At 33.6% G+C, this 144179-nt stretch overlaps 12 protein-coding genes, 1 long non-coding RNA gene and 1 pseudogene across 13 annotated transcripts; 10 read left to right on the top strand and 4 right to left on the bottom strand.

Moving 5' to 3' along the window:
• Positions 1–8654: 8654 nt before the first annotated feature.
• LOC18053962 (protein GLUTAMINE DUMPER 5) lies at positions 8655–9308 on the top strand. The gene has a single exon (XM_006450162.2). The coding sequence runs from the start codon at positions 8733–8735 to the stop codon at positions 9252–9254; it is 522 nt and encodes a 173-aa protein (XP_006450225.1). The 5' UTR covers positions 8655–8732; the 3' UTR covers positions 9255–9308.
• An 18841-nt stretch (positions 9309–28149) lies between these two features.
• On the top strand, positions 28150–31326 carry LOC18053963 (ADP-ribosylation factor 1). Its single transcript, XM_006450163.2, has 8 exons — positions 28150–28359; positions 28439–28477; positions 28587–28649; positions 29142–29160; positions 29486–29597; positions 30055–30102; positions 30360–30490; positions 30910–31326. The coding sequence occupies exons 1-8, from the start codon at positions 28257–28259 to the stop codon at positions 30941–30943; spliced, it is 549 nt and encodes a 182-aa protein (XP_006450226.1). The 5' UTR covers positions 28150–28256; the 3' UTR covers positions 30944–31326.
• Positions 31327–32847: 1521 nt separating this feature from the next.
• On the top strand, positions 32848–34677 carry LOC18053964 (zinc finger protein CONSTANS-LIKE 4). Its single transcript, XM_006450164.2, has 2 exons — positions 32848–33924; positions 34064–34677. Exons 1-2 carry the CDS (start codon positions 33217–33219, stop codon positions 34397–34399), a joined length of 1044 nt encoding a protein of 347 aa, XP_006450227.1. The 5' UTR covers positions 32848–33216; the 3' UTR covers positions 34400–34677.
• Positions 34678–37611: 2934 nt separating this feature from the next.
• On the bottom strand, positions 37612–42466 carry LOC18054225 (probable protein phosphatase 2C 59). The gene is made up of 9 exons (XM_006450169.2): positions 42193–42466; positions 41785–42023; positions 40294–40421; positions 39465–39563; positions 39217–39375; positions 38764–38850; positions 38576–38667; positions 38295–38369; positions 37612–38098 (listed from the first exon to the last, which is right to left on the bottom strand). The coding sequence occupies exons 2-9, from the start codon at positions 41862–41864 to the stop codon at positions 37940–37942; spliced, it is 879 nt and encodes a 292-aa protein (XP_006450232.1). The 5' UTR covers positions 41865–42023; positions 42193–42466; the 3' UTR covers positions 37612–37939.
• A 2387-nt stretch (positions 42467–44853) lies between these two features.
• LOC18054226 (uncharacterized protein slr1919) lies at positions 44854–51032 on the bottom strand. The gene is made up of 14 exons (XM_006450170.2): positions 50613–51032; positions 50182–50308; positions 49844–50081; positions 49661–49702; positions 49275–49346; positions 49003–49138; positions 48750–48907; positions 48255–48339; positions 47600–47802; positions 47287–47448; positions 46762–46911; positions 46182–46442; positions 45800–46069; positions 44854–45687 (listed from the first exon to the last, which is right to left on the bottom strand). The coding sequence occupies exons 1-14, from the start codon at positions 50674–50676 to the stop codon at positions 45436–45438; spliced, it is 2220 nt and encodes a 739-aa protein (XP_006450233.1). The 5' UTR covers positions 50677–51032; the 3' UTR covers positions 44854–45435.
• A 1129-nt stretch (positions 51033–52161) lies between these two features.
• On the top strand, positions 52162–57124 carry LOC18054227. The gene is made up of 3 exons (XR_002904012.1): positions 52162–52353; positions 52436–52538; positions 54160–57124. It is a non-coding gene; the product is annotated as an uncharacterized LOC18054227 (long non-coding RNA).
• A 299-nt stretch (positions 57125–57423) lies between these two features.
• Positions 57424–58733, top strand: LOC18054228 (protein ENHANCED DISEASE RESISTANCE 2-like). Its single transcript, XM_006450173.2, has one exon. It carries the CDS (start codon positions 57710–57712, stop codon positions 58583–58585), a length of 876 nt encoding a protein of 291 aa, XP_006450236.1. The 5' UTR covers positions 57424–57709; the 3' UTR covers positions 58586–58733.
• Positions 58734–76318: 17585 nt separating this feature from the next.
• On the top strand, positions 76319–78181 carry LOC112095871 (aspartyl protease family protein At5g10770-like). Its single transcript, XM_024178452.1, has 3 exons — positions 76319–76534; positions 76643–77080; positions 77349–78181. The coding sequence occupies exons 1-3, from the start codon at positions 76369–76371 to the stop codon at positions 78179–78181; spliced, it is 1437 nt and encodes a 478-aa protein (XP_024034220.1). The 5' UTR covers positions 76319–76368.
• An 11078-nt stretch (positions 78182–89259) lies between these two features.
• Positions 89260–91177, top strand: LOC112095827 (aspartyl protease family protein At5g10770-like). Its single transcript, XM_024178265.1, has 3 exons — positions 89260–89502; positions 89621–90058; positions 90275–91177. Exons 1-3 carry the CDS (start codon positions 89337–89339, stop codon positions 91102–91104), a joined length of 1434 nt encoding a protein of 477 aa, XP_024034033.1. The 5' UTR covers positions 89260–89336; the 3' UTR covers positions 91105–91177.
• A 4699-nt stretch (positions 91178–95876) lies between these two features.
• On the top strand, positions 95877–102898 carry LOC112095912 (annotated as a pseudogene).
• An 8528-nt stretch (positions 102899–111426) lies between these two features.
• On the top strand, positions 111427–113379 carry LOC112095835 (aspartyl protease family protein At5g10770-like). Its single transcript, XM_024178295.1, has 3 exons — positions 111427–111675; positions 111782–112228; positions 112431–113379. Exons 1-3 carry the CDS (start codon positions 111510–111512, stop codon positions 113258–113260), a joined length of 1443 nt encoding a protein of 480 aa, XP_024034063.1. The 5' UTR covers positions 111427–111509; the 3' UTR covers positions 113261–113379.
• Positions 113380–121027: 7648 nt separating this feature from the next.
• Positions 121028–122839, top strand: LOC112095842 (aspartyl protease family protein At5g10770-like). Its single transcript, XM_024178335.1, has 3 exons — positions 121028–121234; positions 121351–121782; positions 121989–122839. Exons 1-3 carry the CDS (start codon positions 121069–121071, stop codon positions 122816–122818), a joined length of 1428 nt encoding a protein of 475 aa, XP_024034103.1. The 5' UTR covers positions 121028–121068; the 3' UTR covers positions 122819–122839.
• A 2414-nt stretch (positions 122840–125253) lies between these two features.
• On the bottom strand, positions 125254–127153 carry LOC112095844 (aspartyl protease family protein At5g10770-like). Its single transcript, XM_024178344.1, has 3 exons — positions 126969–127153; positions 126196–126639; positions 125254–126088 (listed from the first exon to the last, which is right to left on the bottom strand). The coding sequence occupies exons 1-3, from the start codon at positions 127141–127143 to the stop codon at positions 125256–125258; spliced, it is 1452 nt and encodes a 483-aa protein (XP_024034112.1). The 5' UTR covers positions 127144–127153; the 3' UTR covers positions 125254–125255.
• An 11845-nt stretch (positions 127154–138998) lies between these two features.
• On the bottom strand, positions 138999–142381 carry LOC112095830 (aspartyl protease family protein At5g10770-like). The gene is made up of 3 exons (XM_024178273.1): positions 142190–142381; positions 140338–140781; positions 138999–139936 (listed from the first exon to the last, which is right to left on the bottom strand). The coding sequence occupies exons 1-3, from the start codon at positions 142353–142355 to the stop codon at positions 139113–139115; spliced, it is 1434 nt and encodes a 477-aa protein (XP_024034041.1). The 5' UTR covers positions 142356–142381; the 3' UTR covers positions 138999–139112.
• Between the last annotated feature and the right edge of the window lie 1798 nt (positions 142382–144179).

The following is a 144179-nucleotide window of genomic DNA, read 5'->3' on the forward strand; positions in this document are numbered from 1 at the left end:
ACTCAAGGGCAGAGATGCACATTGAGTTTAAATCTCAAATAATTGAATGTATGAATGAAAGAGGTTTTGTCATGATATCTGCAATCTATTCTTCACTTGGTATATACGAATGCTTAATTTGCATCAAGTACTTTGTTCTAGATGAAATGCATATCAATCTTAATGTGTTCAGTTCTTGAGTGATAAACAAGATTTCTAGCGAGCTCTGTTGCACTCATAGTATCATACCAGATCATAGGTTCTTTAGTGTAGTAAATTCTTATTTCAAAGGATAGAGATTGTAACCAAGTTATCTCTGCACTTCCTGAGGGTAATGATCTATATTCACTCTCTACACTTGATCTTGTGACAATAGATTGTGTTTTTTGATGGCCATGATATTAAATTATTCCTTTAATTGATGCAATAGGCACCAGCTGATTTTCTACCATTCAAGTCACATGCCCAATCAACATTTGTAAATTCAGTTAACTTCATGTCATCATCTCTAATGAATCTCAATCCATAATTCTTAGCTTCATAACCTCTACCAGTGAAGTTAGATCTTCTAAAGAATATTCCTCTACTAGTGTTATGACCTCTACCACCAACATTAGTAATAACTAATAACATGTCCTTGATAACCACCAACATGACCTTCTCTTCTAACATTGCCTCTTATTTGAGAGTAATTGGCATTCACCATGCTTTAATTGGCACTTCTGATAGTCATAGCATTCTGATTTTGCTCTAATATGACTTCATGTGTCAAAAGTAATGCATATGCATTATCGTAAGCTATTTTATTAGCACCATAATTTAAGTTAGATCTAGATAATTAAGCCCTAATCCATTAAGTATTTGCATCAACAAATCTTTCTTAGTTATAGGATTACTAGCACATGCAAGTTTATCAGCAATTATTTTTATCATTAAACAAAATTCCTCAAAAGCCATGTTATTCATTCTCAAAAAAATCATCTTATACGTAAGTTGCATTACTTTAGCCTCAAATTGTACTCCAAATTGTTTTTCAATAGATCTCTAAACTTCAAATGAATTCTCATAGTTGAGGACAAAGCTTAATATACCTTTTCTAATAGAGGAAAAGAGCCAGACAAAAAGAGTCTGATCATTAGCTCTCCAGTCGAGATAAGCATGATTTTAAATTTTCTACGTCGATACATCAACAACTATGCTTAAAAGAAATTGATCAGGTGCCATATGTGCTCCAAATACGAGACCTTCAAGACGATTGCCTCTAATAGTGTTAAACTTGTTTTCGCCAGATCAGTAATTGGATCAATCTAGTTTGACAAGTGTATTGAAGGTGAATGAAGCTTGATTTATGTTGTTAGTGTTTAAACTTGGAGTTGTGTTACTTGAACTAGCCATGATCGGATGTGATACCATGAAAGAAAGCAAAGCTCAGCTTGATACTAAGAAGATCTCAGAGAAAATATTTTGGATATGGAATTTTATTCAATTAAAAAAAAGTCTTAATATAGCTTTATTTATAAACAATCCTTAAGCTTGATTAGTATGTAATTAATTCACTTTTAATTACAACTAAGCCTGCTAAATTTCATTTCAGCATGTAGGACATGTACAACATATTATAACAAATCTTATGTTGAGCTGGAGAAATTCTAGAACACCTCTGATGTATTACAACCAATTGATGCATGCATGACATGGGTGATTAAATTTAATATAACCAACACTTGCATGATGATTTTTTAAAATAAATACACAATGGCTGATATGGTACCTCTGATGTATTCTAAAAATTTTCGTTAAAGTGTCATGAACTCTAATGATGTGGCAATGTTGATCTATCTTTGCCTGATTTTCTTCTTCTCTGAATTCTTCTCTAAATAATGAGCGGAATTAAAGCATTTCCCTCGTGATGAGGGGAGGAGTATTTTACCACCACTTGGCTGGACCTAGCTTCGCTGTATTTTGTTTACACGAAATTGAACTAACCGGAAAGTTTTTTAGACGAGCTGCATTACAAGAGAAACTAATAGACAGAATGGACAAAGCATTTGATCAGTGTGATTCGACAACATTTTACTGCATGGGAAAAAAATGTAAAACAAGTGCATAGTTGTATTAAAATCGTTGCTTGTGTTAATTTGTATTTGCATGAGTATAATTTGATTAAATGATCGCGCATGCATGGAAACTAATATGCCATAATAAATTTCCTTATTCGTTTGAAACATTTGAAGATAAGAAGGTAAAGAATTGAAGATCAAGAAATGCTTTTTCGATTATAAAAATCAAGAAATTAAGGAACAAGCATCATTTTCATCTTCATCATCGATTCCATCTGAGATCATTCTTCTTCTTGGTTTTGATGACTTTTGTTTTCCTTTATTTATTTATTTTTTAAGATAGGGTTTAGTGGATTAGCATATTACGTTGAAAAACAAAGATTTGATCAAATATTCTCTTGGATTTCATGGCACCCCATTCTCAACTGATGCATATATTTACAAATTTGATAACGCATTAATGTCCCCGTCAACCCTAACAAAAGGCAAATTAATCGAGCTCTCTTTCATACGGGGCTTATATAACCACCAGCTTAAATTTTTAGATTAGGCACACCTTCAGACGTGGTATTGTGTTTAGATCTCGAATTCAATTTTCTCTACTTATAAACTCTGAGCCTCTCTTGTCTATCGTCCCATCTACGAGCTTTTGGTCTTGGATTCATTTGGATATAATTAAGAATATATCGATTATTTTAATTTCTTAGCTCATTCTCGGTCTCTTATCTATTGGCTCGTCTATGAACTCTTAAATTTCCCTCCATGTCTCACATGAGAGATCTATGTTTCATATGAATAGACTTGCATTCAATGCAATAGTAAAACTCTTACCCATTAGCTTAAATTTTTAGGTCAACTGATTTCTCTAACACATGCAATACTGATTTAAAATCCATCTGTTAGCCAGCCATCAGGATCCCTCAATTAAACAATTATCAACAAACACAAAATTTATGATTTGAGTTTTTCAATAACGTTAATTTTAACGGTGATGATATCAGAAACTTTGGGATCAATTCAAGTTGTTACTTAATTACTGTATAGTGTGTGCGCTATATGGGCATCTCATAATCGAAACAAAATTTAAACAGGAAAATGATTTGGTCTCTGTATGTGGGTATATGCATGGCCACGCGTAAAGGCATAAAATCTAATTCATAATATTGAAGAAGAAAGTGCCTACGAGCTAGCAAAGTGCTACTGGTAGCTTGTGCTTCCTTATCTTAAGAAGAAGCCAAGCAACGTCATATATCCACCACACGGGCCAATCTATGGAAGAACAAGTTCTTTCCTTTTAATTTCTCTGATTTTCTTTGTTGTGTGACAACAGATTCCAACACTAGCTTTGTCTATGACTCTTTAAAAAAGTACCCCTTCACTTAACCGGTTTAATTAAGTTGATAATTGATTAAATGGAAAAAAATAAATTGTGGCACAATCTAGGTGCCCTATCCACTAGTCGCTTTAGCGTGTTATATATATTGTATGTGTGGGTGTGTGTATTCAACATCATATATCATAATGAAAGAGAATAGCTAGTGTGATATCTAATTATATCATAGAAATTGTTGGTGTGTGTGTGTGATGAGTTAACTGGAATATGTATCAATTTAATTATTATTCAGAAAACTAAACTTATTCAAAATGATCATGTTTTTTGAAATTTCAGTGGGAGGGTGGGCATTTTGCTTGCTAAAACGGAACTGAACAGATAAAGCTATCGGGTTAAACTTTCAAAAATAAAACAAATAATACTTAACCAAAATTTAAAAAAAAAAAACGCAAAGAAGATTCCCCACTTCTGTCTACAAAATAAATGATATCGTTGAGGTTTAAAAAATCTATGAAAAACCTTAAAATCACATGAAAACCCACGTGCATCATGTGAACGTCTTGCACGATTCCCCATTATAGTTTGTCGCAAGCTTAAAGATTAGGGACAATTAATATTCAAGTAGCACGATCATGCTGAGAAAAGAAGCTGCATAAGTACAAGAGTGGAGTCCAATTATTTGCTAAAAAAGTTCACTAAGAGAAAGTGATGCTAACAAATTTTGAAAGAATACAAGTTAGGGGCCGACTTTCATCTACAAGTGGCTTTGATTGAAGCGAAAAAACAAAGAATTAAAGTGAACAAATGAAGCGCCGTTAAAACAGACAAGAAATAATGGTATAGATTCCAATATTAAATTATCAAAGATTCGATTGTTGGAAGAATGATTGATATGAGCAGAGACAATTAAATGGTAAAAATGCTTGGAAAACGACAGTGCAATCTAATCGTGATAGATGTATAGTTAAATTTAATAAAATTATTATTTACGTATTGATTTTTAAAATAAACAAATATTTAAAATAATATTATTTTTATTGTATAATTGATGTGGAATTTCTTTTGTACTTTATAATTTTTCATGTTTAAGGTCGAAAAAACACGAAATTTACTTTGAAAAGACGACTTATTAAGTTGATTATTAAAAAAAGTAGTACAATATTACATATTTTAATTTTTTTATTTTAAAAAATAATTTTAAAAAATGTAGTGTTTATCAATTGATTGTTGTGATAATATAATTAATTTCCTCGAATTTTATAAAAAAAACCACCAATTATTTAATAAATAAAATATTATTTAAGATGAATTTTGATATAAAAATTTAGAATATCTGTCGTTATGCACTCGGGAGACAAAATAAAGGTGAATTGATTATTAGTTGAGGAATGAATGAAATTGTCGAATGGGTGGAAGATGATGAAAGGTGGGAACAAGAAAACACTTGATGAATGGGAAACGTGGGACCTGCACACTTGCAATTGCAATCCGACGTGGGACACAACAATGACCCAAATAACTTAAACAAAAGTAAGTGCGCGCCCACTCCATGATATTATTATGCAAGCACAGTTTTGATTCTACGTAATGTCTGAAAACAACAGAGAAGAGAAGGCCAGGCAAGCAAAGGCCAAATTAGTCTCCCAAAAAAATGGGGCCTGGCGCCCGCTGGGCGGAGATATCGATGGTGGTGGTTCAGCTAGTGCACCAAAGCTAGCTCATGCATCAGCTCACACTAATCAATATACTCATGCCCCAACAATGATTTCACAAAGTTCCTCCACGGGTCCCTTCTTTATCCACCCACCTCTCCTGATCAGCCACCTTTTCTTTCTTTCTCCTTTTCATTTTTGACTTCTTCAATTTGTCAAGATTGATTTTGCTGTTTTTTATCAAGTAGTTTCACAAACGTATACGTATGTAGAGTGAGTGTATAAGCCAAGGTTTCACTAACGTGTATGGCACTACATTTTAGCACTAAACGGTTGCTTTTTGCCGACGCTGGCTTATTGATCTTTTTGGCTGCTAGGTGGCTTGATCAACAGTTTTATATCAATTGGAATGTACTGAACCAAGTGTACGATAAAGTGATTGGGACGATGACTGGCTGGCTCCAGCCTCCAGGCACCTGCTAGTTGCGTGCATTATTTACATATTCCCATTAATATTATATACACACACACACACACACACATATTTTTGTTTGGTGGTGATGATATCTCTATGAAATGATTGGGACGATGACTGGCTGGCTCCAGCCTCCAGGCACCTGCTAGTTGCGTGCATTATTTACATATTCCCACTAATTAATGTTATTGGATGCCAGGGCTCATTTTGTATTTCACTTCATGATTACAAATTTGATCATCGAATGTGGATCAGATTACTTATTGAGGCCAGCAATCATCAGTATAATTGGTGTCGCTGTTGCTATTTAATTACTGTCTTTAATTAAATGGGAAGCCGAGTCCTTAACCAACTAGAATTCACGAGTTGACTTGCAGTTCTAATTTTCCTGTGACTTGAACTAATTATATATGTGAATGGTTGATGACTCGATATATATAATTAATACCCAACCAAAGTCATGAGCAAAACCATAGGTGGCAGTTGGGTAGGTCATTTTGATCAAAACTCCATGCAAGGAATAAAAGTCAGGGATATTTTCTGCTTTCCTTTTTGAGCATGGTCAATAAACATTAATGTTAAAGAGAGTTATTTCTAATAGTAGCGTTGGATCTTGACAAATCAATTTTAGCTTTTGAATTGAGAGGTTTCTTTTCTTGATAATAAGAGATAAAGTATATTGGGTAACTTTAGCATATAGTCTCTCATTTATTAGATTCTTACAAGGCGTATTCTCAACCAACCATAAAAAAGGATAATAAATAAACATGAAAAAAAAGCAATAATAAATAATAAATTTAACCAGGTGTTAAGTATTGCCTTGATATTACACCATTATTGCGTCCTTAATCCTTAGTAGCTAGGGAGAGAGAGGCTGCAGCATAATTGGGAGAAGAATTGGGGTAATTTGCATAAGCAAAATCTATTCCTCGGCCACCATCAAAGCTGGAGATACTCCAAACATCCCAAGATTTTGAAGATAATTTACAGGTGACATCAAGAATATATAATTACTGCAGCTTTTTGAGATCTGAAGAAACATGGGGTCTACTCATGATAAAAGTATCTAATCCAGACAATTGCTGTACGTAAGCAGCATATGCTCCAGGGCTCTTAGTACCAGTGAGGCAAAAGCTTTCACAATTTTCCCTTTGCCTCCCATGTAATTCAAGTAAAATTTTTACAAATCTTAGCCCAATCCCAAATCTTACAAATTGAAAAAGAAAATAAATGGCGGCATGTTTTAGTGGGAATAGAGATGGAAATTATGCTGGTTACTGATAAGGATGGCAATATTAACGGTGATTACAGTTCAATGGAGATACTATATGAAATCAAATCACAAAGAAATTGCTGATTTGAAGAGAGAGCCACAATTGCTTGTTGCCATTTTACCCACAATTGTTTTTTTTTTTTTTTTTGTGTCTGTTTACTGATTATGGTTTTGCTTTGTTCTCTTTATACTCCCATCCAACGCATCATCATCATCATTCATCACACTGAAACGTTAGTGCGTTTTGACTGTAGCTTAAGGTATGAAAGTAAATGGACCAAGGGGGCGCTTCAAATGCTCCTCCCAATATTGATAACTTTTTTTTTAATTATTATTATTATTATCAGGAATTCATTAAGATGGCTCTGTAGATGATGTATAACAACAGGAGACAATTGTTAAAATTATTTTTCACATCAAAGAGTAGATGGCGAAAATTTAAAAAAAAAATAAGTGCAATGTTGACACATTAATTTACCCCCCCCCCCCCCCCCCCAAAAAAAAAAAAAACTTCGTCAGCATATGATGTATATTCATCAAATTATAGTTATGTATGCCCTCTTATATCACTATTCACCGTCACTCAGTCAGATTAGGTTCTTCAAAATTGATACAATAATATCTATTTAAAAGTTAATTTATTATTGTGTGAAATTTCTGAAATTAAAATTCGGAGAATTTGAATCTAGAAAGAAACGTAAAGTTTGATATATTGTTAATTTCAATGTGAAAAAAAATTTGTTACGTCATCGCACTCAAATACATTCTTTTTCAGGCACCTTAGTGGGAGTTGATTTGGAATAATACCCAATATTCTCTTACGTTATCTTTACTAATAGATCAAATATTATGATTTACAATCACTGTTGCAGATGATTTTAGTAAACCCCACTTAAATAAAACACATTCACTCTCGTTGCAAAGTCGATTTTCCCCAAATCTCCACATCACAATAAATGGATATAACACTTAAGAATATATAATTTGTTGTGTTAAAGAATATTATTTCCCAATCAAAGTTTTAGCACAAAACTATTCGATTCCTATTGATGTGAAATGAACTATCACCCTCTGAAATGAGAATATATTTTTAATTGCATTTTTTTTCTTAAAAAAAAAATCAATTCCCTAAAAATTTTAATCAAAAAAATTTGAATTAAGTGAGACTAATGATGTTACATTATCAAAAAACCATTCATCTTTTATTTTGATATTTATCAATAAAAATAATTTGATGAACAATTAAATATGTGACATAATTATGTGAAATTTTATAAATTTTGACGAACAATTAAATAGGTGACATGATTATGTAAAACTTTATAAATTTTGTTAAAACAGTTAACTAAATTAACAAAATGATATAAAAATATCACTCATTAAAACTTAAAAAATATCACTCATTAAAACTTAAAAAATATCACCCACTAAATAATGACTCTGTTTATTTATTGAATTAAGTAAATCTACGTAGTTTTCCCGGTTATATGAATGTAATGGTGGTATCTTACACCATCTAATTGGGACTTTCTCTTTGGTGCATCAAAACTATGAGAATAATCATTTGATGACAATATTTTACATCATGATCGTACTAATTACATTTTCAAAAAATTATGCCTTCCGTGTCACCGGGCTACAATCGGTCATTTGTTTCGGATTCGGACCCACATCATATTGGACTGATACGGCAGCTGGGTCCGACCAACTAACCAATTTGGGTCACTAACCGGATACAAAGGATCCGACATCATGGGTACCCAACAACAAAACAGAGTCAAGCCCGTGACCTCATTTCCATTTCAAAAGCAAAAGAAGAAAGCACTTCTTTTCTTCTTTCTATTTCAGCTTTTTTCCAGTTATAAATATATACCCCTCCACCCCTTACCTCCCCAAGCCTCACATCGTATAATTTCTAAACACACCCCTCTTCATACACACAAATTTTAGAATAGGAAAAATGAGAACTCTTGCAAGCTTCAACGCACCAACACCTGCAGCGGCAGCAATAACAAAAGCAACAGTGGCGACGCAACAGCGGTCACCGTGGCACTCACCGGTGCCGTATCTCTTCGGAGGCCTGGCGGCCATGCTGGGATTGATAGCTTTTGCTCTCTTGATCTTGGCTTGTTCGTACTGGAAACTTTCTGGTCGCGCTGATAATAACAATAATAATGGGGACCAAAACGGAGACAGCAGAGACATTGAAAGCGGTGACAAGGGTCAAGAGGGCGATGCGGCAAACTCTGTCAAGGTATATGAAGAAAAGATTTTGGTTATAATGGCTGGTGATGAGAAGCCAACGTTCTTGGCCACGCCTGTCTGTACCAAACCTTCTTCTTTTGTTGATGGCAAGCAGATTGATAAAAATGAACAAGGTGAAAATTTTGAAATTGGTGAGAAAGTGAAAGAGGTGACTGATCATGAAGATAATCACAGAGAGAATCAAGAAACTCAAGGTCCCCAGGTACAAAACCAGTGAGGTCCAAGTTCCTTTTTATGATTCTCATGAAAGAGAATTTTTGTTTTTTGTGATTTTCTTTTTCAATTTGGATGAAGGTTTAGGTCTAGGGTCTTCTTTCTTTTTCCTTTTTCTTAATTCGGGAAATGTAAATATAACTTTGCTGAGATGAATTGAAGTGTTGTTTCCAGCTAATGTTTATGAGTAACAAGGGCTCTTGTTTTAGCTTATTGGCTGTTTTGCACAATCAGTGGTGCATAAAATAAACACCCATCAATTTTTGCAGCCACAACTTTCCTTCACAACAGCAGCTGTGGTTTTAAGCCATACCACCAACAATAAACGGAGGCGAAATGATAGTAAAGAAAAGCTAATAGTCAAGAACAATCATTTGATTAAGTACTAATCAAAATACATATTTTCTCTTAACCCAGTGGAAACAAGAAAGTAAGAAGCATGCAAATCGTTTCGAGAGCAAAATGCAGCAAGAAATAACAGATATCAAATGGACGTTTTGATTCATATTATTTATTTGTTTTTCTTATATAAAGTTGAGATATGGCATACGATATGATAATATGAAATGATATTTAACGGAATAATCTTTTGTTAAATGTATGTATGTATACAATCAGTTCGCTCCTGATGTATAATGGAGAATAAAGCAAAAGAAAATAACAATAGGCACATATTCTCGGAGGGGCCTAGTTCTTAACCGGTGGCCGGAGAATAATTCCGGTGGAAAGTGGGGTTTGTTGGAGGGAGCATTGATTGGTGATGAGGTAAGGCTATGTCTATTTTCTTGGGAAGGAAGGAGGAGACACATGGTGGGTTGGGATTGGTTGGCAGTACGTTGGAAAGCTACATGTGATGTTTAGTAGCTAGGATGTCTGTGATGCGCGGCGACCCGGTGCCGCGTTTTTATTTAATTCGAGAAGTAATAGTTCAGGTTCAGGTTCTTAGCTTTAACAGGCAATGAGTACGTGGATTTGTTTGTGACGCTATCTGTAGATGGGATTTTTTTTTTTTTAATTTATGTAATATTCATTATAAAGTCCTATAATATCGTAGATTCATGACCAAAATAATATTATAACTTGATGCCCTTTTCAATTTCAATGCTCAATATGATTTTAATCTCGTGGGGGAGGAAGGGCAGTTTGGAATTGCTTTTGGAATATTTAAAAGTGATTTTAAAAATTTTAAAATAATTTTTGTGTTTGGTAAAAAAAATTAAAATTATTTTTGTCAAAATTAACTCTTTTTTTAAAAAGTAGGAAGAAAAGTAGGGAATGAGTAGCTTTTAAATTATAATTTTAATAATCAATTTTATCCTTTAATACAATTTCATAAATATCCTTAAAATTATTACCTAAACCCAAATATATTCTTATTCAACTTGGAAACAAAATCAATACTTTAATAATTTTTTATTACAATTCATCAATATAAATTTATTAACATCAATTTGTTGGTCAAATTATTATTAAATTTGTTTCACTATATTATAAATTTAATTATCAATTTTTTTTAGATAAAAATAAAAAAAATAAAATCAATATATTATAAATTTTATTTTTAGTTAAAATTATTATAATACACAATTAAAAATATTGTATGTACATGTTTTTATATGTATAAGTAAATTTTATCCTACATTATATACATTTTAGTCATTTGTTTTCTCTCAGGAGCTTAACAGTAAAATTTACCAAACGTCCATAACTACTGTCAAAACTCACAGTAAACTCACAATACTTTTAAAAAAAAAAATTACCAAAGACTTAATTAATTCTCTTCACAGCTAATTATTTTTACAACACAACAAACAACAATTACTTTAAAAGTTACAACATTCTAAATTAGCCCGAAGTCAAGAATATCGTTGTAATCTGCATATTTTTAAAGATGCGATATATTTTTGGTTATTATAAATGTAGAATATACCACTGGTTGGTTGTATTCTTAAATTAAATCTTGTCAGTAAAATCATTTTCATTTATAGCTTCATCAATTATGAAAGGTGTGTGACATGTAGTTTTTATATTCGGAACATACATGACAATGCCGTAAGATTTCAATTCTAAAGTGGACATTATATGTGTTTGGGGAAGAAATTGAAGATTAATAATGAAGCACCCCGTGTCGATGAATAAATTGTATGATTAAAAATAGTCACTAGAAGGTACCCAACCTATACCAATACACCTGATAATTGAGCTGGTACGCAGGGTACACCATATTAAAAGCGATGTGGTTAAAGACAAATTTCCAAAATGTCAGCCATGTGAAATATCTTCATCACCTAAAGAGAATAGTTGATTTTATAAGATCAAATATAGAATATCTTGTTTAAAAAAAAGAGGACAGTTGTCGTGCCTACAAAAGCCAAAAGATAGCACACCAAAACAACCTTTGCAAAGGTATCCTGGACCACCATGTCTTTGTACACCACGTGTACAAGAGAACAAACCACGCCACTAACACCGCTCTTGCTCCCCAGGTATGTTCTTGACGGGCCAAAAATCATAAAAAGATAAAAGGACATAAAATTCTTAGAAAGAATAGTAAAATCACAACTAGAAACACCCCATATGACAAGGTAGTCGGGGTACTCCATATATAAAGACACTGAGTTCTACTTTTCTCACATATAACAAAAAACACAGTCTCCACAAAAAAAGCCAATGTCTCCTTGAACCTCCAGCCACCATTTTTGATTGCAAACTCTTAAGGCCATAAATAATTCAAATAGCTTACGTGAGTGTTGGAGTGTGGTCATTAGCCACTCCCGACTCCACTTCTAACCTCCTTTTCGTTATTTTGCAAGTCTAAAGTGTCATTTCAAGCTCTTGCGCTCCATATTTGAACCTCTAACTATTACTATCATCCTCCCACTCTTCTTCATCTCCATAAATAAATTCATTGTTTCAGTTAGGTTTTGTCCCCACCAAAAATCTACCTAAAACAAGATGATCTACCATTTATAACTTTATAATGTAGATTATATATCGTACAACTCATAGATCTTGTATGACATGTCGTTAATTGATTCAACTAATAGATGATATGTTGTAAAATTTTTACTCCAAGTGAAAATTCCATAACCTATCGTTTATAACTTCATTACATTGATGGCATGTTGGAAATGTATAAGGAATTTGTATAGAATATCGTTTAAATTATTTATTTGTTAAAATCATTTTTCATTTTTAAAAGTGATTTAAAAATTTTAGACCTAAGTTTTGTGTTTGGTAAATTTTTTTAAAAAATCACTCTATCCTACAACAGATCTCGAAAAATAAGAATGAAGTAATTTTTTCAAAATTTGATTTTGAAAAATCAGTTTTATACTTAATTCTATATATATCCTCACTTAAATTATAAAAATTCAAAATTTTCAATATTCTTAGGAAATAAAATTATTAAATTTAAAGATATTATTACTGTTACCAATTATGTAGAGATAATAAAAATAAAAATAAAATTGATAAATCCATTTTAGTTATTTATGTTCTTATAACGGTTCAATAAGAATATTTCTCAAATATATACGACTATTTTTGAAACTCACAACACCATTAAAAATAATTTTTTTTAAATGTTTAATTAATTTTCTTCATAGTTGATTATTTTTATCGCATAGTTAATAACAATTATTTTAAACGTTAGCATTAGCAACAGGAACTTAATCCTAATTATTTTTTTATTGATAAAAAATTAACAAATTAATGTAAGTGGCTTCTCTAAACATAATTAATTTCAACCATAATGCCAGATAATGACATTTAACTGTTTGCCCAATGAAGGAAAGTAAATCACGGATTTTATAGAGGAAAAATGTTACTGGGCATATCATTAATTAATAATGCCAAGAAAGACTCAAAAGAAATGGCCTCAGCGTTAATGGAAAATCCAGAGAACGTGAACAAATATGGCAAACATTAAAAATTCCGTGGTCCTAATTCACTTATAAATACTAAGCTAATGTAAGCTTGAGAGCTACCGCAACAAATATCAATAGAAATTCATTTGCAAGAAGAAATGAAGATCGCTTTTGCTTTCTGTCTGTTCTTTATTACCTTCCTTTTTGCTTCAATGGGTAATTTTCTCTGACTGCATGTTGCTTTACGCTTTTTTTAACAGCTTAAAATTCTTTAATTTCTTCAGTCTTATGATTCATTGATTAATTTTCTTAATTAGTTTGATAATTGCATGCAGGTGCAACATTATTAGGACAAGCACAGGTTAATGATGTGGAATGCTTACAACCTCTGATTCGTTTTTCGTTTCCTTGTACATCTTATCTCTGCAATGATTACTGTATTAAGTTCTATGGTCCTAATATTAATAGTACGTGTCTCGATGAACACGTTTGCTGTTGCAAAAATTACATGTGACGACTTTTATATGCTTATGTATATTTAAGATGAATCAGCCTCGGGGCCTCAGTTCATGTTTAATAAAATCACCAGTTAATTAATTACTTGTTGGCTGTCATCATCTGTTTTAGCAACAGTGCGGTAATGATGTCACATTTCAGCCAAATGATGTGCTACCTTCTCTAGTGTCAACGGCTGCAATGTCTTAACTCTTAAATAGCCAGTCACAAGTTTTGTCTCATTTACAGAGCTATTGCTTAGTCACGGGAAAATTGGGTTAATAAATAAGGGATGCAGAATATCTTCGAAATTAAAAATTAATGTTAAAAAATGAATAGGGAACAAAGAAACGTTTCAAACTCAAATCCTATATCACGCGAATGGCAATGCTCTTAAACCAACCCTTGAATCCAAATTCTCAAAATAAGATTGAATATTCAAAAAATAAAATTTAATTGAACCCTTAGCCTATGGATATGGATTCATATTGAGAATTTTTTCTAGCTTAATTCATTCTTAACCATGAGAATCTCACCTTCCTTTCCTCTCCTTGCAGTAGCAGTGCCAAAACTGTTCATAGTATTCCTAAGCTGTACCGTATCTCTTCCTTCGAAGCATTTTCTTAAATTCTTCAGTCATATGATTCATGTCCTTAATTTGATTATTTACTTAAACTCTCTATATATAGTTATTGTTATTATTTTGTGTGTGTTTTTTAACAGGAACAATTGGTTTAGGACAAGAACAAGAAGTCAAGAACAGGTAAGGTATGCTTGGTTCCTCTTATTCGATTTGCCTTTCCTTGTACGGGTTCTGTATGCGTTCACTACTGCGTTAAGTTGCATGATGCAAAAGTTACCGGTTTCCGCCGCGATTGATATGTTTGCTATTGCAATAAGAATTGATATATATCGTACATAGCCTAGAGCCCTACAGATTCGAGGAGCGTCACATGTATATATAGTTTCAAATTCATATTTTAAACGAGTAAATATCCTCACTGATGAACTGACGATGGTAACGATGCTATATGCTATCAGTTTACTTGCTGAGGCAATCACTAGAGAAACAATTGTGCAGCCTGTCATGACGACATTACATTTTGGCCCATTTCTTCCATGGACTATCTTTCCGATTTTATATACGGAAAGTTAACGTTAGTAAAACCCATCATCGCATGATGTTAAAATATTCCTTAAATTAATCACTTTCATCTCCCAGAAACATTAGGACCGTGACATAAATATAAGGTATAGACACGCATGATAAGATTGAGTAAACGAGTATACAGAGTGGACAAAGGCAATATGATCAGCAAACGTCTCCCTTTTCAAATGCCTGTTTTTATTTACGATCACAGTAACTTAATTGACCCGATGCCTGAGCGAGGTAGCAAAAGCAAATTGATAACATAGATAAATACTAGATATCATTTTAGTATTGGACCAAACTAATGCGATTAGACTACGCTCTAATTGTTGAAAAGTCAAGCATGCAAATTGAATAATTGCATGAGAAAGTAAGCATACATTGCATGACAAAGTTGGCACCGATTGCCAAATTTATTAATTTGGCCAATTAGTCAAATTGAAGCATGTGGTAGGTGAGCAATGCTTCCTATAAATAGAAGGGTCATTGTTCATTTGTTTTCATCCAAAAAAATTGTGAGATCAAAGCTTATTTAAGTGAGTTTTAGAGGACGATTTTCTTGGGTGTTAAGGGGATCCATTTGGGTGTATTGGGTATTGAGTTTTGAGAGTTTTTCCTAATTTTGTAAATTCTCATTATTAGTAAAATTATCTTCCAGTCTTTTACCTGTGGACATAGACATTACGCCGAACCACGTAAAATTATTGTTTTTTTTTCTTTGCATTTGTTTACACCACATTTATATTTTTCCAGAAATTGCAGTCATCGTAATATTAGTAATTGTTCAACCACACGCTTCTGCAACACTAATCAAAATGTGATTAGATTTCATTCTAATCCAAATGACTCAATTAGATTTTTTATAATGCTTTAAGTAAGATTAGATAATGGTCTAATCTAAATAACTCTACAAAAGAGATTTTGATAGATAATCTCAAAGCTAATTTTAAAACAGGGGTTCTTATTGAATAATTGAGTTTAACTAACAATGACAAGACCTCCTTATTTATAATAGGGTAAACCTACTTCTCCATGTTAAGTTAAAAAGATAAACTAAATCATAATTATATAAAAAATAAAAGACTTAAACACATACCATAATTGAATCTAACAAAAATTGAAAATATCAAAAGACTTAAAATAATAGAATTCTAAAATCCTAAAATAACATCCTACATTAGTTTCCCCCTCTTAAAAACTCATTCCTGAGTTTGGATATAGTTTGGACAACAAAACTTGTAGTGTAACAGCAAATCATCTTGTAACTCGAACATGAAAGCTTGCGCATTGATCTTTCATGAAATTTTGAAAAATTCATACTTCATTAATTTCCTTTACTTATACATTCTTTGAGAGAATGAAGACTTCCAAGAATGAACAACGATTTAGCCTTTCTCCAATTGTCGCTTAATGTGCTCTCTAACAAATTTTACCTTTATAATCAAATCTTCTTCGAGCACAACCTTCTTGTCTTCAATATGAATAGGTAGAACTATATCGATTATCTCAGTGTCTTCAACACCAATCTTGTCTTTTAAGGAAACATCATCCACATTCTAGCACAAATTATTAGATTGAAACTTTAAATTAATAATAAATTGTACCTCAAGAATAGGTGAACTTATTGGTACATCTTCAAACACCATCTTCGAAACATGACATTCCTTAATTAAATCTTGGATTTCATCAATTTTTTTAATAACATCATTGAAGTCTCTTTTGATATTGTGACTTGATTTGCGTCGCTAAATGAATTGCATGATGAACTGTGTAGATAGTGTATATTAGCACTTTATCCTAAATATAAAATGTAGTCCTTTCAAAAATTTTATAACTGTATGCTCCTCAAATTCATAATAATGTTTACGCTCATAAAATTGTTCAAACTCATGAGGATAATTAAAATTTGATCTCATTCCTTGTTGTATCAAGCAATAATCAAGAGGAATAAACTTGGATTGCAAAATACGCTTCGTACAGTTTCATGATCGAATTTTGCATTTTCCTTAGTCAAGTCAAAACTCTTGTAACTGTTCACACCAATTTGAAATACTTACTCTAAATTTACAAGCATCAACTAATACTTTTTTTTTAGGGAGTGCACAAAGCTATAAACAAGTGCTCAACCTTATCCACCCAATGAAGAAATTTATCAAGAGCAAGTCTAGTACATGATAAATATGAGGGTAAAGATGATCATTAAGTTTAGTACATGATAAATATGAGGGTAACGATGATAGTTTGCCATTTATTGTTAAGTTTTCACACAATGGAAAAACTATAAATAAGGGTGAACTTTCAGGTTTCGTGTGGCCAACAATTGATGGCCATGATTCAGAGCAATGATGGTCGAATCTACTAGATATGTTGGTGAGGAGTGTAATGGCGGCGGCAATGAAGGTCAACTCGCAATAATGGAGTTAGATCAAAGTAATAAAACTAACGGAAATATGTAAATTATTATATTTATTTTAATAATATTTTTATTTATTGTAGATATTTTAAATAAATATTTGCATTGTACACATTTTACAATGAAAAAAATCTCCCATACTAATGATGTTAAAATTATTATTTTACATAATATTCAAAATAATTTAAAATTTAATACATTTATTTTTATATCATGGCTCTATTTATTATAAAATTTAGTTTAATATAATAAAATATTTCTGATAGATTGAAAAATATTAAAATATTTTTTAAATATTGAAATTATTTTAAAATGTACATATTACTACATTAATTTTAATGTTCTATTTTTATTTATTATAAAACATTAGTCATTTTTTTTTAATAATACAGGTAAAGGGTAGTATGGTCAAAAAGGGGTCTTGATGACCCTTTTTGAAAAACTTAGATGGTGTTGATGACTATTTTCCCAAATTTTAGGGATGTAGATATCCTTTTTTCCTTTACTTTAAGTTAGTCCTAACCTTATTTTAAAATGTAGACCGGACTTAAAAGGTGAAGAATTGTGAATTTCAATGTATTAAAAAATAAAAGTATAAAATTGAAGTATGTGATTTATAATTACTATTAATATTATTAGCTTCATCCGATTTTTTCAATAAAAATGTGAATGTCCTAGTTATAAACAAGATACTAATCTGTTTGGGAACTGCAGGTACCACATTAGGACAAGGCCAAGCTAATCAGCCATGCTTGGCTCTTTGTACAGAAGATGTCTGCATTCAATGCTGTGTTAAAGTTCCACGGTCCTAATGTCTTTGGTTTCTGCAAAGATAGATATGTTTGTTGTTGCAAAAACAAGTGATTTTTACATGCTAATGTAAATTCAGTTGAATTAGCCTCAGGGGCCTTAGTTCATGACGAATAAAATTACCAGTTAATTACTTGATGGTTGTCGATATCATTAAAACTAATAGCAACAATGTTGTAATTGCATTACATTTTGGCCCATTTCTTAGACGCAAAATACCACCTAACAACTAGTGTATGTTACAATGATTGCAAAGGTCACAAATTTTTCATGACCAACTAATCACAAGTTTTTTGTTTCATATATTTATGTGAAATTTGTTTCTTGTAAAAACACTTAAGATATACATATATGTATGTATGTATAAAAAATTTTAGCCAATAATGAAAAAACTTGTGACGACCATAATGAACAATTATCATAAAGTAGACAGACCCTTCTCATTATGTGTGGTGAGTGTGGTTTTTGTAAATTTAAGTGAACAATTAGATTCTTTATTTATCACTATGTAATTATATGCCTGTATAAATTAAGGAACATTAATTGAAGCGCACTATTAGGACAGCAATGATCGGTAATGAAGTATTAATGATAATTAATAACATTAATCTCTCTAAACTCTAATCAGCCAACCCTTCACGGAATCCCTCTCTAATGAACAAATTAAAGGCAAAATGATCAAATAACACACGTCTCAGGTCTCATACATTAACCAATTTGAGTATTGCACGAACAGCTAGTTCCCAAAGAGGCAAAAGTTTTGATCGGGAAAATATGGGAGATTGTCACTTCCCTCAAGTTTTTATAATATCCCATTACTATTTGACGTCAAAACTTTAGCAAAAAATGAAAAAGGAGGGTTGATTTCGTTTTATGGCTGGGACGGAATTTTCTGGAAAAAAAATGAAATTAAGAAGTAATAGAATATTATAAAAAGTGATAAAAAAAACAAAAGAAATATTAGGCTACCAGGGAAATATATCCTGAACTCGATTGCCTAATAATAAAGAAATGAAGAGATTAATTTTCAGAATGTGACCAAAGAGACACTTCTCTTAAGCAATTGCAGATCAATCTGAATGGCCTTATTGTAATCTAAAAGTTAACTTGGAGCAAACCAACCAAAAATCTATTGACAATATATGTACGCGTAAACTTTTCTGATACGTCGTTATTAGTAGTCTCTTGCATTAACACAGTATTTGATACGTTGCGGAAAAAGAAAAACCTACTTATAACTTTCAACAAATCTGTGCACCATTCACAAGAATCTGGGTTGCAATTCATTTCTTTTCTCCTAATTAAAAGAGAAAATTTTACAGTGAGATCGATTCAAGTGTTCAGATCTTACCAAGTGCATGGCCCAAATGAGGGTTTTTTTTTGTTTTAGGTTTTTTTTTTGGGGGGGGGGGGGGGGGGGGGTTGGTTTGTGTGTGTGTTCTGATGTTAATTCTTCTAGCTAGATCCGAAGTCTCTATGATTCAGATATAATAAAAATTCAAGGGTTGTAGGCTCGACCAATATAGATGATACGTTACTTTCTTTATAGAGGATCAGGTTACTTTTTTTTTTTCATCATTCAAACCTACTCTTGCAGTGAAGGGCTAGTAGAAAGAGTCGGGATATCCCATATAGAGCTCTAGAAATGGATGGTTAATTTAAATATATAGCCATGGTTTCCCAAATTAATATTGAAGCTCTAGTTTGGAGTAGTACTAGACATTTTGAAATTTCCATTATGATGATAGATTCAACTAATGAAGTATTTCGAAGAAACTTACAAGAGAAAGACACAACTAGACTTTTAAAATTAAGTAATGATCTTGAAAGTAGAAAAATGCCAACCTTAATAAATGTATGTGCTCATCGGCGTATGCATGTCCCAAGTAATTTCAAGTATAAATAACTTGGCTCCGATAGCTTATTGAGAGCCACAGCAAACATTGCAAATTCATTTGCTAATTCACAAAGTTAAGGAAATGAGAATCGCCTTTGGCTTCTTTGCTACCTTCCTCATGATGGCTTCAATGGGTAAGCACTTATTAAAAGAAAAAAAAAATTATCTTTAAGTCTCGGTTGATTTATAATATGTCATATTTATACTATTTGACAAAAAGCCTTAATGAAGATTTATTTGATACTTCTTCAGCTAAATTTTGGTTGTTCAATTTTGTACGGGTACAATGTTTGTTGAGGCAGAAACTTGCGACCAACCAATTCTGCAGCTTTCCAAGTGCTCGAAGTTCTTATGTGATGACTCGTGCTTTAGAGAATATGGGAAAGGCTATAATGGCAAATGCATAGGTTATCAAGCTTGTTGCTGCAAGTTATTAAGAAAATGATACCTTTTTCATCTGTAGATCCCCAAATGTTATCTATGCTCACAATCACAAGAACAGATCGAATATTTATATGTCCTAATAAACTTCTACGACACTAGCAATAACAATAATTATATTTTTGGAAGTGTCTAAAGGAATTTTGAACATGAGATGATAGACTCAAAACTTGATTTGATATGGTGATAAATTTGAACTTCACCTAAACGCTTTGAAATATCTTTCGGAAACTTACATAGCTTTATTATGTGCAAACCCAAGTAACTGGGATCAAAATATGTCGAATTTGGTGGTTAATATAGATTTGATAAATAATCTTAAACATATATAAATTTAATCATTATTTATAACTTTTTTATTTAAAGTTAGGGAAAAAAAATTTCATCAGTTATATATCTTAATTAATGTAATACATAGGAAAAAGACACTTAAGTCTTAAAGATTACCTCTAAAATAGATACGCTACATTTTAGAAATAGATTGTCAAAATTTACTTCTTTGAAAATTGATGATTAGACACATTTCATTTGCGAATTCCATCTATTTGGATGGAGATAAGAGAATCATAATAAATTACTATTGATGTAAGAATTTAGGTTAACTCTCAAATATGAGGTGGAGGCCACGTAGGTTGAGATCTAATCCCCGCCTCAAAACAATGGACCAAATAGTTTGTATCACTTGTACTCTTCCTTATATATGTTTATGTATATATTTTTTGTGTTTAGGTTGGTGGGGATTAATTGTTGATGCTTGTTTGGTGGAGGTTAATTGTTGCCTGATGGACTGATTTGCTTCATCATTTTGTGGTTGTTGATGGAGAAATGGAGATGGTTTTACTTTAATTCAATTATTTTATGGTTGTTCTTATTTACGTGGATTAAGTTCACGACTTAGAATTGGAAGCTATTTTCTTTATTGTTATTTTCATTTATTGTTGTAATTTTTAGTGGAATGTTTTGAATTTGATGTGGAATTTGGTGTTTTGTTAACCTGAATATTTCATCATTTGTTGAATATTTTATCATTATCTTATTTTGCTGTTTAATTTGTTTATTTTTTAGTATTCTTGGTTTGACCCGAATTATTAACCTAAACCGAGTTAGTAACTCGAACCAAATTATTAACCCAAACCGTTTTTCAAACCAAACCATTTTACAATCCAAAATTCACAACTCGAAACCAAACCAAATTATGAATTCGAAACGAATCGAACCGAACTGAATTTGAAACCGAGCTGCACTGAACTGAAATAATTTTCCAACCCATTTGGATTGAATTCCTGAACACGAATGGATTGGAACCGAAAAAAAAAAAAACTAAACTAAAAACCAAAGTCCTACCCCTACAAGAAGTCTAGCAATTTATTTTTTAAAAGGGTTTAATTGTTCGTTTTATCAAACTTTAGAGGTGTAGGTGTAATTTTTTATAGTATAAAACAACTCTCTTGGCAAAACCCATATAAAATATCTTACTTTTTCTTTTGGCACTGCCATTTATGAATTAACTCACATTCAAAACACGTGCCATTTTTTTATATCTAGTGGGATTCGGGTGGGGCTTAAGTTAGATAAGTATCATTTGCCAGCAGCAAGATAACTTGAGGGTAGTAGGCCTTCACAATTAAAACAGTTAGTGAATGGTTATAACTAAGTTAGTTGAGAGATTATCATTAATTGTTCAAATAATGGACGAAGAGTGATGTGAACAGCAACGTATCTTGGAGGTGATGATGAATTGGCTTTCTTGTAGAGAGCAATGCACCATTTCTACTACAAATATGTGACTGCATTCACATTCACTGAATAACTGAATTGAGAGAGAGAGAGAAACATTAAATGTCTAATAATGATAAACCATCAAGCTCAAACCTCACATGGAAAATGAAGCTTACCATTTCCATTTCGAATTTGGTCTTGAAATTCTGTTGCCACTACGATGGCACCGTCAATCTCCGTATAACGAATTTCATCGATTGCAAAGTGCCTTCATACGTAAAACCCCAAAAAGAATGTCAAAACCTCTGATACCATCATTTTTTTCGTGGAAGATTTTGTTAGAATAAGAAATCATTTGATGAAAACCATCACTTATAATATAGGAACATTTTTGTTACATCACAAAGAATCAATAACAAAATATGCAAAAACGTACTTGAATCCATAGTACTTAATTGCTCTTTAAAATTTTGTGGTTAGTCTTTTAAGTCAGCATCTTCTCTCATGGAATCCTTTAAATTTCTTTATACTATCTCTGATGATGAGATATCAAAAAGAATAGAACGATACGTGTAACTTAGGGATCATGATCACTTATGTAGATAATTTTTCCTGTAGTCTTTAGATATTTTTATTTCAACTCATCATAAAAATAAAAATTACTCTTAAGTCTCTACACATTAAAAGCACACACTCTATCAGATATACTAAGGCTCAAATTACCAAAAACTTTAATAGATCACTTTTAATTTTAGCTTAATCTTATATGATAATTTGTAACACATAATTATTTATATATAAGCCCAATATTGGATTAAAAATCCAACAATTCTAGGTTAAAAAATCCAACAGATTTGTATTAATGAGTGCTGATTCATTACCTTATGATGATACCCTTTAATTTGTAAGAAATTAGTTAAAAGAAGTCAATTGTAATCTCAGTCAATTGCCGGCTCTCTCTTAAGTTCAAATATCCATACCAATATGAAGATATCAATACAGCAATCTTTTTGTACGACCATAGTGATTGTGGGAGGAATTGACCCTATAAAAGATTGGCAAAAAAGTTTCTACGAGGAATTCAAGAAATATGGTAAAGAAGCTTATTTGATTGAATGAGAATCCGAATACATTTCACACTTTCTACTCTTTTGGGGGGAACCGCTTTAATGAAGTTAGAGAGTTCATTAAAAAACAATCTACCAAATAGCAGAGATTGCTTTCTGTTAGTATATGCAAGGTGTTTGATCAAAGGTCTCCCCGAAGTCCATGATTCAATCCTCATCATTGTACGAGAGGGAAAAACTTTCAAGTGCAACATTAGGACTAGAGCATTGGGAATACTCTGCAGCTGCACCTTTGTTTTTTTTTTTTCGTTTTCTAAAGCATTGGGAATATTTCGCAAAACTGGTTGATACAAAAGGAAGAGATATATGTGAAGGGTCGAAATCTTGGAGTGATAAGAGTCTTAGAAAGATCGGGCATATGGTTTTCAAAATGTTTCTAAGTACAAGATTAAAAAATTTTAAACTTGGTGCTAAAATAGTCGCCTAGCCAAATATTTGTATTTGGTTAATAATATCGTAAAGATAAAACTTATTAAACTAAACTAATGTAATTAAAATTTTATTTATTACAGTTTGTGTCAAAAACGAATTTCTATAATTTATTATAATAATAATCAATAAATAATAAAAAGTTGCAATATTAATATTGTTTTAAAAACTCTATTTAATTAACAATATCAAAATCTTTCCCAATTACAACGTTCAGTGGAAGTATGTTGTGAAAAAAAATTTAATATTTGGCAAGGTTAAAAAAAAAATGTTGTCGTGAACTTTTTCAACAACTTGCAAATAGGCACGATGCTAATAGTTTTTAATTTCACAATGTTCTGAAAAAGCATGTTGGTAAAAAGTCCTAATAATTAACAACGAGAGCATAAGCGATGTTAAAAAATGTTCCAACTTTGTGCGGAACTGCTTCTTGATGTATGTCTACATTTAGCAACGTGTCGTTATAACAAGTTGTTATTTCTTATATTTAAAAACAATCAACTAATGAACGTTGTTAAAGTCATCTTGACTTAACCTTATTTTTATTGACCTAAGACGAAGAGAATAATTAATCTATTTTATTTAGTTATTCAGTTAAACCAATAATTCATTATTGGAGCATATAGTAACAACCATTTCATTTGACATGAGTATTTTTTATTTTTTAATAGATTTACATCTTTATGTTTCATTAATGGAAAATTTTTCTATGTAGTTACTAATAGCTCTAATGGTTCGATGGTCTAGAATTCCTTTTACCATTTTTCATCATGTGAGAATTAGATTTAATTCCCGTCTATCTACTTCTGGTTGTGTGGGGTGGCAAGAAATGCCTTTATTCACCCACACAATTTATTTTACACACAGCAAGAGGCTATGATGTTCTTTTAATAGGAGTATATGATTCCAATCAACCAACATTAAATTTGGAAATATTAGGGTTAATTTTGTCCTGCCCCCAAATGTTTCAACATTTTTCACCGCGTCCCCAAATGTTTCAACAATACTCACTCCACACCCAAATCTGTTATTTTGACCGTTTATGCTAACGGTCAAAGGGCAAATTTAGAAATTCATATCCTAAATATTATTTGATGATGATAAATTAAATTTATTTGATAATTTAATTGATGGAATTATTATTAATTACCTTTAAATAAAATTTTTAATGTAAACATTAATTATTAAATTAACATTTTATCTCATTTTATTTTTCTCTAATTCAAGATAAGGGGTATTTCAGACATTTACTTAAATTTCAAATAGCTCCGTTAAACATAACGGTCAAATTAACGGAATTGGGTGTGGAGTGAGTATTGTCGAAACATATGGGTGCGTGGCGAAAAATGTTGAAACATTTGGGGGCAGGACAAAATTAACCCGAAATATTAGTTAATCAGTCGTATCCTATGGAACAGTGTCAGAAATGGTCCAAATAGCTCAGGTGGTAGAGCAAAGGACTGAAAATCCTCATGTCATCGGTTCAAATCTAGAAGTATGTGCTAAATCTCTTAAAATTGAGCGTCTTGAATAGTTTTATTTGTATAAATTTTAATAGTCTGAGTAAGGCTTTCTTTTTGTGGAAATTTTAAGAGAGTATGAAATAAAGCTAAATTCTTTGAAATTAGTATATGAGTGTACATGTTAATAAAGTATTCAAAGAAGTTTTTGGAGCGCAAATAGCCACTACTCTAATTAAAACTTTAATCAGCTCGCAAGTCTTATATGACTCGTCGTTTATCTTTTTTATTTATAAAAGATATGTCATTCATATGATAAACATAGATAAGTCATGTCGTCTGAATGGTGAGCATAGATAATCCCACATTTATGTTATATTAAAAGACATGTCATTTTTATTATGAACATGTGAACGACATGACGTATTATTTCTCTCTTGACAAACGACCCGTTATCTATTAAGTTGGAATTAGTTGTAAGGCACATAATTTATATGGGTAATTTTTAGGGACCTCCCCTGAGGTTTGGTGTATTGACACTTAAATAGAAAGTATGACCGTAATTTCAAAGCCTTCCCCTGCCGTTTGTATTCCATTTGGTATCTTGTCAATATATGAGGGTAATTTTGTAAAAAGATATTTTAAATTGAAAAAATTAAAAGTAACCACGTGATAGAGATGTGACCACTGCAGCACTTTATTATCAATTGGTTGTAAGAATGGCTTGGACATATCTTCTCTTTCATCTACCAAACCCAAGCCAATTAACAATCTCAAACCAGATTCTTTTCTTTTTGCCTTTGACCTCACCAAATGAAGCTCAGATCTGAAGAAGCCCCAGTTCCAAAGAAGAGTTATAAATGGAAAGTGACAACAGCGGGAAAATGGTGTCGTTGAGTGACCATTGCTGGTGATCGATGAGGGACATGGCAGTGATTAAACCTTGTTGTAGGTGAAAAATCCAAATAACCCAATGCATGTCAAATTTAGAGCCTTTTGGTTGATTCGATGTTGTGTTTGAAAATGGATTTAATGTTTTGTTTGATTTGTTGAAGAAGCTGCTGCATGTATCAACTTTGATTCGTACTAGCTAAACAAACCATTGCATATTATAATTTAGTTGTGTTCTGTGATTTATATGTTAAACAAAAATGGGTTTTAGCTTTGTAATTGCAAATACAATTCCAAATGTTTATAATAAAATTAAAATGAAAAAATTGAGATTTTTTTAAGTGAAATTAATTTTTGGGATCTTATTTATGATTACAATTTAAGATTTAGGTGGGTTTGATCGCAAAAAAATGTTAAAAATCGAGTGTTTAGGGGTGTTCAGAATTCAATCCGATCCGCTCAATCCGTCTAATCCGCTCAATCCGATCCGTATAAATCCGATCCGTGGATTGGTGGATTGGATATGGATTGAAAATTTAAAAATCCGCAGTCGATGGATTGGATATGGATTTACTTCTGTAAATCCGCAAAAATCCGTGAATCCGCAAAAAAAAAAAAATATATATATATATATGTAATTAAAAAATTATTATAAATTTAATTAAAAATATATATAAATGTGACATTACATAGTTACATAAGCACTATAACATATCTTAGCCATTACCCAATAATAATATAAAATGAAAAATAATTAAATAATCAAATATACAAATATAACTTGTAAAAATTGTAAAACAAAATAAAAGCAAAGTCACACGCACTAGCAAAAGCAAAGTAACATAACGCCAAGTCACCAACAATTTACAAAGTAACCTAAAAGCAAAATAACATGACGTCAAGTCACCAACAATTTGCAAACAAAAAACCCTAAGCTTCCCCGTCGTCACACACACTAGCAACACTCAATACTGGTTGGATACACTCTCGACACGGATTTGAAGGACATCGGCCGCGCGATCCCGGCGAGAGCAAGCCATCTTCTTTCCCAAGTCCATCAAGTCACTTCACATTCACTGGTTCTAGCTGAACAATTTCACTATCACAACCTTCAAGATCGCCACCCATACGGCTTCTCCTGGTTCCCATCGTGGACGGCTCAGTAATCACCACTTTTCGACAGGCGCAACAGCCCTGGTGAAGGATTAGACCGTGTTTGGTTTCCGAAACTTCGCCATTTCAATTAATTGTGGCTTTATTTGAACAATTAATTTCGGTGTTATATTAATGTATTATTGTAACTTTATTTGAACAATTAAGCTTGGTGTGTTATATTTTGAAACTTTGAACGTATTATTGTAGCTTTATTTGAATAATTAGTCTCGATGTGTTATATTTTGAAACTTTAAATGTATTATTTTAACTTTATTTAAATAATTAATTTATTTAAATTTTATTCAATTTTAAATTTAATTGGTAGTAAAATTTTTTTATATTAGATTTTTTTTATTTCATTAGTTGGAGAGAACAAAAAAATTTTAATTCGAAAACTAATGCGCAAAATAGTGGATGGGATATGGATTGAGTCAATCCACATCCGATCCGCAGACGTATGGATTGGATATGTATTGAGTTAAATCCGCATCCGATCCGCAGATGTATGGATTGGATTGGATTGAAAAATTATAATCCGCAAAATCATGGATCGTATATGGATTGATGTCCAATCCGTAAAATCCGATCCGCGAACACCCCTACGAGTGTTGTGTGATAGAAATACCATTTTTATTTTTGAATTGTTTGAAGCAAGTATGATTTTTTTAATTAAAGTTTAGAAATTGTTAAATTTTTTTCAGCAATATTTTCTTTTAGGTAGTGAATATGCAGTGAGTTATTTTTGTTATTTCATGAGCGTGCTGGGAGCAATACATATTTCATACTATTAACGAACAGCAACCTACTGGTCGCCAGTGCCGCAAGCGTGTCTTTTTGGCCTTAGGGTAGTTTGGTCATTTTGTTGATCCACTAACAGTTATTGGATGCAAATACAAACGGCAGGGGAGGTTTTTAAAATTACGGTCATACTTTCTATCTAAGTGTCAATACGCCAAACCTCAGGGGAGGTCCCTAAAAATTACCCTAATTTATATATTAAAAAATCAGTTTCCAATAGTTACAAAATTTCGTTTTCCATTTGTATAAAACAAGCAGTTTTTTCGAGTGAGCTGTTACGAAAGTTAATCGACCATCGATTAGGAGGAGCAATATCCCCAGCGATTGACAGCTACAAAATCAGAACAAAAAAATGGGCATAATGTTTAGTAGAATGTTCTCTTCTCTCTTCGGCAACAAAGAAGCTCGAATCCTGGTACTCGGTCTCGACAATGCCGGCAAAACCACAATCCTCTGTAACTTCTCACCCTCCCTGTACCCATGTTTTAGGTTTTTCTTTTTTTATTGATAATTTTGGGAATTTGTGTGATACAGATCGGCTACAAATGGGAGAAGTAGTGTCCACAATACCAAGTAGGTTTTATTTTAGTTAACAATTTCCAAGCTTTAGTTTTAGTACTTAATTTTGTTCTGATGGGCCACTTGATTTGGCATTTTTGTTTTTGATTTTGATTGGATGTAGCAATTGGGTTTAACGTTGAAACGGTACAGTACAACAACATCAAGTTCCAAGTTTGGGATTTAGGTAAGTCAATTATTTTCTTTCATAACCTTTTACTACAATTCATTGGTTAAACTGATCGATAGCAACCATGCGAGAAGACCCTTTGATTATGCTACTGAGTAGTTGAGTGAATCTTATTTATTTTATGTTTGTAACTGTTGCGCTTCTACTTACCTTTTGAATATGTACTAACTATCCACACACTTGTTCTTGACAATCAGCAATTTCATTCCACAGCGACTTTGGATTAATAATCAAAACCTCTCAATACCCTTAGTCCATATCTTAGTTAAACCCATTGGGATTTTGCTTTAATAGCATAAGTAAGGTCAATTTGAGTTAACTGAGCTGTCAATAAGTTTCCATAGTGGTTTACACTCTCAACTGTTCTCGTGTTGGGTTTAAGGTTCTTGAAAGAGGTTCAGTTGTTACATTTAAGTCATTACGTTTTTATGCAGCTGAAGTGTTCATGTTTGTTTCATAGTTGAATTGACTAGTGGTTTATTGCAACAGGTGGGCAAACAAGCATAAGGTAATCCATTTGTACTCTGCTTCTTTTTGAGAGTATTGTTTCTGTATTTTCTGTTCTGAACCTGCAAGTAAATGCCTGGCAATATTGATTTAAGATGAAATTTTAATTAAATGGTAATCAGGCTTCTTGGCTTTATCTCTAAATACCATGCGATAGATGCCACATAGACACTAAAAGCTGCTTGTCTCTCCAATGATCATATTTATTTATATTTTTTGCTTTCTGAATGAGCGATTCAGCATGCAGTAAATGGTGTGCCACTCCAAACAACTGACCTCATAATTTTTTTCCTGAGGTAGATTTCTGTACCTTCCTTTTCTTACAGGCCATACTGGAGATGCTATTTCCCAAATACTGAAGCTGTGATATATGTTGTTGATTCAAGTGACACTGATAGAATTCAAACAGCCAAAGAGGAATTTCATGCAATTTTAGAGGTATTCTCATGCAATTTTAGAAGTATATAGTTATACCACCAGCAATAAGTAAAGGATGATATATTTATAATTAATTCCTATTTACTGCCTTTTGATTCATAGATTTAAAGGCTAATTAGCTGGTGATGCATGTTGGTGGTTTACTGTATGGTATACTGCTAAGATTGGATCTCCCTCTCAACTTGAACATAGCATTTGGCATACTATACTTGGACCTGGAGTCTTGGACCATTAGATTTTGTTAACATTACTTTTCATTATGATTTCCTTATTAGCCAGATTCGTTAAAGCTTTGAAATTTAAAATAAGAGAAATAATCTGCCTCATTGGTTTCCTGTTGAGTCAGGGACAATAATTTATCATCTCGTATTTGCCGTAAATTGTGAATAACTTGCATGCTTTTCAAAGATTAATGGGCTATCAAAATGTTTATGTATGTCATTTCACCTTTGGACAGGAGGAAGAGCTGAAAGGTGCAGTTGCCCTCATTTTCGCTAACAAGCAGGTCACAATTGTTTCTTTTCTATTCTCAACAATTAATTATTTCGAAAATCTTGACATTTACATACATCCTTAAAGTCTGAAATTGGTTTATTACTCTAGCTGCTTTACATTAGAGTTCCCATTATCCAGATATCTTGCTTAGAAGGGGAATGCGCTGAAATAATTTCGATCGTGGCTAAAAAATAGTCATCAACGGGAATCTCTTAACTTTTTTTTTTTAAATAATTCTTAATGTTGAAGCGTTTCTCATACGAACAGGACCTCCCTGGTGCACTTGATGATGCTGCTGTGTCTGAGGCCTTGGAGTTGCACAAAATAAAAAACCGCCAGTGGGCCATTTTTAAAACTTGTGCAATAAAGGGTGAAGGCCTCTTTGAAGGCATGGACTGGTAAGCATTGTTCCCTATCCGGCTGTCTGAAATGTGGCATTTGCATTGGCGACTGAATTAATTTTACACGCTATAAGTAATCTTGATTGAGCTTTCTACTATTAAAGTTCATTCAAGTTGGTTTCTTACTGCTTTTGGTGCCACTGTCACCTAGATTTTATAGGACCTACTGAGATATAGTTGTATTAACGTTGTTCCTCCTTACACCATTTCTCTTTCTTGTTGGAAAGTGGAGGTGCATGCTCATTCTTGAAGCTCCAATTGAGATTGGTTGTGAACAAAGTCATCTATTTAAAACTTGGGAAATGTACTTGCACCTACTGACATCTTAAATTCAGCATTGCATCTATGTTTCTTGCCTGTTAGTGAAATCTTTTGTGATTATTTTGACATTTGGTTAATGATAACTTAAACTGCAGGTTGAGTAATACTCTCAAGTCTGGAGGCAGTTAACTTCATTTGTGAAATTTATGGGGCAAGCATACCGTCAAGATGTCAATCTCCAGTCCAGGACTGACAAGTGGTATCACCGCTGCTGGGTATGATTGGATTTCCATATCTTTCAATTCCAATATGGTCTTCCCTTAATAGTTGGAGTTTGTATCATTTCTATTGATCAAAAAGTGGGGTAGAAAGATGATTAATGGGAGAAAGATATTAGATACTCATTATGGCCGAGAAAGTGAAGCACACGCCTTATTTTCTTCCTTTTTCTTCATTTTTGTTGGATGTTGTAGCCTTAGTAGGAAAGATTGGTGCCAAACAAAACTCTTCTTAGTCTTCATGAAAGAACATGTCGTCCGTGCATTAGTAGTGTGCTTCAATCAGTTGGGGTATGTTTGGTTCTCTTTTGATTCAATTTAACTTTGAGAGCGCATAAAATGTTTTGTAAACACTGGATTTTTACTGGGACTTCCTACCCACATTAGCTCTTGTAGGATGCAGCTTGGATATATAACTCTTTCCTCTACACACTCATGCTTAATTGCTAAATGATTCTGCCCCACCTACACAGTATCTCAATCGCAAACAAACCCTTGCTTGACCCTCCCTCACTTGACTTGAGTAGGCAATAAAAGCAATGTTGAAACACAACAATCATGTAACCTGCCCTTGTGTGTAAACGTGAAGTGTATTCTTATGTTTCATATGAACGCCCGAAAAAGCAAATGGTTCAATTTTCAACTCCCAAAGACTTTTTAGCTGTTGCAGTAGGACTAATTGAAAAGGGGAGACCCAGAGAGAGAGAGAGAGATGGGTGGAGTTGTTATTGAAGTTTTTTTTTTGAGAAGAAAACTCCAACCTTGTGAAGTTGAACCGAACGAAAGTAGTCTTTATAAAAGGGGAGCAGTGGAAAACTCCAACCATGTGACACATGCATGATGTAACTTTTAACAGCTGGGCACTGCACGCAGTCTATCCAAAGCTGATTTAACTTTCATCATTCTGGTTTATTGATTGTACGTACGGCTGCTTTTAAAGTGGTTCAATTTTTACCAATTTTGTGGGCGTCACGCTGTATGAATGAGATTTTCACATGGCCAGATGAAAAAAATGTGTTTTGTTTTTTTTTTTTCATTATTGTATTTTTGTCATATGCGCGCGACGCGTTTTTAACCACTTTAGGTTCTGTGCGTGTGCATGGTGAAATAAAAACCCTATTTATAGTAATAAAAAAAAACCCTATTTATAAAATAAATATTGATGCTGATAATGATAGGTAAGTATAATTCTTAAAAATTGATAGTTTTGATTAAATAATAAGGATATTTCATTAAATAAAAAAAGACAATTGAGTGCACATTATCAACGATCAAATGGTGGTTGGTGAATTTCATCACAACTTAAACATGCTAGTACGGTAAGTTCAACCTACCTAAACTTTTTTAGTGGATTAATTATTGGGCGAGAATACACACACACCTTCAGCCTTAAAACATGAAGTATGAACCTTATCCCAATGCGTAAAACGTTCCGATCAAATTAATCAGTCTTTTTATTAGGACGGCCCACTACTATTAATTCCTGACCCTAGCTATCATGATCAAAATTACATTAAAAGGCACACCCCAGAACAGTGTCCAGCTGCTACACATCGTACAATAACCTTGCATCCCAAACCACATTGCCAAGCCATAGTCATGACACGGTCATGGATATGGTGGTCAGTGGTCACCACCCTCCGTCTCCATCCGTCCCTTCACTACTCGATTGCCAATTCTTGAGTTGTGGCAATGCCTGTGGGTCCCACTCCCACTCCCACACCCACACCCACAGCCATTGTCAATATTCATTCAATCGTTTTTGTCCCTTTGCTATGCTGCCCCCCCATCTTTATCTTATTTACTCCATTTAAATCCATGTCATCGCCTCAACGTGGTCCCGACTCTTAATACCGACGCGACAGCAGCTCCTTCGTTTAATCCCCTCGCAAAACTCAATTTTCACGTCCAAGCCTCTATACAATCCATTTATCTGGCTAAGCCTCGACCATGTGGCTTCCTCTCATTGGGTATTCTCCAGATCTCCCTGGTCCCACCAGATAGCTAAGACACTGACTGTTTACTCTCGAGTCTGAACACCTAGCCCATGTACTCTACGCAAGAGTCGGAAATTTCAGCATTTGTGTAATAAACGAAAAGGGCGAACTACACAGAGAGCAAGTCAGAGAGAGAGAGAGAGAGAGTGTTTTAAAATTTTTGAACTGACTCGTTGCGTTGAGAGAAATGGCATCCAAGCTGTGTGACTCGTGCAAATCGGCAACAGCGACTGTGTTCTGCCGGGCCGACTCGGCGTTCTTGTGTGTCAACTGCGACACCAAAATCCACGCGGCCAACAAGCTGGCGTCGCGCCACGCGCGTGTCTGGGTTTGCGAGGTGTGTGAGCAGGCACCGGCCCACGTCACGTGCAAGGCAGACGCTGCGGCGCTCTGCGTCACGTGCGACCGCGACATCCATTCCGCCAACCCACTGGCCCGGCGCCACGAGCGAGTCCCCGTGACACCCTTCTACGACTCAGTCGACTCCTCTGCCGTCAAGCAAGGCAACGGCGGAGTAGTCAACTTCTTAGACGAAGACCGCTACTTGGACCACGTCGACGGGAGAAGCGGTGACGTCAGCAGGGAGGAAGCAGAGGCGGCTTCGTGGCTGCTGCCGATCCCGAAGGTGGCGGATTTGAACACGGGTCAGGCGCAGGAGCCGTATGTGTTCCCGGATATGGATCCGTATTTGGATTTAGAGTACGGGCATGTGGATACGAAGCTAGAAGCCCAGGAGCAAAACAGTTCGGGCACTGACGGTGTTGTTCCCGTACAAACCAGAAACGTTAACGCTAACGGCCATTTGGTCAACGATGCATGCTTTGACCTCGATTTTCCAGGCTCCAAATCTTACGGTTATGGCTACAACTCTCACTCGCAGTGCCTCAGTCAGAGTGTAAGTTAACTTTTTTCTTCCTCCTCCCTTTTGTTTATTTAGACTCGTTTTACTTTGCTTTTTGTTGTTTATTTATTTATTTATTTATTTATCTTAAAAAATTGCATTAATAATATAAATGGAGTTGTGGGGGATGCAGGTGTCGTCGTCATCGTTGGAGGTGGGAGTGGTGCCAGATGGAAGTAGTGCGATGACGGACATAACGAATCCGTACGGCAAAGGAGTGGGGGTGGAGGCAGGGAATCAGACGGTGGTGCAGATTTCGGCAGCGGATAGGGAGGCGAGGGTGTTGAGGTACAGAGAGAAGAGGAAGAATCGAAAGTTCGAGAAGACGATACGGTACGCTTCGAGGAAAGCGTATGCGGAGATGAGGCCGAGGATCAAAGGGAGGTTCGCGAAGCGTACGGATCTCGAAGTGGAACCGGCCGATCGTAGTAGTAGCATTTACGGATTCGGCATCGTTCCGTCGTTTTAATTTTTTTTTTTTTTTTTTTTGGTTGGTCTCCGTCTTCAATAAAGTGTTTCCTGCTCTCCGTTTTGTAAATATAAACAGGTGATAATGAGACGTGTTTGATCGACGCGATCTGGACCGTCGATTTGTAGAAGTTTTCATGTACTAATTTTTTTTTTTTGTGGCTTTGTAATGAACCTGTGATGATGATCATGATGATGTTTTTGGGCTGTAAAGCTCATGGATCATCTTTTTGACCCTCTTTTTAATCTGAACATTTGAATCCTTTTAGGTGTATCAAATTCTGAATGCTGATAGGTAACGTGATGCAAAGATTAGAGGGTGTTGGAAATATTAAAATATGGTTTTGCCCTTCTTGCCCATTTGACCATCTTTTTTTTTTTTTTTTTTTTTTTTTACATTTGAGGTTTACCGATTCGGCAAAAGCAATTTTAAATCCCGATAATGCGGCTGCCATGTTTGAATATTCAACTCCACTTTGGAAGAAATCCAACTTAATGCGCTTGACTTTCCATAATTTATATCAAAAACAAAATTCCACCCGAAAATTATTCGAAGAAAATCATTTTAAATGCGGCAGCCAGTTGAAAGGCCACTTGATGTCTTGAACTTGGCAAACAAATAACAAATTAGAAAAAAAAAAAAGAATCGCAATGGACTAAGGTTTGTTTGTTTGGTACTGAAGAGTTAGTAATTTTTAAATAATTATTATTATTGAAAAAAATTATAATTATAAAATAAACATTAATAGTGCATAATAAATATTATTTTTAAATAATAAAATAATGAAAGTATTATGTATTTTACATTGTATAATTACAAGTGGTGGATCAAATAAAGAGCAAAATTATGTTGCAACTGTGGTATAGTACCAATGTCGTTTTTTGCCCGTTGGATCCATAGTACATTAGCTGGATCTAATCGCTGAAAGCAACTGTGGTACCATACCACAGTTGCAACATAGTTGGACCCTCAAATCAATTTAGTTTTTAAGTCACAATAATTAATGTTTATCGAACGCTTAATACTGAACTACAACTATCTAACTTTAGTGCTAAATAAAACCCAAATAGAGTTAGTGATCAACCCTCCGAGATATATTTCTTTACACAATATATTCTTGCAGAGTTTGTATTCACTCTCACAGGATATGCCGAAAGTACCAAAATTTTCGTTGGTGATTAAACATCATATTAGTATTTGAAGAAACAAACTAGTTGATGGCTCCCTCAATTTTAACAGACGGTGGCAAAATTCATCAGTTATTAAAGTCCACCACAATGTAAAACCTTGTGACACTAGTGCAGTAGTCGTGCTTATCAAGTTTCGGTTGTTACTTTCTTTTCTTTTTCCACTTTTATGGCTTTTGTTTTTTTATGACAGAATTCCAATTCTTGGCAAGCAAGGCAAATGCGTGTTCCACTTTCCACATAAAAAAAAAAAAAATTGTTTTATGTCACACAATTCCAATCCTTGACAAGCAAGGCAGAGTCAATCTTTGACGACGCTATGATTTCAATAATTTACAATTAAATAAACTGAAAGGAGACTCCATTAATCAGTATATATAAGCTCTCATCACTGGCCTTTCCCATTGCATTGTGATTGTCTTGATTTCTAACAAATACGACAATTTAAAATGAAAAAAAAAAAAAAGAAGAAAGAGAGAGGATGATACCACAAAAGAGGGGATGAGGTCATTGAGTTGGTGAAGTGAGCTGAGTCAAATTTTGGCATACAATTAAAGTAGCAGGAAGGATTCGTTCGCTCACTAAAAATTTAGTCCAATTGCTGGAAGCTTTGTTTAAAGTTCAGTGGCTAAAAGCCTTTATTTAAGTCCGGCTCACTATTTGGCTAAAAACTTATAAGGGGTACTGATATTTTAATTTATCTCACCAACTCTCATTTCTTAATTACCTCTAATTATTATTTTTTAAATACTCCTATTCATATATATATATATATATATATATATATATATATGGGGCACTATTTCAATCTGGATTCCCATATTGGAATAGTGTCGGGAATCAAATCTTTTTTTTTTTTTTTTTGGCTGCACATGGTGGGCATGTACAGCCAATGTTGGCCTTTGGATGTAAATCCAAAGGCCATCCCAGATGTTGTTCCAGTGCGGGAATCCCGGATTAAAACAACATATATATATATATTTATATAGAGGGCATTGTTCCAATTCGGAATTCCCGAATTAAAACGGTGTCTGGGGATCATTTGGGGGCCGTTGGATTGAAATCGAACGGCCCCAAAATTTTCTTTTTTTTTTTTTGTTGGCTGCACCTGGTGAAGCCCACCATATGCAGCCAATGTTGGCCTTTGAATTTACATCCAAAAGCCATCCCGGATGCTGTTCCAGTGGGGGATCCCGCACTATATATATATATATATATATATATCTTGTAATTTGACAGGTCCAAGCCTGCACGCTCCAACCTTCTTCTTTATTATGAAAGTTTGTGAGGTGATCCCACCACCGGAAACTCCATAATCACAGCTAGTGACGCTGGGGAAGAATATGAAATCGTACTCACCCAATGTTGCAGGTACTAAAATATTTCACATTAAGAAAATTCTTGATCGAAAATGATAATTAGAAATTAGAGTTTTGAGTTCATGGTCCAATCAATAGAATTAATCTAGGAGCTTTGGTATATCACAAAATATACATATTGTCTTCCGTGCTGTTTATTGTTTCTTGACACTTTTAAGTCACTGTTTTTGATCTGATTACCTATGTCTATTTTCCAGGGGTTGTAAAACTGGTAGTTCCCGGTAGTAAGGCCACTCCACAAACTTTCATGGTTAGAGCCTGGAGGCCTGGAGTTGTTGAGCTGAAAAGAAGATTACTCTTTATTTTCATTTCCACCTTTAGAAAGGCTTAAAAGAGCACGATGAAGAGAGCACATTGGTTCGCTCGTCGTACGTAATGGCATAATTGCCTTGACGAGATAGCTTCACACTAATCTGAGTGCTCCCCCTTTCTCTCTCTCTCTTTTTGCGTGGGTACACAGCACATGTTTATTTGTGTGGTTTGCAACCCATGCCATATCAATTCTGCAAAATGCTCACATCAAAGTCAGATAAGGTAACAACCGTGATCTAACATTTAGTAGAAAATCATTTCACTCGGGTCAAACTCCACATTCCAAACAGAGGGTGAAAGTTATGGACTTACCAAAAACAAATGAAAACGCATATTAAACTATGAGCAACAGAAGTGTTTCATCTACATTTACAACATAGGAAATTGAAACTTTAGAAGTCTTTGCCAATTCTTTACACATGCATACATACACATTTCTAGCTACATTTCGAGGACCGAGAACAGATGTTAAACTTCGGACACATCTATTCCAGAGACTGATAATACGTAATACACATTAACGGCCGGGGTAAGCTTTTTGTTCATGTTCTATCATTACAAAGTACAACGAAACTGTAATTTTTCTATGACTACTAGCTGTAGACCACTGAAAGGATGCCCATGTAGAGAACAAAAGCAGAGCGGTGGCTATGAAAGGATGTTCATGCAGAGCCAGGAAAGGATGAACCACCTTGATTGGCCAAGAACCGAACAACGACACAGGTGATGTTGTCTGCGCTGCCTCTCTGATATGCCTCCTGCATCAGCCTCTTCGCTGCCTCCTCTGGATCCTGGATTGGTTTGATCATCGCAACAGCTTCCTGAGAAAATAATGAAGCACAGATAAAATTAGAAAAGCATGTTATACAGTTTGATTAACCATGTGCTGTCCCTCCACAATATGTATATTCAATGGAGATTTCAAAAATAAATTCAGAGACAAAGCTAGATCAATCTGTATTGGACTGAAAAACACTTAAAAAAGGTATTATAAGAAGAGAACGAAATGCTTCAAACCTCATTTGTGACGACATCCCAAAGTCCATCACTTGCAAGGATAAGAAACTCAAGGGAGCTGTCAATAACTTCCTCCTGCAATAATCAAAGAGATATCATTGGCTAAAATATGCACAAAAGATGGACAGAAGGCTAATGATTGTCAGCTTTCCTATACTTTTTCACTCATATTTATCTGAATATTCATTGTCTGTATAATCAAAACCTTATCTCCCGATCATTTATCAATTTAGACAAAGTATGATTTATAACAAAATAAACTTCAACATCAGGTATCAGACCTGAATTTCGGGATCAGCAACAACATACTGCTTCAAGAGTCTGTCACCAAATGCGCGAGAAACGGCAAGAACTCCTCCCACTCTCCAAGTTCCTAACAGTAATATAGTCAGTCATAAATACAAAATGTCTGGTTGAACGGTCGGTGGTTCAAAGAGAACAACTGTGACTCGTTATGTAAGATCCTTACCAGCCCACATCACAAACCCTCCTGCATCCTCAATCCGTTGACGCTCATCTGTTTGGTCTGGTTTGTGATCTCGCGATACGGCAATAGCTTCAGGAAATCACAATATATTTTTCGATAAGTTTATCATTTAACAAGTCAAAACCATCGCAATAGAGGGAAAAAAGAAATCCAGAAAAGATTATCAAACAGTATAAACGTAATAACTTAAATTTAGTAATAATATATCCACATATATGTATAATATGTGCATGAATGAATGTATGTTTTTACGTATATGAATAAGTGCATATCCAAACATAGTTCTACAAGAGATGTAGCCCATCAAGACAACACTTCAAACCAGTCAAGAAGCTTGAAGACCAAGCTCATGGAAGGTCACAACAAACCGTAATATTAAACTTCTTTGAAAGGAAAAAAAAAAAAAAAAAAAACCTAATGAGTTTTAAGTCTCACCATTACCGCCCCTGCATATAACAGCTCTGGAGTCACCCACATTTGCAACAAGTAAGCGATCACCAACAAGGATGGCAGTGGAAGCAGTAGATCCAGCATCCCTGTTTTGATTGTTTTCTGACTTCAGAAATTCCGAGTCTGTGTGGCTGTATGCATCAGCTGGAGATTTGGAGCAATTATAGAAAAGCAAGAAATCAGTATGATGAAAACTAAACTTATAGAACATTATTAGTTACAAAGTATATAACCTATTGCCGATTTGGTATCAGATATGAACTTTGGATGCCTGATCAGATTGCTGAAGAGGTTGTGTTTCACATACTCAGCAGCTCGTGCACCCCCATGACCTGAAAGCACCATTTGAAATATTACCAATCATAAACTCTGTACAACTAAGTACTTGTTGTAATGTGGCAGAGATAATGCCAGAACCATATACAATTAGCTAGCATCATATGCCTTTTACATGCTTCATAGCAAGGCCTTATTTCTTACTGACACCTAGCAAGAAAAGCTAAACCTGTGGTAGGAACTACCTCACCATAAAGTCCACTATTTTAAATCCCTCACCAAAACCAATAACTGCCCTTGGCAAATGGCTTCAAGCACTGCAACCACATTGGGGCAGATACCAATTTCAAGAATCTGCATAAAATCCCTTCAGCCACATCCCACAGATAATCACATAAGGAGGCACAATCTATTAACAATTTTACATTCTCTTAATACATCTTGAGAAGAGGATCAACATCTGGGTGGAAGAAGATAATAAACCATATCCCACAGAACAGAAGGAATTATGAAACCAAGAAGTTGAGACTAAAATAGGAATCTAAACATATCTGAATAGCCACACTATCCTCAAACATGCACATTGTTTCATCTCAAGCAAAACTAAAGGGAAAGTACCTCCATGTGATTAGTGAATGCCATATATAATTTACTTAGTTAATTAGTATTACTTCAAATTATACTTCCTTCATCAATCTCATTATAAGTCTATACTCTGAAAGGTTATCTTTTCATATTCACAAGATCAACACATAACAGAGTTTAAAAAAGGAAGAAAGAGAGTACCATCAAAAACTCCAAAGAGGCCTACTATCTCTCCTTCGACGCCATCAATTCTGGTCTCATAAAAATCTTCCATAGAAGACCTCTTGCCAGGAGAACTCGCATATCCGTAGCTGAACTTTCCGTTCTGACTGTTGCCATAAAATAGACCGTACTTGGTGTCAGATTCACTCTAATAGTTCAGGATGATATTCAAAGGAAACATATAACTATATTAAGTTCCTTGTTCATATCAAGGTTTCATGGGAAACAGTTGCATATCAATCACAAAGCATCAGAACTAAACCAAATCCTCAATAATGGCAAACTAGAAAGTCCAGTCAAACAATCCTTTTGCCCCTTATTTTTCATAACATGAAGTCCAACTGTCTCTAAGAGTCAACATCAACAATCCACGGGGAGTTTGATAGACTAATTTAGAGACGCAGACAAAAATGACCATTAAAATATTGCTGTTTTAGGGCAGAAAAAAGTTCAAGTAATTTTTATGGCAAAAATTTCATTGCAGAGTAATCATTTCAAAAGATTCATTCCATTTGTTTCTTTGCCTTTTGCTATTTCAGCGACAAAATTAATGGCACTTCCAATATTTAAAGCCAAATGCTTACTTCAGATCAGCAAAACCACATGTGATCCGTTAATCAAGAACAAACGAGACCATATCCTCTAGAAAATCGAAAAAACACTTTTCAGATATCAGTCAACACCGCATGACAATTTAATGTTGGGAGAATGACAGTGTAACATTTTATGAAAAAATGAACAAGATCCCAGAAAGAGTGGACCAAAAAGTAGTATGGTTCCCTCAAAATAAGAGTGGCACACGCCGAATATGACAAACCATGGCCGCATATCGACAAGACTACTAAAAAGAAAGAATCACAGAGATTTAATACACAACAAGAAACGGGCAAACTCAACAAAAGAAACAGAACATCATGAGAATACATGCTAGACCTTTCCAAATTCGGAGCTTCAAGTTCCATTAATTGCAATCGACAAAAAATCCCAAAAAAGAAAGTCAACAAATGATATCCCAACACCCAGCCAAAATCATTTTTTCCTTCACACTCTTTCTGCTTATCGTACTCTTGTTTCCAACTTTCTTTTAATTTCTTAACCAATAATACATCCCAGAAAACCTATAAAATCAAGAAGTATCCCAAGCTTTGCCCAAAATGAACTCAAACCACCAAAAACTTTTTCCTCAAGGTAACATAATACATGAAATTAGTTTACTTACAAGCAAATGTTTTCAAAGAGTCCATAACATCAACATTCATAACACATATATATCTCTAGCAATTCATAATAAATGCACAAAATTAGACAGAGCATCATCAGTAACTCAACATGTAAAGTAGAAAAACACGACCCATGCAAGCAAGCCATTAAAACACTTCATATAATTGCCAAAAGAAAAAAAAAAAGAAGGTAAAACCAAATAAGTTTTCTGGATCTAACACAAAGATCAATAATAGTAAAAGAATCAACCTAAGGCCCCCGCCGCTAGCCGGCGAATCATCGGCGTGAACCTGGCTTGAAGATGACAACACCGAGTTCAAATACCCCATGGTTTCGCTTCAAGTTCCAATTCGTTAACCACTCGGAAGAGAAAATAAATTAATAACAACGAAAGCAATAACTACAGCAGCGACAGCGTTTTGGTTAGTTACAATAGGTGATTGCACATTCGTTAGATCATTTCAATGTCACGAATTATCAAGCTCAACCTGCGCAGAAACAAAAAAACGAAAGCCAAATTAAGAAACAGAAATAAAAGCAAATGCGTGGATGATAGATCCTTTGATTAAATTCATATGCATTTTATAAATTTATATTTTAAAAAAAAAATTAAGGAAAAAAAAATGAATTAATGAGTTGAAAGAGAGAGTTTATTACCTGAAGAAGAGAAGTGAAAAGAAATGCCATAACAGAGAAAAAGAAAATAAAAGAAAAGATACGGCGCGTTTAAAACGCGTTACAAAGAAGAAAAAGACGAGAGAGGAAGTTTTAGAAAGAGAGACTATGACGACGATGATGAATTCAATAGTGATTCATTTCTTTTGTTTCAGTTTCGGTTTTGGTTTGTTGTGAATTGAAGACGCAAGCACACAAGAACCACACTTGAAGGAAATAAAAATAAAAATAAAAATAATATTAATAATAATATCAACAATAATAACAACAACAACAACAGCAGCAGCAAAATCGAAATGATTAAAAAAAAAAAACCGAAATTGTGTGTTTAATTTGAGGAATTTACATAGATTCCCTAAAATTTCATTTAATTTAAAGATGATCCCAATTATACTTTGCTTATTTTTTTATTTAAAGAGAAAAATAACATTTTAGACAACAATACCCCCTAAGTAAGTGTTATGATTAAGTTAACATTTTAAGTGTATGTAATGCACTAATCTACTAAGGTCAACCTTATAATTAGACATTTATATATTATAATGGATGATATTATAGGTTTCTAACCATATTCTTTATAGCATTTTTTTGTTTTTACTCTTTTCTTTAGATGTTAAATTTTCTCTCTTAACTACGAAGTTGGATTATGGAAGAAAAAAATATAATAACTACTAATTTTATTATAGAATTATAGTATAGGGTTAACCTTCTAATACAAACTATAATTAATGATATGTTCTATATAGGCATTATCTTAGTCATGGGCATCATTATCATCGGAATTATTTCTCTGGCTACAATTGAAATAATAGTTAAAATTAGAGAGTTTTGCAAATTAATCTTAAATTTGGGCAATTTTCACAATTTCTCAGGTTATTCGGCAATTGAAAGAAAAAATGGAGTGGGTTAGTTACTTCATGCCAAAATTGGGGGGAGTGAGATAATACGCGTCGCCGTAGCTGAAGGCAAGCTTACGAGAGGACTGAGTCAATGCCAAATTTGCAAATCGTATTTATCTGGAGGTGGGTGGGACACGTGGCGAACATGCAGATGGTAGCGTAGCGTCATACGGTTTGTTGCGATGTACATGGTAAGTTTTCTTTCCGGTGAATTTAATAAATTGGGCAGTTTTTCTTAAGTTGTACAAAGATTTGATCGACTGATCTAAATGATGTGTTGACTTTGAGTAATTAATATTCAATTTTTGGGGGAAAGAAATGTACTTGAAATTTAAGAACTTACTTGGTCAAGATTAAAAATTTGAAATTAAAGATTTGATCGACTGGTTGTTCTTTCTTTTTAAAATTTTTATTTTCGTTTTTTTGGATTGACTCAAAGCCTTTTGGTTCGATAATGCCCAGCACGGTGTAAAACAAAGCGACATCACGTTACTGTATAGCAATGTAGTCTGATGTTGCTTTTGCGTTGTCGAAAATAAGAAACGAATCGAAGTGAGAAAAGACCAGAAATATGAGATTATCGTTTATCATCAATAGAGTTGGTAATGGAACACGATGAGATATAATTTATCAATTTTAGTCTCGTTTCGTATATGTAAATGAGATGAAAAAATATTACATTCTCGTTCTTATATTTTTTTAGGATAAAAATATGTCTCAATTTTATTTTAAAAGAGATGGGATCCTGCGAGATCTCGTTATGATTAGAAAAATTCACATTCTTAATCGATAATGAGACGAGATGAGACGAGATTTATCAATCTCACTCACATCCTTATATTTTTTGATAAAATAAAAATATGTTTTAATCTTATCTCGAAAATCCTATTCCATAAAAAAAAAAAATTGTTATCCCTTATCATCAATGAGCCAAATTATCGTATTGATTGAATTCGCGTACAATAGCGATCGGATTGTAACTAATGTGATTAAATAGCTACTAAAATAGTGATGTTGCCAAGTCTTGCATTGTAAATTGACCCCACTGTAACAACTACTGTCTTCCCTTACGTCATGGGAAACGTAGTGCCTGAGTGGGACATGCCATACGGCAATTGATGAGAAATTTTGGGATCTACATTTTGTAATTACTTTGAACATGAAGTTAAGTTGATTGCCATGTGGCACCTCCACAGCACACTTGATGTGTGTCTCTCAATTATATATATTCAAATTCTTTTTCTTGTAAAAAAAATAATAACAATAGTTTGAATGGAACACTTTTAGATTTGATTTGAATGATTGAATCTCAGGATACTCAGCTCGAACACGTCACTGTTTTAGCTTGATTAGAGTTCGTACCCAGTCCACCAATATTAACACCGTCCACTATTTTTAGAGTCTAAAATTGCTGCACCAAGAAGCGGAAACACATGTCAATTTACTATTGAGGTTTGATAAATGGACATGCTTATACTTTTTAACATTCTTATTCATATATTACAATCAATATACAAAAGAATTTAAGTTTAATCTTATTCCGCTAAGTACTAGTACCAAAGTTTATATATGTTAAACACATACTAGTACCGTCTAAGAGCCTACTCCAAAAGTTTGAACTCAAGGTTTATTTCTAATGGTAAGAAACAGCCTTCTTAAAATTAAAGTCTCAGGTTCTAGTTTCACTAGATGTGTGAAATACTATAAAAAGGTTAAATTCATACAACTTTAAGTTAGCGTGAGGATCTACCGAGTACAACTCAAAAATCTAGGTCCAAACATATTAAACAAATATTTACAAGAAATGATAAATCCCAATACTGGCTTGAACATATATCTCCTTTATGATAAGAAAGTCTTTACCATTTGACCAATGGGTCGAGTAGCCAGTCCTTGTTTCTTGTCTTACACAGAGGTCAACTAGATTGCTGAGATCTGAAGACTACAGTGGACCAAGAATAAGGAATACATCATACACACCAACCCATATGGTCAATTTTCTTTCTCCTCAATCTTAAAAATATGGGTACTTCGAAAGTCCAGCCCCGGTTCTTAGAAACAAACAGATCGAAGTACATATTACATGAGGAATTTGCAAGGAATGTGGATTGCCCCCTCCTCTACTTCAGTCTTTTAATTTGCATAAAAATTGAGACCTCCAACGTTTCTCTTTGCTTAGCCATAAAAGTTAAAGCTAGCTTTGTTTCACTCTTTACAATTGATTAAACATATGCACATTCCAGAACTGCTAACAAATATATGCTCCACCAAAGCAAAGTGTAACCATAAATAGAATTACAAGAATTGGCCAAGTAGGGAAACAGGGCTATAAGCTTCTATTTGAGCAGTCGTTTTTTGCCAACTTGTGAAGCAGTCTAGACATACAAACCCATGAAGCCTCTGGAACTTTGTGGCTAAAATGCGTTAACAAAGCTGACACAATGTCAAAACTGAATTTATAAACCTCAGGCTTCACTGCCATGCGAACAAACATTGCTATCCACACCTCCCGTGCCAGCTTTACTGATTGATGGAGAGATCGAAATCCATTAACCACACGTGTGAGCATTGCCTGCCTCTGCAGATTTAGAAAATAAAGCAGCATCCATAACATACCCAAACATTATAGGGCTGAAGCACGACATTATAAAGTTCAGCAACAAAATGAACTAACAAGGAATTACACAAACCTCAGTCTCTGGTGTCAGCCTTGCTTCATTTTTCTTTTCTAAAATGCAACCAAAAACTTCATCATGAACAAATGTATCGGCTGCTCTAATTATATCACGGAGTAGGAAAACACGCACCATCTGGCCCTTTTCAGACAGAATAAAGAGTAAAAGATCTTCTGTGGCAGCAACGACGGCACGCATGTCAAACGATTTCCATCCCAAGCGTTGTGAGAAATTTTCTTCAGAGTTAGTAATCTCCTCAGATGCTTGTTCTGATATTGCTGCTATCTGAAACAACATAAATATGCCTTAATATCATTTGAAGCAGCTAATCATCCAGTGGTATAGCAAAGTAAGAACTGGTTTGTATGAAGGAAAACCAATAGGAGAGGTGACTTACCAAACGCTCTAGGCGATTCCACCTGATCGATCCATTGTTACGAATAAGAAGTTGCCTCAAAATTTTTCTCATATCAGGATTTGGGTCTGCCAAAAGCCTCCCGATGACAAAAGGGTATGAACTCTCGATGACCTTAAAATCAGGATCAAGAACTTTTGCTGTGCCCTCTAGCGAACCAAGTGCTCTTATCACCAAAGCATAGTCCGGCGGAAGAGAGAAATTAAATTCATACATAACATCATATAATTGGTCCATTACTCCCTGAGATCCAAAGAAAGTTCATTCAATGATTTGTTCACTTATTCCAAGAATTTACAGAAGCAACTTTTAGTAAGATGAGAAGAAGAGGCCAGGAATACAAGATTCTCTAAACAAGTGGCAAACTTTGAAGACAACTGAAGTTGGCTTCTGCGTGTTACTAAGCATTCATCCTCAAGGACAGTGCATATAGTTCTATCAATTGAGATGGAACAGACACATGTTATTCTCATACTTCAGAAATCGAAAACTGCATTGGGAGACATGAAGCAACCCCAAGGAAAAAAAAAGAAAAAAATGAAGACAGACTTCAAGAATAAACCTGAAAATCTTGAGATTGCCTAGTCCCATCACCAAATGATGCTTGCAGAGCATCTGAAACTGCTTGTATATCAAAGCCTTCAGGAATAAATCCCAAGGAAAGAAAATCATTTGCCAAACCCAGAGAGTCACGGTTAACATAGTGCACTAGCTGAAAGAAATGAAAATCAATTAAATATACACAATCTCAGGCAATGAATAGCACAGCAGTTTCTGGCATCATCACAGGCAAGAGAATAATACAAACTACTGATAACACAGTAGATACCACATGATAAATACCAAAATAATAATAATAATAATAATAAAAAGAGTAAAAACTTGAAAAGAAAGCCAAAAATCACAATATGGTTCAACATTCCAATGCACGTCTATATGTCTAGTGTGAAGATAAGATTTAGCGTGTCATATCCTAGAACAGGAAACATAATAAGAACCTTCTAAGATTTCTTGTTGCTAAAGGTATACACAAGACAGCTTAATGGGAATAATTATGTTGAGATTTTCCTGTTTGAACGTATCTTACCACTTGAATAAGTCCCACACGGAAATGGCGAGGAATATCACCCATCATTCCAAAGTCAAAATATGCAAGAGAGCCATCAGCCAGAGCAACAAGATTTCCTGGATGAGGGTCAGCATGAAAAAATCCCACCTCAAGCAACTGTCTCAAAGAGCAGTATAATCCCTGTGAAGCCAAATCGAAAAAGAAAATAAATTTAAAAACCATCAAATGTACGTCAGCAAAACCACACATGATAATTTTACCAATCGAAACTATGAGAACTGTAGGACAAATAGAAAACAGAACATAGTGAATTATTGCCACTATGAATTACCTCGTCAATTAGTTTCCTCCTGTTTAAAGAGGCCCTCTTCAGGCCGATTTCATCTGTAAGCTTAATTCCATCTATCCATTCCATTGTAAGCACACATTTGCAGGTAAGGTCCCAATATATTTTTGGCACTTTAATACAGTTGTGTTTGTTGGTTTTGACATTATTTGCAACCGAAGCTTTTTTACCATGCTTTTGTTGATCATCTGCTCATCATAAAGAAAAACATTTTAACTCACACCTGATATGCTTAAAGTAAGTGTACCAAAATGACCAATGAAAGATGCTGCTAACATGCTAACACCCACGAGCACAGAAGAGAGGTACAAGAAGAAATAATATACCAAATGACCCAGCACATCAACAAAAAATAATTCCTGATAAAAGCAGGCAGCCTAGCTCCAGAAAAAGACTAAAGACCTAATGGCATGATCCTCCTGTAAAATACTCCCCCAAGTTACATAACCACCTCACCTCTTTTTCCTTTAAACAATAAAGCATCAAAAGTAACATAAATTTAACCTTAAATGAACACTTGTAAACAAGTATTTTTGACAATACAGGTAAAAACGTTAAAATGTAGACTGACATGCATTGTCAATGAAGCAGTCTCACATACACGGCTAAGAGAGTCTAACATTATAGAGTAGAAACTTACATGGGCAGATACTATAAAGAGAAGCAAAGCGTTCAGCATTTTTCCCCTCTAGGATGTAATCAATTTCATCAAACATGTGCCTGACCTGTGCATTCAATAGAGACCTGAAGATGTCCATAAGGATGTACATATTATTAAAGAGAATATAAAGGAAATGCTCGGCAACAGAGATAACATAAGGCTCAAAAATAGTTCATTTTCCATCTCATGAGTCACACACATGTAATGCCAACAATGTGAAACTACAATCTAAGGAGTAATGTCAACAATGTGAAACTACAATCTAAGGATCTCAAACTAGTGGTGCTTCTTATCTAACAATTATTTAAAACATTTGAAAGACAAATGCCTTGATCTCTTGCCAAGTATCTAATGCATGGTTTTTTCGGTAATAAACTTTTTAATATATCTAGAAATGCAGAAATTATCAAGGTGAAATAAAATAATTGACCAAAAATACATAGAAAATTATGCTCTTGAGGTACAAAGGCTCACCATCTCATTCACTGCAACTAAAAGATCTTTACGGGCCTTGGCAAATCGCTTTAATTGGCCACCAATCATTTGAAATAACACTGCATCCAGGGTCAATGATAGTGGCATTCCAGGCCTCTGTACTTTAACAGCTACAAGTTCTCCTGAATGAAGATGAGCTACAAATTGAAGCAAAAAAAAGCATTATCCTGGTATGAGTACTAATACAGGAAAAATGATCGAACATAATCTTTAAAGGTAAAAACTCTTGTACCTTTATAAACCTGGCCCAAGGATGCTGCTGCTATAGGCTTTGGGCTAATGTCAGCAAAAACTTCTGAAACTTTAACACCCAACTGGGTTTCAATAGATCTCATTGCAACATCTGTTGCATATGGGGGTATTTGGTCCTAGCATTAATAGAAGGATCTTGAGTTCAAGAATAATGGAAACAAGAAAAACTGAAAAAGAAACATGTGAAGTGAAAACTACAAATATTGATGACATGATGCACAGTAAAGAAGCTTAGGGGATAAAGTTGCCAACCTGTAATTTGGAAAGCTCTTGGCAATATACAGGTGGCAATACATCCGGTCTAGTGCTTAGAGCCTGTCCAAGCTGTAAATAAAAAAGAAATCAGTGAAACTTGCAATTTTTTATCCAATCACTTCGAGACTGGTTCAGTGGCTTAATTTTCTGTTTAGGTGAATTAGTACTCCCCAACTCCATTTTGGCTATCACACAGAAATGTAAACAAACAAAGAAAGATGATGTTTCATATTTAGAGTTGAGATTGATGGAGGAAGGACCAAAGTTCCGAGTCAACAGTTGTTCAAGAATTCATAAACTAAAATAAAAATTACAGGAATAGATACAGCTAAGGAGGTCAAACCTATAAGCATGAACAGAATTTAAGAAAAAGAGTAACTTGCCTTGATGTAGAAAGGCCCCAAGCTGACTAGAGTTTTGCGGAACTGCAATGGATTGAACGGTAATTATAGTATATTTGCTATTTCTTCACACATCACAGTTTAACAAAATCTTCAAGCATTGACCAACTGGAGATTATATCCAAAAAATTTAAAAGTATAGTTTGCGTCAATATTAAAAATTACCGTAACAGCACGCTTATTTATGTCATGCACAAATATCTGCCAGATGGCCAACTTCAAAACATGGAATGAAATGATTGCTGCTCTATAAAAAGCCAAGAATGGGCCAAAACGAGAAAAAATGGAGGCACTTTTGGAGCTGTAAGCTCCGAGAGTAATCCCAAATTCACTTTCTAGTGATTCCTTCCTCCACCTAGCATACTCTCCAGAAGGCCTTTCACCATGGACACTGGTAGAAAATCTGCAAGGAACCTCATCAGAACATGAGAACCAAGAACTTGAACCATGACATAAATCAGATATTATGCAATCCCAGAGCCCAAGAACTCCATGGAACTTACAAATTTTTTTGAAACAAGCATGAGGGGAACCAAATAACCTCCCTTCTTGCTAGTCCAATATCTTTCAAGTCTCTCAGTGTTGTACATTTCCACAAATCGTAGTTAAAGGCGCTATCACGATGTAAAGCTGAAATAAAAGTTATTGTTAAGTAAAGGCATATAAACCATTAAGCTAAAATGCTAGCATCCATAAAATCCTATAAGTCTCTGTCGGCAAACCTCAAATCAATAGAATCTCAATATATACGGACAGGACAACATTCAAGCAAAGTATCCATATGAAATTACAATTAGAAGTTACCTATTTCCAAATCTATTTCCTCGTTCATACAATTTGTATTGAGTTAAAGTTCATTATTTCAAACAAAAAACAAAATTGAAAAACGCAGAATTAAATTAATTATTGAGCGAGTGAAAAGCAGGAGCGTTACTTCTGGAGGCAAATGTGACGTGGCGACGGCGGTGGCGGTTGAGATTGGCGAAGGCATTCCTCATTGGCTACGATAGGAATGGCGTGGAACGAAGAATGGTAATACAGTAGCGTTGAAGCACAGGCACCATCGAAGATGAAGTTTGCACATTCACTGTTTGTGAAAATGCGCCAACGCCAGGAGACGGTTGCGAAGCAGTCACAGAGAAACAAATGTGTTGTGCGCGCGTGTATGCCTGAGAGAAAAGAGAATCGTGACACGTGTTGCGAGATGGCATCCGCAGCGGGCCGCCAGGTATGCTTGGTTGTGAAGTTTGCGAATTACGGTCTAGCCATTAGCTGTGCGCATGATTTCTTGATGATCATTTTGTATGAGGTTATTGTGGTCATGTTCGGTAAACGCCTTTGTAATTACGTATATATAATTAAGAGGGATGCTGATTATGGCACCAATGGCCTTTTTTATTTTTAATTATAGTGCAATTTATATAAATATTATAAACGGCCTGAATAATTGTGTTGTTGATGCGACACTAATCCTCGTAAAAGTACTTTGCTAGAAAATTGCGACTAAATATTTCATCTTGACCGTATTGTTATTGTTATTGATCTCTGACGTATAATTTTTATCGTTTACGTTAAATTTCTAGTTATTATTTTAACAAATCTTCTTCATCTTGGAGTTAAAAAAAAAATTGAAATATGCACGAATAACATAAATAAAATAGGGCCTCAATTCAAGAATAAAAATAAAAATAGATATAGATAGGCCTCCTTTTACAAGCTTACAACATAGGTATAAAAATAATGATTCACGGTTTAAAAGAATGATAGATTATATTTATGGAATACCCAAAAAAAAAATGTGAGAGAGAAGTTGGTATAGAATGAAAAATTTTAAGATGAGTCTAAAAATACGGAATTTTAATGCACATCCTCATATATAAATCTTCATATTCTCGTCTAATTATAATAGAAATCGGAAATTGATAATTACTCATTAGCCTAATAGTTATCATTCACTATCTTATTATTGAGGTGGAAAATTTAAGTGTCATAATTCTTTTACATTGGGCTATAAATTTTTCTTAGTTTGAGATTTTTTATATATATTTTACTTAAAATTAATTTTTGAATTGAGATTCATAGACCTGCTACATCAAGAAAGGTTATAGACAAAATTAAAAAAAAATTCATGAAATTTTGAACTCCACATAGATATTTGCTGATGCTGCATCATTCTTATTGTACTAAAAGTAGAATTGTAAGGAAATATTAACGATGGAGAAGGCACACAATCTAACTTTACGAATCAATTTATGAGAAGAAAAGAAAATTACTGATAATTTTTTTTGTATTTTACAAATCAATTCAGTTTGCGGGATGGCGGGCCGGCGCCAATGGACCCTATTGGCGAAACCAAGCCGCCAAGCCTGCCACACGCGAACCAAAATCCCGGGTTGCTAAGACTGACCCGGCCCATAAAGAAATCAACCGCGTACCTCACATAGCCTTCGACTTCGAGCCTTCATTAATTGAGTGTTAAATTTGAAAACTCAATTAACGTATTTAGGGCGTATCAGAAATTCAGAATCATCACACACTCTCTCTCTCTTTAATTTTTTCAAATCGAGACTCTCTCCATAGAAATGGCGAACGAACAACCGACATTGCGGCCGTGGTTCCTCGACTTGGTTCCGCTTATTGTGGTTCTTTTAATTGCTGCTCACGTCTTCGCTTTGGTACTTTCAATACTGAGCCTATTTTGTTTAGATTTTATTAAAACGTTATCTTTTAACTCAGTTTATTTTCATTTTCTTCTAGGTTTACTGGATTTACAGATTAGCCACCGAGAAACAGCCTCAGCGAAGAAAAGCACATTAAAATTAGTACTTACTTTTAAGTCTTTAATACGTTCATCAATAGAGTAAGTTTTGAAGATTATTTTTTACTTCTTATTTATTTATTTATTTTGTAAAATAATTTATATGGATCTGTTTAAGATTTGAGTGCTTTTCAAGAAAATTTGGCTGATCATTTGGAAGTTTAGAAGTTATAGAAGTAGCTAATGATTTGTCCTTTAATTTTCAGTCAGATATTGGGAGTTTTTATTGCACTTTTATGATATAAATAATAGATGTGGCATGGTGTGTGGCTTAAGTTATTTGTTTGTGTAACCCTTATTGATTTATGTCTGAAGTTTTGAGAACTGTAAAAATGGAACTGAAGTGAGCTTCCTTTTATTTAGGTTTTGAGAACTAATAAATGCTATCTTTTGCTATCCGAATTTATTTCTCACCAGTGACGCATTTGTTTCTTGCTGTGGTTAGTGTGAGCATGAGTAATTTTCTAATAAACGATCCAGACAAGTTACTCCTTTGCAGACAAGTAACTAAAAAGGGAAAAGAAAACACTCACTTCATTTCTTTGGCTTGTCCCTTACCATATCAAAGCAAGGGAACCCTTAGTAGATAATCACTCGTGTAAGCATTTTACTTCATTTTATTTATTTTTAAGCAGGTTCATTATGCTAATAACTAGAGTGGTCGGCTTAGAGGCCTTGCGATATCCTGTATGTTTTAGGTTGTTATTATTTTAGTTACTTGTATATGCAAGCTCTGAATCTCAGATGATGGATGATCACAAAAGAAATGAGTGATGTACTGATGTTGTTAGGCGAACATAATGTCTATAATGATGGTTGTTCCTTGACACACACTTGTATGATGGCTTGGTACTTGTGAAGGTGGTTTACATGACCAAACAGGTTATTATATTTATATTGAAATCATAAGCTAAGCAGTTTACATGGTTACCTTGTGTATATTTTCTTGTTCATGATTGTGCTGGCAACTTGTTGGCGTGAATGGAAAATGGACGTCCTATTCTTGTATAGTTAATATCTTGTATCACTGTACTTAGAATGAACTTGTTTTAAGCTTTAAAGTAGGTATTTACTACAATCCACCAACACTTTAACAAATTAATTTTAGTGGTGATCTATATCTACTGTTTTACTTAAATTAAAATTTTCTCATTCATTTGTTCTCAACACTTGTTGAACTGCTATAATCGTGGATGGGGCTGTATCTTGTTGTGCAAGTTGGCAATATTCTTGAATTGGCACATCTCGTAGCTCTTTATGATTAGTTTTCCGGTGTCTTTCATGACTGCATTCATTACTGATATAATTTTAGCTTTTGTTAGAGTTAAATCTCTAGATTCCAGTCAAGGAGAAGTCCCTTAACTGTTTGTTTATTCAACTTGAACTCTAAGTTCGTTGATAATGTAGCTTACAGGTGGATTACTCCTATCTTATAGAGAATGTTGAAAATTAGGATGTAGACTGAATTGAGTGATACACCGTGATATGTTCATGACCCATATAGTTTGGGTTTGTTTTGCCCATCAAAATTTAGTATCGCATAGATTGGTCACCAACAATGGGATCTTTATCATAGATTCTTAGTAATGTTCAAGTTTTATCCATTATCACTTTGATATTTCTTCAAGAAATTGAAACCAACAATATATTTTATCATTTGCAGGAAGTTTTTTCATTGAAAGCTGAATACAATGCTATATGGACAGGGTTTATGCAAGATTGTAGCAGGCTGCATTTATCTTCTCCGGAGCTAAGTTCTCGTTTTATTAGGTTTACTGCATGTTCCTTGTATGTACATTGCTTCTGGAGACAGTCTTCGGTTTGCTTCTTGAATTGTTTGCTTATCTTTGTTGAAATACCGAAAAAAAAAAAATAAAAGTGTTGGATGTGTGTGTGTGTTAGGATTGATTTTCTTCCAGTAGATAGTTGTGTATGGTATCGTCTTGGATCATCTTGTACCATATGCATATCCATGTATATTTGTACGAGGATAGCAAGTGCATAGTTTAATGCCGCTAGATTGGATGATTGTCCAGATGACATCTCTTTATATGATTTTCAAGATAGGTAATGAGCAGAGGTTTATTTTGGTAACTAGAGTAAATTTGCTATAGTGTCTGTTGTAGGAAGCTAGATGTCTATATAACTAATATTTGGTTGTATCTTGAATAGCTGCCAAGTGCTTTAAAGAAATACTATTAAGCAAAGGAAATGTTGAAATTTATTACCGAGGTTCACACCAGTGTGAGCGTCTTTCTTTTAGTGGTCAGCCACTTTTGGAGTTAAGATGGGATTCGAGTTGCATTTCAAATGTTGAAGTTTGTTGATCCATTATGCTTCAATAGAGATCTTAGTTCTTATGCTTAGAAGCAACCCAAACCCTGGTAGTAAAGATTTACAATAACATACCCGCAAGCAGGCAGGAGCCCAAGTGCTACTCCACTGTTATGGTTTTGGCTGTATGTGTACTAGTGGGAGGATGAGGTTTGAAGTTGCCTCCTAAAATAAAACCCCATCTGGGTATAGTGCTTCTAGGATGGGCATAGTCTGTTTATATCTAAAGGCAGATATCTTAGCTTTTGAATTTTGCAGGTATTAGCTCTCAGACTGCATCTGCATATGGATATGTAATATGGTGACAGCTTATTTATTGGAATCACATCTACGTGATAGTTAATACTTATTTATTTATTTTCTTTTGTGATAGTAGTTGAGGAACTGATAATTTCTTCTAGGAAGATGAATTGCATAATGGAAGCAGAGAAATGATTATATTTTGGAATAATTTTGATTGTTAAGAGACGGAAATTAAATCCAAGTTTTTAGTAAGACATATCACCTTGAATCCTTATTTCAGTTTTCTCCTATGGTTGAATCCTTGCAAGGCATTTGTTGTCAATTTTCAGTAGATCATATGTGGTTTAGGCAACATTAGGTAAGAATTACACGGTAATTTACTGGAATGAAAATGACTCTGAGATACTTGTATCGCAGAAACTAGAAAGATTATTTGATAATATCATGATTCTTAGGAATTGAGAAGGCAATCGAGCTGGATTATTATTATTATTCTTCTGCTGACCCCAGGAATCTGTAGACTATTTCCAAGTTGTTTTTATTTATTAAGGCAGACAAATCCTATTGGTAATTAGGTGTCAAAGAAGATGGATAAAGATCCTCTCCCGATCTGAGTTCTCATGAGTTTCTAAAGATTTTGAGCCATGTGTTTTTAAGTCATAGTGTATAGGTAGGATTTAATTTCATCATTTTTTATATTAATAATTAATCACCCACATGTATTTTTGCTCAGGAGTAGATTAGATCATGAGAGAATGAGAGGAATCCTAATCTTAAGACTCATTAAGCATTTTTTTTTTTTGTAATAAAGCTGGGGTTTAGGTCGATATTTGTTATCTATCTCCTCTTTAATTTTCATTCTCTTCTGATTGAAAATAAATCGACTGGAGGACTGGACATGCATATGCATCCCGTAACAAAAGAAACAAAAAATGAAGTCATCGTATATTAGATCATGATAGAATAATTGATCATGAAGGAATAAATTATAAGTTAAGATGCTGATAATTGAATGTGTCAATGATCTGCAATTTTGGCAACTTATTCGCATATGTAGGTATTAATAATTCCTTATAGCCGTTGTGCGTTGTCATAGACATAAACAGCTCCGATCGAATGCCGCAAAATGTCGTTGTGTTAAGCTGCTCAACAATACTCCACGTGTCGAAGTTAACGTCATTACTTCTTTTAATTGCTCTGCTAGCGTGTCGCTGTCCTAATCGTCAACATCGATGAAGTCAAACAGAACTGTCAAAGTAATCGGCCCATCCGATCCCAATTCTCATTTTGGCTTGCTCTGTCTGTCTAATTACCTGATTGCCATGCTTGCTTTTTGTGCTCTGAATTAAAGGAGGATCATCGATCGTTCCTTTTGAGCATAAGGAAATTCTCTCTCTCCAATTCAGGACTCAGTGAAGTGGGCCCTGGAAACTCAGAAATACAACATTGTCATGCAATATTATACTATTCTCCTATAATCAACGGTTACTTCCATTTTGGACTTTTATGATTATGCCGAAAGAAAAATATTAAATTTAATACAGTTGTATTGACCTTGCAGGAATTGTAAGGTAAGTATACTATTATTAGTCATTGATAATGTAAGTTTTTAAATAGGATCGCTTGATTCCCCAATAGAAATATATTGGGTGTTTATTTTAGTTAGATATAATTATAAATGTGTTGTACAAAGTTTGTATGTCAACTTTGTAGCATGCACATGGCTTCTAATCAATTAATACATGGTAGTTGGAGTAGTGGTACATCATATTATCATATTTGTTGAGATATGAAACTCGTATTCTAATCTGATAAATGTGACGTTATTTTTTAGTTATTAGCATTATTGCTTGATTTCAGAATGAAATGAATGTATTTGCGATGAAATTTTATCTTGTGGTCCTAAAATAGTATAATTATTGGCTTGCTGGACCTTCATGCCCGAATACAAAATTGTAATGAATTTATTGCAATAGCCTTCAGAGGACAAGAGAATAATATTATTACTTATTAGTGTTGAATAAGATCTATCCCACATTTATTAAAACTATGCCACGTGCTTTCAATTCACTCTCATTTTATCTTTAACCATTATAATTGAAAATTCTTTTATTATAAGATGCCATGACTACGACGAATAATGTAGCAACATGTCACTCTTTATTCAGTACTTTTTCCATAGATATTTTTTTATGTACATTTAAAAATCCAACAAATAAACTTTCTTTAGAAAAAAATATAAAAAAGGAGAAATATTATGGAAAAAAAATTAGAGGCCCAAACACTAAACAGAAGAATATCATGATTAATTATTACGATCATTACTTAAAGAGGGTGACCATATAATATATTGTTGCATTAAGCTAGTAGAAAATTTGTTAAAGTACCGGTGACACTTATTGAAAGGGCTTTTTCGTAGTTTCCAGGAAGTTCAGGGGCAGTGGGGCACCTGATCTTTCTTCTCATGATATCACACCTCTCATCTCGTATCCCCCTTAATCCTTTCTCCACACTTTCACTAACTTCACTCTCAAACGGAGAGTCGCAGGACGAAAATCTCGTTCAGAGAGAGAAGGAAAAAGGAAAAGGAAAAGGAAAGAGAGAGAGAGAGAGAGAGAAGACAAAAAAAATTCACAATGTGCCCAAAGCAGCATAAACACCGGGCTTCGAGCACCGGACTCCCCGAATGGATCACCGAATCAATCCACGGCGGATCCCTCCTCCACGTGGATCTCGAGACAGGCACCAACGGCTGGGCCTCACCTCCAGGCGATCTCTTCTTTCTACGCTCCAGAAACTACTTCACTAAAAAACAAAAATCCCCCGCCGGTGATTACCTCCTCTTACCAATCGGCATGGACTGGCTCAGGTCCACTACCAAACTCGACAACGTACTCGCCCGGCCCGACAATCGGATCGCCCAAGCGCTCAAAAAGGCGCAGTCTCAGGGTAAGTCGTTGAAGAGCTTCATTTTCGCCGTGAATCTTCAAGTCCCCGGCAAGGACCAGCACAGTGCCGTGTTTTATTTCGCCACAGAGGATCCCATCCCGTTGGGATCTTTGCTTTACCGTTTTGTTAACGGCGACGATGCATTTAGGAACCAGCGGTTTAAGATCGTGAACCGGATCGTGAAAGGTCCGTGGATCGTGAAAAAGGCGGTGGGCAATTACAGCGCGTGCTTGTTAGGGAAGGCGCTGACGTGTAATTACCATAGGGGGCCTAACTATTTGGAGATTGACGTGGACATCGCTAGCTCGACGATTGCGAGCGCCATTTTGCACCTCGCGTTGGGGTACGTGACGAGCGTGACGATTGACATGGGGTTTCTGGTGGAATCGCAGGCGGAGGATGAGTTGCCTGAGAGGCTTCTAGGTGCCGTTAGGGTCTGTCAGATGGAGATGTCGTCGGCGTTTGTTGTTGACGCGCCACACGCGATTGTGAACTCGCGTGGTTTGGGCCCTGCCAAGGTTAATCACGACGACGATGCCGATATTGCTGAGAAGAAATGTTGACGGAATTTTAAATAATTGTTTTTAATACCCAGATTCCATTTTACCTTTTTTTTTTTTTTTTAAAGAGTTTATTATGTGATTCCCGGGCATCATCAATATGGTTGTAGATAATAAAGTGTTAACAAATAACAATCTTTTCTCCCGAAAATGAAAATTAGAAAAATATATATGTTCTTGCCGCATTGACGTTAAAATTTAGAAATGCATGGTATTCTCATACTTTTTCTTTTTAATTTTTTTTTTTAATGATGGGGTTCATTTTTTTATTTAGATTTTTAGAATGTTGTGGTGGGGACAATTCGCGGAGCACTGTGTAGATTTTGGTGGTGGCCTGGGCCTGGGGGATCCGGCTTTTGGTGAAATGATTGTGATTTTAAATGTGCCTTCGGGCTCAAGAAAGTTGTACGGAAAAAGAATCAATCCATGGTGTCTAGTGCAGTGATCGTGAAATTTATTAGTTGCTGTAAAGAAGTTTTGGCAATTGGCAATAGGCGATGGTGTGGTGTGAGTTGGCTCTAGAATAAAATTTGGTACGCAGAATGTAAGTTGAGCTGTAATTGTGCAACAAGCCGAGAAAGGCTGAGGCAAGTGGGCAGTCGGCTAGAGTTGAGTCCCACAATTGAATCTTGCTTTCGGCTCTGATAGTAAACGATTGGTTAGTATTCTTTTGGTGCGTGCCATAAAATTATTTTCTATTCAAATATAATAATGTTAAGAGTTAAAACAATTGAGTCTAAATTATCATGTGTCATTTATTTATTAGATAGTAAATTATATAATTAATAAAAATTAATATTTTAATATCTAATAATTAAATGTTTATTGAAATTATTAAATATTATTCATCCAAATAACGAGTCCTATTGCACTGTGGATACGACAACCACGTAAAGTTTCACGCCACGTAATGGCAGGTGTTCAACCGTGTATTGATGTTTGGTGGGGATGAAATTTGGTACCGCCCCCGGACTTTTTGCGGTCAAAAAAGAGAGACGACATTTTTATTTTCTTTTGCATCTATAAAAGTGAATACGATATTAAAATATTGCTCGTTTTGCTTGCTGATCAGAAGTAAATGATTATAAAAATTGGCATTATTGAATGCGTGCTCATTTTGAAAAGAAGAAGGGGGGAAGAGGGGGGTGTGGAGCACTTTGTGACTTTGTGTGAGTTAGTGTCCCAAGTTCACCTAGTTTTGCGAATAAGGTGTGTAGTTGTTTGTGTGTAGTTGTTTGTGTGCTGCTTGCATATGCAACCGAAACCGATCAAATTTTTCCTTTTGGTCTTTAACTCTACTGCTTTTGGACTCTTGTTCTCTTAAAAGACACTTTTTGGTTTTGGTATCGTGACGGACACCTAGAGCTCAAATTCGCTTGATGGTTTTGGAAGCAGTTTGTTTTTCACGCAATAAAGCCTTCGCTTTTGGACTAATTAACACGTCGCTGTTGAGAAAATTTGTCAAAACACTCCAAAGCAATGACTCCGTGTAACCTAGACTTTTTGGGTTTGCCCCCAAGGAACCGTTTGATTCAACGACTTAGAAATGGGTTCTTAAAATCTTTGCCATTTTAAAACTGAGAATTTAGATCCTTTTCGTCAATGAATTTCGTCTTGAAGATAAGGGTACATTACATTAATCTTTGTTTCGATGAACCTATGGTATATTACTATCGTTATATCCATTTAAATAAATAGAATTTATTAGTAAAAAGAAATTTAGATGTCTACAAATGACGGGGAAGTCATTTGCTAATAAAATATTTTGTTATTGATTTTAGCGTTATCTCTAAAAAGAATCAATAATTTAGTTTTGATACAGAATTAAATGCCACATGGGATCAATTTATCTTTTTTTTTTTTTTAGAGTTCCCCATGCTTTAGTAGTGGTTGAACAATTTTGGTCCGTTCAAAACATGATGGCACACTTCGATTGTTCATGCATTTTTCAGACTTTGAATATAAAATTCAACTCAAATCCATTCGTTCACTGAACCCCGTAACTCAAGTCAAAAGTGCTGATTCAGAGCTTTAATTTTCCTTGACTTTAGACCACCAATCATAACTTTAATTGGGGCAATTTATGGCCACTGATATGTTCCGATTTCCAAAGGTAATTACCATGCTAATAATTATGAATGGATGCGATAATTTTTAATGCCTTTCATAAAGTGTCGGCAAATCCATGTCCATTATTAAGAAAGTGGTGTAATAATGGCAATGCCGTCGCGCCTATGCAGCCAGCTCACGCATGCAAGTTATAAGAGCAATAAATTGGGAAAATAAAAGAAGATAAACGGTTTATAAGGCACTGATTCTTGATAATGTTTTCTTTCCTTTGAATAAACGAGATGCAATTATTAATTCCCCTAGTTGATACTAATTATGAAAACGAGAGTTTGATAATTTGAAAAAAAAAAAAAAAAAGGTCGTGAGAAGGGCATTTTTGGTCTAGTGGCATGATTTTTGCTTGGGGTGAGATGTCAAGTTCAATTTCCCCATCCTGTGTAACAATGTCATTAGGTGTTTAAATTGCCTTCCAAAGTGAGTAGTTTTTTTTTTTTTTTTTTTTCTCAAGAAAATGTTTATTAAGATTTTCTTGTTCATTCATGGACCGAAAACAAATTTGTAGTTTTATTGGGAACCACCCATTAGTCTGGTAAACTATATATTTAGAAATTTTCGGGGAGAGATTTCATCTCCAACATTTTTTTCCCCCACCAAAAGCTCCTAATTAATTCTTCACTATTTATTATTTTCTTTGTTGGTATAAGCTATTGCACGCCTTCACGTCTGCATTTGCTTGCTACTGCGTCCGAATTTTCTTTCTAGCTTTCACAGTCATCTTATCTCAATCGCTAGGTCTTATCAATCTTTGCTTATTCGATTCGTTGAGACGAAGCAATTGACGACAAGCGTACTTACTTTTCCTTCTACTGCATGCTTTGTGGGTTCGAGTACACCGTTTCTTTCTTGTTAGTTCAAGTTCAGCCATGGGAATTGAAGAGGGTGTTCATTGTTATTAGAGGAAAGAAAGCTTTTAAGACTATTAAATCCCAATGGGGCTCTGTATTTGAAGAAGGGGCCAGGTTGCGAGATTATTTTTGGAGTGTTCCAACAGAAGAATATTAATCAAAAAGAGTTAAGAGTTACCTAACCCCCATCTCATCAGACCCCATTTAAAATTAAATATTTTAGAACTCGTTTAATTCCAAAACTACCCTTCATTCTAATCAAAATCAGTCTCGTAGTCTCGAGACTGTAGTTCCACCAATTCATTTTCTTTCACACAACCACAGCTGCTACAGCTAACTTAAAATTAATGATCTAACTTCATATCATTCTGTAACTTTTAGATGATGATATTCGTTTGTGGCGGTATCAATGGAAGAAGCAAGAGGCATACATCAAGTGAAAAAGGTTAATTTAGAATAAAAAAAACGTGGGAGCCAACAATGCTAATAAATAAATGAGAATCTAAAAATTTGAGAATCGTCAAATATTATTCCTAATATATGAAGAATTCTTTGCACAAGTAAGAATGTAAACCGTTATATTTTTCATTTTAGTTGATTTCTTTAGATGCCACGATTTTCTACAGTAGTATCTTTGCTAAGGGCGGAATTATAACTTTTGATTAGTTTGGACTAATTTATAAATTTATTGTCAATATTTTATGTGAATGTCTGTGCACATAAAATAAGTAAAAAGTACATATATCAAGCAATGCAACATCAAAATTTTTAACAAATACATGTATCCAATAAAACATAGACAACAACATAACAAATTAGCTTATAATATAAATTATTAAAATTTTCTCAAGAAAAGTTTATTTTTCAAATCCTTTTTTATTTGTTAAGATCATGTGAAATCTTTGAATATTTTGATATAATGGAAAGAAAATGAGTAAGTATGGTTGGGAAGGAAATAAACCATGAAATCATGAAAATGTTGTTAATTATTACTACATGTTATTTTTTTAAGTACTTTTAATATTAGTGACAATATTATAATATAGGTGATGATATCTCCATCCCATAATTTTATAAACCCACCCTATTTTCAAAAAATAATTACAAAAAATACACATTATTTTTAAAAGTTTCAAATAAAGAAGAACTTTGGAGAATTAATTAATTAAATATATCATAACTTACTTTATAGCGACTTAGATTTTTTGTATTATATTTAATTACAAAGATTGCTTTGGCATAAGTTTAAATTGATTTTTCTATCCTTATAAGGTAAAACTCCCAAGAATTTACTTTAACTTCAATATTTTTCTAATTTTTACCAAACTCATTGTTTCTAATACTACTTTATTAGTATGATTATTAAATTTTAGTTAAACCAACATAGTGTCTTTTATGGCACAATACTCATGTAAATTATTGGATTATCAAATTTATGTCATTTACATGTAAGAATAGTGAAAATAATAATTCATTTAAAAATATTATATTATAAGTCACAAAATTTAATACCTAAATTATTAGATACAATAATTCATGTTTACTGGGGTAATTGGGTCATTTTGTATCATATTAATAAAATAGTAAAAACGAAACTTATATTAAAGTTTATGATCAAAGATGGTCAAGGAAACCTAAGAAAAAAAAATTAATAGAATGATTTAATTTTGATTCATCGTACAAAACTTTATAATTTGTATTTTTAAAAAAATTATAAACTCATTGTAATTATTTTCTCGAAGTGGGGTGGATGAACAAAAATAGCGGGGTAGAAATATCACCAACTTATAATATATTACAAGTTAAAGCAGTATTAACATTTTAGTCCCTAAATAATTTCATTTTATTCAACAAACATTTTTAATTTAATTATTTTATAAAATGAGTCACTAATTACAATTGAAAAAATATATAATTAAATTAGGGCATATTTTAAAAAAATAAATAAAAACTCTAATATTATATAAAATTGATGGAAAAATGGGATATAAATGATTTTTTCCTAGACTAGAACAGGCATGCTGTAAATCCACCATTGATCATCATAGAGCGGTAGAAACCGATGGCAAATTTTATATTGTATTTGTCTACTTTAGTAATTTGACAATAAATAAAACTATAATTAAAATTAAAAATCATATGGGTCGAATGAGATAAATAGTGGGGGCTGAATAATCCCACTCAACCAAAAATCAGCATATGTATTATTGTTTTCAGTTGAATTAATGGCACCCCTTCAAATACCTCTTAAAATCCATTTTCTTTATTTACCCCGAAACAATTTTGTAGAGATTATAAATTTTCTGTTGAAACCCCGTTAATTTACAAAATAACCCTAATTGTTATGGAGAATAAATCCCCCTCTCTTCATCTTGCTTTGCTCTCCCAATTGGATTTCCCTTCTCTCTTTTTCTCCATTGGCCACTCACTAGCCTATGATAATAGAACAGACTGAATTTTTTTAATTTTTTTTTTAACAACCAATGTCAACTTTAGATTTGCAGTTAATATAAAAATCTTAATTGTGAAAAAAAGATTTGGTGAGAATGATGGAGCTGCATGGCATTTAGATTTATTTTGACTTTTTCTCGCTGCACTTGCAAATGAATGTAAATATCACCACAAATCAGGCTTAGGCTTTATCAGATTGCTTATCTTTCACGGTTAATTTTGTCTTGCTTGCTTCAAATCTTTGTTGCAGTCAATTTGAAGATGGTAAAATTTAAGAATAATAATTTAAAAAAAAAACAGTACAGATGAAACCAACAAGCAAGCTCATAATACTAAAAAAAAAAAAAAAAGGAACATGAGGATTTTCATCATCACTAATCTGTTTCCATTATATTTTTATCGTTTCAATCATATATTATTATTATTATTATTATTATTTTAGTTTCTTTTGTCCTTTTATATAATTTTATTGAAGGTAAAAATTGTAAAATAGTAAAGTGAGGGCTGGGGGTGGGGTTTAATAGATTTTCAAAGAGGTGTCAATAATCAAACTCTATTGCTTTCACTTTTAAGCTCATTGTACCAAATTAGAATGATTGGAGCTTCAAACACCCCTCTAAAATCCTTATAACACCCATTGTTAAGTGATAAAAATATAAATTCATATACCAAAAATAATCATTTTCCCTAAAAATATAAATTCATATGCCAAAAATAACCATTTTCCCATAAAATTTTACTCAGAAAATATTTATTTTTAAATCGCATAGAAATCCTACACTATTTTTCTTAAATTTTTTTGTCTTACTATTATATAATTTCTGTCTTCAAAACTCTAAATTCTTATAATTTTCTCTAAAAAAAATTTCAAATAATATTGAAAATATAAATATAAATTATGAGATGAGGTGGCATAAAAAGTTTGTTAAAAAACTAATTTATCTAAGTGTTTAATTGAATTTCCATTCAAAACAAGAAATAAAATAATTTTTGTTAAGTTATTTAAATAATTTCAATTAAAAAATTATTCTAAAGAAAAATTTTAAGAGATGTCAAAAGGCCTAGTCGATTAAAATCTGTTATTAGGCAAAAGTAAAAACAAAAATGCTTAAGGGAGAGAAGAAACTGAAAGCAAGAAAGAGAGGTGATCGCGGTGAAAAATTGAAAATAAAAGTAAGGGAAAGTAACACGAGGAAAAGGCTATTTGGGGCCTATGGGTGCTGGACTTTTTTTTTTTTTAAAAAAAGAAGAGAAATGGAGAAAAATGTTGAAGAGATAGGTAATATGTGTTTATATGATTTAGTTTCAGTATTAATTTTTGAATGACAGTCTAATTAGTCTCACTATTTCTTGTAAAACCAAAGGGTCAAATGTTCAAATTTACATGGATGTGTTTAATTTGAGGTGGGATGAGCAGTATAATTACTTTTATAAAGTTTTTCTTTTTAAAATAATAATTTATTAGAAACATATTTATGCAATTACTATAGATAAATACTTATTTAGTTCCATAATTTATGAAATCACATCATAGAAATCCTAATTGGTACTTTCTGTGGCATGAAATTAAAACACCCATTAAAGGAAAATGTATTCGAGTTTGTCCCCACTCTTTAAAACTTTTTGATAAAAAAGTACTCGATGATGTCTTTGCTTAAGTCCGTTTGCTCTAGAGTTGATGAGATTTTTGTCTTGGGGCTGGTGATTGCCACTGAAAATAATGGAAACAGCACAATGCTTTGTGGAATGAGATATTTTCCAAGGTTCTTGATTTTAGGGGGTACCAATTTTAATAAGGTTATTCAACCAAAAAAGAAAAGAAAAATGTTGAAGTGGTTATGACGACCCAAAATCTAATAGGTCTCTAAGTTCTAGGATTCAAATCCGACGATAACTGCAGCACAAGCAATAAACAAATTGATATAAACATGATATGATTATTAATTTTATTTCATTTTTATTAACTTAAATCGTATTGTGATTCAAAAGAGGATGTGATATGATTATTAATGGTGTCTCATAAATTTTCTGCGGATCACAGTGTTATCCTTTGTCGAGCTGCCACTAGTGATTCTCGAAGTTTAAATGAGATTTTTTTATGTTTGTTCTGTTGCATCTAGATAGTGTTTTAATTTTTCAAAGTCCTTAATGTTTTTTAGTCCAAATGTATGTGCTGCTGCTTGTAGAGGGGTGGCTGAGATTTTCGACTTTATTGTAGTGCCTGCTTATGCACGATATTTAGGGTTGCCGCCGATGATGGGACGGAAGAAGAAGGAGTTTTATCATGAGCTTCAACACCATGTGATAATGAAGTTAGAGTGAGTGGTCTACACGATGTTTCTCAAGAGAGAGCAAAGAGGTGTTACTTAAAGTGGTGGCCCAAGCAGTACTTGCTTGTGCAATGGGTTTTTTCGTCTACCAGTGGGGTTTTGTAATGAGTTACAAAGAAAATTCACAGCTTTTTGGTGGGGGACGACAGACTGGCAACGAAAGATTCATTGGTTTTTTTTTTTTTTTTGGAAAAGAAACTTTCATTCAATCAATTAAAACTGAAACAAGTCAGTACATCAGCTTGAGGAATATCTAACCACATGACAGATTCCGAGCTTTTCAAAGCTCTTTTAGCTAGAGAGTGAGCAAATTTGTTACAACATCTTGGAACATATTGGATTTGAATCGATTGAAACCCTGCCTTGCATTCTTGGATTTCTGAGATAGTCCACAAAATCTCCTTTCTGCTACTGGTTCTGTTATTGGCTAAGTTAACTACCGCAATGCAATCTATTTCCATAATCACATCCATTAGCCTTGCTTCATTTGCCATTTCCATCCCCCATTTGACAACCTGAGCCTCTGCAGCTGCAACATCTTCTTGAAATGTTGTGCTTCTAACTGCTGCACCTATAACTTGGCCTTTTGAGTTTATAATGACAGCCCCTAACCCTGTAAGTTGTTACTCCATATGTACAGCAGCATCTACATTGATTTTGTAATGTCCGCTAAGGGGTGGTCTCCACTGGTCTTGTTTATTGGTTTCATTACCACATTTGCTTATCTGTTCCATTCCATGCATTCCTTGATAAGCCTCTATAATTGCTTTGGCCTTGGCAATTATCATCATAGGGTTCAAAGTTTTTCCTTCAAAGATAAACTTATTCCTAGCATGCCGTAGTATCCACCATACAACAATTACAAATTCTACCTCTCTCTTAGGCATTTTCCTCTCCAAGCTCAACATAACGCTTAACATATCCTCTCTCCCCACAACCCGCACTATAGCGTTAACATGAGTACGTTTCCAGACCTTTGTCACCATTTTACATCCCATGAGAGCATGAAAAACATCATCAACTCCCATTTTACAGATTTAGCATATTGGTTACTCCAAGATTTTCCTCTTCGAAAGATTTTCTGAGGGTGGTAGCAGGTTCTTGGTAGCTCTCTAGGTGAAGATTTTAATTTTTCTTGGGAGGTTGAGATTCTAAACATATACTAGCCATGAGAGACACATGTTAAGCTTGTTGGAGCTTCCCCAAACTTCAATCCAAGAGCAACCTGGTAACCACTTCTCACTGTGTACTGTCCTTTTTTGTCATGGTGCCATATCAATTTATCATCTCGGGGGTATCTTGGTAATGGAATTTTCTTTATTGCCTCTGCATCTTCCTTGGCAAAATGTTGATCAATAAACCTGAGATTCCAATGGTGATTTGAATTGATTAAGTTCGAGACTTTAGTATTTGATGGCAATGATGATGTGAAGATTGGTCTAAAGGTTGAAGGTCTGGGAATCCAGTTGCTGCCCATGACGAGTGTTTGGTCTCCATTCCCAACTCTCCATCTTGTCCCCTGTTGAAGAATTTTCCCGCCCCATTAAATACTTTTCCATATAAAGGATGGGTTAGAGCCAAACTTAGCTTTCATAAAATCAGCATGCCTAAAGTATCTGGCCTTCAAGATTTTGGCGACTAATGAATCAAGATTTTGAAGTAATCTTCACCCTTGCTTTGCCACCAAGGCTTGGTTGAAGCTTGAGAAATCTTTAAAGCCTAATCCCCCTCTGATTTTTGCATGACTGATTCTCTCCCATTTTGTCCAGTGTATCCCCTTCTTGTCTTATTTGGAACTCCACCAGAACCTTGCAATTACTCGCTGAATATCATTGCATACTGCCAGGGGTATTTTGAAAATGCTCATGGCGTATGCTGGTACTGCTTGAGCTACAACTTTGATCAAAACCTATTTGCCTCCACTAGAAAAATTCAGTGGTTTGTTGGGATCGTTTGAGTCGCCCTAAAAAATTCAGTGGTCTTAGGCTCAGGAGTTTGGGATATTGGTTAAGCAAGGGTGGCAGTTGCTTACATGATGTTTCTTTAATGGCACGTGTGCTAAAGACTCGTTATTTTCGTAGATGTTCTTTTTTAGAACTAGATTTAGGGAGTGATCCGTCGTATATTTGCCGTAATATGATATGGGGCAGGGAGCTGTCATTCAAGGGGCTTCAATGGGGTGTGGGATGTAAGAGAAAAGTTGGAATCTATAGTAGTAACTGGCTGCCACGTCCTATTACTTTTAGACCTATTGTTGATTAATTTTTACTCAAGAGCTATTGATGTCAATGTGCAAGTGTACACAACAAGTAATAAAGTGATGAGTATTCAAGATCGTCTCCACATGAATTGATATTACTCACAATGCTACAGCAATCACAATAGTGCAATCTGCCTTTATTTCAAGATGAACAAATTTAAAGTTGATTACTAACAAACCTAACAATTGTAAAGAAATAAATCAAATAAATGCAGTAATAAAAAAAAGTTAAATAAATTGCGTAGAAGAATAAAATGAGAATGAGATAGTTGAATGATCAAACTCTCTTCATGGATTGACTGCTTTTCATCAAATTAACACCAGTTTCTACAACAATTTCTATAGCACTGGGCATAATTATGTTGTATCCTCAGCTATCGCGTGTTGGACTTCTCATACCCTTACGCATCCTAACAATGACCAATTGCTATTCTACCTAAGGCATGGCATTATAAGCATCTTCTCTTTCTACCCTACAAGGTAAATGCCTATGTCTAGTTCTTCACAAATCTTAACTCCAAGTACAACCCTTATGAGATTCAAGATAAACTTAATCCAAGAAACTCAAATTAAGATAAAGTATTACTCTAATAATATCCACTAAGACAAGCTCTTTTACGGCTCTATATTAACTTAAACCATTAAATGGGTGGTCAACTGAAATAACATTTATAATCAAAGCTATTAGAGTAAAATGCTACAACAATTATATAGCAACTCATAAGAACAGTCAAAGACCCATTAGATTGTTTGTTATCCAATTACAAGCAAGTTTAGTTCATACTTTGGAAAAGAAAAACAAACAACAAAATATTAGTCATGAAATACATCGGTTCAATCAAAGAGTAAAGAAAAGAACAATTGGAGAACGATGAAGATTGAATCCAGATAACTCTGCTGAATTTGTCACTGATGCAGAATCGGTTCCCTTGAATTCTGGTTGTCTTCTTCTTTTCCTCTCAATTTTTCCAATGTTAATTCCTTACCGTGTTTTATGTCATGCGCGCCTCCTTTTATAATTGAAAACTAGGGTAAACAAAAGCATAGGGCGTGCATGAGCTAAATTAGGATACTGCAGATCGCTATTCTGCAAATTTCCCACACTAAGCTTTCTTTGTCGTTGTTTCAGGATTGCTACAGCAATGGGTTCTCCCTCAATTGCTACAGCACTGCACTGCTGCAGATTTTATTTTTTTCACTTTTTTTGTGGCCATATTCTTCATCACTTTTGCTATTCTACTGCATCAGCATCCCTTCCATGATTTATAAGCTTCTGAAAACCTACAATTATGCATAAGTTTTGAGCACAAATTACTCTAAATCAAGCAAAACTTATTAAGACTAAACTAAAATAAATGTTTATGCAAAACGTAACGAAAATGTAATAAAAACACATCATTTACTCTCTAAGTGATCTTGATTTAAGTATAGAATTGCCATAATAACTCTCATTTCATGGAGTTATCACCTATCCCCCCGCCAACTTTGCCTAGTAATTCTGTAGTTGTAGATTTGATTTTAGATGGGAATTACTAGAATGCACTTATGATATGCCAACATTTTTTAAACACGGATGTTCGACATATTTTAAAGATTAAACTGCCACATCAATCTTGTGAGAATAGAATTTTATGGCATTATAATAATTAAGAAAAGTATTATATAAAGTCAGGATATAATTTAGCTGTAAAGTTACGTACTTCAAAATGTACTGTCTTCAGGCGAAGATATATGTGGGTGGAAAGTTGTTTTGAAATAAATGGTTCCTCTCAACGTACGAAATTTGACCTACAATGTGATAGAATTTGGAATCTTATTTATCTCTTTTTCATTTACAGATCGATTAATATATACAGCAAAAACAAACAAACTTTTGTTACAGATCTTAAAAATAGGAGTTGTTGAAACTAAGCTAACTAATCTTCGGAATTAGTTTTAAACAATATACAAACAAAAGAATTATTCAAATTAAAATCTCGATTGTCAAGGAGATGTAAATCTTCTGTGATGCCCCCTCAAGATGGAGCTCGGGAGAGAATTCCAATCTTGAGTTTTAGTTTTAAAAACCGTTGATGTGGAAGAGGCTTTGTGAGTGCATCCTCTATTTGGTCTACTGAAAAAATATGAGCGACACAAAGAGCACCAACTTGCACTTGATCACGAATAAAATGGAAATCAATAGCAACATGTTTTATTCTTGAATGGAAGACTGGATTTGAACATAATTAATTGGCCCCAATGTTATCACAATAAATTATGAGACAGCAAAAGAGCACAATACCAAGATATGAAAGTAAATAGAAAATCCACTTAATTTCAGCAGCAATATTAGCAACAGAACGATATTCGGCCTCGGTGGATGATTTAGCGACGGTCCTCTGCTTTTTAGAACTCCAAGAAACGGGATTTCTGCCGAGATAAACTACATAAGCACCTGTAGATGAGAAAGTATCTTTGTCCCCTGCCCAATCCGCATCAGAAAATGCATGCAGACTAAGAGAAGAATCACGATCGATTTGTAAGTCATCATTCACGGTGCCAACCAAATAATGGAGAAGGCACTTAACATAAAACCAATGCTCAGTGCTTGGGCAATGCATGTATTGAGACAAATTTTTAACAGCAAAGGCAATGTTGGGTCTCGTAATAAGTAAATATTGAAGGCGCCCCATTATTGTTCTGTATTTAGAAGGGTCTGATAAAGATGAACCTGATTGTAAAGTAAGAGAATGACTGGTTGGCATTGGAGTGAGAACAAGTTTCGCTTCATGCATTTGAACTTGAATTAAGAGATTTTGAATGTAGCGTTTTTGAGAAAGTAGCAAAGCATTTTTGTTATGGACCACTTCAACACCGAGAAAGTAAGTTAGCAAGACAAGACCCTTAATGTTGAATCGATGAGCAAGATCGGTCACAAAACGATCTATCACAGCAGCGTCATTACCCGTGATGATTATGTCACCAATATAAACAATGAGATACAAAATACAGCCATCAACATTGAAGACAAAAAGAGAAGCATCGGCATACAAATTCTTGAAACTAGATGACAAAAGAAAATTTTTAAGTTCTTAATACCATGCCCGAGGAGCTTGTTTCGGGCTTCAGATAGCTTTTCTGAGTTTGCATATATGGGTTGGGTTGTCTTTATCTATAAAACCTTGTGGCTGATACATGTATACATTTTTCGATAGATTACCTTGAAGAAAGGCATTGTTTACGTCTAATTGCCGTAACGACCAACCGTAACTTATAACGATAGCAAGTACATTTCAAATAGTGGTTGGTTTAACCACTGGGCTGAATGTATCCATGTAATCTATTCCCGGTCGTTGATGAAAGCCCTTTGCAACCAAACGACCCTTGAACCTGTCAATAGAACCATCAGACTTCTGTTTAGTTTGAAAAATCCATTTACATCCAACTAAATTTTGACTTGTATAAGGTGGTACCAACTCCCATGTTCCATTCTTGACCAATGCATCATACTCCTAAGACATAGCATGACGCCATTTATGATCTTTGAGGGCTTGAGTTATAGTGGTTGGTTCAAGGTTAAGGGATTTGGTTAATTGGGTATGAATGTTCATTTTTTTTAAAGGTTTGTGGATGTTGTTCTTAGCTCGTGTGGTCATTTGGTGGGTTGGGTGTGCGGTGGACTGGTGGGTAATGTTTGGAAGGATAAGCTTAGACAAATAAAGTGAATGTGGAGGTTCAGGTAAGGAAGTTGGTGATGAAACTTCGTTGGGAAATTGTGGAGGAGCATGCACTGCAGGTGATGAATTGAGTGGTTCTTGCTAGGTTGAGATGGAGACACGAATTGGTGGGGGAATCCAAGTGGTGATAGATGTGAACTGGGGACGAGGTAATTGTTGGGATGGATTGGTGAAAGGAAATAGAGTTTCAACAAATTTGAAATAGCGAGAAAAGATTTTAAAGGTAGAGGGATCAAGACAATAGTAAGCACTCTGAGTTAAAGAGTATCCTAGAAAGACACATGGTTTCGAACGAGACTCTAGTTTGTGAGATGTATATGGTCTAAGCCATGGGTAACAAAGACAACCAAATATTTTAAGTTTGGAATAGTTAGGGGTGGTCCCAAAAATATTTTCATATGAGAGGAAAGATGAAGGGTAGGGGTTGGCATACGATTAATTAAGTAGATTGTTGTGGCAAATGCGTATGACCAATAAGTTAAAGGAATATATGCATGAGATAGTAATGCTAAGCTTGTTTCAACAATGTAAAGATGTCTTCTTTCAAAAAGCCATTATGTTCAGGTGTATGGGGTGGGGTAGTGAGATGAGAAATTCCATTGGATGAAAGAAAAGTGGTAAGGCCTTTATATTCTCCACCATTATCAGAATATATTGTTTTTTATTTTTTTTTCAAAAAACTTTTCAACAATAGTTTTAAATCTTATAAAAATTTGTGAGAGTTCAAATTTTTGTTTAATGGGGTAATTATTGTAAAATAATTATTATGATCTGTGGGGGTTTTTGAGTATGCTAGATATGTGCCTACACAGGCTGAATTGTCTCTATTTATGTTAAATTTGTGGCGCATTTGGGAAGCTCGTAATAGATCTTGTATGAGAGTCTTAAAGTGGTGCCATCACTTGTAGTTGCACGAATTTAAGGGTATGTTCCAATTTTTTATTGTTGTGCAATCTATTGGTGGAAGCTATGAGTAGCCAAATGGTGTTTTATCAGTTGAGAAATAGGAGTTGCCTTCATAAGAATGGAATAAATAAAATGTAGATACAGTTGTGGGTATGGCGAATGGTAGGGTGGCTTATGGAATCGTAATTCACAATAGTGATGGATTTGGTATGGTTAGGGGGTTGATTAGGGTGTTTTTCAGATGATGTGGATATTGCAGAGGTTGAACTTCTTTGCTTTGGCATATGACTCGTTAGGGAGATTAGATTGTCTCCATTGGTACATTGAGTCATATTTATTGTGGGTTACTCAATTTATTTCAGGCATATATCATACATGTAGAAAGTTATTTTTTATTATTTCATAGGTACAAACACTGATTTCAACAAAGCAGAACTTCAAAGTTCGGCATATCCTAAAATGTTGTAATCATACTACTGATATATTAGCTAAATTTGTTCTTAAATATTCTATATTTAGTTTGGTTGGAGGATTATTTATTTATTTTTATATATTGTTATCTTCAATTTAGTCTTTAAAATATGATTCTCGCTTTCATTAAAAAATTTAAAAAAAATCATATTGCGATTCATATAACCTTCCTAAAATTTGTCCTCAAAATTTAGGGTGGATTTTTTTTTTTTTTTTTTTTGGGATCATGTACATGATGTTTTTCATTTTAGATTCTATGAAGAGAATGAGTGCCTCAATTTGAAGAAAAAATATTAGAGTTTTTAAATTTCTTTAACTTTACTATTTCTTTTACGAAATTGAAAAAAAGAAAATGTGGCACTATAAACGTCTCGACAAGAAAACATAATCAAAATCACTCTTCCTTAATGAGTTTGCGGCCATCAATGAACCTACTGATGGATGCGAGGAGGAAAAATCCACTCGTTAAATCGTTTTTTTTCCCCCCTTTTTTCTTGTAAGCCACTCGGACAATTTAAAATAGTGGAGACTAATGAGATTATCCACTTTGTGATAGGAAATTTTCATCTCCAATTCTTTAATGGCCGCTGACATTTTCTCAACAGACTATTCTCACTCTCTTTTTTATTATAATTACTAGTAAATGTACATGATCTCTCGTTTGTTTTATTAACTATTATTTTTTAATATTAAATAGCTTTTTTTAAGTTGCTATAAGTTATATCATACATATAACTTAAGAGCTGCCTATTTTCATTTTAAATGCTTTTTTTTTGGTGAAATTGTGCCCAAGAACCTAATAAACATTTCTATTGACGTAGGTTCATTCAACTTCAGGCATGTCCGCTCGCAAAATTGAAATGGTCAAATTTCTAATTAAAAATTCTCAGCAAAGTAAAATCAATCACAACAAAAAATATATTAACGGTTGTGGAGGACCCGGTAAATATGATTAACTTTCTATTGACGTAGGTTCATTCAACTTCAGGCATGTCCGCTCGAAAATTGAAATGGTCAAATTTCTAATTAAAAATTCTCAGCAAAGTAAAATTATTGCATCAGTTATCAATCACAACAAATAATATATTAACGGTTGTGGAGGACCCGGTAAATATGATTAACTTTGCCAAAGCTAAGCTGATTGTGATCGTTCATTATCATAAACTTATTATCAGGGATTTGAGAATGAACTTACAATTTGAGAAAGCTCATTGGTCTTTTAAATCAATTGCGGGACCAAACAATGAATTGAAAACCCTTATCAGTGATCTTTTGCGCGTATGAAATTTGAGGTCGATGTATCAATTACAGCTCATCTTGATAAGATGATTCTTCTATTAATCTGCATTGACTTAGTAAACAATTATACACAGACGATATTACCCAGCATTTCCCCTTCCCTAGTAGCTAACGAACTTCGAAGTTTATCAAACCCAATACAATCAATACCAGTGACTTCTTATAAGTCCAAATTACTAGATAGCGTCAGCAAGTAGACCGCAGATATTAGGTATTTAGGTCCTATTTTCCATGTATCATCCAAATGTGAACTACACGTCCAAGACCCAAGAGCAAGCAAAACATACAATTTTATGTAATAATGAACTTGTTTGGGCGTAGAAACCCGCAATTTATAAAGGGTGGGTTCTTCTTTTTGCATCAAACTATTCATACCTGCTCTTGGGGCCGCCGAATGGATTTTATTTTATTTTTTAGGTTTGATTTTTAGGCTTATGTCTCTCTTCATTTTTGTTCAGACAAATATTTTCTCAATTTTAATTTGAAAGGGACAGTTAGGTGATAAGAATCAGATAATAACATAATCGAAACAATAAACCAAATGATTGATTGTCTCCCTCTTAATTATTTACTTGATAAAAAAGATTTATATTGCCAATCAACAAGAAAAAGATTTATTGACTCAATGTTTGCTAATCATTATTCTCAAAATTATGTTAATTGCATCATTTTTTTTTTATGTTTCAAATGCTTGTTTAAATTGAGTCTTTGTACTCATGGATGAATAAGAGTGAAATTTATATTCGTTTTTCCAAAACTATGTTTTAAGGGACATGTAAAGGACGAATATATTTTTTTAGCTTCCTCTCTTTTCAGAATTTGATCTTAGTTGCCTGAATATTCCTAAAGAATATTGTTAAAGTTTGCACTGAAAAAAAGATGTCAATGGTTGAAATTTAAGGATTTTTTTTTTTTAATTTTTTCCGCCGCGGGGGGGAACTAAAATAGAATTTCAGTGTTTCTTACCAACATTGCTTTCCCAGCCAAATGTCCATTTTCTTAAGGGTAATGAATTTTATTTTATTATAGCAATCAGTTCAGGTTAGGAGTAAGAAACTTCCTCTGAAAATTGCATGGCGGGAGCCGATGCATACAAGCATGAAGCATCAGAGTAGAAGAAAATGAATTGCAGTCAATGCCCATCAGGTTCCACTCTTAAAATTTTATCATCTACTGGAAATTGTCAACCGTTTGAAAAAGGTCAAAAAAATAAATAAACAAATAAATAATTTCGGAATTCGTATCTCAAGAAATTTCCATCTGAATTCGTATCTCAAGCAATTTCCATCTCCAGATTCTATATATAGGTGAAGCCAAGATAGCAAGTATATAATGCAGGTTCTTGAAAGCTTCGAGAGCATACAGTTAGCCACGCATAATGTGGATTCTCTTCAAGGTTTTTCTTCTTTTTATATGGCTTCTCTGTTCATCCAACAATGGCGCCTATGCGAACGACAACGACTTCACCCACAGTCACATTGTTTCAGTCAGTGATCTATTACCACCAACTGTTTGCAACCGCACACGCACAGCTTTGCCCCAAGGTTCTTATATAAAACACACACACACGGTTTTGATTTTCTCCTGTAATTGTTTTTATAATCATAAATATTAGCACGAACTAAATGCTATGTCTCCGCATGCATATTAAGGTCCCGGCAAGGCATCTCTAGAAGTAGTAAGCAAGTACGGCCCATGTTCTAGGCTGAATAAAGGGATGAGTACACACACTCCCCCTCTGCGTAAAGGCCGACAACGATTCCATTCAGAGAATTCCAGGCGTTTGCAGAAAGCCATTCCTGATAATTACTTACAGAAGTCGAAGTCATTTCAATTCCCTGCAAAGATTAATAATACAGCGGTAGATGAGTACTATATTGTAGTCGCCATTGGGGAGCCGAAACAGTATGTTTCTCTCCTTTTGGATACTGGTAGCGACCTCACTTGGACTCAGTGCAAGCCCTGCATTCATTGCAGTCAACAAAGGGACCCGTTTTTTGATCCATCCAAGTCCAAAACGTTTTCCAAAATCCCTTGTAACTCCGCATCGTGCAGGATACTCCGTAAATTACTTCCTCCAAATGGTCAAGGTTTACTAATTTGTTCCTTTTTCATCATCAAAATTAAGTTGTGATTTACACGTTTATTACTTTTTCTCATATTTAAGAAGCTATCATCAATAGTTATTGAATAACAATACATAAGCAATTAAATCTAAACATCTATAAAGTGTTATAAGTTTACACCGGGTAGAAGATTATTAAAAAAAAAGAACAAATAAGATTAGCTATAGATCCAAATTCCATATATATGGTAGCAATAATAGGACGTTTCCTTTTTTCTTTTTAATAAATGCAGACAATTGCAGTTCCGAGGAATGCCCTTACAACATTGCATACGCTGACAACTCGAGCGATGGCGGGTTTTGGGCGGCTGATAGGATAACAATACAAGAAGCCAACAGAGATGGGTACTTTTCATGGTACCCTTTTCTGTTGGGATGCACCAATAATAACACCGGCGACCAAAACGGAGCGTCAGGAATTATGGGTCTCGACAGAAGTCCGATATCCATAATTTCACAAACTAATACAAGCTACTTCTCTTATTGTCTACCTTCACCATATGGCTCCACAGGATATATAACATTTGGCAGACCTGATGCTGTGAATAGTAAGTTCATAAAATACACTCCAATAATCACTACTCCTGAACAGTCAGAATATTACGATATTACCATCACCGGAATAAGTGTTGGTGGGGAAAAACTTCCGTTTAATTCTACATACATTACTAAGTTGAGTGCCATAATCGACTCGGGCAACGAAATCACGCGTCTTCCTTCACCCATATATGCAGCTCTGAGGTCAGCATTTCGTAAAAGGATGATGAAATATAAGAAGACAAAAGCAGATGATGAAGATGATTTTGATACATGTTATGATTTGAGTGCTTATGAAACTGTTGTTGTACCAAAAATTACTTTCCACTTCTTAGGTGGCGTCGACCTTGAACTGGACGTGAGGGGGACACTAGTTGTCTTTTCTGTGAGCCAAGTGTGTTTAGCCTTCGCTATATTTCCTTCGGACCCTAATTCTATTAGTCTTGGGAATGTTCAGCAGCGAGGGTACGAAGTGCACTACGATGTTGCCGGGAGGAGGCTTGGTTTTGGTCCTGGAAATTGCAGTTAAATAAAAACAATATATGTGTGTATGTTTTAAAGTGCGATATACTAGATAAAATTGAGTGTGATGATGTGAATGAGCCAAGTGTGTTTAGGCTCATGATATGTACTCTTTAATAAGCATGCGCGCTTAATTTCAGTTTGAATTTTGGGGTTTGGACTATAGTGTTAATTTGCCTTTTGCGTTTTATTATCTCGATATCGTTCTTGAGTGCAAGTTCTTGGTCTTGGGGATTCCATTTGTAAGTTTCAACAATGGAAACCCAACAACTAATATATATTCTTTTTTAATGAACCTGGACTTAATTAGCCAATTAATGTATAAACATACAACTAACAATAATAATAATAATAATATGAAAATAAATAAAAAGTTTAAACCTTTATTTATAAGAAACAGTAAAATTTTTAATATGAATTCAATTTTCAATTAGTATTTTGTGTTCCTTCAGAAATTAACATTGAAAATTTTGTTCGGAATGTCGAGGACATTTATTTCACATAGAGAGAAGGTGAACATAGAGCACTACAGCAGCAAAAGTGGTTTGGCTAATGTCGTTGCTCCTAGAACTAAAGCTGCAACTCATCAAAAACAAGGATTTAGTGTGATGTCAACCCGAGTGCCATTGCCTTGGTAGAAAATCAAGTGTTTGATTAAATGAATCAGGTGCTCGATCAAATGTCTCAACCGAAATCTCGGCAACACTGATTTAAGTTAGGGATGGCAATGGGGTGGGGTGGGGGTGGGGATGCCTACCCCATTCCTCACCCCGTTAGAAATTTTTGCCTCCATTCCCCACCTCATTCCCCAATAAATTTAGTGGGGTGGGGATGGGGAATCCTCATGTGGGGAATGCTTTCCCCATCCCCACCCCATTCTCTATTTATCTATTTTATATTATGTATAAATACATGATTTCAGTAAGTTAAAAATTAGAGACTTAAAATAAAATCATCACTATATTATAAAGTATTTAAATTCTTTTTAAAAAATATCTAAAAGTTTGAAACAATATTTTAAAATGATATTAAAAATAAAAAATATTTAAAGAACGTAGCACTTTAAAAGAGAAAAGAAAATATAACAATGTTTCATAGTTGAAAAATATTATAGAGTTTTCTTTCATTCATATCATGTTTATATTGCATAAAAATTAAAAAAATATTAATTGACATTGACATTATAATTCATAAAATAAATTTTATTAAATAAGAATTAAAAATATATTTATATATAATGGGGATTGGGGTGGGGGTGGGGTGGGGAGTGCAAAACCAAACCCCACCCCATTAAAAATTTAGAGATTATTTTTCTCCCACTCCCCACCCCATTCCCCAAAAATCATTCAAAATTTTTTCCATTTGGGGTGGGGCTCCATGGGGCCCCAAACCCGTGGAGAATTTTATCATCCCTAATTTAAGTAGTGGCTCAGTAAGAATAAAGGATGTGATCTCGGATGATGACATCATGTGGCTAGCCAATAAAACAAGTATCAGCAGTCCCTTGTAAAGGACAGAGAATTATAGACATTTGATCAAATTAGTTTTAGCTATAGGTTCACAGCTGGAATTTTACAATACTTATCGAAGAAGAAACAATACTTGTATAATAAACTTGTGAAGCGAATGAAATCAGTGGGCCGCATTTTTACAACTTATACGTGCGTAATTTTGAGCTCAGCTTTGCGCACACTATAGATCTCTCAGGCATATTCTAAAGTTAGGCCCAATAAAGATAATGCTCTCCTTTCCTTTTCAGCTTTCAAGTTTCAGCATATTGGATTGAATGGTGTCAAATTTACTGTTTTTTAATAATAAGCAAGACTGATATTGGCCCCATAATAGTGGTTACAAATTTGTATACCCCCTAACTATTCAATCATGGAGCAAAAGATTTTTTTCTCGTTAGTGATGTATGCTTTATTTATGAAAGTGGATAACAGAAGACTAGGTCCAGATTTTTTCAGCCACAATGTCATATTCTAATTAAAAAGTGACTAACTAGCACATGTTGTCCGGCCAACTATTTTTATGGTGTGATATTTGTTATGGACTAATATTAACGTAAGATATATTGTCAAATTTTATTTTTATAAAAAAATTTATTTTAATATGATTAAATTAAATTTAAAAATTAAAATATTTAAGTTATTCGAGAATCGAGGGCATTTGGGATCTTTTATTTATTATTAGGAGATCCTCATCCCCTCCCTCTAGCAATTTTAACATAAGTAAAAATATATACAAAATATTAGGAATACATATGGGAATATAGATCACCTTTCCTCCCTCCATTTTCATTCCTAACAAGAATGTGTCCAGTAACTCATCAATCATGGAGCAAAATATTTTTTTTTTGTCATTTTTGGTGTGTTCTTTTCTTTTGAATGTGGAAGAAGTCTTTATCGGTCCAAATTACATTAGCCACAACGGGAGACACATATGCGATTGAAACTTTAGAGCATCACTTTAATTTCCACATTCTTGAGGTCTAGCAAGAATGTTCAACACATGGTTCCTAGAATGAAAAGGCCCAATTACTATTCATGTTTCATTTAGAGGGGAGCTTTTAACGTTTTGAATTTTATTATTTAAATACTCTCAATTTAATTTATAAAAGATAAGTCCACAATAATATAGTAATATTGTACCTACAAACTCTTGTATAACTTGATATAACATTATGTCAATTCATTTGAGTGGAAATATAAAAGATAAAAATAAATCATACAGGTCATGTATTATTTTTTATTTAACTAACCTATTACGCTATGTTAGTTTGTATAAAAATAATTTGTATATAAGAATTTATTGGTGTATCATTTTCTATCCATAAAATTTCACACTAAAAAATATTTTTCTTAAGTTTTTATTTAAAATATATACAAATGCCAAAGTCTTAAATTGTTTTCTTATTATACTGTTATATAAGTGAAGCCAAGATAGCAAATAGTCGGTCTATGTTCTTGGAGACTTGGAAGCTTCGTGAACATACATTTAGCCACACAAATTAACAGTCCTCCGAGCGCATAATGAGGATTCTCCTCAAGGCTTTTGTTCTTTTTATATGGCTTCTCTGTTCATCCAACAATAGCTATGCCAATGACAACGACCTCTCCCACAGTTACACTGTTTCAGTCACTTCTCTATTACACCAACTGTTTGCAACCGCTCCCACACAGCTTTGGCCCAAGGTTCATGTAATGTATTTTATTACATTACATTACATTATATTTATATGTATATACACACACATATACATACACACATGGTTTTGATTTTCTCTTATTGTTACTGTTTTTATAATCATTATAATTAGCAATCATTAAATTACTAATCTTATTAATTGTTTGATTGTAAATATCAGTTATAGTCTCATATAATATGAATTATAATTTAAGCAATAATCTCATGTAATTAAAAAATAAAAGTTTTGGTCATAGGATCCAGTTCACGGTTGAAATTTGACGTAGGGTGGAAATGATACTAGATTTCGTTCTAGTGCACATTCTTAAAAACTCAAGAAGAACACTCTCACAAAGGATAAATATCTCAATTGAGAAATATTGAATATTATTAATGAGAAACTTATGTAAAAACCAAGTATAATAAGTATATTTATACTAGTTAAGATTATCTTATTCCTAATAAAATTGTGATTCCTTATAAGTAAAAGAATATAATTTAAATAAGAAAAATATAAAATAAATTTTAATCAAACTAGAAAAAAAAGAAATTAAATTTATACTACTACGTTTGTCCTACATAAAAAATTTACAATACTTAACGAAGAAGAAACAATAATTAATTAATTATATATGAACTTATGAAATGAATGAAATCAATAGGCGGATTTTTACAATTTATACGTGGGTGATTCTGAGCTCAGCTTTGCACACACGATAGATGATATTCTAAAGTTATGCCCAATAAAGATAATGCTCTCCTTTCCTTTTCAGCTTATTGGATCGAATGGTATCGACTTGACTATGTTTTTCAGAATAAGCAAGACTGACCCTTGGCCAAATATTAGTGGTTACAAAATGGCATATCCACTAACTTTTCAATCGTGGGGCAAGATATTTTTTTCTCGTTTTTGATGTATGCTTTACTTTTGAGAGTGGAAGACAAAAGTCTCTTTGTAGGTCCAAATTATTTCAGCCACATTGTGAAAATAAACTCGGGATTGAAACTTGACATGACATTTTCACTTCTTCGAGGTCTAGCAAGAAGGCGCAACACATGGTTCATAGCATGAAAAGCCCGATCAGTATTTTGGCATTTAGATTGGGCTACAATTTTCATATAGAATGGAGCTTTTAATACACCTCTAAAATCCATATAACACTCTTTCGGTTCCGGATTTTATTTTCTAAATACCTTTATTTTAATTTATAAAAAACAAACGCACATAATAAATAAAAACCGAACATACATATTAATATTAAGAGTAATATTATAGCGACAATTTTTATATAAACTGATGCGATATTAAACCATTGGTTGAGGGAAAATATAAAATAAGAAATATATATTACATGGATCATGTAGTGTTTTCATTCATCTAACTATGTTATGCCATGTTAGTTTGTACAAAAATAATTTTTATAGGAATTTGTAGGTGTATCGTCATCAATCCATAAAATTTAAACCCTAAAAAGATCTTTTCTTAAGTTTTTATTTATAAAAATATAAAAATCCTGAAATCTTAAATTGTTTTCTTACTATAGTTTCTACTTTCTATCTTTGTAACTCTAAACCCTTATAATTTTCTCTAAAAAAATTCAATTAAAATTTAAATTATGAAATGGGATGGGTTTAAAGGTTTATTAAAAGAATAGTGTTTAATTGAATATGCCGAACTTATGCAAATTCAAATTTATTCATAATTCAGTAAAAAATAGTGTCATAGTGTCTATGTCAAATTCTCTTGCTGATCAAAATGAGAAGTACCCAAAGTAAGCATACAAATAATATAAAATGATCAGAAGTTACTTTGATTAGAAGAACATGTGGTACTTTTTTTTATTTTTTATGTCTGGTAATATATAATCTTTTATTTCAAAATTCAAGTTCAGGAATTGAACATCATTTGTAACACCAATAAATTTCAATGATGGATGAACGTGTTGGTGCAGAGGAGATACATAGAGAGAGAGAGAGCCGAAGACGGCAATTTACCAATGAGATTTAAGGAGTAAAATTAACATAGATTATTTTTTATTCCAACTAAAATGGAATTTTTAAAGGAATTAAAATGGATGTTTGATCTTATAGGAAGATGATCTAATGAGCACAAATGCCAATAATATGTGAGCATGTAGATACATGATAAAATTTTATGACTCCTCGTGAATAATGTTTAAGTTGTGAATTAACCAACAATATGATACTGTTGCTCACCATAAGATAAATATTATTGCTTTTATGAAGTTGGAAACTCAAAGCAACTTTATTTATAAGAAACGGTTAAAATTTCAATATGAACTCGATTTTTAATTAATGAAATTAACTTTGAAAAATAGAATGGGACGTCAAGGCATGTACTGCACATGGAGAAGGTGAATATAGAGCACTACAGCATAGCTAGCAGTAGAAGTGGTTTGGCTAATGTCTTTGCTCCCTGAATTAAAGTTGCAACTCATATCTAAACCAATGATTTAGTGTGATTTGTATAAAATATAAAAATAAATCATATCGGTTATGTAGTATTTCATTCAATTGACTATGTTATGTCATGTTAATTTGTATAAAAATGCTTTGTATATGAGAGTTTGTAGGTGTGTCATCATATATCCATAAAATTTTACCTTGAAAATGTATTTTTTCCAAGTTTTTATTTATAAAATATATGCAAGTCAAAAAATCTTAAATTATTTTCTTACTACAATGTCTCTATCTTTATAACATTAACTCTTATAATTTTCTCTAAAAAAAAATTAAAATTTAAAATATGAATATAAATTACAAAATGAAATGTGTAAAATATTTAGTAAAAGAATAGTGTTTAATTGAATTCTCATTCGAAATAAGAAGTGAATAAATTTGTCTTTTGTATAAGGGTGATTTCAATTAAAAAGGGATTCTATAAGAAATTCTGAGGGTGTCAAAATTGAGACATATGCATAAATTTAAAACTTATGCTATTTCAGTTTAATTCATAATTCAGTAAAAAAAAAAAATGCCAACTGTTACTAACTAACGACATAAACTAATATGATACTGTCAAAATAAAAAGGATCAAAGTATCAATATGTCAAATTCAAGGATATTTTGGACTCAGTATCATGTTTTCCTTGCACCGATGCAAAATAAGAAAAGCGCGCAGGAAAATTAAAATCAATTACATACATAACAATTTAGGGTTGGCAAAAGTCCGGGTCAGGTCCGGTTTTGGGGCTGCCTGGGACTCACCCGCATGACACACATTGCTGCCCAGACCTGGACCGTGTCCGAATTTTTTCTATGCGGGCCGGGCATATGCCCGGCAGTATCCGGGCACGGGCTTTTTTTTCGGGTTTTCTCTGCCCGCATTTTCCAAGCACTAGGCAAACTGCAAAGGCATCCCTCCTGGGCTCCTCGTGCTTCAGGTCTTCAAGCATACATAAAAGTTTACTTTTAACTAACAAACCGGCAACATTGTCCAAAACCAAAACAATTGTTTCAAGTAAATTCATTCAATCTTATGGAATTATTAACTTAAACAAACCAACAAGCAACCGGAAAAAAAATCAAATGACAAAAAAGAACATTACTAATGCCAGCCGCCGCTGCTGCAACAATGATGTTGTCGATCCCGGAGATCCGCTCATGCTCAAAATAATTTTTGAACACCGCCATCGTCTTCTTGATCAAAATGTTTTTTTGAATTGAATTTATTTCTCTTTTTACGGAGGCTGATTCGCTAGAGATTACAGGTGGTGTAGCGGGCTTGTGGCTACGTGATGCGGCTAGTGTTCTCTTTTTACGGAGGTTGATTCGCAAGAGATTACAAGTGGTGTAGCAGACTTGTGGCGACGTGATGCAGCTGGTATTTTGTGGAGGTGCGCTGCGGCAGTGGGTAGTGGCTGCTGGCTTATTTAACGAGAGATGGAGAGGAGTTGCAGCCGTGTGGCTTGTTAACGAGAGGGATAGGTTGAGAGGCAAAGAATTAGGGATTTAGGGCTTCATTAATTCATTGTTTATATTATATATATATATATATATATATATTTTAGTTTTACTTATTAAAAAACCGGGCATGGATCCGAGTTCCGGATTTTTAGTGCCATGCTCAGAACTGTGCCTAGAAATGTCCAGGTATTGAATTTCAATACCCGGGACCGTTTTATCTGCATATACGGTCCCGGGTTTTGCCCAGACCGGATTGGCTAAGTCCGGGCTGAATCTGGTCCGGGCAGGTTTTATTGCCACCCCTACGTAACATTACATTATTACTCCATTTATCAAAAGAATTTGTATCTCTTCCAATTTCAATTTGCAGCTGCTATATATAAGCAAAGCCAAAATAGCAAATGTTTAGCCGGAAGCTTTGTGCACACCACTTAGCCGCACCAATTAACAGTCCTCCGAGTGCATAATGTGGATTCTCCCTAAAATGGCTTCTTTGTTCATCCAACAATAGTGAGCACTTAGATATGTGAGAAAATCGTGTGATTCGCTATGAATAATATTTAATTTGTGGATTAGCTAAATAGCTTTAAGTGATATAATTAAAATTTTCAATGCGAATTTAGTCTTTAATAAATATTTTTTTTATTTCCTTAGAAATTAACTTCGAAAAATATTAAGGGATGCCAAGGGCACTTACCAACATAGAGAATCTGAATATAGAAGCACTACAGCAGCAAGAAACGGCCAGTGATCCTTGAACTAAAGTTGCAACTCATCTAATCCATGGATTATCTAGTGTCATGGCAACCCAAGTGTCATTGTCTCGGTAGAAAATCAAGTGTTTGATGAAATGAACATGTGCTCGATCAAATGTCTCAATGAAACATCGGCAGCACTGATTGAAATAGTGACTCGACAAAAATTAAGGGTATGGCCTCATGTGAAGACATTAGGTGATTTGCTAATAAAACAAACACTAACAGTCCATTGTAAAGGACGGAGAATTATAGACATTAGATCAAATTAGTTTTAGCCAAAGGGTCAAGTTCATGCTGGAATCTTACAATATTTTACGAAGAAGAAACAATATTTTAAGCCTTTTATAATTTATACATGCGTAATTCCAGTATCAATTTGCGCACACTATAGATCTATTTGGACAAAAATTTCTATAGTACAATATATATATGGTTGACATAGCTTAGAAGTATTTTAAAATTTCCCATCCCGGTATATTCTAAAGTTATAATTATGAACATTGTCTGTAGGCCAGAAGATATTATGCCCACTAAGGATATTTCTTTTCAGCTTTAAAGTTTCAGCTTATTGGATTGAGTGGTATCGTGTCAACTTAACGTTATGTCGTTTAAGAATAAGCTGGACCCAAAGTGTTATGCCCAACAAAGATATGTCTTTCGAGCTTTCAAGTCTCAGCTTATTGGATTGAGTGGCGTCATGTCGACTTAACGTTAGGAATAAGCACGACTGACACCGTGGCCAAATATTAATGGTTGCAAAAGTTTTTGCCGCACTAACTAACCAATCATGGAGCTGGATAATTTTTGTTATTTTTTAGAGTGGCAGACACTTGGTTGGTCCAAATTATTTCAGAAACAACGCGAAACACACTTGCGATTGAAACCTTAAACAGGACGTCTCCACTTCGTCGGGCCTAGCAAGTTTGTGCTACACATGCCGGTCACTATTTGATAATTGGATTGGGCTCAAATTTTCATATAGAGTGAAGTTTTTAACACTTTTTTAAAATTTTTATAACACTCCTTTTAAATTTTATTTCTTAAATATTTAGGTTAATTTATTAAAAAAACACACATTAATATTAAAAATAATACAACTATATCTATAAATTCTAATATAAATTATTTTTATACAAATCGATATAGTAATATATCCTTAATCGAGTGGATATATAAAATAATAAAGATAAATCATGTAAGTTATGTCAGGTCCCAAAATTAAGTACCTCAAACATTAAACAAAGACAATTTAGAAAGATATCCTTTGATATAACTCTCAGTCCCAACTTAATCCTTAAATAGAAAAGAGACGTTAAAATCCCTTCCCTTGAAACAGCCTCGTCCTCAAGGCTTAAACCGTGGAAATTGTTGTTCCAGCTTGAATAAATCATCCCCAAGTGGCATCTCCACGAAAAGAATGGGACCATTCGACCAACACTTGAGTAACTGGTCCGTTGATTCGCTTCACCATCCTACGATCTAGTACAGCTATCGGCTCTAGTTTTATCCTCCTTTCATCATCTATTGGTGGCAAATAAGATTGAGTAACAACTGCATCTCCCACCATTTTCTTCAAACAAGCAAAATGAAAGATAAGGTGAATTCTGTTATCAATAGGTAGCTCCAGCTTATATACGACCTTGCTAATTCGCTGTAGAACTTTATAAGGCCCAAAAAACTTGGAGATAACTTCCGGTTCCTTTATACTAATACAGATGTTTGCCTAAAAGGTTGTAGCCGCTAATAACCATGTCACTCACCTTAAACTCTCGTTCAGACTTGTGCCTCTCGGCTTATTGGGCTTCAGTTCGTAAAATTTGTGAAAAATGTCGATTGACCCACAGGAAAGGACGGATTATAGTAATTTGTTCCAACTCGAGACCTTATTTTGTCTTCGGATTGGGATATATTTTCCTTTAATTGCTTTATCACAGCATCCTTATCCAGCAACTGTTCTTCCGCAGCATCCCCTTTTGATTCTTCTGGAGTTATGCATTAAAGATGGGAGGTGGCTTGCCATTGACAATATCAAATGGAGTTGAGTGAGTGTGAAAGTGATATGACTTGTTATACCATCATTCGGCTTGAGGTAGCCAGTTAAACCACTCATTTGGCTGGTCAGGCACCTGTTATACATCTAAGATACTATCCTAAACTTTTGTTGACCATTTCAGTTTGGCCATCTGACTAAGGGTGATAGACCGAACTCATTTGCAACTTCAATCTGTGTAAAGGAAACAATTACTGCCAAAAGTTACTTGTAAAAATATGATCTCGATCAGTGACTATTGTACTCGGCCCGCCGTGAAGCTTGAATACATATTGTCTATAAATGAGCTTTGGGTTTCCTCCAGAAACTAGAAATTAATTGAGAAGAAAAAGAAAAAGGAGTGATATCAACTGGCATTTGGAGCAGAGAGAAGTAAATGATGGCTAGCATTATCTAAAGGGAAATTATCATTCGTATACCCTATATTTGCTTTGTTATCAAAAATACTACAACACTTTAAGGGTGTATCAATCGTCCACCCTTAGTTGACAAAATGTATCAGCCGACCACCAAATCGTTAGTTGCCGTTTGAAAGTTAACGGAATTACAGTGAATTGACGATTTTACCCTTGAAAATTATCACTTGTATACCCTTAAATTCTCTTTTTATCACTTATATACCCTTAAATTATCACTTGTATTATATGAAAAGACCAAATTACCCTTCTGACGTCATCATACTTAAACGGTAACTAACGCTTTGGTGGTCAGCTGATACATTTTGTCAACTTAGGGTGGACGATTGATACACCTTCAAAGTGTTGTAGTATTTTTTATAATTGAGTAAATTAAGGGTATACAAATGATAATTTTCCTTATCTAAATTCAACAAAACGATAAAAGATTGTTCTCCAACTTAATGAGTAAAATGTGAAATCTTGATTTTGTGTTTTATTATCCAATTAATTTTATCAAAACATCTCACTGAACAGTTAACTTATTTTCAGGAAATGGAAAAGAAAGTGGCACATAACACCGAACAGGAACTAATATGGTAAGTAGGATAAATCAAATTTAACGTTATTTTAGACAGGAAATATAAAAAGCGCACAGAAAAATTAAAATTATGTACGTACGTAGTATTTGTTAATCCATTTATCAAAAGAATTGGTATCTCAAACAATTTCCCTCTCCAGTTGCTATATATAAGGGGAGCCAAGATAGCAAATATATAGTTCGTGTTCTTGAAAGCTTAGTGAACATATTTGGCCACAAAAAAATAACAGCCCTCTGAGTGCAAAATGTGGATTCTCTCCAAGGCTTTTCTTCTTTTTATATGTCTTCTCTGTTCATCCAACAATGGCGCCTACGCTGACGACAACGACCTCTCCCACAGTCACATTGTTTCAGTCAGTTCTCTATTACCACCAAATGTTTGCAACCGCACACGCACAGCTTTGCCCCAAGGTTCTAATATAATATACACACACACACACACGCATGGTTTTGATTTTCCCCTGTTATTGTTTTTATGATCATAAAAACTAGCACTAACTAAAAGCTATGTCTGCGCATACATATTAAGGTCCCGACAAGGCATCTCTAGAAGTAGTAAGCAAGTACGGCCCATGTTCAAGGTTGAATCAAGGGATAAGTACACACGCTCCCTCTCTCGAAGAAATTCTGCGTCAAGACCAGCAACGACTCCATTTAAAGAATTCCAGGCGTTTGCGAAAACCCTTTCCTGAATTTTTAAAGAGAACGGAGGCCTTTACATTCCCTGCCAAGATCAACGATACTGTGGCGGATGAGTACTATATTGTAGTGGCCATTGGGGAGCCGAAACAGTATGTTTCTCTCCTTCTGGATACTGGTAGCGACGTCACTTGGACTCAATGCAAGCCCTGCATTCATTGCTTTCAACAAAGGGACCCATTTTTTTATGCGTCCAAGTCCAAAACCTTCTTCAAAATCCCCTGCAACTCCACATCGTGCAGGATACTCCGTGAATCATTTCCTTTCGGTCAAGATTTACTAATTCTTTACTTTTTCGTCACCAAAATTAAGATATTGGATAAGAATACATAGACAATTAAATCGAAGCTACAGTGCTATAAACTTAAGCTTGATAGACGATTATTAAAAAATAATCACAAATAAGATCAGCTGTAAATCCAAATTTTATATCTCTGGTGGAAATAATTCGGAGTTTTTTTTTTTTTGCTTCAAATATAAGCAGGTAATTGCAATTCCAAGGAATGCCCTTTCAACATTCAATACGCTGACGGCTCAGGCAGCGGCGGCTTTTGGGCGACTGATAGGATAACTATACAAGAAGCCAACAGCAATGGGTACTTTACGCGGTACCCTTTTCTGTTGGGATGCATTAACAACAGCAGTGGCGACAAAAGCGGAGCGTCCGGAATTATGGGTCTCGACCGAAGTCCGGTATCCATAATTACAAGAACTAACACAAGCTACTTCTCTTACTGTCTACCTTCGCCATACGGCTCCACAGGATACATAACCTTTGGTAAAACTGATACTGTGAACAGTAAGTTCATAAAATACACTCCAATAGTCACTACCAGCGAACAGTCTGAATTTTACGATATTATCCTCACTGGAATAAGTGTTGGTGGGAAAAAACTTCCTTTTAATACTTCATATTTTACTAAGTTCGGTGCAATAATCGACTCGGGCAACATCATCACGCGGCTTCCTCCACCCATATACGCAGCTTTGAGATCAGCATTTCATAAAAGAATGAAGAAATATAAGAAGGCAAAAGGACTTGAAGATCTTCTTGATACATGTTATGATTTGAGTGCTTATGAAACAGTTGTTGTACCAAAGATTGCAATCCACTTCTTAGGTGGTGTCGACCTTGAACTCGATGTGAGGGGGACACTAGTCGTCGCTTCTGTGAGCCAAGTGTGTCTAGGCTTCGCTACATATCCTCCGGATCCCAATTCTATTACTCTTGGGAATGTTCAGCAGCGAGGGCACGAAGTGCACTACGATGTTGCTGGAAGGAGGCTTGGTTTTGGTCCTGGAAATTGCAGTTAGTTAATAATAAAGTTGTGCTTAATTTCAAGTATTGTATGGTCCATGTTCTACTCAATCTAAATATTCAATAAAGCTGTTTCTACGTACTTGCAGTTATTAGTAAATATTAAATAAAGCTATTTGTACTTGCAGTTTTCAATCAGCTGTGCTTTGAAGTATGAAAGCTATGAGTTTATATGTAGAAGCAATAGAATGGGCACAAGCTATTTTAATTAGAACACACGGCATTTGTTTTTTTTTTTTTTTTTGTCACGGACAATATAAAATTTTTTATTTCAAAGCTCAGGTTGAGGATTGAGCATCGATTGTAACACTAAAAAATTTCAGTGATGAATGATTGTAATGGAAAGCAGTTGGATATGTTATAAAATATTGTCTCATCGTGAATAGTATTTAAGTTGTGCATAAACAAAACGGCGTCACATAATACTGTAGCTTATTATAAGGTGATGTGATCACTATCGCCCATTAAATAATTATTATGATATGTAATGGAATGTTTATGGAATTGGAAAGCTCACAATAACTTTATAAGAAAGAGTTAAAATTTTCAATATGAATTCAGTCTTTAATTATCAAGTGCATTTACTCCACGTAGAGAAGCTGAGTACAGAGCAGTACTACAGCAGCAGAAGTGGTTTAGCTTACCTCTTTACTCCCTGAACTAACGCTGTAACTTATGTCTAAACCAAGGATCCAATGTGATGACAACCCAAGTGTATTGCCTTGGCCGAAAATCGAGTCTTTGATAAAATGAATCAGGTGCGATGAAATGTCTCAAACTCTCAATGAAACCTCAGCAACACTGATTGAAATAGTGACTCAGGAAGAATGAAGGATGTGATCTCGGGGGATGACATTATGTGACTAGCTAATAAAAAAAAGCATAAGCAGTCACTTGTAAAGGACACAAAATTATATGTTAGTAATATGCCCTAAAGGCCAATCGAATGGTGTTTGTTTGTTTAGGGAATTATTGTATTTGAATAGCATTTTGATATTTATAAAATGGCAAAGTTATCAACATTCATAAATTAATTTAATGAATATAGTCCAAGAAGTAAAATCGTTAAGGAACACATTCTCGAGTTTGTCAAGAATATGAAACGTGCATCCTTTATACTATACTTCTAAAATAGTTTCTAGTGGTGGATTTATGATTGGACATTATAAATTCCTATAAACACTAGTATGTGTTATGACTCATTATGGTATGTGATACTAAAATGGATGGTGAGTTTCATATCATTGACATGAGATGTCAAGTCAAACACATAGGTACTTGTTGAGAGAACGAGTTTACTGAACTTAACCAAATATAGTAAGCCATATGATTTTGAGTGTTAATGGCTTATTATACATTGTAATAGACACTCTGTTTAGTAATGGTCTTTAGACCTGAGGCATAACAGATGCCTTATACATAGACATCTATGATATGTGAAAGCATAATGATTGATTCCTAATCAAGGAAGAGATCTAGCAATAGTTGTCATGGTTGGCTATGTATGAAGACAAGTGTATGGCCAATATGGAATTCATCACTTTGTAATATACAAAAAGGATGTCCCTATGAGATAATATGAATTGGCATGAGAAATCCTTGGCCAAGGTGAAATATATTTGAAGGAGTTCAAATTATATTTTCATGCCAAGTTCATTTAGATTTATTTTGAGATAAAGCATAACTGCTTAACATAATAAACCATAAGCCGTGCTTTTCTCTGGACATGAATGATGAAGAGACCAAGACATAGAGATACAATGGAATAGGTTCTATAGATCCAACAATTCTTGTTATTTGGATAGTTGTAAAATACTGCTAGGTGTCACTCATGACTTGTAGAAACCTTAAGATTAATATTGGTAAAGCGTATTAGCAATGCATCTTAAGGTCATTAGAAAAGTTCTATTTGATGACTAAAGAGTTTAGCATCATTTAATGAATAAAGAGTTATCATTAAAATAGTTATACTACCTTATAACTAAGAACCTAAAAGGTCACACACCAAATAGAAATGAAAAAAGAGTTACTAGAAAATGAGAAGTTAAATTTCCTAATTTTAGGAAAATCGATATTTATATTATAATTCATTAAGAATGAATATATATATATAAATATATCTTAAATATGATTTAAGATAGAAATTTAGATGTTCTATAAATAGTTTAAGGAACAAAATAAATTTCATAAATCCTCAATTAAACATTATGTAATATCGAGCACATAAAATGACCATTTTGGACATGTTCCGGTTCATATATGATTACGGACTTCTAGACCAATTTTGGGTTTAGAATTTTGGGCTTTTATTGGATCTAATATGGATTAAGAGAAAGCATTAGAACATGTCACAAAAGAAGCCCACATTTAACCATTTGATTTGATCAAAATGGGATTAATTAATTAAAGACAAAATTAATTAATTTCGCTATTTATTTATTTGATTAAATAAAATATTGAAGTGATAAGATCACATTCAATAAATAATGGCTTAGTGGGTGGATCTAGCACATGATAATGTTTGGTGCTATTATTGAAGATAATGGTGGCTTTATTCGGTGGAATGAATCATCATGAACTAGCATTCATGTTTCTTCATTATCTCTCTCATTTCTAAACGAAATTTCGAGATTCCAAATCCTATGAACTCCTAGAACATTTCTAAGTGTGTACTAACTAGAGGCATCACAATTGGGGTGCTTTAAGGATCTCAAATCGTGGCAAAACAGAAGCTGTTCGTGCAGAGGTCTATTTTCTGGACAGTGTTCGTAGCTTGCTGTTTTCAGTCATTTTCTCCTACTTCACGAAGTCTTTTTTGAAACTACAAGTGAGTTAATTAAACTTCAATCTTTCCTCTTGATTTTCGTTTTTGAATGAAGCTGATCCGAGGTTTCTAGAGCTTCCGCCATCCATTTTAATTTTACTGCACAAAAGTTGCGTTTTTAGGAACCTCATGGACAAATGTTGTCCTTCATTATAGACATTTAATCAAATTTGTTTTAGCCAAATTTGTTTTAGCCATAGGATCAAGTTCACAGCCGGTATTTTACAATACTTGACGAAGAAGAAACAATACATTTAATTAAACTTATGAAATGAATGAAATCAATAGGCTGCACTTTTGCAATTTATACATGCGTAATTCTGACCTCACCTTTGCACACGCGATAGATCCCTCGGGCATATTCTAAAGTTATGCCCAGTAAAGATAATGCTCTCCTTTCCTTTTCAGCTTTCAAGTTTCAGCTTATTGAGTTGAATGGTGTCATTGGCGTTATGTTTATCAGAATAAGCAAGACTGACCTTAGCCAAATATTAGTGGTTACAATTGTATACCCGCTAACTATTCAATCACGAAGCAATATATTTTTTCTCGTTTTTGGCGTATGCTTTACTCTTGAAAGTGGAAGACAAAAGTCTCTTGCTTTAGTAGGTCCAAATTATTTCAGCCACTATGCGAAAAACACTACTTAACATGACATTTCCGCTTCTTCGAGGTCCAGCAAGAATGTGCAACACATGGTTCGTAGTAAGAAAAGTCCGATCGCTATTTTGGTAATTGGATTGGGCTACAATTTTCATACAGAGCGGGGCTCTTAATACGCCTCAAAAATCCTTATACCACTATTTTAAATTTTATTTCATAAATACGTCCATTTTGATTTATAAAAAATAAATGCACATATTAATATTAAATGTAATACTATAACTACAAACTCTTGTACAATCTATTTTTATATAAATTGATGTGATATTAAATCATTGGTTGAGTGAAATATAAAATAACAAATCTAAATTATATGGATCATGTAGTGTTTTCATTCAACCAATCATGTTATGCCATGTTAGTTTGTATAAAAATAATTTTTACAAGAATTTGTACATGTATCATCATCTACCCATAAAAATTCACCCAAAGAAATATAGATTTCTTAAGTTTTGATTCATAAAAATATACAAATCTTAAAATTTTAAATTATTTTCTTACTATTAGTTTCTATCTTCATAACTCTAAACACCTATAATTTTCTCTTAAAAAAATTAAATATAAATTATGCAATGGGATGGGTTTAAAAGGTTTATTAGAAGGATAATGTTTAATTGAATATTCAATACTTATGCAAATTCAATTTTATTCATAATTCTGTGAAAAAAAACAAAAGAAATTGCTACCAAACAGTTACTAACTAACGATAGGAACCAATGTGGTATTTTCAAAATAAATAGGATCATAGTGTCGCTATGTCAAATTTTGTTGTGGATCAAATTGAGAAGCATCCAAAATATGCATGCACGTAATATAAATAATAAGAAGCTAAAGGAAGACAGAATGATATTGGACAATCCAAAATATCCAGGTTACCATGCTCTGGGTTTGCCGCCTCAGCATTTATTATTTGAATGACGAATCCCCGCCAAGGTAAGGGTTTGGGTTAGGCTTTTTCAAGCCCATTAGAGTATAAAATTTAATCCGAATTGATCCGAACTCAATCCGATTTTTCAACCCGATCCGATTATTAGGTTGAATTCGGATGAATTTTTATTCAACTCGACCAACCTGAAACCTGATCAAATTGATCTGAACCCGACCCTAACCTGATTTTGCCCAACCCTACGTAGAATCACTTTATTACTCCATTTATCAAAAGAATTCGTATCTCAAATAATTTTAACCTCCAGTTTCTATATATAAGTGAAGCCAAGATAGCAAATATTTTGTCCATGCATCTTCTTGTAATCTTCGAGAACATACATTTGGCCACGCATAATGTGGATTCTAGTCAAGGCTTTGCTTCCTTTTATATGGCTTCTTTGTTCATCCAACAATGGTTGTGCCAACGACGACGACCTCACCCATGGTCACATTGTTTCAGTTAATTCTCTAATACCACCAACTGTTTGCAACTGCACACGCACAGCTTTGCCCTATGGTTCTTATATTATACATGCACATGGTTGTGATTTTATCCTGTTAATTTTTTTTATAATTATTCATAAATATTGTTGAAATGAACTCAAACTCGTCAAAACAACGTGACGGTTTTAAGTTGTGAAGATGAGTGACATGTCGGTTCATTTGAGCAATATACCAGAGCTGACAAGTTGCCAATGTCGTACAAGACCTTTAAATCTCACATGTCTAATGCATGCCTGGTTTAAGCTTAAACGGCAATGCTAGCAGTCGTTTAAGGAAGGCTTTATAATAGCGCGTGAGAAGCTCGTGACAGGTTGGTTAAAAGGCTGTTAGATTTGAAGGGAAAATCTGGATCTGTTACGCTTGCACAATTGATATATAAATGAGTTGGTTCTGGTGTTAGTGTACGTGATCAAGGAGAGAGAAAGAATAAGCAGTTGTAGTGAGAGTTGATCTTAGTGAGTAATCTCTGTATTGTGTGCTATCATCTCTGTAACCTTGAAGCTTAATAAAGTTGCTCCCTGTGTTGGTTTTCTCCAGTGGATGTAGGCACCCTCAAGGTGCTGAACCACTTAAGTTCTTGTGTCATTCTTGATTCTTTGGGCTATGTTCTTTGATCCAATATTTGTTCTTGGTTAGTTTAAGTTTGATTCTTGAGTCTTTAAGTCTGAGTTAGGTCTTGGGGTGTGATTAATCTAGTAATCATAAGGGTTAATTTCACAACAATTGGTATCAAAGCCTTAACTCTGATTTCAAGGTTCAAGAATGGGTTCAAAAGTGGATCTTGAGAAGTTTACGGGGCAAAATGATTTCAATATGTGGAAGATCAAGATGGAGGCTTTGTTGATTACTCAAGGGCTGAAAGAAGACATAGATCCAGTCTCTAAGCTTGAAGGAGGTGAGGCTTCATCATCTAAGACCCTAGAACAAGTAGCAGAGATTGACAAGAAAGCCAGAAGCACAATCGTTCTGAGTCTTGGTGACTCTGTAATTCGAGAAGTGGCTAAAGAAAAAACTGTTGCTGGTTTATGGGCCAAGTTGGAGAATCTGTATATGACAAAGTCTTTGGCAAATAGACTTTACATAAAAAAAAAAAGATGTTCTCACTGAAGATGATTGAAGGGGCATCATTAAATGAGCATATAGATGAGTTCAATAAGGTTTGTGATGAATTGGAGACTATTGATGAAGGACTGAATGATGAAAGCAAAGCTTTACTACTAATCAATTCTTTACCAAAGTCTTACGAGCACTTTGTGGATGCATTGCTGTATGAGAGGCAAACACTCTCCCTGGAAGAGGTTAAATTTGCTCTTGGAACCAAGAAGCTGAAAGATAAGCAAGATAATTTAAAAAATGAATCAAGTAAGGGACTGATGGCAAGAGGCAGGCCTGAGAAAAGAGAAAACAAAGGAAAGAAGCAAGGCATATCAAAGTCTAAATAGAAGAATTTGAAGTGTTTCCATTGCCATAAAGAAGGGCATTTCAAAAGAGATTGCCCTGAAAGGAAGAACAAGAATAAATAAACCAAAGAAAGAACATGAATGCAGCCATAGAAGAAGAATGTAGCTTTGAAACAGCTGGAGTACTTATTGCCACAAGTTAGAAACCTCAAGGTCAGTGGGTCTTTGACTCAGGTTGTACCTTTCATATGTGTCCAAATAGAAGATATTTTACAACATATCAGCCATGTGATGGGGGTATGGTCTTAATGGGTAATAACTCAATGTGTAAGGTGGCTGGTATTGGGACTGTTAGCCTTAGAATGTTTGATGGTATGATAAGGGAATTGACACAAGTAAGATTTGTTCCTAATTTAAAAAGGAACTTAATTTCAATTGGCATGCTAGATCAAACAGGTTGTGTGATTAAGGCTGAGAAAAGTGTATTGAGGGTAATTAAAGGCTCAATGGTGATCATGAAAGGAATAAAACAAAATGGCCTGTATGTGATGGATGGACACAATGTTGTTGGAGAGGCAAATGTAACTAACAGTAGAGGGAACAGATCAATGCTGTGGCATTTGAGGATGAGGCATATAAGTGAAAAAGGTTTGAGAGAGTTACAAAAACAAGGAGTGTTTGAGGATGATCATATAGGAGCTTTGGGGTTCTGTGAGGATTGTATTATAGGAAAATCCTCCAGGTTAAGGTTTGAGACTGCAGCTCACACCACCAAAGAGAAACTTGGATACATATACTCTGATTTATGGGGGCCTGCACAAGTGAATTTACTAGGTGGGTGTAGATATTTTCTGACTTTTATAGATGATTTTTCAAGGATGGTTTGGGTCTTTGCACTCAAAAGTAAATATGAGGTTCTGGAAAAATTCAAAAACTGGAAGACTTTTGTTGAAAACCAAACTGGTTTGAAGGTGAAAGCTCTGAGGACAGATAATGGCTTGGAGTACTGCAATAAGCTGTTTGAAGAATTCTGTAAAAAGAATGGTATTCAGAGGCACAAAACTGTCACTTATACCTCTCAACAAAATGGTCTTGCTGAAAGGATGAACATGACTTTGGTGGAGAAGGTAAGGTGCATGCTAATCTATTCTAAGCTCCCAAAAACCCTTTGGGCAGAAGCTTTAAACACATCATGCTACCTAGTCAACATGAGCCCTTCAACTGCTATAGGTTGTAAAACACCAATGGAACTTTGGTTAGGAAGATTGGATGACTATGCAAAACTCAGAATTTTTGGCTGCACAGCATATGCTCATGTGAAGCAGGGTAAGCTGGAACCAAGAGCATTAAAATACAGGTTTCTAGGGTATCCAGAGGGTGTTAAAGGCTATAGATTGTGGTGTATTGACTCAAAGCCACCATAGTGCATCATAAGCAGGGATGTAAGATTCCATGAAGAAGAATAATTGAATAAACCAAGGAGCCCTGTTAGCAACACTGAATCAGCCATTGAGACCGATAAAGTGGAGTTTCAGGTGGAGCATCAAAACTTGAAAGAACTTGAGCTTGAAACTGAGGGTGCTGAAACAGAACCTGAAGCTGGTGTTGAACATGAATCAGCAGAAAGTGAAGAAGACACCTATCAATTGGCCAGAGACAGAAAGAGAAGGACAATAAAACCACTTAAAAGATATACAGTGACTGATCTGATTGCATATGCTTTGAATGTTGCTCAAGAGCTGAATGATGATGAACCTAGGACTTATCAAGAAGATATCACAGGCAAAAACAAGCTGGAATGGAAGAGGACAATGGATGAAGAGATGACATCCCTGATAAAAAACAAAACCTGGAAATTGATTGAAAAACCAGCTAAGAGGAAAACAGTAAGTTGTAAATGGATCTTCAAAATTAAAGATGGTATACCTAGAGCTGAACCTAAAAGATTTAAGGCTAGACTGGTGGCAAGGGGCTTCACACAAAATGAGGGAATTGACTTCACTGAAGTATTTTCTTCTGTAGTGAGACATGCTTCCATCAAAATTATTCTTGCACTTGTGGTTGTTCAAGATATGCATCTTGAGCAAATGGATGTAAAAACAACATTCCTGCATGGTGAATTACAAGAGGAAATTGTAATGACGCAGCCTGAAGGGTATGTGACATCTGGTAAAGAAGATTGTGTTTGCTTACTTAAAAAGTCTCTATATGGGTTAAAGCAATCACCTAGGCAATGGTATCTGAAGTTTGATAACTTCATGATAACACATGCCTTCAACAGGTGCAGTTATGATTATTGTGTGTACTTCAAAGAGACAAGTGGAGGGGGAATGATATACCTTCTGATGTATGTAGATGACATGCTGATTGCATGCCATGATAGGGAAGAGATCGATCACTTAAAGAAGCTTTTGAGCAGGGAATTTAAAATGAAGGAACTTGGAGAAGCTAAGAGAATTCTTGGAATAGATATCATCAGAAACAAGACCAAGAAGAGTTTGTTCTTAACTCAACAGAGCTACATTCAGAAGGTTTTGATGAGATTTGGAATGAATGATGCAAAGCAAGTACAGATACCATTGGCAAGCCATTTCAAGTTGTCTGCTACTCAGTGCCCTCAAACTGAAGCAGAACAACGAAAAATGGCTTGTATACCCTATTCCAGTGCAGTAGGTAGCCTCATGTATGCCATGGTACTCACCAGACCTGATATCTCACATGCTGTGAGTTTAGTGAGTAGGTTTATGGCAAACCCTGGATATGAGCACTGGAGAGCTGTTCAGTGGATTATAAAGTATCTGAAGGGGACTCTGGAGGTTGGTTTGGTCTATGGTGGAGAAGACAAAAATGGACACACATTGATTGGTTATGTGGATGCTAATTTTGCTGGTGATCTTGATAAAAGGAGGTCACAAACAAGGTATTTGTTTACTCTGGAAAGCTGCATAGTCAGTTGGAAAGCAACATTATAGAATGTAGTGGCTTTGTCCACGACAGAGGCTGAGTATACTACAGCAGCAGAAGCTCTCAAAGAAGCAATTTGGCTGAAAGGCATGATAACTGAATTGGGAGCAAAACAAGAGTCTGTAACAGTATACAGTGACAGTCAGAGTGCTATACTTCTTAGCAAGAATCAATCCCATCACGAGAAAACAAAATATATAGATATTAAGTTGCATTTCGTGAGGCTTGAGGTGTCAAGGGGAGCTGTAAAGTTGCTGAAGATTCATACTGAAGAAAATCCAGCTGACATGTTAATTGCATGAACTTAGCAGGTATCTGTAGGTTTTAAGAAGCTGCATATGAAGAGAAGACAACGTGAAATGAGGGAGCTGAGAGTGTTGAGTTCAAGGTGGAGATTGTTGAAATGAACTCAAACTCGTCAGAACAACGTGTCGGTTTTAAGTTGTGAAGATGAGTGACATGTCGGTTCATTTGAGCAATATACTAGAGCTGACAAGTTGCCAATGTCGTACAAGACCTTTAAATCTCACGTGTCTAATGCATGCCTGGTTTAAGCTTAAACGATGCTAGCAGTCGTTTAAAGAAGGCTTTATAATAGCGCGTGAGAAGCTCGTGACAGGTTGGTTAAAAGGCTGTTAGATTTTGAGGGAAAATCTAGATCTGTTACGCCTGCACAATTGATATATAAATGAGCTGGTTCTAGTGTTAGTGTGCTTGATCAAGGAGAGAGAGAATAAGCAGCTGTAGTGAGAGTTGATCTTAGTGAGTAATCTCTGTATTGTGTGCTATCATCTCTGTAACCTTGAAGTTTAATAAAGTTACTCTCTGTGTTGGTTTCTCCAGTGGATGTTGGCACCCTCAAGGTGCTGAACCACTTAAGTTCTTGTGTGATTCTTGATTCTTTGGGCTGTGTTCTTTGATCCGATCTTTGTTCTTGGTTAGTTTAAGTTTGATTCTTGAGTCTTTAAGTCTGAGTTAGGTCTTAGGGTGTTATTAATCTAGTAATCATAAGGGTTAATTTCACAGCAAATATATATATATATATGCATGTTTAAGGTCCCGGCTAAGTTTCTCTCGAAGTAGTCGGAAGGTACGGGCCATGTTCTAAGCTGAATCAAGGGAAAAGTAGAAACACTCCCTCTCTCAAAGAAATAATTCTGCGTAGAGACTAGAGACCAACAACGATTCCATTTAAAGAATTCCAGGCGTTTCCAAAAAGCCATTCCTGACAATTTCAAGAAAACCAAGGCGTTCACATTCCCTGCCAAGATCGAAAATGTTGCAGTCGACGAGTATTAAATTGTAGTCGCCATTGGGGAGCCGAAACAGTATGTTTCTCTCCTTTTGGACACTGGTAGCGGCCTCACTTGGACTCAGTGCAAGCCGTGCATTCATTGCACTCAACAAAGGGACCCAATTTTTTATTCATCCAAGTCCAAAACCTTCTCCAAAATCCCTTGCAGCTCCACAACGTGCAAGATACTCCGTGAAATACTTCCTCCAGATAGGATAAGTATATATAGACAATTCATTACTTATTTCATCACCAGAGTTATTGGATAAGTATATATAGACAATTAATTAAAAAATAATCACAAATACGATCAGCCGTAAATTCAAATTCTACTGAAAATAATTGGAAATTATTTATTTAATAAATGCAGACAATTGCAGTTCCAAGTAATGCCCATTCAACATTGCATACGCTGACGGCTCAGGTGACGGTGGGTTTTGAGCGACTGATAGGATAACCATACAAGAAGTCAACAGAGACGAGTACTTTACTCAGTACCCTTTTTCTGTCGGGAACGATGCACCAACAACAACACTGGCGACCAAAACGGAGCGTCCAGAATTATGGGCCTCGACCGAAGTTCGGTATCCATAATTTCAAAAACTAATACAAGCTACTTCTCTTATTGTCTACCTTCACCATACGGCTCCACAGCATACATAACCTTTGGCAAACCTGTTTCTGTTAGCAATAAATTCATAAAATACACTCCAATAGTGACTACCGCTGAACAGTCTGAATATTACGATATTATCCTCACTGGAATAAGTGTTGGCGGAGAAAAACTTCCATTTAAAATTTCATATTTTACTAAATTGAGTACAGAAATCGACTCCGGCAACATCATCACGAGGCTTCCTTCACCCGTATACGCAGCTCTGAGATCAGCATTTCGTAAAAGGATGAAGAAATATAAGAAGGCAAAAGAATTTGAAGATCTTCTTGGTACTTGTTATGGTTTGAGTGCTTATGAAACAGTTGTTGTACCAAAGATTGCAATCCACTTCTTAGGTGGTGTCGACCTTGAACTCGACGTTAGGGGGACACTAGTCGTCGCTTCTGTGAGCCAAGTGTGTCTAGAATTCGCTATATATCCTCCGGATCTCAATTCTATTACTCTTGGGAATGTTCAGCAGTGAGGGCATGAAGTGCACTACGATGTTGGTGGAAGGAGGCTTGGTTTTGGTCCTGGAAATTGCAGTTAGTTAATAATAAAGTTGTGGTTAATTTCAACTATTGTATGGTCCATGTTCTACTGGATCTAAATATTCAATAAAGCTGTTTGTACTTGCAGTTAATAATAAGTTGTGCTTTGAAGTATGAAACCTATGAGTTATATGTAGGAGCAATATATAAAATGATCAGAAGTTTCTTTGATTAGAATAACATATGGTTTTTTTTTTTTTTTTTGTCTAGTAATATATAATCTTTTATTTCAAAATTCAAGTTCAGGATTGAACATCAATTGTAACACCAATAAATTTCAATGATGGATGAATGTGTTGGTGCGGAGGAGATATGGAGAGAGAGAGATGAAGACAGCGATTTACCAATGAGATTTAACAAGTAAAATTAACATAGATGATTTTTTTTTATTCCAACTAAAATTGAATTTTTAAAGGAATTAAAATGGATATTTGATCTTATAGGAAGATGATCTAATGAGCACAAATGCCAATAATATGTGAGCACGTAGATATATGAGAAAATTTTATGACTCCTTGTGAATAATGTTTAAGTTGTGAATTAACCAACAACATTACGTGATACTGTCGCTCACCATAAGATAAATATTATTAGTTTTATGAAGTTGGAAAACTCAAAGCAACTTTATTTATAAGAAACGGTTAAAATTTCAATATGAACTTGATTTTTAATTAATGAAATTAACTTTGAAAAATAGAATGGGACGTCGAGGCATGTACTGCACATGGAGAAGGTGAATATAGAGCACTACAGCATAGCTAGCAGTAGAAGTGGTTTGGCTAATGTCTTTGCTCCCTGAATTAAAGTTGCAACTCATATCTCAATCAATGATTTAGTGTGATGACAACCCCAAGTGGCATTGCCTTGGCAGAAAATGAAGTGTTTGATGAAATGAATCGGGTACATGATCAAATGTCCCAATGGAACCTCAGCAACACTGACTGAAATAGTGACTCAACAAGAATTAAGGATACGATCTGGGGCAATGACAGCAGGTGACTATCTAATAAACCAGACATCAACAGTCCCTTGTAAAGACAGAGAATTATAGACATTAGATCAAATTAATTTCAGCGATAGGATTAAGTTCACAGCAGAAATTTTACAATACTTGACGAAGAAGAAAAATTACTTTTATATAAATTATGAAATCAGTAGGCTATATTTTTACAATTTATACGTGAATAATTCTTAGATCAGCTTTGCCCTCACGATAGACCTCTTGGGCTTATTATAGAGTTATAGTCATGAACATTTTGTGTGGCCCCATAGTCTCTTATGCCCAACAACGAGATACAATAATGCTCTTTCTTTTGCCTTCTGCCCACTAAATCAATCATGGACAAATTTTTTTTTTTTTTTGGTCATTGTGGCTGAAGTAATTTTAGAGCATGAGATAAATTTCCACTTTCTCGAGGCCTAGCAAGAATGTACTACACATGGTTCGTAGAATGAAAAGGCTTGAATACTGTCCAATGTTCGTACTGAGTGGAGATTTTAACACCCTTCTAAAATCCTCATAACACACATTTTAAATTTTATTTCTTTGATACCCCAATTTAATTTATAAAAATAAACACACATTAATATTAAGAATAATACTATACCTATAAACTCTTGTTTAATTGTTGCAGCATTATATCATTAGTGTAGTAGAAATATAAAATATAAAAATAAATCATGTCGGTTATGTAGTATTTTCATTCGATTGACTATGTTATGTCATGTTAATTTGTATAAAAATACTTTGTATATGAGAGTTTGTAGGTGTGTCATCATATATCCATAAAATTTTACCTTGAAAAGGTATTTTTTCTAAGTTTTTATTTATAAAATAAATGCAAGTCAAAAAACTTAAATTATTTTCTTACTACAGCGTCTCTATCTCTATAACATTAACTCTTATAATTTTCTCTAAAAAAATTATTTAAAATGTAAAATACGAATATAAATTATAAAATGGAATGTGTAAAATATTTAGTAAAAGAATAGTGTTTAATTGAATTCTCATTCGAAATAAGAAGTGAATAAATTTGTCTTAAAGGGTGATTTCAATTAAAAAGGGATTCTATAAGAAATTCTGAGGGTGTCAAAATTGAGACATATGCATAAATTTAAAGCTTATGCTATTTCTGTTTAATTCATAATTCAGTTAAAAAAAAAAATGCCAGCTGTTACTAACTAACGACAGAAACTAATATGGTATTGCCAAAATAAAAAGGATCAAAGTATCAATATGTCAAATTCAAGGATATTTTGGACTCAGTATCATGTTTTCCTTGCACCGATGCAAAATACGAAAAGGGCACAGGAAAATTAAAATTAATTACGTACGTAACAGCACATGATTACTCCATTTATCAAAAGAAATTGTATCTCTTACAATTTCAATTTGCAGTTGCTATATATAAGCGAAGCCAAAATAGCAAATGTTTAGCTCGAAGCTTCGTGCACGCCATTTGGCCGCACCAATTAAACAGTCCTCTGAGTGCATAATGTGGATTCTCCCTAAGGCTTTTGTTCTTTTTATATGGCTTCTTTGTTCATCCAACAATAGTGAGCACTTAGATATGTGAGAAAATCGTGTGATTCGCTATGAATAATATTTAATTTGTGGATTAGCTAAATAGCTTTAAGTGATATAATTAAAATTTTCAATGCGAATTTAGTCTTTAATAAATATTTTTTTTATTTCCTTAGAAATTAACTTCGAAAAATATTAAGGGATGCCAAGGGCACTTACCAACATAGAGAATCTGAATATAGAAGCACTACAGCAGCAAGAAACGGCTAGTGATCCTTGAACTAAAGTTGCAACTCATCTAATCCATGGATTATCTAGTGTCATGGCAACCCAAGTGTCATTGTCTCGGTAGAAAATCAAGTGTTTGATGAAATGAACATGTGCTCGATCAAATGTCTCAATGAAACATCGGCAGCACTGATTGAAATAGTGACTCGACAAAAATTAAGGGTATGGCCTCATGTGAAGACATTAGGTGATTTGCTAATAAAACAAACACTAACAGTCCATTGTAAAGGACGGAGAATTATAGACATTAGATCAAATTAGTTTTAGCCAAAGGGTCAAGTTCATTGCTGGAATCTTACAATATTTTACGAAAAAGCAAAAATACTTGTATAAAAACGTATGAAATGAATGAAATCATTAGGCTGCCTTTTTATAATTTATACATGCATAATTCCAGTATCAATTTGCACACACTATAGATCTATTTGGACAAAAATTTCTATAATACAATATATATATATGGTTGACATAGCTTAGAAGTATTTTAAAATGGAAAATGCTATTTTCTCCGGGTCAAACCCCGAATTATTTCAAAACGGCGTCGTTTTGGCTTTTTTTTTCCTTTCTTTTTGGTTGCATGAAACGTAGTCGTTTCATTTAGTAAAAAGAAAACAAACTAAAGCATTTTCCTAAGGCAGAGAAACAGCTACTCTTAGCTCTTCCTCTTCGATTTTTCAGTCACCAGTGTTGAAGCTCTTCCTCTTCGATTTTTCAGCAGCTGTTAATTTTTTCTGACATAAGACTAAGTTTCGGCATTTGCACAAGCTAAGGTACGAATCTTAAAATTTTCGAAGTTTCTGTTTCGATTGCGAATTTCTGTCTCATTTTTGTTATCAAGTTTGTATTAAATTTTCTTTTCGAATTTCTGTCACATTTTCGATTAAGAAGATATTTGAGTATACAAATGTTCTCTTCTTTATAATAATTTCAGTTTCGATTACGAATACAAATTTTCAATTCGAATTTCTGTCTCATTTTCGGCGTTTGAGTTTGTGGTAAGTCATGAAATTGCAGACCAACTCAAGCACAAATTCCAGACCAATTCAAGCACAAATTGCAGACCAACTCAAGCACAAATTCCAGACCAATTCAAGCACAAATTACAGACCAATTCAGCACAAATGCAGACCAATTCAAGCACACAAATTGCAGACCAACTCAAGCACAAATTCCAAACCTATTCAGCACAAACACAATTATTTCCTTAACATTTAATTTCAACCGGAAATTAAATAAAACAGAAATTGATAGCTATCAAAATTGTCCCCATTTTACCGTAACCTAGAAAAGCTAAAGATCGAAGCATTACCTAAGGCTGTGATAACTGTGACACTTCGTGAGTTCAATGAGGGATGCGCGTGATGGCTGCCACGTTCACGGTGACCGCGCCTGCGCGAATGGCAGAAACTTCCAGATTTGGGTGGAAAAAGGAAGACGAGAAAACAAAGAAGGGAAGATGAAAACGAAGAGGAGGGGAAGACGAAAACGAATGGCAAATTTCCCTGGTGAAACAAAGAGAGGAAGATGAAAACGAAGAGAAGAAGACGAAAACGAAGAACGAAGAGGGGAAAACGAAGAGGAGAGCTTTTGCTAGGGTGAAACGGTAGCGTTTCAAATAGAAGAGGAAACAGTGTCGTTTTGCTTTAGTTTTCGGAGTTTGACCTGGGGCAAATAGCAGAACTCTTTTAAAATTTCTCATCCCAGGTATATTCTAAAGTTATAATTATGAACATTGTCTGTAGCCCCAAAGACATTATGCCCACTAAGGATATTTCTTTTCGGCTTTAAAGTTTCAGCTTATTGGATTTGAGTGGTATCATGTCAACTTAACGTTATGTTTTTTAAGAATAAGCTGGACCAAAGTGTTATGCCCAATAAAGATATGTCTTTTCGAGCTTTTTTTTTTAATACTGTTATACAGGACTGTAGGTATTACAATTAATATTTACAAATAAATTCTACAATTGGGACCTTTTTCGTGGCATGTACTCCTCTGAAGTGCTGCCCAAATTCTTCAAATCCTCTCAAATATTCGAGGGTTGTCCATTCCACTCACATTTTGTGAGGGATAGACTAGCTCTACTCAATTATTTAATAATTGAGTGAGGATTATAAATAACCCCATAAATACTTTTATGGAGGCTCGAACCTTTGCACTCAACATTGTAAGTGTAAGAATTCCACCGAACCAAAGACCCATTGGTTCTTTTCGAGCTTTCAAGTCTCAGCTTACTGGATTGAGTGGCGTCATGTCAACTTAACATTAGGAATAAGCAGGACTGACACCGTGGCCAAATATTAATGGTTGCAAAAGTTTTTGCCGCACTAACTAACCAATCATGGAGCTGGATAATTTTTGTCATTTTCTAAAGTGGCAGACACTTGGTAGGTCCAAATTATTTCAGAAACAACGCGAAACACACTTGCGATTGAAACCTTAAACAGGACACCTCCACTTCGTCGGGCTTAGCAAGAATGTGCTACACATGCCGGTCGCTGTTTGATAATTGGATTGGGCTCACATTTTCAGTGAAGTTTTTAACACTTTTTTAAAAATTTTATAACACTCCTTTTAAATTTTATTTCTTAAATATTTAGATTAATTTATAAAAAAAAACAAACACACATTAATATTAAAAGTAATACAACTATATCTATAAATTCTTATATAAATTATTTTCATACAGACCGATGTGGTAGTATATCATTAGTTGAGTGGATATATAAAACAATAAAGATAAATCATGTAAGCTATATAGTATTTTCATTCAACCAACAACCTTTTTATGTAATGTTAGTTTGGACGAACATAATTTTGTGTAAAAGTTTGTAGTTGTATCATCATCTATCCACAAATTTCATTCTAAAAAATGTATTTTTCTAAAATTTTTTATTTATAAAATATATACAATTCTTAAATTATTTTCTTATTATATAGTTTCCATTCCATAATAGTAAGCTCTTATAATTTTCTATAAAAATAAAGTAAATTAAAATGTAAAATATAAATATAAATTATGAAATGGAATGAGTGTAGAAGGTTTATTAAAAGAATACTATTTAATTGAATTCTCATTCAAAATGAGAAATGAATTAATTTGCTTTTATTATAAGGGTAATTTCAATTAACAATGGGTTCTATGAGAAATCTTAAAGAGTGTCAAAATTGAGACAAATGCATTCACATAAACTAAGAACTTATGTAAATTCGGTTTATTCATAAAAATGAAATAAAAAAATGCCACCTTAGTAATTATTAATGTTTGATGTTGTTTTTTAATTGTTATTTTCATAGAACAAAAACTAAAATGAAAATGATTTTTTTCAAACATGTATTCTAAATATGATTATATGTTCGGTGTAAGCTTTTGAAACCTTTATTCTAAATATAAAATCTTGAATACTTGTTTGATAGCATTTGGTTGAATTATTTTTCTCACTGAACATGTTGTTTACACTTATGTTCAAAGAGTTATACAAGATTTATTTAGTCTACAATACCACATAGTAAACACTTATAAAAATAAATAAATAAATAAATTGTTCATTATCTCTAATAATCAAATAATTTAGCCAATAAAGTATATTATAGAGCATCTCATAAAATTATTTTCCAAAAAAATGAATAAATGAAATCATCAATTTATATTTGAAAAACGATCTTCAAATGAAAAGTATGGTAAATGTGGTAGAATTGAAAATATTATATTATTCCTTTTCATAATTGTTTAATTTGTGTAAGCAAAATATGATAACAATTTTTTATAAGAACGTCCATCCTCCTCAAGCGTTCTATTTTATTAGGCTAAAAATCAAAGAAAAAGATCCTGCAACTCATCCTCTGGAAATCAACCGAAAAAACATTCCACTGCAATCCTAAATCCCTTGAACTTATTGAAAACTCAATTTTATCGAATTTAATTTTTAATCTAAAATAATCACAAAACTCATTGCATCATTAGATTTGAGTTTGCATCTTATCAATTTATAATGTCCAGAAGAAGAACAATAGGAATAGGTCAGTAAGCAATAATTGTATTGATAACTTTTAATGAGATACAATTCATTGTGATTTCCCACAATAATCGGAGTAACCGGCCTAGAAACTTTTCTGGAATCAAGGAAATTATCCCAAAATGAAACAAAGCCAGTTCCCAGAATTAAGCACCCCAAACATTAAGCAAAGACAATTTGGGAAGATATCCTTAGACATAACTCTCATTCCCAACTTATTCCTTACATAGAAAAGAGACGTTACAATCCCTTCCCTTGAAACAGCCTTGTCCTCAAGGCTGAAACCATGGAAACTGTTGTTGCAGCTTGAATAAATCATCCCCAAGTGGCATCTCCATGAAAAGAATGGGACTAATCGACCAACACTTGAGTAACTGGTCTGTTGATTCGCTTCACCATCCTGCGATCTAGTACAGCTACCAGCTCTAGTTTTATCCTCCTTTCATCATCTATTGGTGGCAAATCAGATTGAGTAACAACTGCATCTCCCATCATTTTCTTCAAACAAGCAAAATGAAAGATAGGGTGAATTCTGTTATCAATAGGTAGCTCCAGCTTATATACGACCTTGCTAATTTGCTGTAGAACTTTATAAGGCCCACAAAACTTGGAGATAACTTCCGGTTCCTTTTTACTAATACAGATGTTTGCCTAAAAGGTTGTAGCCGCTGATAAACCATGTCACCCACCTTAAACTCTCGTTCAGACTTGTGCCTCTCGGCTTATTGGGCTTCAGTTCGTAAAATTTGTGAAAATTTTCGATTGACCCACAGGAGAGGACGGATTATAGTAATTTGTTCCAACTCGAGACCTTCTTTTGTCTTCGGATTGGGATATATTTTCCTTTAATTGCTTTATCACAGCATCCTTATCCAGCAACTGTTCTTCCGCAGCACCCCTTTTTGATTCTTCTGGAGTTATGCATTAAAGATGGGAGGTGGCTTGCCATTGACAATATCAAATGGAGTTGAGTGAGTGTGAAAGTGATATGACTTGTTATACCATCATTCGGCTTGAGGTAGCCAGTTAAACCACTCATTTGGCTGGTCAGGTCACCTGTTATACATCTAAGATACTATCCTAAACTTTTGTTGACTATTTCAGTTTGCCCTTCTGACTAAGGGTGATAGACCGAACTCATTTGCAACTTCAATCTGTGTAAAGTAAACAATCACTGCCAAAAGTTACATGTAAAAATAGGATCTCGATCAGTGACTGTAGTACTCGGCCCGCCGTGAAGCTTGAATACATTGTCTATAAATGAGCTTTGGGTTTCCTCCAGAAAATAGAAATTAATTGAGAAGAAGAAGAAAAAGGAGTGATATCAACTGGCATTTGGAGCAGAGAGAAGTAAATGATGGCTTGCATTATCTAAATTCAACAAAACGATAAAAGATTGTTCTCCAACTTAATGAGTAAAATGTGAAATCTTGATTTTGTGTTTTATTATCCATTAATTTTATCAAAACATCTCACTGAACAGTTAACTTATTTTCAAGAAATGGAAAAGAAAATGGCACATAATACCGAACAGGAACTAATATGGTAAATAGGATAAATCAAATTTAACGTTATTTTGGACCGAAAATATAAAAAGCGCACAGAAAAATTAAAATTATGTACGTACGTAGTATTTATTAATCCATTTATTAAAAGAATTCGTATCTCAAACAATTTCCCTCTCCAGTTGCTATATATAAGGGGAGCCAAGATAGCAAATATATAGTTCGTGTTCTTGAAAGCTTAGTGAACATATTTGGCCACAAAAAAAATAACAGCCCACTGAGTGCGTAATGAGGATTCTCTTCAAGGCTTTTCTTCTTTTTATATGGCTTCTGCGTTCATCCAACAATGGAGCATATGCCAACGACAACGATCTCTCCCACAGTTACATTGTTTCAGTCAGTTCTCTAATACCACCAACTGTTTGCAACCGCACACGCACAGCTTTGCCCCAAGGTTCTTATATTATACTATATATTTATATATGCGCATGGTTATGATTTTAGCCTGTTAACTTTTTTTTTTTTAATAATCATTCATATGTATATAATTCATGTTTAAGGTCCCGGCAAAGTATCTCTCGAAGTATTAGGGAGGTACGGGCCATGTTCTAAGCTGAATCAAGGGAAAAGCAGAAACACTCCCTCTCTCGAAGAAATTCTGCGTAGAGACCAACAACGACTCCATTTAAAAAATTCCAGGCGTTTGCAAAAAGCCATTCCTGACAATTTCAAGAAAACTAAGGCGTTCACATTCCCTGCCAAGACCGGAATTGTAGCCGCCGACGAGTATTATATTGTAGTCGCCATTGGGAAACCGAAACAGTATGTTTCTCTCCTTTTGGACACTGGTAGTGGCATCACTTGGACTCAGTGCAAGCCCTGCATTCATTGCAGTCAACAAAGGGACCCATTTTTTGATCCATCCAAGTCCAAAACCTTTTCCAAAATCCCTTGCAACTCCACGACGTGCAAAATTCTCCTTGAATGGTTTCCTCCAAATGGTCAAGGTATACTAATTCATTACTTTTTCGTCACCAAAATTAAGTTATTGGATAAGAATCGATAGACTATACGGTGTTATAAACTTATGCCTGATATTATGATTGATAGAAGATTATTTTTAAAAAAAGCACAAATAAGATCGGTTTTAAATCCAAAATTCACATATATAATGAAAATAATCGGAGCGTTTTTTTTTTTTTAATGCAGACAAATGCAGTTCTAAGGAATGCCCGTACGACATCGCATATGTTGACGGCTCAGGCGAAACCGGCTTTTGGGCAACTGATAGGATGACTATACAAGAAGTGAACGGCAATGGGTACTTTGCACGGTACCCTTTTCTTCTGGGTTGCACCGACAACAACACTGGCGACCAAAACGGAGCATCCGGAATTATGGGTCTCGACCGAGGTCCGGTATCCATAATTTCAAAAACCAATATAAGCTACTTCTTTTATTGTCTACATTCGCCATACGGCTCCACAGGCTACATAACTTTTGGCAAACCTGATACTGTGAACAAGAAGTTCGTGAAATATACTCCAATTGTCACTACCCCCGAACAGTCTGAATTTTACCATATTACCCTTACTGGAATAAGTGTCGGTGGGGAAAGACTTCCTTTGAAAGCTTCATATTTTACTAAGTTGAGTACAGAAATCGACTCGGGCACCATCATCACGAGGTTTCCTGCACCTGTGTACTCAGCTCTGAGATCAGCATTTCGTAAAAGGATGAAGAAATATAAGATGGGAAAAGGAATTGAAGATCTTTTTGATACTTGTTATGATTTGAGTGCTTATAAAACAGTTGTTGTACCAAAGATTACAATCCACTTCTTAGGTGGTGTCGACCTTGAACTGGACGTGAGGGGTACTCTGGTTGTCGAATCTGTGAGGCAAGTGTGTTTAGGCTTCGCTTTACTTCCTTCGGATCCCAATTCTATTCTTCTTGGGAATGTTCAGCAGCGAGGGTACGAAGTGCACTACGATGTTGCTGGAAGGAGGCTTGGTTTTGGTCCTGGAAATTGCAATTAGTTAACTAAGTTGTGCTTAATTTGAAGTATTGTATGGTCCGTGTCCTACTCGATCTAAATATTAAATAACGCTGTTTGGACTTGCAGTATTAATAAATTGTGCTTTGAAATATGAACGCTATGAGTTCGATCGTATGTACCAGCAATGGAATGACCAGCAGCTATTTTGATTCGAAGAATCATATGGCAATTTTTTTTTTTTTTTTTGGGTCTGACTGTAAAATTTTTTATTTCAAAGTTTAAGATTGAACATCAATTTTAACACCAAAAAATTTGAATGATGGATGAATGTGTTGGTGCAAAGGAGATACAGGGAGTAAGAGAGAGATCAAGATTGTGATTCACTAGTGAGTGTAAACAAGTGTAAAATTAACATAGATAATTTTGTTTTTTTTTTTAATTCTAAGTAAAATGGAACTTTTAAAAGGAATTGAAATGGATGTTTGATCTTGTAGGAAGATGATTTAGTGAAATAATATGGTGAGCACCTGGATATATAACAAAACTTTGTGACTTTTTATGAATAATATTTAAGTTGTGAATTAGCCAAACAACATTATGTGATGTTATCACTCACCATAAGGTGAGTTCTATCAACATGTGAATAACATAGTTTAATGAAAAATTTATGGAGTTGGAAAGCTTATAGCAACTTTATTTATAAGATACAGTTAAAATTTTCAAAATGAACTTAGTTCTTCATTAATGAAATTAACTTCAAAAAATGGAATGGGACGTCAAGGGCATTTACTCCACATAGAGAAGCTGAGTAAGGAGCACTACAGCACAGCAGCAGAATTGTTTTGGCCATTGTCTTTGCTTCCTGAATTAGAACTACAACTCATATCTAAACCAAGTATTTAGTGCGATTGGCTTGGCAGAAAACCAAGTGTTTGATGAAATGAATCAGTGCTCGATCAAATGTCTCAATGAAACCTCAGCTAAACTTATTGAAAAAGTGACTCAGCAAGAATTAAGGATATGATCTGGGGCAATGACATCAGGTGACTAGCTAATAAAACGAGCATCAGCAGTTCCCCATAAAGGACAGAAAATTATAGACGTTAGATCAAATTAGTTTTAGCCACAGGATAGTTCACAGGTGGATTCTTGCAATACTTGACGAAGAAGAAACAATACTTGGTTATAAACTTATGAAATGAATGAGATCAGTAGGCCGCATTTTTACAATTCATACTTGCGTAATTCTGAGATCAGCTCTGCGAACACGATACATCTCTTAGGCATCTTCTAAAGTTACGCCCAACAAAGATATACGCCCTCCTTTTCTTTCAGTCTTAGGATGCCCGCTAACTACTCAATCATGAAGCAAGAGATATTTTTTCTTGTTTTTAGCGTATGCTTTACTTTTGAAAGTGGAAGACACTTAGTAGGTCCAAATTATTTCAGCCACAGTGTGAAAGACACTCTTGATTGAAACTTTAGGACATGACATTTCAACACCCTCGAGGTTAAGCAACAATGTGCAACACATGGTTCGTAGAATGAAAACGCCTGAACACTGTTTTGACAATTGGATTGGCCTTCAATTTTCGTGTAGAGCGGAGCTATTAACAGCCCTCTAAGACTTTTATCACACCCCTTTTGAATTTTTGTTTTTCAAAATATTATTATTTTAATTTATAAAATACAAACTCACGTATTACTGTTCACCCTAAAAACTTTTTTTAAGCTTTTTATTTATAAAATACATATAAATCATAAAATATTAAATTATTTAACTTTTATTATGTAATTTCCATCACCATAACTATTATAATTTTCTTAAAAATTTCAATTAAAACGGGGTGGGTATAAAGCTTTTTGGCAAACAAAGCAAATTCAGTTAAAAGAAGAAAAAAAGGACACAAACAAAGCAAAAGCCACCTTAAAAGGATCAAAGTTTCTTTATGTCAAATTCAAGGTTATTTTGCAGTCAATTTCAGTACATCGCCGCAACATATGAAAAGCTGAAAGAGTACTACTAACACATCTTAATGGACCGACAATTTTCTTTTCGTTTTGGCCAACACACACGCTGAAGCATTACTCTTCCATTCATTTTATTTTAAAAACAAAATTTATTTTCAGGAAGATTCTATTGGTCTCTTTTTAGTTAAGATTATTAACTGGTCAGGCAACATCGTACACAACCTTCAGCGTCCTCTTGCTGCACATTCCCAAATATAGCAATGTCGCTGTCATCACTGTTGCCGGCGAATGCTAGACATATCTGCTTCAGACTGCTACCAATCAAAATCGCAGACCCTTCAATGCTCACCTCAACTCCTCGGTTAAAGAAGAAGCTAATCTCAGGCACTGTAACAGAAGTATAATTACTAAAGTCGTATTACGTGTCAAGAATCGACGAAGCTGGCGCCGTTGGATATTTTGACATAAATTTCTTAAATGTTGATCGTAGGATTGAGTATGCAGCCGGTGGCAGGCGTGTGATGACAGTTCCGGAATCAATAATAGCACCTGCTGATGAAAACACTGAGATGGGGATTGGTAATTTTTTGCCACCAACACTAAGGCCAATAATGTCAAGGTTATTTTGAACTCAATTTCGTACTTTCATTACACCGATGCAAAATATAAACAAGTAAAATTAACATAGATGATTTTTTTAATTCCAACTAAAATGAATTTTTTTTAAAGAAATTAAAATGGATGTTTGATTGTACAAGTGCCAATAATAATTATAATATAGTGAGCACCATATACATGATAGAATTTCATGACTCCTCATGAATAATGTTGAAGTTGTGAATCAACTAAATAACATTATGTAATATTATCGCTCACCATAAGATGAGTATTGTCACCAACTAAATCATTATTGTAATACTACATAAATAAAATAATATAATATAATGAAAAGTTCATGGATTTGGAAAGCTCACAACAATTTTTTTTAAATAAGAAAGCAGTTAAAATTATCAATATGAACTCAATTTTTAATTAATGAAATTAACTTTGAAAAATAGACTGGCAATCAGGGCATTGACTCCACATAAAGAAGCTGAATATAGGGCATGTTTGGTTGAGGTATTAAAACTTCTCTCTGTATTAAATTTATAAAGGCCCAATAAAAAGCTACAGCAGCACTGCATTAATAGGCCTAAGCTAATGGCAATTGCAGCTTGCTTTCTTTCCTTTTTTTTTTCCCCTTTTGCTTTTGCTTTTGTTTTATAATAATAATAATAACAACAACAACAATAATAAATTAATTTTTTTAAAAATATTATATAATGTTTTTATTTTACATTATAATTATTCATATAAATTAATAATTATGTAATTTATTCTTCAATATAATTATATTATATTTTTATTTTTACATTATAATTTATTAATAGATTTATAATTTATTATAACTAATAATAAATATTTAATATGAATAAATTTGAATAATATTAATTTAAAATAATAATAATATAAAATATTAATACAATTTAAATATTAATATAATATAATATTTAAATTAATCACACAAAAATTAATACAGTATAATGTAGTACCAAACATTATGCAGTATTATTATAATACAGTACTAATATAATACAGTGTGCCAAATGCACCCATAGAGCACTATAGCACAGTTGCAGAAGTGGTTTGGTTATTGTCTTAGCTCCCTAATTTAAAGCTGCAACTCATATCTAAACCAAGGATACAATAGGATGACAACCCAAGCGTCACTGCCTTTGTGTTTGATGAAATGAATCAGGTGCTCGATCAAATGTCTCACTGGAACTTCAACAACACTGATTGAAATAGTGACTCAGCAAGAATTAAGGATATGATCTTGGGAGATGACGGTAGGTGGCCATCTGATAAAACAGGCATCAGCAGTCCCTTGTAAAGATAGAGAATTATAGACATTAGATCAAATTAGTTTTATAAATAGGATCAAGTTCACAGCTGAAATTTTACACTACTTGACGAAGAAGAAACAATACTTGGGAAATTATGAAATCAGTAGGCTAATTTTACAATTTATACGTGCGTAATTCTTAAACCAGCTTTGCCCACACGATAGATCTTTAGGGCGTATTATAAAGCTATAATCATGAACATTGTGTAGCCCTAAAGTCTTTGTGCCCAATAAAGAGATACAACAATGCTCTTTCGTTTTAGTTTTATGCCCACTAACTAATCAAATCATGGAGCAAGATATTTTTTTTGTTATTTTGGTGTATACTTTACTTTTGAAAGTGGAAGACTCTTTCTCGGTCCAAATCACTTCAGCCATAATGTGAAAATTGAAACTTTAGAGCATGACATAAATTGCCACTTTCTCGAGGAGAATGAAAAGGCCCGATAACTATACAATTTTCATAGAGTGAAGCTTTAAACAACTATTAAGATCTTCATAACATACATTTTGAATTTTATTTCTTAAATTCCCTCATTTTAGTTTATTAAAAAAAATGCAGTAATATTAGGAGCTAGTAATATTATATTTATAAACTCTTGTATAAATTGTAGCATTAGATTATTGATTGAGTAGAAATATAAAATAAAAAAATTAATCATGTCGATCATGTATAAAAATATTTTGTATATAAGAGTTTGTAGGTGTGTCATCATCAATCCATGAAATTTCACCCTAAAAATATTTTTCTTAACTTTTTAAGTATAAAATATATACAAATCATAAAATCTTAAATTATTTCTTAGTATAGTGTTTCTATCTCCATAACATTAAGATCTTATAATTTTGTTTTAAAAAAATATTTAAAATTTAAAATATAATATAAATTATGAAATAGAATGTGTGTAAAATATTTAGTAAAAGAATAGTGTTTAATTGAATTCTCGTTCATGATAAGAAATGAATTAATTTTTCTTTTATTAAAAAGGTAACTTCAATTAAAAAGGGGATTCCATAAGAAATTTTGAGGATGTCGAAATTGAGATATATGCATTCATATAAATTCAAAACTTATGCAAATTCAGTTTTGTCCATTATTCCTTAGCTGTTACTAAATAACGACAGAAAATAATATGGTATTTCCAAAATATAAAGGATCAAAGTGTCGATATGTCAAATTCAAGGTTATTTTGGACTCAATATCATATTTTCGTTTGCACCGACGCAAAATACAGAAAGCGCACAGGAAAAATAAAATCAATTACGAACGTAGCAGTCCATTATTACTCCATTTATGAAAAGAACTAGGAAATAGAACAGCACTTCGTGCGGTTTTAAAAAAAAGAATTTAGTATTATTATTTTTTTATTATTTTGCACTCGATGAAACTGATAAAAAATATGAATTATTTTTTTTAAAGATGACCCAGCCTTATAAAACTAATGTTATTTATGAAAGTTTATTATTTTTTTGTTAACATTAAAAAAATATATTAATGTGTATAATTAAGTGTACATAACCTTTTCATCAATAACAATCATGTTCACACTAATCAACTCTCTATTTTTTTTGGTATTAACAGACTCCCACATCTTACAAAGCTTAACCCTTATCATCCAACTATCTTTATCATTGTTTAACTCATGAAGAAAAGAGTACTCCATGAAGCACACAATATTAAAAATTTAAATAAGTCAAAAAATAAAAACACAATAACATTTCTAGAGAGGATGTTGGTTAAATAATAAAAAAAAAACACAAACATAACAAATCTTAAATGCTTAATATTTATAGAGTTTGAAGAAGCCAAAAAACACTAAATAAAAAGTTGCATAATTAAATATGGGATTATGACATTAAAATTAGGTCATAATGGCATTGGTGAGGGAAGATGAAGGAACATTCCTTCGTATATTAATTAGTTGATGTATTTTAAACTACTAAAATTTAGTTGTTGGCTTAATAAAATAATTGAATGTTTCAAAACTTATAATTAATTTATTATTAATGGTTACATATTGTTGAATTTAAATAGAAAGAGGAAGAGACATGTAATCTTTTGTAATCTATTAATTATTTTCTATTTTTAATATTTTGTAATGTAATTATTTTTTAATCTCAACCAATATATTAGATAATAGAGAATATTAAAAAATGAGAAATAATAATGTCACAAATCTTAACTACTTAATATTTATAGAGTTTGAAGAAACTAAAAGGCATTAAACAAAATGTTGCATAATTAAATATGAGATTATAGCATTAAAATTAGGCCCTAATGGCATTGTTGAGGGAAAATGAAGGAACATTCTTTCCTATATTAATTAATTGATATATTTAAGCCACTAAAGTTTAATTGTTGGCATAATAAAATAAATAAATGTTTCAAGATTTATAATTAATTATTATTAATGGTTACATATTATTGAATTTAAACAGAAAGAGGAAGAGACATGTAATCTTTTATAATCTAATAATTATTTTTTATTTTTAATATTTTGTAATGTAATTATTTTTTAATATCAACCAATTTATTAAATAATAGAGAATACAAGAAGATGAGAAATAATGATGCCACATCACCTCCTCTAGTCCCAACTTTTTATATATATATATATATATATATATAAAATATTTTGTAATGTAATTATTTTTTAATCTCAACCAATATATTAGATAATAGAGAATAAAAAAAGATGAGAAATAATGATGCCACAAATCTTAAATATTTAATATTTATGGAGTTTGAAGAAGCCAAAAGGCACTAAACAAAAGATTGAATAATTAAATATGAGATTATGACATTAAAATTAGGCTCTAATGGCATTGTTGAGGGAAGATGAAGGAACCTTCCTTCCTATATTAATTAATTGATATATTTAAGCCACTAAAGTTTAATTGTTGGCATAATAAAATAAATAAATGTTTCAAGATTTATAATTAATTATTATTAATGGTTACATATTATTGAATTTAAATAGAAAGAGGAAGAGACATGTAATCTTTTATAATATAATAATTATTTTTTTATTTTTAATATTTTGTAATGTAATTATTTTTTTAATATCAACCAATTTATTAAATAATTATCTATTAACTGATATCTTTATTATAAATATGTTTTTTTTATCTTTATTTTTTTGAGTGTCATATTATGATATATGTACAAAGAGCATCCAACAATATTTTAAATATTTTAGATAATAGAGAATATAAAAAGATGAGGTTGAGGGAAGATGAAAGAACCTCTTTTCCTATGTTAATTAGGTGATGTATTTTAAGGCTCTAAAGTTTAATTGATAGCATAATAAATTTTGAAGAAGCCAAAAGACACTCAACAAAAAGTTGTATAATTAAATATGTGATTATGGCATTAAAATTAGGTCTTAGTGGCATTGTTGAGGGAAAATGAAAGAACCTCTCTTCCTATGTTAATTAATTCATGTATTTTAAGCCACTAAAGTTTAATTGGTAGCATAATAAAATAAATAAATGTTTCAAAAGACTTATAATTAGTTATTATTAATGATTACATATTGTTGAATTTAAATAGAAAGAGGAAAAAAAGTACAAAGAATATCTACCAATATTTTAGATAATAAAAAATATAAAAGATGAGGAATGATATATATTAATCAAGTTGCTAATTATTAATGAGTTAAATATAATCAAATTAATTATGAGAAGATGAAAAGGCAAATCTAAAAAAAAAAATTTATTTATTAGATAATAGAGAATATACAAAAAAGCGAAGTGGTGATGCCATATCACCTCCTCAAGTCCCAACTTTATATATAGATATATAGATTCGTATCTTAAACGATTTCCATTTCAAATTGCTATATATAAGTGAAGCCAAGATAGCAAATGTTTAGTTGGAAGCTTTGTGGACATACATTTAGCCACACAAATAACAGTCCTCTGAGTGCATAATGTGGATTCTCCTCAAGGCTTTTGTTCTTTTTATATGGCTTCCCTGCTCATCCAACAACGGCGCCTCTGCCAACGACAACAACCTCTCCCACAGTTACACTGTTTCAGTCACTTCTCTATTACCACCGACGGTTTGCAACCGCACACGGACAGCTTTGCCCCAAGGTTCTTATATTATACTATATATTTATATATACACATGGTTTTGATTTCTCTCATTGTTATTGTTTTTATAATCATAATAATTAGCACTCATTAAATGCTATGTCTGCGTATCTAAGGTCTCGGCAAAGCATCTCTAGATGTAGTAAGCAAGCACGGCCCATGTTCTAAGCTGAATCAAGGGAAAAGTCCCTCCCTCGAAGAAACTCTGCGTAGAGACCAACAACGACTCTATTCAAAGTATTCCGGGCGTTTGCAAAAAGCCGTTCCTGACAATTTAAAGAAAACAAAGGCCTTTACCTTCCCTGCCAAGATCGAAAGTGTATCAGCCGATGAGTATTATACTGTAGTCGCCATTGGGAAGCCGAAACAGTATGTTTCTCTCCTTTTGGATACTGGTAGCGACGTCACTTGGACTCAGTGCAAGCCCTGCATTCATTGCTTTCAACAAAGAGACCCGCTTTTTGATCCATCCAAGTCCAAAACCTTTTCCAAAATCCCTTGCAACTCTACGACGTGCAAGAAACTCCGTGGATTATTTCCTTCAGATGGTCAAGATTTACTACTTCTTTACTTTTCATCAACAAAATTAACACATTTGATAACAATATATATATATAGACTATTAAATCAAAACTATACTGTGTTATAAATTACGCCTAAAAAAATAAGCACAAACAAAATAAGCTGTAGATCCAAATTCCATGTGAAAATAATTGGAGTTTTTTTTTTTTTTTTTTGCTTCAAATAAGTGCAGACAATTGCAATTCGAGGGAATGCCATTTCAACATTGCATATGTTGACGGCTCAGGCAACAGCGGGTTTTGGGCGACTGATAGGATGACTATACAAGAAGCCAACATCAAAGGATACTTTACGCGGTACCCTTTTCTGTTGGGATGTATCAGGAACAGCAGTGGCGACAAAAGCGGGGCATCCGGAATTATGGGTCTTGACCGAAGTCCGGTATCCATAATTACAAAAACTAAAATAAGTTACTTCTCATATTGTCTTCCCTCACCATACGGCTCCAGAGGATACATAACCTTTGGCAAACGTAATACTGTGAAAACCAAGTTCATAAAATATACTCCAATAATCACTACTCCCGAACAGTCTGAATATTACGATATTACCCTCACTGGCATAAGTGTTGGTGGGAAAAAACTTCCTTTTAGTACTTCATATTTTACTAAGTTGAGCACAGAAATCGACTCGGGAGCCGTCATCACCCGGCTTCCTTCACCCATGTACGCAGCTCTGAGATCAGCATTTCGTAAAAGGATGAAGAAATATAAAAGGGCAAAAGGAGCTGGCGATATTCTTGATACATGTTACGATTTGCGTGCTTATGAAACAGTTGTTGTACCAAAGATTACAATCCACTTCTTAGGTGGCGTTGATCTTGAACTGGACGTGAGGGGGACATTGGTCGTCGCTTCTGTGAGCCAAGTGTGTTTAGGCTTCGCTGTATATCCTTCGGATACCAATTCTTTTCTTCTTGGGAATGTTCAGCAGCGAGGGCACGAAGTGCACTACGATGTTGCTGGAAGGAGACTTGGTTTTGGTCCTGGAAATTGCAGTTAATCAATAATAATTTCAAGTATTGTATGGTCCTTGCTGTACTCGATCTAAATATTGAATAAAGCTGTTTGTACTTGCAGTTATTGATAAATATTAAATAAAGCTGTTTGTACTTGCAGTTACTAATAAGAAAACTATGAGTTACATGTGGGAGCAATAGAACGGCCAGAAGCTATTTTCATTAGAAAAACATACGGCCTTTTTTTTTTTTTTGTGTCGGACAATATAAAATTTTTTATTTCAAAGTTCAAGTTCAAGATTGAACATTAATTGTAACACTAGAAATCTTCAGTGATGAATGAATGTGATGGTGAGCATTTAGATATGTGACATAATTCAGTGACTGATTACGAATAATATTTAAGTTGTGAATTAGTCAAACAACATCAAGTGACACGGTGAAAATTTTTAATATGAATTTTGTTTTTAATTAATATTTTTGATTTCCTCAAAAATCAACATTGAAAAATATTAAGGGATGTCAAGGGTACTTACCCACATTGAGAAGCAGAATGTAGAGGCACTACAGTAGTAGAAAACGGCTAACGATCCTTGAACTAAAGTTGCAACTCATATCTAAACCATGGATTATTTAGTGTGATGATAACTCAAGTGTCATTGCCTTGGCAAAAAATCAAGTGTTTGATGAAATATATTACGTGCTGGATCAAATGTTTCAAACGAAGCCTCAGGAACACTAATTGAAATAGTGACTTAGCAATAATTTAGGATATGATCGCAGGTGATGACATTAGATGACTAGCTAATAAAACAAACATCAGCAGTCTATTGTGAAGGACCGAGAATTGTTGACATTTGATCAAATTAGTTTGGGCCATAGAACCAAGTTCGCGGCTGGAATTTTACACTGATTGACGAAGAAGAAAAAAAAAAAAAAACACTTGTTTGTAAACATATGAAATTATGAAATCAGCGGGCTAAATTTTTACAATCTATATGTACATAATTCCGATATCAGCTTTGCACGTCATAGATGTATTTGGGCCAGAAATTTTAAAATACATAAAAGGTAATATAATTAATTAATTCATATATGATATATATATTTAAATTTTATATAACTACTATTTACATATTTATTTTTAAAATAAATAAATATTATAATATTATTTATTTATTATATAATTAATATTATACCTTATAGATATCCTAAAATTTCTGTTGTTGGGGATATTCTAAAGTTATAATCATGAATATTCTGTAGCCCCAAAGTCTTGTGCCCGATGAAGATTTTTCTTTTCGGCTTTCAGTTTATTGGATTGAGTGGTGTCAACTTGACGGTATGTTTTTCAGAATAAGCAGGACTGACGTCGTGGCCAAATATTAATGGTTACAAAATTTTCGACCCGCTAACCAATAATCAATCATGGAGCTATATACTGTTTTGTCATTTTTGGTGTTATATGCTTTGCATTTGAAAGTGGCCGACACTTGGTAGGTCCAGATTATTTCGGCCACAATGTGAAACAGACTCGTGATTGAAACTTTAGAAATTGACATTTCCACTTCCTGGAGGTCCAGCAAGAGCGTGCAACGCATGGTCCATCGAATGAAAAGGGTTAAAGGGCTGACCACTATTTTGACAATTGGATTGGGCTTCAATTTTCATGTGGAGTGGAGCTCGTAACACCCCTCTAAAACTTTAGTAACACCCCTTTTAATTTCTAAAATACAAACTCATGTATTAATATTAACTATTTTTCCATAAAAGTATACCTTAAAAAAAAAATTTCTTAAGTTTTATTTATAAAATACATACAAATTCTAAAATATTAAATTATTTATCTTTTATTACGTAGTTTCTATCTCCATAACTCTAAACTATTATAATCTTCCTAAAAAAATCAATTAAATTTTAAAATATAAAAATATATTCCAAAATGGGGTGGGTGTAAGGCTTTTTATTAAAAGAATAGTTTTTAATTGAATTCTCATTCAAGATTAAAAAAAATGAATTAATGTGTAATTTGGTTATGAGGGTAATTTCAATTTTTTTAAAAAAATCTTAATAGAATTTTGAGGGGTGTCAAAAGTCAAATATATGCATTGAGATGAATCCGGAGCTTATGCAGCTTTTAAAAAAAAAAAACAAAAGCCACCTTAGCACCTAATAACTAACGACAGGGACTAATATGGTAAATTTCAATATAAAAAGGATCAAAGCGTCGTTACGTCTCAATGTTATTTTGGAGTCAATTTCATTACGCCGCCGCAAAATTTAAAAAGCTGAAAGAGAAGCTAAAGTCAATTACGTACGTAGGCATCAAAATAGTACTATTAACATATCTTAATGGACCAACAATTTTCTTTTCGTTTTGGCCCACACGCCGAAGCTGAAGCATTACTCTTCCATTTATTTTATTTTTAAAAACAAAGCTTATTTTCGGGAAGATTCCAAACTGGTTGGCTGGCTATATAGCTAGCTACAACCCTTAGGAGCAAAACCGACTCTCCTTTGGGCAACATCGTACACAACCTCCAGCGTCTTTTGCTGCACATTCCCAATTATAGCAACGTCGCTGTCATCACTATTGCCGGCGAATGCTAGACATATCTGCTTCGGACTACTGCCAATCAAAATCGCAGACCCTTCAATGCTCACCTCAACTCCTCGGTTAAAGAAGAAGCTAATCACAGGCACTGAAATAGAAGTATAATTACTAAAGTCGTAGCACGTGTCAAGAATCGACAAAGCTGGCGCCGTTGGATATTTTGACATAAATTTCTTAAATGTTGATCGTAGGGCTGAGTATGCAGCCGGTGGCAGGCGTGTGATGACAGTTCCGGAATCAATAATAGCACCTGCTGATGAAAACACTGAGATGGGGATTGGTAATTTTTTGCCACCAACACTAAGGCCAATAATGTCAAGGCCGTAAAAGGATGAGTCTGCTGTGGCAGTTGACAGTGGGGTGAATTTTATGGTTTTCGAGGGGCCATTGCCGGCAGCTTTGCCAAAAGTGAGGTGACCTGTTGAGCTGGATGATGATGGAAGGCAATAAGAGAAGTATTTTTTGTATTTTCGGGAAGTTTGGGAGACTAACGAGATAGAGTCTTGGCCGAGACCGAGCAAGCCAGCCGCTTTACCATATAGGCCGCGGTTGTATTGGCCACAGCCGAAGAGGAAGTTGGGGAAAACATCTGAAGATGTCAGGGTTAGGGTTTCTTTGGCAAAGAATCCAGCGGAGAATGAGTTGTCTCCATACTCGATGCCGTAAACACATGTTGAGCCTGCACATTGTGGCGCCATACCTGCATACATATATACGTAGGAAGAGAAATCTTTGTCGAATGAGTCTTGAATGGATTTTCACATACCATACACACACACACATGTATATATATCTTCTAATTATTACCTGTGCCGGACTCGAGTGAATCGCATATTGCTGATGAGCAAGAAACATTGGCATATGTTCTGGACGCAGATGGGTCGTATATTGGTTCCTTTTGTTGGTAGCAAAACCTCAAGCAAGGCTCACACTGCGTCCATGTAAGGTCACTTCCAGTGTCAAACACAAGCGATAAATCTTTTTTCGGAGTGCCAATACCGACGGTAACAACGTAATCCCCAGTAGCCACCACGCTACCGTCCTTGGCCGGGATCGTGGTGGCGTCTGTCTCCTTTACATCGGTGCCGACTGAGTTCTTTGAAAGTCTAGATTTGGAGTGAATTGAGTTAACTCGAGATTGGTCTTGCTGGAGGATCTCCGCCTGAGATGGAAACTTCGCATTGCCTCCATCAAGTTTATTACATGGACCATGCTTGTGCACTACTTTCAAAGTTGCCTTCCTCTCATTAGCTGACATATAATATTATTAACCGTGATGGAGGGGATACACATTTAAAAAATATTTAATAAATTAATACACATGCATCAATTTATTATGAAATAGGATCTTCTCCTTATTTGTCTCTCTTCTTATCAGCTCTTTGTCTTCGTAATCTAAATAAAGAAACTGATTTGATTGTTAATACAGATAAAAAAATAAATGTGAAACTCAATCTTAATGGCTTATTTTTTTTAAAAAAAAAAGACAAGGAGTGGAAAAAAAAAAAAGATAAGAAGAGGATTCTTGTACATTTATTTTATCTATACATAGTATTGTTTACTAATTTATATGTACTGACCTTTGGTGGAGGTGTCACAAATAGATGATGGAAGAAGAGAGCTGGGTTGAATGGTACGTGTATCATGTTGGCTTTCAGCAGTTTCTGTTTCTTCAAAAGCGAGGCCCTCCTCTAAGGAGCAGAGAAGGCGCAGCGAAAGAGCGCAAGCAAAGAGAAGAATTCTAAGTAAGGCCATTGAATTTCTATTTTGCTCTTGATAACTTATAAGGCTCCCTCTGTCTCGACTGGCTTTAAATAAGCAGTTAGAGAAGCTAGCCTAAGCCCACAACTCGTACAATGTTTCATGTCCGTTGTTTAATTAAAAAATTAATTAACTATTCTATTTCCTTGAGCTAAATTTCAACGTGGGTGGGAAACATGGAAATTAGCAGTTGAACTTAAGGATAGAACCATCATGGACTGTTCTTTCGCTTGTAGAGATATGTGCTTTTCTCAAAATTTAATGCTGGCTGTGGAAACATCTTAACAACTTACATATCTTTGATTTATAGCAGTTTTTCTTCCACTAGTTCTATGGCCTTTGGCCTAACTTCTTGATGATTTTTGGTGCTCATCTCTGTTTTCTAATAATTCCATTACTCAGTACGCTTTATCAGTGCTCTCTTGACTTGACCCGTCGTTGATCGTTATTCTTCCTATATATTATATAATATTTTCTCTTAGACTAGCATTTCGATTTTTTTTTTTAATTAGAAATGGCAAGGATTTTGACAGGAATTATCATCGACCATAAGCAATTTTATGTAATATACTGATAACTCTTAGATGGAGTATTAAAATGGAAAAATCCATTAAATAATGAACTGTTTGTTCCAAGTGATATCTGACGATGAATCATCAATTTAAAGTGCTTTTCTTGTGTATCTTTGATAAACCAGCATTTATATATATAGATGTATGAGGATCTAGTTGGGAAGTAAGAAGCCTCTTTGACATTATTTCAACTGCAAAGAATTCTCGCTGTGAAAATATAGAATAATTGAATTGAATATATTAAGAATCTTAGGTTAGCAACAAAAAAAAGATTTTAAAATTTCTTAAATAAAAAAAATCTTATTTTGTTATCTAACTAAGAGTAAGCTATTTATTGTTGATCAATAGATAATTGATAAACAAATCCAAATTCACTAATATAAATCACTAGATTCTCGTAATTGTTAGATTAATCGTTAGGTTCTATACTAAGTTTAAATTAAAATAGCTTAACAAAAAAAAAAGAGATTACAAGAAGTAAATATTAAAAAAAAGAAAAATATATATTAAAAAACAATACACACACACACACACACACACACACACATATAAGAGTAATGATACAGCCACAAACTCTTGTACACACTTATTTTGTATAAACAGACGTGGCATTAATTCATTGGTTGAATGAAAATATAAAATAATAAAAACAAATTATGTGGGCCAAATGATATTTAATTCAACCAATCTTATCATGCCACATCAGTTTGTACAAAATAAATTTGGACAAAAATTTGTGGCTATATCATTACTCTATATATAAAGCACCCCAAAAATCACCACTTCAGCCCAATCACGCGTTTGTGCCTTTGCCATGTTTGATGATGGGCACCTCTTCATTTTTAGAAATTAATTGTGGTGAGTTAATTACAACTAATGAGGATTGGACAGATTCTATAATACATCACATATAATACATTCAATTAATGTAGAGAAATTGTCATTGCACCACCTATGTTTTGTCTTATATTCATCCAACCACCACAAAATTCTAACATGTTCTCTGCACCACCTTTCTTTTTAAATTTGTATCAATTAACCACTTTTACACTAACACTGTTAAATAATTTAAACGAAATGATAATTTTACCTCTAAATAAATTAAAAGACCATTTTATTTTATAAAAACTTTGAAAAAAATTATAATTATAAAAATACCTTAAATTTAATAAAAAATAAATCTCAAAATTAAAATTTTTATTTTTTAATAAAAATTATTTTAATAAAAAATATAATTATAAAGATAATTGCAAAATTTTTGGATATAATAAAAATCTCCTAAATTATTAAAATTTTGGGATTTATTTTTTTAATAAATAAAATAAGTTATTTTAATAAAATTTTGTGAATTTATATTTTTTAATAAATAAATTCAGTTATTTTTATTAAAATTTTACAAAATCTAAATTTAATAAAAATTAGTTGAGCACCTCTATTTGGGATTTATTTTTTATTAAAATTAGGGGCATTTTTATAATTATAATTTTTGTATTTTTCAAAGTTTTTATAAGATAAAATGGTTTTTAAATTTATTTAAGGGTAATATTAGCATATCGTTTAAATTATTTAACAGTGCTAGTGCAAAAGTAGCTAATTGATACAAATTTGAAAAGAAAAGTGATGCAGAGAACATGTTAGATTTTGTGGTAGTTAAATGAACATAAGGCAAAACAGAGGTGGTGCATGATAATTTCTCATTAATATATATATGATACGTGTAGTTGAATTACATATAACTACAACTTGCACGGTGATTTTTCAAAATAAATTATGCATACATATCATAACAATATTTACTTATTGTATAACTAATATAGTATCTTTGATATATTTTAGAATTTCTTGACAAATACGACCATAAAATTATTTAGTATTTGCCAATATTATACATGTGTTTGGACAGTGCTAATTTTTAAATTAATTGATAGAGTATGAAATTAATACATTTATTTCTTCATTATGATAAAAATAATAAAAATTTTAATAATAAATTTAATATTAATTCATAGGGTAAAAAATGGTTTGTCTCTATATTTTGAGATTAATGCATGTTTAGTTTCTGTATTTAAAATACTTCAAAAACATACTCGCAATTAAACTATTGACACTCATGTCATTACTTTTTTTGTTTTTTGCTTACTTTTACAAGATAACTCTTTACAATAATGTTTTATTTTTTTGGACATTAATAAAAAAAATAGATTACCAATATTACCCCAAAAAGTAAAATAGAAACAAAAAGAATGTATTTTAATTTTTTTGGAATAGTCTACTGAGAAGCTAATATATTAATTTTGTTATTAATGTACAAAAAATTAGTAATTTAATTTTTTAAATATTAACTTTTTGGATATACGTGAGCTTCCACAAAAACTAATACATATTCTTTTTATTTTATTTTTTATTTTTTGGGGTTAAATTGGTAATTTAATTTTTTCATTAATGTCCAAAAAAAGAAACATTTTATTATAAAAGGATAATATTGTAAAAGCAAGCCAAAAATAGTGGGGGTGTCAAAATTTTAACGACAAGAATATTTTGAGGTACTTTTAAAAATACAGGAATTAAACGAGCATTAACCTCATAATATAGTGATTAAACAAGCTTTTATCCTTAATTCGTATTCAGTTAGTTTTCATGCTTTTAGAAATAGTTCAACTAATAGCAAATTCTGAATATTTTGTATTGCAAAAGCTTTATTAAGAGAAAGTGAAATTACAAAGTAAAGAGGCTCTAAGACCAACAAAGAAAATCAATACTTAGATAAATCCTAAGAGTCTTCATGTAAACTCTTACAAATAATAGCTAGGGAGTGATCCCACCAAGTGAAACTATGGTACGTCAATCTAATATCTGGCAGAGAAACCACAACAAAATTCCTTTCTTTAAAAGTATGAGTTCGTTTTGAAATTGGTATAGCAAAGTCGACTTAAACAATTTTACTAGTTGTTGATTTTTCTAAATCAATTATACAATTTTTGTTAGGGAAATTATCCACTGTCCACCTGTTTTTTCACCCTTTTTAAAAAATACACAAATCTTTTTTTTTTGCAGCGCTCCACCTGAAGTTAACATTTTTTTCATTGGTCCACTCTCGTTATAACACTGTTATAACTTTGTTGACATCATAAGGGTAAAATTGTCATTTCACAACGATAAAATGGTGGATAAGTGCAAAACAACATAACTTCAAGTGGAGTTCAATAAAAAAAAATTAAGAATTGTGTATTTTTTAAAAAATACGAAAAAAGGTGGTTGGTGGATAATTTATCTTTAACGTTTGAGGGTAAAAAAAGTCATTTAAATAATATTCCGTTAGTTTTCTTAACGGTCTCCAAACGGAAGTGGAAAAGTGAAAAGAAATGTAATTTCAGGTGGATTCTAGCCAAAACAAAAAGAAAAATTGTGTATTTTTGGAAAAGTTGAAAAAAATGGGTGGACGGTGGATAATTTCCCTTTTTGTTATCAACTCAAGACATACCTTGTTGGTTGATGCGGAAACGAATATTCACGAATCTGCGGGAATAAATAATAAACTTTCTTTAATCTCTAAGAACATATTGTTATGAACTTTCACGAACGGATCATAACGAACTTATGTCACTAATGGTCGGAGGACAATTACAAAGTTGGAAAATTCCCTCAATTCACGAAGTAAGAACCAACTGCCTTTTTTTTCCTTTCTATGTCACTCTTCTTATGATGATACTTTTATTCTCATTTTGTGTGTATTTGCACCCACTCATGTATTGCTTATATAGTACAATGAGTATAATTTAATTCAAATAAACTTCCTTGAGTTATTTGAATAAGCCACATCTTATGTTATTAAGATCCAAATAAAACTCAAGTTTATCTTATAAGAATTCTAGATAAGTTATACAACATTAAATTTATCTTTCACGTTGGATAAGCTTAGCCCATCATGGGTACCTAGATCTAACATTAATTAACATAAAACTCCCATGACAGTTAATAAGTTGTATGGTGATAACAAGCAAACAACAATTGATGAATCAAATTCTAGCCATATATAAGTCCAACCTAATTTGCAGTAGTCTCCAAAGCCACAATATGACATATATTTTAAGCATAGAAAATAAACTAGTACCCAAAAGCATGGAAAAACAACCTAACAAATCTTTACACCTCAAAAAATTGTTGCACAAGAGAGGTGTCTGATTACCTTTAGGCACAAAGAGTGCTCATAGAGATTTTTAAGTTGGACATTGTATCATGTAAATTGTACTAAAATACCTAAAATTATCTAAAATATTAGATTTAACAGAAGAGCTAAAAATTGAGTCGTCATTATGCTTGCAATTTGCGATCCACATTACAATTCAGGGTATGCTCACAAGTCATAATTTGACAAAATTATCAGCAATGTGCCAATTATCCAAACAATAATAATGTAAAACATGGAGCTATTTTGAGTTCGTTTATCCTTCGTTACCTGCAAAATAATTTTTTTTAAACTTTGAGTTAATTTATACATAATTTTTATATAAAATAACGTCAATTACCTTAATTTTTATCTCTCCAAGTATCTGAATATCTTCTATGATTGGTTGAACAAAAAATAAAGAAAAATTATCATTCGTATATCCTAAATTTGTGCTTTTATAAAAATACAACAATACTTTAAGGGTGTATCAATTGTCCACCCTAAATTGACAAAAGTTATCTGCCGACCGCTAAACTATTAGCTGCCGTTTGAAAGGTAACGGAACTATAGTGAATTGATGATTTTGCCTTGAAAATTATCACTTGTGTATCCTTAAAATCTCTTATTATCACTTATGTACCCTTAAATTATCACTTGTATCATATGAAAAGACCATATTACTCATCTGACATCATTATATTTAAACGGCAACTAACAGTTTGATGGACGACATATATATTTTGTCAACTTAGGGTGGACGACTAATATACCCTGAAAGTATTGTAGTAAATTTGATAACGGAATAAACTAAGAGTATACAATTGATAATTTCCCAAAAATAAAAGGTAACTAAGGGAAATTGCACAAACCATGAAAAATGGAGAATCCTTTCATGATCCAATTTTCTTAAGTTTTTTAAAATATAGTACTTAGTATGTATATACACGGGATAAAGCTAGCACCATTTTTAAAGGTGACTAAAATTTTGTTAATTACTGCTCATAGTTAAAGTTCATAAGGATACTCTTAACTTTAGGGATTTGTCCCCGCTATACCCTAAAGGTTAGGTATTTATCCAACTACACCCCCATAATTCAAAATTTCTTTCATATACCTTTTTCAATGTGCAATTACAAAATTACCCCAATTTAATTCTTCAAATTTCAAAATCTGCCTTCACGAGCTACCATACACACGCCTGTCCTGCTGTTGCAAGTTCATGCTCCTGCTGCTGCAAATTCATCCACCACATTAAAGGCTACAAAATCACCGAATTAAAGGCTGGAAATTCACCGAACTAAAGGTCATTAACCACATTTACACTTATTTTTTACTTTATAAAGAGAATTTATGGTGCATAATTGTTAGGGTTATATGCATTAGGGTTTTAAAAAACAAATTACCCACATGATTTTGGTCATTATCTTGCTTATTTACTGATAATCTTTCTTACTGGTAATGTAATGAAGCTTCTTTAACTTGTGAATTTGAAATTGAAGAGAGTGAATTCATAGCTCTTTAATAATGGTTGTGGGAGTTCCTAATTAAATATTATCCTTATGAATTTTCGGTTATGGCTACACTAGTTTATGCATTAGATCTTTATATAATTTTACTTATTGTTTGTAGTTGAACTTCATCCATGGGAATTATATATCAATTTTCTTCAGCTGCGTATGCATTCATTATGCTACAATCTGGGTTTTCTCTATTATTTGTTGTAGAACCTTTATTTTGCAATTCTAATTTATTAACAATTTTCTATTTGTTTCAGCATAAAACTATTGATAGTACACTATTAATAAATCAACTGCAAGTAGATAAAAACAGTTACCGCATTTCGTTGATATATTTGCCATTACTTGTTAAGAATATTGTCTGTATTTCGTAGGTGTATTTGCCAATATTCATGAATGATCATTGGGTTCTCGGTGTGGTCGATATACTTGGGGGCAAGATTTCTATTTATGACTCCATGATAGACTTAACAAAGGATTCAGTTTTGGTGAGACAATTACTGCCTGTTGCAGACATGATACCTCTAGTACTTCAGAAGATAGCATATCACGAAACACATCCAGACTGTAGTGAGGTTATTTCGAAAATTCCTTGGCCCATCGTGCGAGTGCGTGACATCCCGCAACAAAAATCAGGGTATGTATTATATATATAATGTGTTTTGAACATAATAATAAGAATGATGATTTTTAACAATTGATTTATATGAATTTTTTTAGTGGTGACTGTGGAGCATTTTTGTTGCGGTACTTGGAAGTCCTAGCCCATGGACTTGATGTCAATTCATACTGCCAACAAAATCATGTTACACAATTTCGACAAGCCTTGGTTGTAAAATTATTTGGGCATAGGTCATGGAAAAAAACTTTGTAGTGTCATTTTTTGGATTATGAGATGTAATAGTTGTAATGAGGATGTTGTTGATATTTGATGTCATTAAAGACAATTGACATCATTAATATATTTTATTTCTTTGTTATTTATATTAATGATATATAAGATAGTTTGCACAATATTTACACAAGGAATACACTGTAAGAGAATACATGACTGCAGTCGGGTATTTGTACAGATACACGACTGCGGTCGGGTATTTGGAAATAAACATAGTACGCTCTGTGACAAAATACTCGACTGCAGTCGGGTATTTGCACAGATACACGACTGTGGTCGGGTATTTAGAAATAAACATAATAAGCTGTGACAAAATACTCGACTGCAGTCGAGTATTTACACAGATACACGACTGCGGTCGGGTATTTGGAAATAAACATAATAAGCTCTGTGACAAAATACTCGACTGCAGTTGGGTATTTGCACAGATACACGACTGTAGTCGGGTATTTACAAATAAAAATAACAAGCTCTCTGTGACAAAATACTTGACTGCAGTCGAGTATTTGCACAGATACACGACTATGGTCGAGTATTTAGAAATAAATATGACAAGCTCTCTGTGATAATCGAGTATTTGCACAGATACACGACTGTAGTCGAGTATTTAGAAATAAACATGACCAGTTTTGTAACAGCCAAAATACACGATTGTACTCGGGTATGTGCACAGAATAAAAATTCTTTTCAATCATTCATTATATTGATGACACAATCAATATAGATTTTAAACATATCAAACTTCAAATAAATGAAACTAACTATAGTTCGATTGCCTATCAAATAACACAAATCCAATAGTTATTGAAATCGTAAATAAGTCGTAATATAATAGAAGTTATTTAACATTCATCATAAATTTTTGGCATATTCAACCCAAACACTTGGTCCATATTTTATAAGTCTCTGGTCGCCTCCTTTCAATACTTGTTCTTAGAAAGTCACACAAACATGTTTATTCATCTGCGAAACAAAAAGGTAAAAATTTATCACTAAATATGAAAGATATTAAAAAAATTAAAACAACAAAAAATAACAAGTATATAAGGTTCATAGTAGTCGTGTAACTTATTAACAATTATAGTATGTAAGTTTATACATACACGTTAGTAGTCGTGTAACTTATTAACACCCACGACTATAGTCTAGTAATAGTAAAAGGATATATATAGTGAAAAATATATATTTTTTGAACCAATAGAATAATAAGGTGTCATAATAATTGAATTTTTTTACACATTTTCACGACTACAGTCGTGTAAATACATACATACACGACTGCTGTCGTGTATGTCGGGTGCAGAAAAAAATTTGACAACAACTTCAGATTTTAACGAATGTAGTTATAAAATCCATCAAATAACAGTCATATGATGCAAATGTAATGAAAATATGAGTTGCTTTAGTGTTTATCACAAACCAAACAAAACCCTAAAAATAATATAATGTCAACAAATTGAATAGATAGCCCAAAATAAAATAAAAAAAGTTTCAAATACCTTATTCATGGGATGAATAATACACTCAGCTGCAAACAAACTCAGTGCATTAGCTGTTTGTGAGTGATTTTGAGTGTGGTGTGAGTTTTTGTATAGATGATAAATACGTGAGAAGCAAAGAGTGTTGTGAGTTGTGTGTGTGTTTTATATTTTTCTTTAGGGATATTTTAGACAATGTACCACATAAAAAGGCATACTTAGATAATTTTCAAACATGGGGTATATTTAACTAAATACACTACTTTTAAGGCATATTTAATTAAAAACCCCAACTTAACTTTACACTATAGAATAAAAATAAACTATAACAATAACAAACATTTGAAATATTAACTAGGTAACACAAGAATGGGTAAATTGGGATTCTAAAAGTTTAAACAACTAAAATTTAATGCAATTTAAACTAAGCAACCAAAATCGAAATAAACAAATTAATGTGCAATGAAAAATAAAGAGATAGGGCAAGAGAGAGCAAACACGTGATTTTTATGTAATTTAGCCAACTGTACCTACGTCCATGCCTCCAAGCTCATCGAGCTTGAAGATTTCACTAAGCAAGCTTCCAAGGCTTCAACAACTCTTACAATTGACTTTCAAGGTGTCAATAGATCTTTACAACAAGAGATTATCCATAATCTTTTAACCTAAGTGTATCCCAACACTTACAATCACTCAAAAACCAACATTACAAATGATTTTTCTCACACAATGTGTTTGATTACAAATGAAAGCTCAATGTGTGAATTAATAAAACAAAAACAAGTTTAAAACTCAATAATAGTTGTATACTCAGTAGCAAGCTCAATGATAACTCTTGGATCTCTATTTGTTTGAACTTGATTGAGTCATTTCATAGTTAGAGCCGAAAACTAGCCATTATTGACTTTTTGCACACAATCGAATCGCCGTTTTGACATGAGCAAGTGACCGTTGTGCCAAAAATTTAAATTGTCGGATCTTCGTTTTCAAGATGTCGATTTGCCATCAGTGTCAAGAAGCTAATCTTCAATTCTGTTCTATATTGGTTAGTCGTTATCTCGCAAATGGTTAGCCGTTTGCTACAATGACTGCTACAGTGAAACTATTTCTAAAATTATAGTTTGCCCTAAAACTTTATATAATTATAATACGGCCCAAAACTTTATGAAAATTTTTAAACAAGTCCATTTCCAGAATTTTAAGCAATACTTGTTGATTTCAAAGTTCTCAAAACTTTTTCAATTAGATCATGAACTTAAAAAGACAACCAACTTCATAAAATCATTTTTCCTTTAAGTATAAAACCTTTATTTTATCAAAATAATCATTTATTTAAAATGTATGAAAAATAATTTGAGCTTTTGAAAACTTAATCATTCTTAATCTTGTTTGTTATCATCAAAATCATCATTATAGACATATACATGTTAACAACATTGTCATCTCACTCCACTTCCCCTTCTCTCTCATTAAAATATTAAAGTAAGATTCATATTTCTTAAATGCCAGGATCGGATAATTTCTTCTTCTCACCATCTCCTCAAATTTTGCAAAACAAACAACCTTCTTCTTCTTTAAACTCAAGAACCCTGAATTAGTGCACCCTTACATCAAGATGTGGAAGCCAACCCTCACCTCACCTAGCTGTCTATGGTCATCCTTCATCGCCAAACCCAATTCATGTAGCCACCAGTGTGGAGCAACTGTTATTTTATAATTTGTTAATTTTTAAATGGGTTATTATAGTTTAACCACTTTAAGAATTGTAAAATATCAAATGACTATTGGTGTCTATCATTTTACTATCGTATCTTTGGAAAACCTCTCATTTTACAACATTTTTGTTAACATGTTAGTTCAACATTGGTGTTATGTTGACAATAAAGGGTAAAAGTGTCTTTACATTCAAAACCGCAAGATAAATTGTATGTAATTTAAAATTACAACGACAGTATATATATCAAAATTTGGACCGGCAAGTTGAGAAAAAGTTTTTTTTTTTTTACTTAGGGAACAAACTGTGCGAGTGCTTGATGTCCTCGAGATTGACATTGTTGAGAGTGAAGAGTTCAGTGGTTGGAATCCTGCAAAACGCATTGGGGGTATTACCGGCATAGATCATTTTTAACTCAAAGATCGAGAGTGGCATGATAACAAATAATAAAGGAGAGAAGAGAATAAAAGGCTGGGAGGATATTATACCTCCTCCTCCAATATACATATTTCCCATCTCCCATAACTTTGAGTGGTGGCCCCTTTGTGTAGAGAAATAATTAGAAGTATAATTAAGTTAGAAAAACTTACCTCCTATCTTATAGAATTCAAGTTTGATAAAAATTAGGACTTGTATTATTTTATCCTATTTAGATTAGAACATGTTATTGCACATGGGACCTCGAGATCATTTGTTTATATCATTGGGTCGAATTTGATAAAAATATAAGTATAATATGTGTGTGTGTGTGTGTGTGTGTGTGTGTGTGTGTAAGCATCCCCGGTCTTAATATGGTTAAAGATAAATTATTAAAAATATTCTAATCAGGCATCCATGGCCTTAATATGGTTAAAGATAAACTAATAAACAAAAAAATATATAGACGTCAACGCAATATATTCGTCCTTTAATGGATTCAAATGTGTATTTTTCTTATCTTCTACCTTATTCCCGACTTTAATACGGTCAAGAATCCTTAATTGGAAACTCACTTAACCATCAATATCATATTTGTAGGGAAAACAATTGAAATCCTCCACTTATTTTGTGAAATTAATTTTTTTTCGTGTTCTAGAACTCAACTACATATCCTCCACAAGTTAATAACTTTTTGTTAATTATAATTCTTATTTTAAAATTAGTACTAAAATCCACTCATTTTTAAACTCAAAATTTTCTATTACTATTTAAAGACATGAATTACTCTCCAAAAAATGTTTCTGAGTTATTTATCATTTAACATCGAGACAGTAGTGAATTTCTTAAACATTAAGAAGACAATGGTTTATTTCACTAAAGAGATTGAATTTGGCCATTTTCTCCATATTTACTTTTGCTAAAAAATAAAAGAAAAATTAGATGATGAGAAAATTCTTACATGAAAAAGAAAAACAATTAGCGGGCATATTTGAGGAAATCACTTTATTCATAGCTATCATTGTGATAGGAATCTTGTACAATCACAGGCCCATGGCCAAACATAGAATTCAATAATCAAATACTGTTCCTAGACTTGAAATTATTCAAAACAAATTGTTTCAATTTGTCATATAGGAGGTTTAAATCTTCTGTTACTAGTTCTAAGGTAAATAAACCACACGCATTCTCTTCTTCATTAACTAGCTGCAGCCACCAGCAGCAAACCCAACCTGGCCATGAGCAACATCATATACAACCTCCAACGTATGTTGCTGTACGTTTCCAAAAATGCCCACATCGCTCGGGTCACTATTCCCCGCAAACGCCAAACAAACCTGAGATGCTCTAATCGGAAACATAATCCCCGTCACGTCAACGTCTACCTCGACACCTCCATTGAAGAAAAAGCTTATCTTAGGGATAGTAATAGTCTCATGTTCACTAAAATCGTAACACGTGTCAAGAATCGACACTGCCGGTGCCGTCGGATACTTTGACATCAACTGACGGAAAGCTGTTTTCAGGACAGTGTATGCATGCGGTGGCAAGCGTGTAATGACAGTTCCCGAGTCGATAATTGTACCGGGTGTTGAAAAAACTGTCGTGGCAATGGGTAGTTTTTCCCCGCCAACGCTAATGCCAGTCATGTCAAGGCCGTAGAATGATGATCCTTGAAAAGCAGAGGAGAGTGGGGTGAATTTTACAGACTTTTTGATGCCGGGGCCGAAAGTGAGGTGACCAGTTGAGCTGGAGGATGAAGGGAGGCAATATGAGAAGCGTTTCTTGTACTTTGAGGCTGTTTGGTAGACTAATGAGATTTTGTTGCGGCCGAGGCCGAGTAACCCTGCGGCGCCACGGAAGAGGCCTCGGTTGTTTTGGCCGCAGCCAAGGAGGAATTTGGGGAAAACGTCTTTGGATGTTAGGGTTAGGGTTTCTTTGGCGAAGAACCCAACTGAGAATGATGAGTCTCCGTACTGGATGCCATACACACACGTTTTATTTGATGCACATCCCGGAATATTACCTGTTCATGGCAAGAATGACAATATTATAAAAATTTAAATTATTAATTATCAAATTAATTTCATTAACGTGCATGATGATTGCGTGATACTGCAGTTAATTGGTTGTTTTCCTCAATTGTTAGATCTTCTGCTATGACTTTTTTTTTGAAGCGTGGCAAAAGGGACCCTCATCACAAAAATAACAATCTAAGTATCTAATTGTGGTTTCCTCAAATTTTAGGGATTCACATGTTATTATCTATTGTGCCTACGCTGGTTGAAAATTTTGCTAAAAATTATCAGGCTTTGACTTTGTCAAATAACCAATAATTGATGACAAGATATCACATATCAATGGTTAGGGTTATTTTGTAATATAATTAAGACGCCCAAATTGAAATTGAACTGCGATTGTATTTACCTGTGGCTGATTCGAGCGAACTGCACACTGTTGATGAGCAAGAAACATTTCTGTATGATTTGGAACGTTTGGGGTCAAAAATTTTTTCCTTTTGTTGATAGCAAAATCCCACACAAGGCTTACATTGCGTCCATGTGAGGTCACTTCCTGTATCAAATATGAGAGAGAATTTTCTCTTCGGAGTGCCAATGCCGACGGTAACAATGTAATTGCCGGAACCCACCACGCTCCCGTGTATGGCAGGGAGCGTGGCGGCGCCCTTCTCCTTCATCTTGTCAAGGCGGGCTGACGTCTTGGCTGACAGTTTAGAGTGAATTGAATTTACGCGAGATTGGTCTTGCAAGAGGATCTCCGTATGTGATGGCCATTTTCCTTTTTCTCCATTTGGCTTGAAACATGGACCGTGCCTGTGAACTACTTTCAGAGATGAATCGCTTTCGTTGGCTGAAGCATATACAGAAAAACCATCATTAGGATGCTAATATTGAAAATCATAGTGCAGATCTCATTTTCTTTCTTTCTTTCTTTTTTTTTTGGAAAAAAAAAAATCTTAACTTTGTGCGTTACTATATCAACGCACAGCGAATTAAACAACAGTGCATAAATGAAATTCGTATTTTTTAAAAAAATTAACGCACTTATTAAAACTCAATCTAAAAAATTTTGAGTTTATAAATAAAATCCGTATGTAATAACATACATGCTACACATTGGACGGATATACTTATCTTAAGATTTAATTGTAATATGATGTAAAGCACCAACTACAGTAGGGTTATTATGTAAGCGGTATCGGATGAATTATTTTTCCTCTTTATTGTTTAGCTTGTGAAGAAATAATTTTTTTTTTTTGGGACAAATGTAGAAACTTTATTAAGAAAGAAAAAGAATTAATTGGAAGGTAAAAACTGCCAAACCGATTAAGAAATAATTTAGGTTGTCCTAATCGCATTGAAAATATTCATAAAATATCGTACCATGCAGCCCAATTTTTTTTTTTTTTAATTTAAGAAAAAAGACATGCAATACCGACAGAAAAAATGCATGTGATCTTAATTTTATACTTTTAACATAAATTTCTGAAGACGCGTACTTGTCAATTTCTATTCTGATTTTCAAAGCTCGTTACTCGTCTTTTCTGCTTGGCAATCAAACAAGTGAAAATCAATTAAAACAAAAGAAACGTAGCTGTCAAAAGGAGACTATTAGATGAACTTGCTTCCAAACATGTGATTTCGGATAGTACACGACAGCGTTACGTTTACTTTCAATATAATGGAAGAAAAATGATAAATAATTGGTGCTCTCCAATTTCTGTGAATTAATGAGATGGTGGAGTGGAACTTTTTCTTTTTGGCTAAATCTTACAGAACCAATGACCATATAATACAATACTACTACTTAAGTTCCGGTTTCAAAATCATCATGAGCGTATAAACTAATATGCATGCCATATAATTTGATCCAACCGAGGGAAGGACAGAGGATATGAGAGCCTTGCCTAGCTAAATGCCTAGAAAATTAAAAGAGGAGTAATATCATTATATTTATTACGAAGAAATCTAAGTCTTTTAAATATGGCTTGATAAACATTATGATAATAGAAACAATAATAGCGAATTAAAGCATATAAAGCATATAATAAGATCTCTTTTCTCCTGCAGGCTTTAATGCAAATTCTAAGCAATATAATCTTTTTTTAAAAAAAATAAAAATAAAACAACAACCTATTAATCAAATTTTCACATTTGGAAAATGAGAACGTTAATTCGCGACTTGAAATTTTCATGCAGATAAATCTAAAAATATTTATTCCTCGTGCAAAGAGAAAGAGGGTTTTAAGTTAATTGACCTTTTGTGGAAGGCTTGCAAACAGATGATGGAAGAAGAGAGCTGAGTTGAATTGTATGCAAATGCTGAAGCTCGTGCTGGCTTTCTGTAGTTACTCTTGCTTGCAGAGCATAGCAAAAGCATTTACAAAAAAGATACGCAAAGAGAAAAATTTTAAGTAAGGCCATGGAACTTTCTTGCAGCCAACCTTTGCTCAATTTGGCTAGCTATTTGATGAACTCACAAGCTCAATCTTGGTTACCGTTTTATAAGCTTTATTGATGATTCCAAATCAATTAAAAAAAAATGCTCAAATAATTCTTTCCATGCTACTTGCTTATTTATTTTTAAAACCTTGTCTATTTTAATACCGAGCTTCATTTTCCTATGCTCAAGCACTATGTTACTATGCGTACGTGGAATTTTGCAAATTAACACATAAACCGATCAATGGCAAAATGATCATAACCTCCCCCGTTGTTTAAATAAAATAATCATCCCCCTCTGTTTTGTTATAAAACTCATCAAAAGGTAAAATATTTGGCATAAAACAGTAAAAGAAACATCAATAAAAATTGAAGGTTAATAGTTTTTTAAACTATTGGGGTATTTTAAAGGGTTTTAAAATTTGGGGGGAGGGATATAATATTTTGACAAATATGTAATAGGGGATTTTAGTTATTTCTCCTGATCAAGGCTATCGTGTCTTTTAAAGAAAACATTTTCATTACTATTTCAATATTCAATAATATTTAACAAGAGATGTGGATTAATATATGTAAAATGTAAGTGACATGAAGTTGAAGAAAACTGCTACTCATTGATTTTGATGATTAAATTTAAGATGAAGAAAATAATTATATGTTGTTTTAGATCGTTAAACTGAGCAAAAATATTTTTCAATGAAAATGGAATGACATGACGTAAATCGTCAACTTCTTAAACCATCCAGCTTCTTGGAAACAGCTGGTATGATATAGAAAGATGGCTTGAAAATGTTGGCTACTTTGTTAATTATTGTATACGTACAGACATTGACCAGAAGAATAAACATATAACCGATCAAATATTGGAAGGTGAATTGGGAGCTAATTGCGCCCAATATTCCTCAAAAAACATGTTACTTGAGTAGATATTCTTTGAATTCCTTCATGTTAATTACATCCTTGCAGGTTGCAATCAAAATAACTGTTGAGGAGCCAACGTAGGAGCTCAGAAGTCAAAGTTCGTCAGGCAAAATTAGAGGAAATGATTGTGATGAAGGTGCCACAATCATGCCCCTCATTTTAATTTTTTTCTTTTTTCCTCCAAGCTATCTTGTTTTCCGCAGTGACCATCGAACAAAAAATAAAATGTAAGCAAGGAAAATTATTCTGACAAAAAGAAATGGTCAGGATATAGGGGTGGATGAGTAGTCTCTTATAATTACTCTTAATTTTATATCTTTTAATATTTATCGGATCAAAGATGATCAGCGGATGAGATTTATCGAAACTAAATACTCAACAATTTAAATAGTCAAGTTTATTTATGTAAAATTTGATAAATTCCCTACAGGTTTCAAAATTGACAAAGTTGTCACATTTTAATCTTGTTTTGTTTCTAGTAATTGACAGCAGAAATTAATGACTCTATATATATATATAATTATTATATATAAACTTCCAACTTTGTTAGCTTTAAAAGATTGGAACTTGTTTCCTTGATTCAAAGAATTGAGTCTAGATGGCTTAATTTGTACACGTATAATGCTTTGCAAGGTGGGAAGCACTAATTTACAGTTAATGACATGATGCTATGTTATGATTGTGGAACTGTCCACAATCCGTTGACGAGGATTACGTTGAATTATGGCATGTCATACCGTCTTGTCTGAGCCTGTTATTCATGTGACTACTCTCCTCGTCAAAGCTGAACAAATTGCTAAGTTTATTTCAAACACGCGCGTGATTAATTAATTCTTTCAATAATATATAAATTACTGCGAATGAGAGAGATAGCAATCATAGAAT

Source organism: Citrus clementina, unplaced genomic scaffold, assembly GCF_000493195.1.
Source record: "Citrus clementina cultivar Clemenules unplaced genomic scaffold, Citrus_clementina_v1.0 scaffold_1, whole genome shotgun sequence".
NCBI lineage: Eukaryota > Viridiplantae > Streptophyta > Magnoliopsida > Sapindales > Rutaceae > Citrus > Citrus x clementina.

Excerpts from the sequence above, each read along its gene's own strand:
- LOC18053962 (XM_006450162.2), top strand. The coding sequence starts at position 8,733 with ATGAGAACTCTTGCAAGCTTCAACGCACCAACACCTGCAGCGGCAGCA.
- LOC18053963 (XM_006450163.2), top strand. The coding sequence starts at position 28,257 with ATGGGCATAATGTTTAGTAGAATGTTCTCTTCTCTCTTCGGCAACAAA. Across the intron at positions 28,360-28,438 it reads CGGCAAAACCACAATCCTCT|ATCGGCTACAAATGGGAGAA; the intron begins GTAACTTCTCAC and ends TGTGTGATACAG. Across the intron at positions 28,478-28,586 it reads AGTAGTGTCCACAATACCAA|CAATTGGGTTTAACGTTGAA; the intron begins GTAGGTTTTATT and ends GATTGGATGTAG.
- LOC18053964 (XM_006450164.2), top strand. The coding sequence starts at position 33,217 with ATGGCATCCAAGCTGTGTGACTCGTGCAAATCGGCAACAGCGACTGTG. Across the intron at positions 33,925-34,063 it reads CGCAGTGCCTCAGTCAGAGT|GTGTCGTCGTCATCGTTGGA; the intron begins GTAAGTTAACTT and ends TGGGGGATGCAG.
- LOC18054225 (XM_006450169.2), bottom strand. The coding sequence starts at position 41,864 with ATGGGGTATTTGAACTCGGTGTTGTCATCTTCAAGCCAGGTTCACGCC. Across the intron at positions 40,422-41,784 it reads GCTAGCGGCGGGGGCCTTAG|TCAGAACGGAAAGTTCAGCT; the intron begins GTTGATTCTTTT and ends TTATGGCAACAG. Across the intron at positions 38,370-38,575 it reads TTGCTGATCCCGAAATTCAG|GAGGAAGTTATTGACAGCTC; the intron begins GTCTGATACCTG and ends TGATTATTGCAG.
- LOC18054226 (XM_006450170.2), bottom strand. The coding sequence starts at position 50,676 with ATGAGGAATGCCTTCGCCAATCTCAACCGCCACCGCCGTCGCCACGTC. Across the intron at positions 49,703-49,843 it reads TAAATAAGCGTGCTGTTACG|TTCCGCAAAACTCTAGTCAG; the intron begins GTAATTTTTAAT and ends AATCCATTGCAG. Across the intron at positions 49,139-49,274 it reads AAGAGCTTTCCAAATTACAG|GACCAAATACCCCCATATGC; the intron begins GTTGGCAACTTT and ends TATTAATGCTAG.
- LOC18054228 (XM_006450173.2), top strand. The coding sequence starts at position 57,710 with ATGTGCCCAAAGCAGCATAAACACCGGGCTTCGAGCACCGGACTCCCC.
- LOC112095871 (XM_024178452.1), top strand. The coding sequence starts at position 76,369 with ATGTGGATTCTCTTCAAGGTTTTTCTTCTTTTTATATGGCTTCTCTGT. Across the intron at positions 76,535-76,642 it reads ACGCACAGCTTTGCCCCAAG|GTCCCGGCAAGGCATCTCTA; the intron begins GTTCTTATATAA and ends ATGCATATTAAG. Across the intron at positions 77,081-77,348 it reads ACTTCCTCCAAATGGTCAAG|ACAATTGCAGTTCCGAGGAA; the intron begins GTTTACTAATTT and ends TAATAAATGCAG.
- LOC112095827 (XM_024178265.1), top strand. The coding sequence starts at position 89,337 with ATGTGGATTCTCTCCAAGGCTTTTCTTCTTTTTATATGTCTTCTCTGT. Across the intron at positions 89,503-89,620 it reads ACGCACAGCTTTGCCCCAAG|GTCCCGACAAGGCATCTCTA; the intron begins GTTCTAATATAA and ends ATACATATTAAG. Across the intron at positions 90,059-90,274 it reads CCGTGAATCATTTCCTTTCG|GTAATTGCAATTCCAAGGAA; the intron begins GTCAAGATTTAC and ends AAATATAAGCAG.
- LOC112095835 (XM_024178295.1), top strand. The coding sequence starts at position 111,510 with ATGAGGATTCTCTTCAAGGCTTTTCTTCTTTTTATATGGCTTCTGCGT. Across the intron at positions 111,676-111,781 it reads ACGCACAGCTTTGCCCCAAG|GTCCCGGCAAAGTATCTCTC; the intron begins GTTCTTATATTA and ends TTCATGTTTAAG. Across the intron at positions 112,229-112,430 it reads GTTTCCTCCAAATGGTCAAG|ACAAATGCAGTTCTAAGGAA; the intron begins GTATACTAATTC and ends TTTTTAATGCAG.
- LOC112095842 (XM_024178335.1), top strand. The coding sequence starts at position 121,069 with ATGTGGATTCTCCTCAAGGCTTTTGTTCTTTTTATATGGCTTCCCTGC. Across the intron at positions 121,235-121,350 it reads ACGGACAGCTTTGCCCCAAG|GTCTCGGCAAAGCATCTCTA; the intron begins GTTCTTATATTA and ends TGCGTATCTAAG. Across the intron at positions 121,783-121,988 it reads TGGATTATTTCCTTCAGATG|ACAATTGCAATTCGAGGGAA; the intron begins GTCAAGATTTAC and ends AAATAAGTGCAG.
- LOC112095844 (XM_024178344.1), bottom strand. The coding sequence starts at position 127,143 with ATGGCCTTACTTAGAATTCTTCTCTTTGCTTGCGCTCTTTCGCTGCGC. Across the intron at positions 126,640-126,968 it reads TTGTGACACCTCCACCAAAG|CTAATGAGAGGAAGGCAACT; the intron begins GTCAGTACATAT and ends ATTATATGTCAG. Across the intron at positions 126,089-126,195 it reads TTCACTCGAGTCCGGCACAG|GTATGGCGCCACAATGTGCA; the intron begins GTAATAATTAGA and ends ATATGTATGCAG.
- LOC112095830 (XM_024178273.1), bottom strand. The coding sequence starts at position 142,355 with ATGGCCTTACTTAAAATTTTTCTCTTTGCGTATCTTTTTTGTAAATGC. Across the intron at positions 140,782-142,189 it reads TTGCAAGCCTTCCACAAAAG|CCAACGAAAGCGATTCATCT; the intron begins GTCAATTAACTT and ends TATATGCTTCAG. Across the intron at positions 139,937-140,337 it reads TTCGCTCGAATCAGCCACAG|GTAATATTCCGGGATGTGCA; the intron begins GTAAATACAATC and ends TGCCATGAACAG.